The sequence below is a fragment of the Anolis carolinensis genome, chromosome 2 (assembly GCF_035594765.1).
Source record: "Anolis carolinensis isolate JA03-04 chromosome 2, rAnoCar3.1.pri, whole genome shotgun sequence".
Taxonomy (NCBI): domain Eukaryota; kingdom Metazoa; phylum Chordata; class Lepidosauria; order Squamata; family Dactyloidae; genus Anolis; species Anolis carolinensis.
In genome coordinates, this window is record NC_085842.1 from 146,416,963 (window position 1) to 146,561,141 (window position 144,179).

At 42.0% G+C, this 144,179-nt stretch overlaps 4 protein-coding genes and 2 long non-coding RNA genes across 6 annotated transcripts in view; 3 read left to right on the top strand and 3 right to left on the bottom strand.

Annotated features, from left to right (window-relative positions):
- The first annotated feature begins 2,683 nt into the window (after positions 1 to 2,683).
- Positions 2,684 to 7,069, top strand: dnajb1 (DnaJ heat shock protein family (Hsp40) member B1). The gene is made up of 3 exons (XM_003217059.4): positions 2,684 to 2,994; positions 5,421 to 5,986; positions 6,442 to 7,069. Exons 1-3 carry the CDS (start codon positions 2,784 to 2,786, stop codon positions 6,670 to 6,672), a joined length of 1,008 nt encoding a protein of 335 aa, XP_003217107.1. The 5' UTR covers positions 2,684 to 2,783; the 3' UTR covers positions 6,673 to 7,069.
- Positions 7,070 to 11,810: 4,741 nt separating this feature from the next.
- Positions 11,811 to 16,504, bottom strand: LOC134296286 (uncharacterized). Its single transcript, XR_010002952.1, has 2 exons — positions 16,368 to 16,504; positions 11,811 to 13,241 (listed from the first exon to the last, which is right to left on the bottom strand). It is a non-coding gene; the product is annotated as an uncharacterized LOC134296286 (long non-coding RNA).
- Positions 16,408 to 53,129, top strand: gipc1 (GIPC PDZ domain containing family member 1). The gene is made up of 7 exons (XM_003217058.4): positions 16,408 to 16,545; positions 31,147 to 31,479; positions 31,900 to 32,085; positions 35,588 to 35,768; positions 49,322 to 49,434; positions 50,619 to 50,700; positions 50,958 to 53,129. Exons 2-7 carry the CDS (start codon positions 31,198 to 31,200, stop codon positions 51,107 to 51,109), a joined length of 996 nt encoding a protein of 331 aa, XP_003217106.2. The 5' UTR covers positions 16,408 to 16,545; positions 31,147 to 31,197; the 3' UTR covers positions 51,110 to 53,129.
- Positions 32,602 to 66,854, bottom strand: LOC103277798 (uncharacterized). The gene is made up of 3 exons (XR_010002951.1): positions 65,944 to 66,854; positions 35,001 to 35,131; positions 32,602 to 33,193 (listed from the first exon to the last, which is right to left on the bottom strand). It is a non-coding gene; the product is annotated as an uncharacterized LOC103277798 (long non-coding RNA).
- Positions 66,855 to 117,392: 50,538 nt separating this feature from the next.
- ptger1 (prostaglandin E receptor 1) lies at positions 117,393 to 132,677 on the top strand (the record flags this gene model as incomplete). Its single annotated transcript, XM_008104216.3, has 3 exons — positions 117,393 to 117,724; positions 129,275 to 130,127; positions 131,081 to 132,677. Coding segments are annotated over 3 exons (1,440 nt in total), but the record flags the coding sequence as incomplete, so codon positions are not given.
- An 817-nt stretch (positions 132,678 to 133,494) lies between these two features.
- The window catches only part of LOC100566348 (transitional endoplasmic reticulum ATPase), a 22,210-nt gene continuing 11,525 nt past the window's right edge, over positions 133,495 to 144,179 (bottom strand). The window contains exons 9-18 of the mRNA XM_008104214.3: positions 143,783 to 143,918; positions 143,102 to 143,214; positions 142,160 to 142,324; positions 140,628 to 140,750; positions 140,076 to 140,288; positions 139,151 to 139,329; positions 137,249 to 137,378; positions 136,877 to 137,035; positions 136,500 to 136,651; positions 133,495 to 134,298 (exon numbers count right to left, since the gene is read on the bottom strand). Of these exons, the coding sequence (XP_008102421.2) occupies positions 134,169 to 134,298; positions 136,500 to 136,651; positions 136,877 to 137,035; positions 137,249 to 137,378; positions 139,151 to 139,329; positions 140,076 to 140,288; positions 140,628 to 140,750; positions 142,160 to 142,324; positions 143,102 to 143,214; positions 143,783 to 143,918 (1,500 nt within the window). The 3' untranslated portion in view covers positions 133,495 to 134,168. The remainder of the gene's footprint in view (positions 134,299 to 136,499; positions 136,652 to 136,876; positions 137,036 to 137,248; positions 137,379 to 139,150; positions 139,330 to 140,075; positions 140,289 to 140,627; positions 140,751 to 142,159; positions 142,325 to 143,101; positions 143,215 to 143,782; positions 143,919 to 144,179) is intronic.

A 144,179-nucleotide genomic window follows, 5' to 3' on the forward strand; every position in this document is an offset into this window, starting at 1 on the left:
GGTGTGGCCAGTTTTTGGAATAATGTACAGACTTCTCATCATGACACCTAAATATATAATACAGTACAGTACAATCTACACACATAATAAAAGTGAAAATATGTATGTATGTGGCAGGAGTGTCCACTTACACAGACAGCCTCTGGCATCTACAAACAGTTTTAACCCACAGTGCTGGGGAGCCACCAAAGCCCTCCCTCCAAGGACATTGCAGGTTACTGTGAGTGCCACATCCCAGGGTTCCTTTCCCTCCCGATTGGTGTGGAATTTGCATTGGTGTGGAATTGTCTCTCCCTCTCTTAACTTTTTCCTATTCTTTTCTATGGCACACAGCAACTGAACATACCAGGTTTGGGAATAATTCATCATAATTTATAGTTGTAGGAACTGGGATGTATAGTTCACTTGCAATCTAAGAGCACACTGAACCTCACCAACAATGTAACAGATCCAACATGGCTAACTGTGAATACTGGCAGGGTTTGGGGGTGATTGCCCTGGGAATCCGGGAGTTGTGGTTCACTCTTATCCAGAGCACAATGAGTTCAGCCAACGAAGGATCTGGACCAAACTTGCTACACAGACCCAACACGCCCAACTTTGCATACTGGTGGGATTTGGAGGTGATTCAATTTGGCATCCAGGAGTTACAGTTCATCCTTATCCAGAGAACACTGAACCCAGCCAATGACGGATTTGGACCAAACTTGGCACACAGACCCAACATGGCCAACTGTGCATACAGGCGGGGTTTGGGGAGGGTTGACCCAAGATTTTGGGGAATTGTATTTCACCCATATCCCTATGCATTTTCTAATGGGCACATTCATAAAAAATAAACTGTTAAGTTGGCAGGAGCTGGAGCTAACAGCGGGTGCTCAAGCCGCTCCCGGGATTTGAACCTGGGACCTTTTGGTCTGCAAGTTCGCATTCAAAGTACCCCCGGCAGATGGCCACCCAGCCTCTGCTTAAAAGTCTCCAAAGTTGGAGCCTCCACCACACTCTGGGGCAGAGAGTTCCACTGCTGAACAGCTCTTTCTCTCACACCGAGGAAGTTCTTCCTAATGTTCAAGTGGGTGCATCTATGCTGTAGAATGGATGCAGTTTGGACATCACTTTAACCGCTATGACTCCGTGCTATGGAATCAATGGAGTTATAATTTTACAACTCTCCTCTCCCAGAGAGTGCTGGTGCCTCTCCAAACTACAAGTTTCATATTTATTTATTGTGTCAGAAGCGAATAGAGAATAGTTATAATTCTGGACCGTAAGGAAGGCTGAGTGAAGGAAGATACACTTTTGAACTTTGGTGTTGGAGGAAAATCCTGAGAGTGCCTTGGACCGCAAGAAGATCCAACCAGTCCATCCTCCAGGAAATAATGCCCGGCTGCTCACTGGAGGGAAGGATATTAGAGGCAAAGTTGAAGTATTTTGGCCACATCATGAGGAGACAGGAAAGCTTGGAAAAGATCACGATGCTGGGGAAAATGGAAGGAAAAAGGAAGAGAGGTCGACCAAGGGCAAGATGGATGGACGGTATCCTTGAAGTGACTGGCTTGACCTTGAAGGAACTGGGGGCGGTGACAGCCGACAGGGAGCTCTGGCATGGACTGGTCCATGAGGTCATGAAGAGTCGGAAACGACTATACGACTGAGCAGCTGCATATATATATATATATATATATATACACACACACACACACACACACACATATATATACAGTAGAGTCTCACTTATCCAAGCCTCGCTTATCCAAGCTTCTGGATTATCCATGCCATTTTTGTAGTCAATGTTTTCAATATATCATGATATTTTGGTGCTAAATTCGTAAATACAGTAATTACAACATAACATTACTGCGTATTGAATTACTTTTTCTGTCAAATTTGTTGTATAACATGATGTTTTGGTGCTTCATTTGTAAAATCATAACCTAATTTGATGTTTAATAGGCTTTTCCTTAATCCCTCCTTATTATCCAAGATATTCGCTTATCCAAGCTTCTGCCGCCCGTTTAGCTTGGATAAGGGAGACTCTACTGTATATAAACCCACAAAGTTACAAACTTGGCATTATACTAAATGTCCTTTGACCAGAAGCTGGCTACTTGGAGTGCTTCTGGTGTGGCTGCAAGAAGGTCCTCCATTGTGCATGTGGCAGGGCTCAGGTTGCATTGTAGTAGGTGGTCTGTGTTTTGCTCTTCTCCACACTCGCATGTCGTGGACTCCACTTTCATCATCATCATCATCATTTAATTACTTATTAATCGCCCTCCATCCAAGTTGCTCTAGGCGATTTGTAGCCCCATTTCTTGAGATTGGCTCTGCATGATTCCACAGCACTAACCAGGGTGCTAAACCGCGTTCATTCCAGGGCAGAATGAACCCAGAGCTGTTTTTAACGGAAGAGGGGGGTTCTCATCCCCAAAGCCGGCCACACGTTTCTTTGGCGCGCGCCACTTCAGGCCCGTCCTCTGCGCGCGCATCTAGAACCCCAGGCGCGAGGACCGTTAGCGGCCAACGGAGAATTTCCACCCCTCCACAGTTCAATCCCAAGGTGGGCGCCCCCAGCCGTTAACTTCCAAGCTTTGCCCATCCCGCAGTCGCTCCTCGTTGGCGGAGAGGGAAGAATGCTCGATGGCGATTGGCCAGAGCAGAACGGGTGGGCGGGGCCGAGACGGAGATTGTTGTGGCAAGCTCTGGAAGATTCCTCCGCCCGCCGTATAAAACCGGAGGGGACGCGCCCGCCGCGGCATTAGAACCCGAGGCGGCGAGGGTGAGCCATGGGCAAGGATTATTACCGCACCCTGGGCCTGTCCCGCGGGGCCAGCGACGACGACATTAAGAAGGCCTATCGGAAGCAGGCGCTACGCTACCACCCGGACAAGAACAAGGACCCCGGCGCCGAGGAGCGGTTCAAGGAGATCGCCGAGGCCTACGACGTGCTCAGCGACCCCAAGAAGCGTGAAATCTTCGACAAGTTTGGCGAGGAAGGTACGTGAGGGCCGCGGGGGGGGGGGGGGGGAGACCTACGCCTTGACGTCACTCTAATCGCCACGACTCGATTCTACAGCTTGCTGAGGGATCAGCACTCTTTGATAGCCACAGGCCTTGTAAACAACTGTCAGGGATCCATAACATTAAAGTGGGGTCCAGCGGCATTTATTCTACAGTTTAGATCGAGCATGCGGAAACTTGGGCCGTCCAGGTGTTTTGGACTTCAACTCCCACCATTCCTAAAAGCCTCAGACCCCTTCCTCCCCCCCCCCCCCGCCGCTTAAACGAGGAGAAGGAGACTGTTAGGAATGGTGGGAGTTGAAGTCCAATACACCTGGAGGGCCTAAGTGTGCCCATGCCTATTGTAGATGCAGCCTGGGCTGTTCTGTAGCCTAGAAAACCCACTTCAGCTTATTGATTTCCCTTCCGTTCAAGAGAAAGTACATGGGGAGGTCGAGTGGTGGCACCAAGAACAGAGGAGAGAGGGAGGGGCACTTTGGTGGCTCAAAAAATAGATGTCAGGGCGTTGCTTTGAATGTTACTGCTTGCAAGGTTTTAATCAAAACCAATACAGGCTAGAAGTGAGGGGCTGTGTGAGTGGAAAGTGGGTGTTGGAATATTTGCATACATTTGTGAAGGCAGTCTGTGTCCCCTCTGACTGAAGTTCCCTTGACAAACATCCCTAGTTTGACTGGATTGCTGTTGAGTGTTCCAGGTTGTATGACCATATTCCAGAAGCATTCTCTCCCAACATTTCACCCGTGTCTTTAGCAGGCATCCTCAGAGGTTGTGAGGTATATTGGAACCTAAGAAGAGGAGGCTTATCTATCATAGAATCATAGAGTTGGAAGAAACCTCACAGGTCATCCAGTCCAACCCCCCAGCCAAGAAGCAGGAAATTCGCATTCAAAGCACCCCCACAGATGGCCATCCAGGGTCTGCTTAAAAGCCTCCAAAGAAAGAGCATCCACCATATATTTGGAAGGTCCAGGGTGGGAGAAATAACTCTTCTCTGCCTGAGGCAGGTGTGAATGTTTCAATTGGCTACCTTGGTTGGCATTGAATGGCTTTGCAGCTTCAAAGTCTGGCTGGTTGCTGCCAAAGGGGACTCCTTTGTTGGGAGGTATTAGCCTATCCTGATTGATTCTTGTCCAGGCAGCAACCAGCCAAGCTTTGAAGCTGCAAGGCCATTCAATGCTAATCACGGTGGCCAATTCCAACATTCACCCAACCGCCAACAGACAAGAGTTCTTTCTCCTATCCTGGACATTCCACAGATATATAAACACAACTTGCCTAGTTTCTAAGAGACCTCACAACCTCTGAGGACACCTGCCTTAGATGTGGGTGAAACGTCAGGAGATAATGCTTCTGGAACATGACCATACAGCCCAAAAAACTAACAGCAACCGAGTGAGTCCAGCCATGAAAGCCTTTGACAATACATTTTTGAATTGTTCAGATTGTAATTTCCAACATGCACTTCAACTCCCAGAACTCCTAGACAGTTTACCAGCTGTCAGGAATAGTGGGAGGTGAAGTCCAAAACACCTGGAGGACCAAAGATTGAGAATCACTGATCTACAGGTTCTTCCTTTTAGGGAATCCTACTTTGAAATAACCAGAATTAGTAAAGGGAAAGAGCAATGAATACAGCCCTCTTGTAGGACTGTATTTGTAGGATTTTTGTAGTGTCCTGCTTTGCATATCAGTCTCTTGCTGTGTTCAGAGATTTGTTTTCGCTTTGTATGTTTGCTTTCTTGTTCTGAAGAACACCCACCCCTTCCATAGCATGTTGATAAGTTTAGTGTTTAAAAGAGAGGCTCACAACTTATTTATACAGTTTGTGGTAGATTTGCATAGCTTTTCTGTATTGTTTCAATTGCACAGCTGGCATTCATAGAACATTCTGAACATTTTCCTTTAAATGGGTGTTGTAGTAATTTGGCTGCATCTATTGGGCTGCGTGACAGGCTGTCTGAGATAGGTGGAGCTTTTGTTACACAAGTCTTCTAGTAGTTGCTAGAATATTCTAGCATATTCTTGTGCTTGCTTATCTATTGCAGTGCTACTGTTTCCGTAGTAGGACTGTTTTTCTGCAAGATTTATATTCATTAAATTATACAGCATGAGATGAGATGCATTCTAAGTTGTGCTTTGTATCCAGAAGCAATGGATTTAGTAGATCTTGTGAATAGCTGTGAATTGTAGTTTGATATGATTTGGGTACTAGGATACTCACACACTGAAGTTAGCTGTTGGGTGTGAGATTTGTTCAAAGTATAATTACTCTTCTTATGCAGTTGTTTGACATCTCATAGAACTGTAAAACGAGTAAAAATGATACTTAGGCTTTTTGGATATCAAATGATGATGTAACCTGAAAGCTGAGGCTTATTGTGTTTTTTTTTTTAATATTGCAGGACTTAAGGGAGGTGGTCCCAGCTGCAGTGGAGGCGGTCCCAATGGCACTTCATTCACCTACACCTTTCATGGAGATCCTCATGCCATGTTTGCAGAATTCTTTGGCGGGCGGAATCCTTTTGATACGTTCTTTGTCCAGAGGAATGGTGATGAAGATATGGACATTGATGACCCCTTCACAAGTTTTCAAAACTTTGGCAACATTGGCTTTTCCCGTGCTCGTGGGGGCCATGAAAATGTTCGCAAGAAACCAGATCCACCAATCACTCACGAGCTGAGAGTATCCTTGGAGGAAATTTACAGTGGATGCACCAAGAAAATGAAGATTTCTCACAAACGGCTAAATCCAGATGGAAAAACGACACGCACTGAAGATAAGATTTTAACAATTGATGTCAAACGTGGCTGGAAAGAAGGAACTAAGATTACATTCCCCAAAGAAGGAGACCAAACAGCAAACAACATTCCAGCTGATATTGTCTTTGTTTTAAAGGACAAGCCACACAGCATTTTTAAAAGAGATGGGTCTGATATTGTATACCCAGCCAAGATCAGCCTCCGTGAGGTAAGTTGAAGTGCAAGGCTTGGCTCTGAAAAAATAAAGTGGAAGTTGCTTTTAAATTGGATAAAAGAAAGTTGTTACACCCAACACCATCTTTCCCTTATATAATAATGGTTATTATACACATTCTTGTCATATTGCCAAGCAGCTGCTAGAAGTAGATGACTGTCAAGAATATCAGAGGTTCATTAGACTACGCATGACTTAATAATACAGGGTGTTTGAAAAAGAACTCCCTAGTTTTAAGTATAAACACATTAAAACTAGGGAGTTCTTTTTCAAACACCCTGTATATAAATGGGGCACTGCTGGAAAGTTGAAAATTCAGTTCAGTTTTGTGAACACTCATGTTCATAAAGATGTAATTAATCAACACTTCAATTTTTTTTTCTCTTTCAAAAGAGAAATCTTATTTTATGGAGAAAAGCACTAACTGTTTGGCTTGTTTTTATGTTTAGGCTCTGTGTGGCTGTACTGTGAACGCGCCAACATTAGATGGTAGGACCATACCAATGTTGTTCAAGGATGTCATTAAGCCTGGAATGAAGCGAAGAATTCCTGGAGAAGGCCTTCCCTATCCAAAGAGTCCAAACCAGCGAGGAGACCTTATTATTGAGTTTGATGTAAAATTTCCAGACAGAATTCCACAGTCTTCCAAAAATGTCTTAGAACAGATCTTGCCCATATAAAAAGCCTGGCAGAGCTGAACTGTCATGTCTCCAAAGCAGATGATTTTGGACTGGAACCAGGATTTCAGGGTCTGATTGACAGTGGGTATGGCAGTAACTTCATGTTGTCAAAAGTTTTTCACAGAATCTAGATAATGCAAGATCAACGTTGCGCTGCTCGATGGCTTTAGACCCATGTTGTCATTGCTCAGAGCCTTTTTAAGAGTGAGCAGTTACTACTAGAAGGAATCAGCAGAACATCTCATAATTAAATATGAGGACAACAGACTGTTAAGATTCCTGTCTTCACTTATTTGGCTGGCCCTGTTTCAGGCCCTATCCATGTACATTCTCTGTTGGAAAGAATTACACTAAACTCTAAACTGGACTTGAAAAGTAAACTTACTCCAATCTCTCATCTGCTGTACTGTGTTCTCTTTGCACACTATAGTCTGTCTTCCAGTGAGATTCTTTGAACAGTTCATTTTCCTCTGCCACGGTGTCCTTAGTGGCATCTTAAATGGTGCCATATATTATTGTTCCTGGAAGGAAGTCATTCTTGAAGTTGGTTATGCCAATAACTTGTTTGTTTTTACAAGAGTTGTTTTGAGTTTGATCACTCCTGGCATGATAGCATGCTGGAAAGCTAAAAAAGCCCGAGTACCTTCTGGAAAGCATGTAAAGAGCTTTATGTGTTTTTCAGTGAATTAGTTGACTGCACATTGATATATATCAGGTTTGATCCTGATAAGTTATTTGTCTTGTACTTAACAAGTGGGTTGGCAGAAGATCTGTGTCAGATGTTCATATCTTAATTGGGATTAAAATATTTTAAAGGTTCTTTACGTTTGGAAAACATGTACATTAGTAGGCATTTTTCATACATTTTGTTTAAGTCATTGAAGATAATTGCATCCTGTAAATTCTGCAATAAATCTGATTTTAATTAGTAAGAGTTAACAAGGGAACAAATGTGTAAAGTTAAATGTGAGTTGTTTGTTCATTTATAGTCATTAAGCAAGACACTAAAGGAATCAAATGTAGTTCATTTTATGAACATATAGCTACTGTTAAGGTAAATGTTTCCCCTGACGTTAAGTCCAGTCATGTCTGACTCTGGGGGTTGGTGCTCATCTCCATTTCTAAACCGAAGAGCCGGCGTTGTCCATAGACACCTCCAAGGTCATGTGGCCGGCATGACTACATGGAGCACCATTACCTTCCCACCGGAGCGGTACCTATTGATCTACTCACATTTACATGTTTTCGAACTGCTAGGTTGGCAGAAGCTGGAGCTAACAGTGGGCGCTCACTCCGCTCCTCGGATTTGAACCTGGGATCTTTCGGTCTGCAAGTTCAGCAGCTCAGCACTTTAACACACTGAGCCATTGGAGGCTCCTGTTAGCTACTGTTACTTGTACAATTTTTCTGTCACTAGATGTTCTGAACAGATAATTCTGAAAACCGAATTGCTGTGTTATTGGTGAATGGGAGAAATGAAAGATATTTAGATTCCTGTTGCCAAATTTAGCTAGTTAATTTTAGAAAGGTGTCCTGCTTCAGTTTTTGTGCAAGATTACACTTTAATTTCTTTGCATGATCACTCAGCTCTTCTATAACATACTTAAAATCTCAATGCCTCGAATTTCTTATTAGATACTACTAATTATACTCAAAATTTCAGTATTCTGTCAAAGTGCTAGATGAAACATTTCATGTATCTTTTAAGAATTGTATAGGTGCAGACTGAAGAGTTGTCATGCAAAGATATTGGAGGAAAGTATTTCTGTGTCTTGCTCTTGCGTGCTATGTGTTATGCCTATTTTTGAATGTTAACAGTATGCAGAAGCATGCACTTGTTGGCCAGCAACTAATACTGGATAGGCCATTTAATTTTTCACCATAGATATGCCTGATTTTTAAAATTGTTAATTATACTTTATAGTATTGAAATGCTATTTTACCATAATATAGAGCATTGCTCTATAAGCCTATTTTCTAAACCAGAAATTGCCAGATTGTATGTGACACATCCTTCAACCAGCCTTGTGGTAAAGAACATAGCTGTAAGCCCTTACTAGAAAGTAAAGCAGTAGGCATTCACAGCTAGAGTTTCTTCTGCGCTTAGCATTTCGATTATAGTAGTTAGATGTTCCAAAGTAAAATGTTATCTGCTCATTTGTAAACACATTCTGAACTATGTGGGACACCGTTTTCTTTCAAATGAATTGGATAACTTCTCTGCATTATATAAGCATATGAGAAGCTGGGGTGAGCATGCCTTTCTCTTTCAACACTTCTTTTGACAAGGCTAATTTGACAGCTACATGCATACAACTCCTTGTATGCATAGAGTTGTACTGGATATGTCCCAGTTCTGATAACTGCATCAAGTCCAGTTTATAGATTCCTTTGTGTTGTGATTGTTGGGAAACAGCCAATGGTTCACCAGTTTCTTGAGATTGCCCAATACTAATCCCGATTTTAGAGGTTTCCTGTTTTGAAGTCAAGTGTCACTTGAAGAGACCTATTGAGAAGACAATTAGATTATTAAGCCAAGTGTTGAGTTAACTTCATGTATAAAACTATTCACTTGATTTCAAATGACAATAGGTAACGAGGTGAGTTAAGAGGGACAATGTTTTGGGGGGAATTGGACAATCCAAGATTTCTCAATACAGAAGCTATTTTCACTGCATGAATAAGTCAGAAAGATGCAGGTTGAGTTTCTGTTACCTAAAACGATTAGTACAAGAAGTGTTGTGTTTTTTATTGGGGTATCTGGATCTACATGTGTATACATAATATCTTGGAGATAGGATTTAAGTTTTAAGTTTTGATATGAATCAACATTTTGCTATAGTGAACCATCAGAAAGGAGAGGTTTCACTGTCTCAACTACAGTGTTGGTGCACTTTTTATTTTGAAATTCTGGGCAAGGAATGCTCAACTTGTACCCCACAAGATATTAGCATGGTTAATGAGCATTGTCAAGCCACCAAAAAAGAGGGCATCTGTTTTTAGAAAGAAGTGGTTCCTGGAACACAAATCTGCATAATAGAAATGCAAACAGAATGACGAATTTGTCCTAGGGAGGGTATCATTGAATACAAATGGGTGGCAAGAGTATATTCTCATGTACATCAAAAACAATCGCCTGGAAAGAACTGAATCATCGAGTAATAATGGAATTGAAGTAAATTAGAAGCTGAACTACTTTGGTTTGTCTTTACTATAGAAAATGTAGGATGGATATTTTCCTGAACTTGGGATTTCCTGGTAGAAAGTGTAGGGAGCAGACACAAAGTAATGGGACGGCCTCACTGGCAAGCTTTGGATGGGGAGAAGAAAGGATGTATGCAGGTGAATGCAGCTAAACATTCTTGAACTCAAATGTAAAATTACGGTGCTGACAAATAGCTTCTCTAAGACTGGACTTTTGTAACGGCTGGAGAGTGGCCTAATATACCAATATTTAAAAGGCCATAAGGAAATAAAAAAGTATTAATAACACTTCAGGTTAAATTGATAGCAGTAATTATGTTTACATCAGTTAGTGAAGTAAATTTATTCCTTCCCTTTTATTTATTTATACCCCACTTTCCTCCTTTTTGATACTAGAAGTAAATATGTATAGAAAAACAGGTTGCCACAAAAAATAAGAGTTGGTCAACATGTTTTGGGCAATTTTTAAAAATTCAAATCTAACAATATGCATGATGAAATGGAACCACCAGGTCAGGTAAGTCTTGAATAAGTAAGCAAAAACAGTTTTAATCTTAGAAGATTAACTTGATAACTTGAAAGTATCTTCCAAAATGCATCCTGGGTTATTTTCCTCGTTCAACATCCTGCACTTTTTTAGATTTTCCATGTCAATTGTGAGGCTTACAGATCTATGCTTTTTCAATATACTGGGGAAATTGTTTTGATTTTCACTCTCAGTAAGTGATTCTGGAGGCATCTGTTTACCTCCCTGTTGTACTTCAGCACACACAGCCATAGTAGGATCACTTGGGAGTAGGTAGAATCACATCTTTTCTTAGGTGAAGCTTTATTGCACTGCGTTCTGTAGGCATGCTACTGCAAGTCAATAGTGAAAGTCATGTCTTTTTCAACTTTCATTTCACACACAAAAAAGCTAAATAGAAGAAAAGGTGGGCTAGCCTATATTCCTGTGAGAACACTTTATGAAATACTTTATCAGAGGCTTTGTTACCTGAGGTATGCCTGTATTAAGACAAAATTATACATTTAAAGGAACATATTGCTGGAGAAGAGCCAACAGGAAGAAGTTATACTTGTGTCACAATCTTTTTGAGTTCTGTCGGAATGTCAACGTGTATTTAGGGTTATTCAACAGGCCTTATTTACTTGGTCTTTCAGTGAGCTTCATGATAAGCTTCCTGGTCAAAAGCTTGATTATGGTTTAATCATGGAGTCAGAAGAGAGGTTCTCTTGGATGTGCAACCTAAAAGAATAAATTCTCAGTTCTCAAAATGAGATAGAAATAAACAAATGTCTGGGCAATCAGTATGAAGCCATTTTTAAATGTTTGTTATTAAGGTAGTGTGGTCAGATTTTCTAAGGGATCTAATTATTTAAGAGCTCCAAAGAAGATGAATGAATGTCAAAATTACAAATGAGGTTCAGCAGAATATCACAAGATGATATGTATTTAGGCAAAGTATTCCACCTTCATATGGGGAAGTCGCTGAAGTCCATAGCCTGCTTATTGGGCTTTTTGTGGCTCTAATTTTTCCAACAAATGCCCTCTAAGTATTGCGTGGGCATTTTATCCCATTTTGAAGCCTAGGACCAACTCAGGGCTAGGAGAGATGACTTTTGAAAACAGGAATGTTTTCTCTTGTGGTTGGGAGCATAAACAAGATGGAAATTCTCCCTTATTGCTAGAGAGTTTTTACAATCAGTTGTTAATTTTGTGTGAGGCGTTTTGAAGTCTCAATTTTAATCCAGCATCATAAGCATTTCTCAGTTGGCCACCCCTGATTTATATGCACGTGGGGCTCTCAGTTTGCAAGGATTGATAACAAGCAGGAGCTTGTACTGGCACAACAAAAAATGTTGACCTGCAGTATAATTGTAGCAAGAAAGACAAATGCCATGTTGGCAGTACCAAGAAAAAAGTTTACAAAATGTCCAGGATCACAATACCTTTAATGCAAATTTATGCTGTGACTGTTCATACCTCTATTGACAAAGCAGTTCCTTTTTACAAAGTCTTTCCATGCCTTCCTACCCACCCCTGCTTTTTTTCCATACTACCTCTTCAGTAAGATTAAAAAAGGAAGGAAATCACAAAAAAGGGAGTCTGGTAAAATAATAAATTTTGCATATGATGCCCTGTCCAAAAAAAAAGTGGTTCTTTAAGGGCTGCTATTTTTCCTTCTACCATTGTCAAAATCTACTTGCAAACTTCGGAGCCTAGGCATGCCGGGAAGCCGAAACAGCAGTTTAGTGGAGCTGAAAACACAACAGGCCATGTACTTAAACACGAATATTAATTCAGCGGTTCTTTAGATGCTGCTGAACACTAACTCAGCAAGATTCACTATGGTACTTGGGGCTGCTGGGAATTCTTATATATCTTATCGCTTAATACAGCACTGCTCCGTGTGATGGTTCATCGACAGGTGCAGGCTCACAAGTTGCTAGGAAAGAAACAGCTGTAGTAAATGGGCACATATAAAATGCTAGTCCCAGGCCCACATCAGATGACTTAAGTAACACTTGCTTAATCTACTTCCTGGGAGTGTTGAGAGACCTAGATGTGACTAAGTCATCTAACTTCAGTAGGTATTTCTTAGAATCATAGAATCTTAGAATCATAGGGTTGGAAGAGACCTCATGGGCCATCCAGTCCAACCTCCTGCCAAGAACCAGGAAATCGCATTCAAAGCACCCATGACAGAAGGCCATCCTCTGCTTAAAAGCCTCCAAAGAAGGAGCCTCCACCACAGTCTGGGGCAGAGAGTTCCACTGCCAAACAGCTCTCACAGTGAGGAAGTTCTTCCTGATGTTCAGGTGGAATCTCCTTTCCTGTAGTTTGAAGCCATTGTTCCGCGTCCTAGTCTCTAGTGCAGCAGAAAAAAAGCTTGCTCCCTCCTCCCTATGACTTCCCCTCACATATTTGTACATGGCCTTCATCATGTCTCCTCTCAGCCTTCTCTTCTGCAGGCTAAACATGCCCAGCTCTTTAAGCCACTCCTCATAGGGCTTGTTCTCCAGACCCTTGATCATTTTAGTCGCCCTCCTCTGGACACTTTCCAGCTTGTCAACATCTCCCTTCAACTGTGGTGCCCAGAATTGGACACAGTAATCCAGGTGTGGTCTGACCAAGGCAGAATAATGAGGTAGCATGACTTCCCTGGATCTAGACACTATACTCCTATTGATGCAGCCCAAAATCCCGTTGGCTTTTTAAGCTGCCACATCACATTGTTGGCTCATGTTTAACTTGTTGTCTATGAGGACTCCAAGGTCTTATTCACACGTACTGTTGTCGAGCCAGACGTCCCCCATTCTGCATCTTTGCATTTCATTTCATGTATTGACCCCAGCTTGTAACTCTATCGAAAAAAGAGATTAGATTAGTCTGGCATTACTTGTTTTTGGTAAATCCGTGTTGACTATTAGCGATGACCGCATTTGTTTCTAAGTGCTCGCAGACCACTTCCTTATCTTTTCTTAGGCAATCAGGTGTCATCATTATTAAGAACTCACAACCTTTGATACATAAAAAGTGGTACAAAGAATTACACTTAACTGGATCTCCCAAATTAGCATTTAATTACTTGTGAAGCCGGAGGAGGGGGGGGGGGGTGAGTTACCTATAGAGAAAAATAGGATGCTAAGCTTTTCAATAAACACACACACACACGTGAAGAAGAACCTTGTCCCCTTTCAGCATTCCTACGCATCGTCCCAGGAAAGACCTAAAAGCATCACATCAATAAGTGAATCTCATTTCAATGTCTGTAGACTCTCCTCCTTCATTTCATCTCAGGATATCTTGCTACACACAAATGCTACATTCAGGAAATGACAAGAGGGATCACCGCAACTCTGCAGGAGTCTACCATATACCATGCAACTGTGGACAAGTCTACATAGAGACCACCAAACGTAGCATTGCCCCAACATGAATCAAGGAACATGAAAGGCACTGCAGTGCAGACTAATCCAACCAGAGAAGTGAGCCATAGCAGAGCACCTGATGAAGCAACCTGGAAACAGCATATTATTTGAGAACACAGAAATGTTGGGGCACTCTGACCATCACCATGTCAGGCAACACAAACAAGCCATTGACACCCACAAACATGTGGACAATTTCAACAGAAAGGAGGAAACAATGAAAATGAACAAAAACTGGCTACCAGTAATTTTTTTTAAAAAAAACCTCTAAAATCAGGACAGTGAATAAAGAACAACACTCAGGAAACAGGGGAAATCCAAACAGGAAACAATTAGGGCCAGCTACACCTCCCAACAAAGGATTCCCTCAGGCAGGAAGCAGCCAGGCTTTGAATCTGCAAGGCCATTCAATGCTAATCAAGGTGATCAATTGCAACATTCACACCTGCCTTAAACATACAAGAGTTCTTTCTTCCACCCTGGAACTTTCACAGATATATAAACCCCACTTGCCTAGTTTCCAACAGACCTCACTTCTGAGGATGCCTGCCATAGATGTGGGCAAAAGGTCAGTAGAGAATGCTTCTGGAACATGGCCATACAACCCGGAAAACTCACAGCAACTCAGGATATCTTGTTTAAATAATGTGATTTCACCATTAAGACTGCTCCTGCCTCTGTTGCATGAGAAAACCAGCCTTGTGTCCTTGGGATGTCTAGTTTACCTGGGCCAGGTCACCACTCACTGAAGTCTCCTTTTTTTTTCTTTTTTCTTCCTCCTTCCCCCTCCTTTCCTTCCTTTCTTCCTCCTTCCCTTCCTTTCCTTCTCCTTTCCTCCCTCTTTTCCTTCCTTTCCCTTTTTCTTCCTTCCTCACTTTTTTTTCCTTTCCTCCTTTTCTTCCACTTTGCCTGCCTTCCTTCCCCTTTGTCCTCTGGGAAGCCTGGCTTGTTAAAGGTACTTTGGAAAACTATGTCTCTCATGTATATAATTTGCCCTAAACGCTCCATGTTTTTCCTATATGTTCCTATTTTGCCTATATGTTGTGTTAACCTAATGTTTTATGCTCCTGAGATCCCCATTCCCTTTGAGGGAAACCTTGTTCCCGGACCCAAAGATGTCTTGCATCCCACACAATTGTATAGCCTGGTGGAAAGAAACCAAGCTGGGAATTTCCTCATCAATTTCCAGTCTCCCCCATCTCTTGGACTTCATCTGGACATTGTAACCCAATAGCTTACTCAGGCAGGCCAATCACCTCTCCCTGCCCTCTGGGGAAGAACCAATTTCACCACTCTGCGCCTTTGATGAACGGGGCGCTCACATCAGAAGGACATCAGCATTTCTACAGCCAAAACCCATCCTCTGTCATTTTTGCATGATTGTATTAATATATGATGTTTTGTTTCTCTGGAGTCTGGAACTGCCATGCCAGCCCTATTAATGGGCCATGCCATGTTAATCTCATTAAGACAATAACATTCTTGGGTAGAGCCAGAAGATGCCCTCAATCACTTTGTTATTTTTCCTGTTCAGTAAAAGGCACCCCATTTATCGACACTTAATCATCCCTTGTTCCCAGCCCACGCTGGCCAGTGAGCCAAGCCCCTCTCTGTGACTGGTCAGAATTAGAGGCTTGGCTGCAGCCTATGTATAAAAAGGGCTATGAAACTGTATTCTGTATGGTATCTACTTTGTGAATGAATCACTAGCTAGCATCTCATCTGCGGATAATAAAATCTTCCTTGGCTGAAAATCACCTTCTCTCCTTGCTTGCTGGCTAATTTCAATTGGTCCTAACCTGTTTGCTCGCCACAGCAGGGACTCACTCCAAATGGGCAGCTCAGGCGGATCACTTGCCTGGGTTTCTGCCAACCGCCTTCTCCCTGGTCTCACTGCCAGAGGTTGCCTCCTAAAATGGGGCCAACACCTCTTAAAAACAACAATACTTTAACAGATTGTGGCCAATGTGCCCAAGTGATTCGACTACGAATCCCTGCTTAGCCATGGAAAACCAGTGGTGACGTTGACCAAGCCACATTTTTTCAGCCTCAGTCGAAGACTTAACAAAGCAATGTCCCTTACAGTAAATGCTAAAATCTTGCTTTGTTTTTTGGAATGTCTGTTCTGCAATTATTTTCAGGCGCGGCTGAGTGAATCCGCGCATACTCAAGGTCGGCAGAGATAAGCCGCACTGGCTGCGCGCGCAGCTTTCCGACCTGCGTTGACTCTGGCCGCGCCCCGCCAACAAGCCCTTCCCTTCCTGAGAACAGATGGGTCGCCTCTGGCTCAGACCACGCCCAGCTTTCGGCCTTGTTGTTGATTCCAGGAGGTTGTAGTGACAACGACCGGCCAGTAGAGGCCGTCGGGGCACAAGCACGAACCAAACGTAACCTTCGGGAACTGGAGAGGGGGGGGGGGAGCTGGGAGGACGGTCCTCCCCTTTTCAAGAATGGTATGCCCCGCTCCCTCGCGCTCCTCTTTCCCCGCCCCTTCCATTGCACCTTTATGGGGGGGGGGGGGGGGTGGAGAGGCAAAAGAGAAGGAGGAAGAAACTTACCGTGAAACGCCCTCAACGTTCCTCCTTAAAGCTGTGATTTGCCAGGGAAGAATGCGAAGCGCGCTGCGATTGGTCAGTAGGCGCGGCGTTTCGGTCCCGCCCATCTCTGACGGACAGGCCTGGCTGCGCTGGGCTGGAGTTGGCTTGAGGGACGGGCCCGGCGAGGAAACGGACGCGGGTAAGGAGAGGCGGCGGGGAAACGGGGTTCAGGGGCAGGAAGGGGGCGAAGACGGGCTTGGGTAGGAAAAGGCAGAGCTCAGGAGTCCCGGCCCCTCACGCTTCCCTCCCTCAAACCTGCAAACTGCGTGCCTGCTCGCACATGCAGGAAACCCAGTCCCGGTTGCTTGGATACGACGACGTTCTTGGGAAGGAAACCAGGCCTTCTCTATCAGTAATTTTTTGCCCTGTGGGACCTTTACTTCGTTGGAGCCAAAGCCATGGTTCCTGGGCTCTTTGAATGAAGTTCTGCCTTGTCACAAAGTCACATGACTTCCCCTCCCTCCCTGTTGAAGTTTATTTTTCTTTCTCTCACGCTTCTTCTTTGCCTTTCCCTCCAACTTTCAGGAAAGAGGGTTGGATGGAGTTCATAGTCCATGCTCGCACACACTACTGTCATGTATGGAATGATTTTATTTATTTTTACATGGGAAATTTCCCTTTAGGACTAGGCTTCCCAATCTTGGGTCCTTCTGGTGTTTTGGACTTCAGCTCCCAGCATTCCCAGCCAGTTTACCAGCTGTTAGGATTTCTGGAAGTTGAAGGCCAAAAACATCTGGGGACCACTGCTCTAGATCCAGGGAAGTCATGCTACCCTCTATTCTGCCTTGATCAGACCACACCTGGAATTCTGGGCATCACAACTAAAGGGAGATGTTGATAAGTTGGAATATGTCCAGAGGAGGGCAACTAAAATGATAAAGAGTTTGGAGAACAAGCCCTATGAGGAGCGGCTTAAAGAGCTGGGCATGTTTAGCCTGCAGAAGAAAAAGCTGAGAGGAGACATGATGAGGGCCATTTATAAATATGTGATGGGATCATAGGGAGGAGGGAGCTAGCTTGTTTTCTGCTTCCCAGGAGACTAGGACACGGAACAACAGCTTTAAACTACAGGAAAGGAGATTCCACCTGAACATTAGGAAGAACTTCCTAACTTTGATAGAGAGCTGTTCAGCAGTGGAACTCTCAGCCCTCGAGTGTGGTGGAGTCTCCTTCTTCAAAGACCTTTAAGCAGAGGCTGGATGGCCATCTGTCAGGGGGGCTTCAAATGCGATTTTCCTGCTTCTTGGCAGGGAGTTGGACTGGATAGCCCACAAGGTCTCTTCCAACTCTATGATGCAAAAGTCTTCAGTCTTCTCTGCCAAAGAGCATTCATGCCTCTTCAAACTACAAACCCAGGATGCCATAGCATTGAGCCATAGTATTAAAGTGGTGCCAGCTTTATTAGTTCAACAGTATATCTGCTCCCCTGGAGGACCAAAGTTTGGGAAACACTGGAGGATATCTCCATGTATTTTATGGCCGTAGAGCAGGCATGGACAAACCTTAGCCCTCCAGGTGTTTTGAACTTCAACTCCCACATTTCCTAACAGCCAGTAGACCAGTGGTTCTCAACTTGTGGGTCTTCAGGTGTTTTGGCCTAAAGGTAAAGGTTTTCCCCTGACGTTAAGTCCAGTCGTGACCAACTCTGGGGGTTGGTGCTCATCTCAATTTCTAAGCCAAAGATCCAGTGTTTTCTGTAGACACCTCCAAGGTCATGTGGCCGGCATGACTGCATGGAGCACCGTTACATTCCCGCCGGAGCGGTACTTATTGATCTCACATTTGCATGTTTTCGAACTGCTAGGTTGGCAGGAGCTGGGGCTAACAGTGGTCGCTCATTCCTCTCCTGAGATTTGAACCTGGGACCTTTTGGTCCGCAAGTTCAGCAGCTCAGCGCTTTAACACACTGTGCCACCATTTCTGAGAGTTGAAGGCCAAAACATCTGGAGGGCCAAATGTTTTTGCATCTCTCCTTGTTCAAAATATATGTAGTTATTTGGCTGTTGTCTGTTTGCCTTGTTCTTCCTGGTACAGAGTGTTTTGATGGCAGGTTTTCTCTTGGGATCTCCAGTGCAGTGGGAGGGATAGCTCACTCCTTATGCTGACTTTCTTTTCCTTTTACTGTAGTGTAGGTATTGAGGGTAACCTGGTAGCAACACCCAAATGCCAAGTAACAAAGGAAGCAGACTTTCCTGCTTACTGTGTGATATCTAATATCCTACTGTAGCATTAGTGTTTTCATAGGGAGCTGAGAAACGGGAAAAAATCACATGCTGCTTGTATTAATCTGTTTGTTATTTTGTTTAGTCCCTTTTCCTCAATCTAGGGTCTTTTGCAGATACTGGGTGGTGTTTCTGTATGTTTTCTGGCAAGTGTTTGTCTCTGTAAGGTGTGGTAATGGGTATAACCAGGTCATTCTGTTTAGTTTGAGTTGCCTTGGAGTTGGGGTGCATCTAGTTTGATACCCTTTTAATTGCTATGGTATCCTAGGAGTTGTAGTTGGGTTAGGCTCCAACACACTTTGGCAGAGAAGGCTCAAAACCTTGTAAAAGTACAACTTCCACAATTCCATGGCAATGAGCCATGGAAGTTACAGTGATATCAGTCTGCATTAATTCTACAGTATAGATATACCCTGTGTCGGAGAAAAATACATGTGGCCTAGTTGCTGTTCATCAATTGGCCATTGCTCTTCTTCAGAGTCATATCTGGGGTAATAGCATCTTTTTTTCTAAGCCCCTCCAGCGTGCAGTATTCTCCCACATCTACCTGCTGCTTTTCAGACACGGAGATAGACTAAGCACTTGGCACAGATCTAGTGTTTGGTAGGTTTATTCTGAAGCCAAAGCTGTTTGAAACCTGAAAGCTTGAGTTCAAATGCCAGTGATATGGTGTTGGGCACTCTGAGACTTTCAGTGGCTGTTCTTTAAAAGTAAACATGCTAGTTTTATCTTTGAAAAGCCCTATACCAGTGGTTCTCAACCTGTGGGTCCTCAGGTGTTTTGACCAGTTTTCCAGCTGTTAGGATTTCTGGGAGTTGAAGGCCAAAACATCTGGGGACCCACAAGTTGAGAACCACTGCCCTATATGGTCTTAGTCCACTTTTGTGAAGAAATGTCTCGTCTCATAATCTAGAACCATAGAATTGGAAGATACCACAAGAGCCATCCAGTCCTTCACCACTCTGCCATGTAGGAACACATAAACAAAGCCAAATCTCCACTCTAGAACTAATTTCCCCCCTGTTCTTGACAAATGTGTGTAGCTGTTAGCAAAACTACCTCTTTAGTGTTGATACCCTGTCTATGGATGGCTTTTTCTAAAGAGTACTGCTTCCCTCTCACAATGTCATCTTTGGTCTTAAGGAGAAACCTATATTCAGCTAAGTCTTTAAAAAAAGGTTATTGCTACCAGCCTTGTTTTGTTTTCGTGCACTGCTGTTGTGTTACATCTGGTTTCTAATTATTGTTGGTGTTTACATTTTCAATATATACTGCATAGCCACAAAACTCTGGTTACTGGACGGTCTAAAAATGACTGCGAGTCACTCAGTAAAATACAATTTCCTAGCCTTGATAGTTGCCAAGAGTTTCATTGAGATGCAGAAAGGTGATTTCAGGGCAATTGAAAATAGAGGTCTGAAAGGGCTCCTAATAATTGGAAGATAGAATGACATTCTGTGTAATTTTGCCTTCACTCTATCCCCAAATCCAAGGATAATTAAATCTAATATATAATATTCCTCTCATTATTTCTATTTCTTTCCATGCCTCCCATTTTTGAGGTGTTGCAGGCAGGATATTTGTAAAAAAAATATGAAAATCAGTGGAAAGTCTTTAAGGTGTAGTCCACTTTTTTCCCCAATGGCCTTGTTACCAGACTCCTATCTGATACACCCTTATTCTTATCCTGAAGAGGTCACCAGTTCCTGAAACAGGAAACGGCACCTACTGTAGCTAGAGGTACCACTTATTATTTACTTTTGCTGAACCCTGTGAGCAACAATGGAGAGGCATGACATTTCTAGTCATTCTTCTTTACCATTTGTTTATCAAAGTAATAATAGTAATAATTTAAAAGGCTTAGCTTGGGCATTATTTCTCCCTCACTTCCTCATTGTAATGATGTTGCTGACATTAAGAACATTGTCCACGTGAGCTTTGCTAGCCTAGGATATAACCAATGTTAGTAATTATGTACTTAGAGTATTAGAATAACTAGGCTAGCAAGGCTGGAGCTCTTGATAAGGATTTTAAGGTAATTGCGGTTCACAAGTTAGTCCATGAAAGTTTATGCTACAGTAAATGTGTTAATCCTTAAGGTGCCAGGGGAATATTTGTTTTTTCTGCAACAGACTTAAATAGCTTCTTTTTGGGAAATTGGGCATGGCCTGTTATGTAAAACCTAAAAAGATACCCAGTGATTTTTTTTATTTGTGCTCTGTCAGAAGTTTTTGAAACCATTTTTGTTCTTGTTATTATGAATGCCAGGTAGTTCTGTTGCGCTTTTTCCTATTTTTATCAGCCTGTTCTAATTTTCCCATTGGACTTACTTTAAAAAGTATCCATTTGAACTTAAGCGATCCCTCGTAGGCCGAGGATGATGGCTCTCCCATTCTGGTGTATTGGGGATGTGTCTGTAAGTGGCTGAAGAGACCTATTCTTGATCTGCATGTTCTCCCACAGTGAAGACATCAGTTTCCAGGTAGAAGGCAGTCCCGGTCAGGGTCAGCTTGATGTGCCTTCCTCTTGGCCCATTTCTCCCTTAAGCCCTCCATGCGTGCTTCTTCGAACTCTGCAGCACTGCTGGTCACAGCTGACCTCCAGTTAGTGCGCTCAATGGCCAGGGCTTCCCAGTTCTCAGTGTCTATGCCACAGTTTTTGAGGTTGGCTTTAAGCTCATCTTTAAATCTCTTTTCCTGTCCACCAAATTTCTGTTTGAGCAGGTCTACATTTATATGAGAGGTCTATATTTTGCATGTTGGTACCAGTTGCAACAAGGCACTAAATTATATAAAGGCATTAGATCCTGTCTGATCTTGAAAGATAAGGAGGGTCAGCCCCAGTTAGTACTTGGACAGGAGATTGCTGATGAAGGCTATATTTCCAAGGAAGAAATTGGCGAAACCACCTCAGAGTATTCCTTCTCCCCAAAAAATCCTGTGAAATTCATAGAGTCACCATAGGTTGGCAGGCAACTTGAAGATGTGTGCACGCACACACACACACACACACACACACACACATAATAGCCGTCCATTTTATTAATTAAGATGCTAATGGAAAATACTCAAAAGAAGTAAAAAGAAAGGATGAAGTAGTACCTCATGGCTCTGGTTCATGAAAACTAATAGTGCAATACACTGGTTAGTCTTACAGATGCCATTAGCCTGTCCTCTGATTTTTATATTGAAGTAAATTAGAACAACTGCCTCATTATAAACTATTTCAAGGAAAAAATATAGCTAAAAATGTAAGTTGCAACCTTAATTTGAGGGTAAGTCCCCTTGAATGCAGTGGGATACCTCCAAGGTCAATATGTATATAGGGCTGATGCTAGGCTAAATAAACATCTTTATAAATGACTGCAGATGTAAGCCAGTTGATCTTAAACTTAAAGAAACCAATAAAGAACCAGACTTTAAAATTTAAAAAAATATACAAATAGAAGTCGAGCAGTAGTGTTTTTAACACCAGGAAATCCAGGCTTTGTTTGTAATGTTGAAAACAAATCTATAGTTGTCAAAGCAGTAGTGAAATGGGGCCAGCTATTTCAGAAGAGGCTTGACAGGCGCCATTCTGATTGTTTAGGTCTAGGTAAATCAATTCCTGCCTTAATACAGGGATTTGCCACTGAGGTCATTTTGTTATTTAAATCTTAGCATTTTGATGCCTATCCCTTTCAATTGCAGGAAAATCTGTAGTTAATATTGGAATATCAACAAAACTGAATAATCGGCTTACACTAGGAATTTACAGAGCAGATCTTTAAAGTTATGTTGCCTTCCCCAAAATTGCACTGTGCTTTAGGCAATCCATTTTTGAAATGTCAAGGATACTGCAGGGTAATTCAAGGTCTGTATTTCTTTTATGGTGAGATTTGTCAGCACTTTGTCTTTTGTGTGTCTGCTATTGAGACAGAATAAAATCTGGCTCTCGTGAGTCTTGTTTTGAAATGCGTGTTTAAAGCTAATTTTTAGGCATATAAATGCCTAAAGCCTTGATTAGGTCAGGTTTCAGAGAGTGATTATTTCTTGATTTCCCAACATTTCTCTTCCTTGTTGGTTTTTTTGAACAGCGGTTCAGATCAGGGCATAATTTAGTTAAAAGTACAATCATGGTCTCTCTGGCATGTTTTGGGACAAAAGCCAGTGGAATACAAGCTCAAAGGCATGCCATTGTGTCTGCCAGTTGAAAGTGATAGGATGAGCTAGACCGCAGTGCAATTTGCAGTTTGAAACCATTCAAAATACTTGCTTTGAAAATAACTACTTTTGTTGCTGTCAGAGGGAAGAGCGCAGTACTTACATGGTAGTGCAGTATTCTCTTCATTGTGAAGCAGTAAGAGTTTGGCTGACTTCCCTTGTTGTCCCACTCTCTTGGGAACACCCTGTAGCTAGTTTCTCTGCTCTGAATCAACTTGTAGAAGGCGCCACCACCCTGATTCCACAACAGAGGTTAGAGGAATCCCAGGAGTAAAGGGTCTTAATCGTACCTTTTCAACTAGGGGTGTATTTTCACTGTAAAATAAGTGCAGTTTGAAAGCACCTTAACTTCTTTGGCTCAATGCTATGGAATTGTGGGAGTTGTAGTTTTTTTGGGGACACCAGCACTCTTTGACAGAGAAAGCTAAAAACCTTGTAATTCTTCACCATCCAGGATTCCACAGTGCTGAGGCATGGCAGTTAGAGTCAAATTGCAATACTTCTACAGTGTCGATGCACCCTTGTATATGTTCATGTTGTAATCACCTGATTGGGGAATACTTATCACCTACAAAAATGGTTAGGATAGCTTGGCCTGCTGATTTCCCAGGGAGCATTCTGTTTTGGCGATAAGCATTTTTTTAATCTAACGACGCTATTAGGGTACTTTAATTGTAGGTTCTTTCTACTGTGGCAGTAATACAGCTCTTCCGTTTTTATGTGAGCATCGCAACTAAATCCATTCTTCATCTAAAGAAAACATGTTTCTAGATCTTTGATATTTCTTCTGTGGTTGATTAATTTAATTCATAGCTATTCTTAAAGGAAGGATTTGAGAATTTATATATTAGAGCAGGTATTCTGGATTAGGGAGCAGTACTAAGTGTAAGCCCACACTTGATATTGAACAATGACTTCTTGTTGTTGAATAAAAGGTTGATGTGTTATAACTGGAAGATATTAATGTGTACTCACATATGAAATTCATGCTATTATATTCACTGTTGTCATACAAACCCTGTACTGGTGTGGAAAAGAAGCAAAAAACACAAAACATAAAATTAGAGGAGCTATGTTGTCCCCACCCCATCCCCCGCGCCACTCTATTGCTTGGTTCTGATGGTAAGAGCACTGAATAGAAGTGTAAAACCTATAGAAGTGTAAAAACCATGAAATTTATAACTCTTTTTTTAAACCCGAGGAATTCTCTTTTTTCCTCCAGGGTGACTCTATGGTAAATTTCTGCTGAAGGTTGAACATAGAGTTGCCCTGGAAGATCCAGAGATTTTTGTAGAGAACATATTAATCAGATCCATGAATAATCAAATTTCTAGCAGTTAAACCAAATATACAGGGAGAACTGTTCAGCCAAAAGGCAGGTACACATATTCAAGTATTTGACTTACTATATATACTCATGTATAAGTCTAGAAATGTTTGTCAAAAAAATCAGCCCCCCAAACCCAGGTGGACTTATTAATGGGTCAGTGTGAGTACTGTATTTTAACTCTTATCAGAAAAGAAACCATTTGAATAGAGTGACGAAAGGCAAGAGCTGGAAACGTTTAAAAAAAGCATCAAGCCATCCTCTCCACCATGGCAACACTTTTGGCCTTTTTGAATGTGTGGGTGGGGAAAGGGGGCAGTTTAGTTCCCCTTTCAATATATTACAACAAAATGCACATTCATTCTCTATACAGAGCATTTAGTTTGTGTAAAGGTCTGACAGCATTAGTGTAAACTTTTTAAAAGTGTAATTGATTTGCGGGGTGACAGCTTAGGGTTGGAGTTGCAGCTGAATGTGTCACGCATCCCTCCTGAGACTCATTCTTTCTGTGGGACAAGAGACTTTGGATAGAGAGAAAGGCCCTTCTCATTGGAAACAGTGTAGGTTTTTTTTTTCAGGGTCTCACTGTTGCTTGGGGAATAGGGCTAAGAACGGATGGGCACAGAGAGCAAAATGGTGAATGGATATGTAAATGGTGTGTGTGTATGTATTTGTTTGTGAGAGAGAGGGAGGGGAAGGGTGAGTGATTGAGGTTATGTGAATAAAAGAACATTTGATGGCACCGGCTCCATCCTGGTATCCCCCATCCACACTGGCTTTCTTCTAAAATATGTGCCCTGTAGATGTGGGGAATTTCTCCCACCCAGTTGCTATGGTATTAATTTGGGGCAACCCATTCATGCATGCAGACCATCTCCGGATATTGCTGTCAATCAAGTCATCTTCATTCTTGTGTGAAGCAGCTCACTGTACAAGAAACAATTGTCTAGTTATCCGTTGTTGCCTTTAGGAGAGACTGCAGTATAGTAATGGAATGAATGCTTTCCCTGTAGAAAATCCCAGTCCTTAGGGTATGTCTAATTAAAAAGACATAGTTGATAGGTGTTGAGGAAGACCCTTTTCTGTGTGACGCTCTAAAGAACCACTGCTGTTCCAAGGTGATTAGACTGACTGGACAGACCATTTGATTTACTTGTCCTCTTTGTTTTTCAGAATATGATAACCCATTTGCCAACTGATGACTTCTAGACACCAATCACAACAATGGCTCTCAATTTAAATTCTCCTATTATATAAGCTGTGAAAATTGCTACTAGAAATATTCTTAACCTGTATTGTATGTAAATAACAATTTTAATTAATTAGATAGCAACATTTAATAGTATCAACATTTAATAGTATACTCTGTATTATAATGCTTCTTGTTAGGTTCCTACATGCAGCAATATGGTCCTGGTTCATTGTTGGCATGAAATTCTAAGCTAGGCTTCATTATTTCTGAATCAGATGGAACTGAGAAGTTTCTTGAGCCTTTTACTCAATAAGTTTTAAATTTTTTATAAATGCTTCTCATTTTCTGTATGGGATCCTTGTACAGTGTTCCCTCACTTATCGCGGGGGTTAGGTTCCAGGACCACCCGCAATAAGTGAATCTGTGAAGTAGGGACGTTATATATTTATACATTGTTTTAGTAGATATACACTATTTTAAGTCTTGTATCAACCAATTGTGTGTTGATAAATCGCCTCCTTCTCTCGTTGCCACTTGGACTCCTTTTCTCTCCCTTCGACTTCTCCTTCGTCCCTTCCTTAAGATGTAAATTGTAATTTTTTATGATTTATAATATTATGTTAGAGTTTATTGAAAAACTGCAAAAGAGCAAATCTGCAAAAAGCGAACCGCAAAGTAATGAGGAAACACTCATTCCTTTTGGGCCCCTGGTTCCCAACATGGGGCAGTTCGAGAATCAGTTACTGTATTCACAGTGAATCTCTTGCTTTTCTTATGGCCTCATTTACAGTGTATCAATATATATTGTGACATACACACTTTCAGAACTAAAATCAGAATTTATACGGTGGGCAGCTGGTGACAATGGAGAGTGGAAAGCCTGCTAATAGAAAAATGTCTTTTGTTCTGCATATGAATGTAACAAGAAATCCGTGAAAAATTGAATCATAGAATCATAGAATAATAGAGTTGGAAGAGACCTCATGGGCCATCCAGTCCAACCCCTGCCAATAAGCAGGAAATTGCATTCAAAGCACCCCCGACAAAGAACAATTATTATTTTCATATGTAAGCCAATATTTTTATATGAATTATTTTAAAGAAATATTTATCAGCCTCAAGAAAAGTAATGCCAGATGACAGGCTATCCTCACACAGTGAAGTTCACACAGTGAAGTTGGGCACCTAAATTACCCTGAATTTGATGTAGATTACTCCAATCAATTCGTTCTTTTACTTTTCTCTTTCATACATACTATTGTTCTTCAGAAGCTTGTGTAGACTAAGTTAATAGCCTTTTAGACTTCCTCCATGTGAATAGGAGCTCACTTTTTGAATAATTGAATTACATGTCATGGGGGTGGGGAGGGACCAGAATTTTAGAGATGCCTGGGTGGGGCATGGCCAAAAGAAGGTTGGGAATCACTGTTCTAAGCAGAACTTTGTTATGAAGATACTCCAGCTTACAACAACTTGAAACAATATGAAGGTGTGGAGGAGAATAAGAAAGATTCAGGAGGGTGTTGAGCATTCTTGGTTGTATTTCTTCACAAATGGTGTGGGGTGGGGATTCCCTTCAAAATAGATTATGTAATTGACAGTGATGAACAAAATGTTAAAGACGTTACTACTTGGGATTTTTTGACTGTCATGAATTTAATTTGATTTTCTGAGGCAAGGGATACTCAGAGATGGTTTGCCATTGCTTTCCTTTCTACAGAGCTGGAATGTGCTACCCGGATTTTTTTTGTTTTGTTTTTTTTGGAGGTAGGTTGCATGGATTAAGAAGGATCAATATTGCTGTAGCTGTAAGTTGCCTAAAGTCAGAATCTTACTGTGAAGGGGAAAATACATTCCACAGTTATAAGCAGTAACTTTAGGTTTACTGAGTGTATGGCACAAGCATTGGATGAAAATCTGGCCATTAAGAATTCCCTCTAGACCAGTGGTTCTCAACCTGTGGGTCCTCAGGTGTTTTGGCTTACAACTCCCAGAAATCCAAGCCAATTTGCCAGCTGTTATGATTTCTGGGAGTCGAAGGCCAAAACATATGGGGACCCACAGGTTGAGAACCACTGCTCTAGACTATTAGTTGATTATGCAAAAAGTCAACTAAGTATGCTCAATTAACTCCTTTTTATAATATTCATTTTCTTTTCAGTTGATACAAAATTGGCAAAGACATGACATTTCACAATTTGTCCACACAATTTCTTTGTAAACAGTGTATGCTATGCTTGCAGAGGAAAAAATCCTAAATTGCAGCTCCAAAGTTAAAACAGAGGCCTCTTTCCTTATAGCTCTAATTCATATCAGTACAAATCTTGAACAAGTGCCGTATTTTCTTCAGCAGATAATAAAACCTTGTCTGTGAAGCAATTTTTGCTTGAATTCTGGAATAGATTTTGTGTGTTCCAACATCCCTGCAGCTAGCAAGGTCAGACCCATGGCATCAGATTAAATTCAGACAGTAAGGTCACCAAATAAGATTAATTGTAATGTCAGTAGGAGATGAATCATAACTACACTTGTTTGGTCATAAGTTCTCTGTCCCTCTTTCATTATTCCTACCCAACAGAATTCCAACAGTAAGGCATCCAGTAAGAGTAGGCATTTCCAGGGGACTTCAGTTGGCCATTTGCATTGCAATAATGATATATGTTAATAATATATCATAACTCTTTTGCATGGCAATTATAAATAGAATTTGAATAAATTGTTTGTTTTGCACTCTGCTCTTCTGTAGTTACAGATTGAGTATCCGTTATCTAGAAATCTGCCATATTCCAATACCCAAAATAATTCGTAAGGGTAGCTGAGACAGTGACACCATTACTTTCTAATGCATCATTACATACAAACTTTTATTCATAAACAAAATTATTAAATGTGTGATATAAAATTAGCTTCATGGTTTTGTATATAGTGTGTATATCTATCTATCTATCTATCTATCTATCTATCTATATAAATGTAATGACTGTTTTATTATGGAGTAAACAACAAAACCACTGAACCAAATCACACCAAATTTGGCCACAAAATACATACTTATCCAAAATACGTCTTTCAAACAAAAACTTAGAAAAATAAAGTCCAAATTAGAGGACTAGGAAAAGCTGTTTTTCCCCCTTAGAAGGGTAGGCCCCGCCCACTTCATCTCCTAGCAACCCAATCAGCAACAGTGGAGATCACGGCTTTTTCACTCAGGCCTCTTCCACACTGCCTATAAAATACAGATTATCTGATTTGAACTAGATTATATGGCAGCGTAGACGCAAGGCCCTTCCACACACCTATATAACCCAGAATGCCAAGGCAGATAATCCACAGTATCTGCTTTGAACTAGATTATCTTGAGTCCACACTGCCATATAATCCAGTTCACTGTGGATTTTATACAGCTGTGTAGAAGGGGCCTCATATAATCCAGTTCTAAGCAGATAATATAAGATTATAACTATAATATATAATAAGTACTGTGGTATAATACAGAACAATATAATCTCTAAAATCAGGACAGTAAATAAAGAGCAACACTCTCAAAACAGGGAAATTCCAGAAAGGAAACAACCAAGGCCAGCTAACACCTCCCAACAAAGGATTCCCCCAGGCAGGAAGCAGGCAGGCTTTGAAGCTGCAAGGCCATTAAATGTTAATCAGGGTGGCTAATTGCAGCATTCATACTTGCCGCACTAAGACTATTAATTGCTATTCAACCTGGCCAACCAAGAATTCCACAAGGTAGAAAGTGGCCAGGCTTCCAAGCAGCATGGCTACTCCATCCCATTCAACCTGCCCAAGGAAGGATGCCCCTATATAGAAAGCGGCCAGGCTTTGAAGCAGCGAGGCTATTCAGTGCAATTTAAATTGGCCAACAGACCATTCCCCTAGAACGCAAGTACCCAGCCTTCCAAGCAGCAAGCCTATTCCATTGTATTCCAGCTCACCAAACAAAGATTCACATAAGAAGAAAATGGCCAGGCCATTTAGGAAAAATCCTAAACACTTGTCTCAGTTCAGATGAGAGATACCCAATTTATATTTGAGTATGAAAGTATGGGCTCTTTACATATCCTATAGTAATTTAGTAATAAATTTGACCATTTTCCTATTTGTGTTACAGTAGAGTCTCACTTATCCAAGCTAAACGGGCCGGCAAAACTTTGGATAAGCAAATATTTTGGATAATAAGGAGGAATTAAGAAAAGCCTATTAAACATCAAATTAGGTTATGATTTTACAAATTAAGCACCAAAACATCATGTTGTACAACAAATTTGACAGAAAAAGTAGTTCAATACGCAGTGATACTTCACTTCGGCAGAAAAAATGGAATGCAAAGATACAGAATGGGGGACGCCTGGCTTGACAGCAGTGTGTGCGAAAAAGATCTTGGAGTCCTCGTGGACAACAAGTTAAACATGAGTCAACAATGTGATGTGGCAGCTAAAAAAGCCAACGGGATTCTGGCCTGCATAAATAGGGGTATAGCATCTAGATCCAGGGAAGTCATGCTACCCCTCTATTCTGCCTTGGTCAGACCACACCTGGAATACTGTGTCCAATTTTGGGCACCACAGTTGAAGGGAAATGTTGACAAGCTGGAAAGCGTCCAGAGGAGGGCGACTAAAATGATTAAGGGTCTGGAGAACAAGCCCTATGAGGAGCGGTTTAAAGAGCTGGGCATGTTTAGCCTGCAAAAGAGAAGGCTGAGAGGAGACATGATAGCCATGTACAAATATGTGACGGGAAGTCATAGGGAGGAGGGAGCAAGCTTGTTTCCTGCTGCCCTGCAGACTAGGACACGGAACAATGACTTCAAACTACAGGAAAGGAGATTCCACCTGAACATCAGGAAGAACTTCCTCACTGTGAGAGCTGTTCAACAGTGGAACTCTCTCCCCCAGGCTGTGGTGAAGGCTTTTAAGCAGAGGCTGGATGGCCATATGTCGGGGGTGCTTTGAATGCGATTTCCTGCTTCTTAGCGGGGGGTTGGACTGGATGGCCCATGAGGTCTCTTCCAACTCTACTATTCTATGATTCTGTGATTATATGATATGTTGTAATTACTGCATTTACAAATTTAACACCAAAATATCATGATATATTGAAAACATTGACTACAAAAATGCCTTGGATAATCCAGAACCTTGGATAAGTGAGACTCTACTGTGTATAGTATTTTCAAATAAAGCTGAGTGATACAGATACACAGACACACACACAGCTATGCAGCATGGTTCTCTGTTCCCTCTCCCATTCTCCCATGATGTGTTCACAATACTTAATGCTTGTGAATACATGGAGCTATTGTCTGAAGATTAAACGTGGTTGTGGACTGCATTCTCTGATGCTTGCTGATCTGAATAATCTTAATTTTTGCAACAGGGCAAATACATTTTCAGGATACAAATATCATGTAGGTATTTACCCAACCGGGTAGTAGGTGTAATCTTTTGATGACTGTGCTATAAAATATTTTCACTGAATTTGTTCATTTCCTTCCCCCCTCCTTCTTTTTGGACTGTTGGTATGCCCCAAAGAAACAAGGCTAGCCAAGCTGGATAAAATTTTGGTTATGACTTCATTTATAGAGTTGCTGTTCTTGATTCCTCATAAATTGTGTGAACATACCTTGATAACACAGACATAGAATTTTATCTCCCATGGATAACAAGTTTATTATCTCTCTGGCCCAGCTTCATCTCCTCTTATGATCTGACATTCACTTCATCCAATCTGCATGGCGCCTGTGCTGATCCCTATGGATCTTGTGTGTCGTTTTCCCCTCTAGGTTCCTATCCTGGGAGACTGACCTTCGCTGCTGACTGGCCACATCTCACTCATGCCGCTTGGACTAGGCCGACGGAAGAAGGCCCCACCGCTGGTGGAGAATGAGGAAGCTGAGCCCCTCCGCGGTGGTCTCGGTGGGGTGGGGTTAGGCAGCGTTGGTGGCGTGGCAGCACTTCAGCCTGGTCTTCCCCCTCCGCCAGCAAGCCTCCGTCCTCGCCTGGTTTTCCACACCCAGCTGGCCCATGGAAGTCCTACAGGCCGGATCGAGGGCTTTACAAATGTCAAAGAACTGTACAGTAAAATTGCTGAGGCCTTTAAAGTCTCACCAGCTGAGGTAGGCAAAATGTTTGGGTTCATGGTAATGCAATTTTGTTTCTAGACTATTCTGCACATAACGGTCTTTGAGCTTGGAGTGAATTTTCTCCATCTTCAAAGGCAAAGATTAACAAAACATCAGGGGTTGGAGGCATGTGCTTCATAAATCCCCTCTACAGCTAAATGCTGTATAATTCACAACATCAGCATGTTCAGGGTAACATGGACCATTTTGGGATGACTTTTTCAACTCTCCAAATTTGGACTGGATGGGGCTGCACTTTGCCCACTCCTGGCATAGAGAAATGTCTGGGTACCTAAATTAGAAACCAGTGCCCAAAAGCATCCACATCCTTTGCTTTATAGAAACTTCCACGTTATGTACATTTGGATGCCTGTAGCCTCAGTTTCTTACGCTTCCTTTCTTGATCTTTTTAAGGTGATGTTCTGCACCTTAAATACTCACAAAGTGGACATGGACAAGCTGTTGGGTGGCCAGATTGGCCTGGAAGATTTTATCTTTGCCCACACAAAGGGCCAGAGAAAGGAGGTTGAAGTCTTCAAGTCTGAGGAAGCTCTGGGCCTGACCATCACGGACAACGGTGCTGGCTATGCTTTCATCAAGGTATCATTGAGTAGCCCAAACATATGCTGCTTTCACTTTTGTTGTAGTATGCCTGCATATTGATGGGAGTTAAGACTTTGAACCATTGTACTTTTCCAAACATTTGTGTTATTGTTTCCCTCTGTATTGCTTAGACTGTCCCTTCTAATCTGATAGCTTCAGAAGTACTATTTTACAATTCCTACCACTCCACTATATTTTTTTCTGTAAAATACCACCAATCCTCGTTCAGTGAGCCTTCACATGCCTTACTGGACTGAGAATCCCAACCCCAGTCATTCTTCACCCCATTCCCTTTCAATTCTGGCTGAAAAGTAACTCCATTCTAGTGACTTCAAAACACATGTCCACTTGCTGAAGAATTTTCCTACATAAAATATAAAAAGCATGACATTCTGTCTCTTAATGCTGTAAAACAGGAACTCTTGGCCCTCAAATGCTTTAGACTATAAATGCTACTAAATTAAGTGATCTAGAATGCCTAGACTACTCAGGGTTATTTAATTTGAAAAAAAAATGATTAAAAGATTTATAAATGTAAGGATGCTGTAGAACAGGCCTCTTCAACTTGCATCTCTCTAGATATTTGGGATTTTAGCTCCCAAAATTCCTGACCATTGAACAAGCTGGTTAGGACTTCGCAGGTTGAAGAAGCCTGAAGAAGATAATTCTGTCAATTTTTTCCCAACAATACTATGGGTTACCCAGTGAACAAATACAAAGAGGCAAAAGAAAGTTACAGGCATTTAATTTGCTACAACAAAGTGATGTGATTGTCTTGAAATTGAATCATTGGTACACTAACTGACAGCTAGTTGTCATTGTAAATGGGACCTCATGTTCTAAGGCAATGTAACTTTTTCAATTCTGTCTTGTTAACCCTTGTGGGAAACATAATGCTAGATGAGATGGATTGTTGCTGTTATCCAGCAGTGTTGCAGTTCATAAATACTGTGACAAGAGACATGCAGTCTCAGTCAAAAGTGCCATAGTTTTCATAAATATTTGAAGGTTTATTCCTGTTCTTCCTATGTGTTTTTAGAGCTGGAGTAAGCAGCCTCTGATCATGATAAATTCAGACTTCTGTCCAATGTAATCTCCTCTTGCACTGAGAAAAAGAAGAGAGTTGAGAGAGAAACATTTTCGTCGTTTCTTTCAATTGAATAAGTAAAGACTGACAGCGAGAAGCCTTTTTCATTCTTTGCCCTAACTACTTACTACTCATGCGACCCTGTACAAAATATCCTTTAGCACAAAGTTATGCCCCTGAGGAAGCTTGCTTTACTAGAATCTTAATCCTCTTTGGAGTTTTGCTAATTACCCCAGTACAAATACGGCATAATTCAAAAATTGGCTTGAAAATACTGATGTCTGCTCTTTTTTTCACAGTTCTGAGCATATTCAAGAGCATGAGACTGCAACAGTCATTCTGCACACACTTCTTGTTCTTTTTCATTAGAAGTGTTGAAAATAGCTGCAACAGAGTGAGCTAAGAAAATTGGGCACTAAATTTCATCCCAGAGATAGAGACATTACCTGTTTGCTTTCAGGAAATACGTTGGGCCTGAGATTGGGTTTTGTATATTTTCTTTCCTGTCAGCAAATGGAAGCTCCTCAGAGTACACAATCATGGTTTTCCCAGCGAGGTGTAAAAGGACCATATTTCTAGTTACAGGGACTGGGTGACCTTTGTGCTCCCTGTGATTTTAGGGAGCCCAGACTGATATCTTGACAGAGGAGGAAATTTTCACATGGCAATAGACCAAACTCTTGTAGTATCTGTTGTGCTTCTGATAAGCATTGCTGCACTTTGTGCAGAGCTCATCTGCCTTCCATTCCTAGAGGGAATGGCTTTGCTACAGGACGCTTGAAGGGAAAGGCCCAATCTTTGGCCTATTAAAATGGCCCAACATAACCCCTCAGTGTGTATAATACTACTAGTTCTTTACATAAGCAGCTTTAGATCTTTTCACCGTTGCCTAAGCAGACCCCTTAAGTTGATACAACTTTGACACAACCACTGTTATCTGGTTGCTTTGGTTTTGGCAGCTGTGAAAGACTTCTCAGTTGAACACTTGCTCTGGTTCTAGTCTCCTTCCCTTCTTCTTTTTCTCTTTTGGAGGTTATTCCAGAATCACTTGTAATTGCTTTCCATACTGAAGCCTTATTCAGGCAGAAGTCACTTTGAATTAGCAAGTTAAGGGAGAAGTCCCTCTCATTGCACTGAAAAAAGGAGAGTATCCTAAGTTAGAAAGCAACAAGGCTGAAGGGGAGAGGTTCCTGTTCATGTGGAGAGCTTCTATGCAAGCAAAAGTCCTGTCTTTTCTTGTTCACGTAGGACCTCCACATAAACAGGACACCCCCCCCCCCCCCAGCTTTGTTGCTTTTCATATGCAGGAGATAATAATGGAAAAAGGGTAGACTGGGTGCATCCCTCTTCACTTTCTAGTTTACAATTAAGAACATAACATCTGAACATAAATTGCATAGCAAATATATCACTCAACATAAACAATAGTTATTTTTCGTATCCGGGTGTCCCCTGTGCAACATCATTGCTGATGGCTAATTTTCTCACACCAGAAGCGACTTGCAGTTCATGGTCACTGGTACTTCTCTACAAAAATGATATTACACAAGGTACAGGGATACAGTGACATTTTTAGTATACAGGTATAGGCAGGAATTGGGGGTCATGGAAGAGGTAAATTCAGAAGCCTGATATCTTCTGGCTGATAAAAGGATTAGTGCTGCTCTTTGGGCAAGATGTACAAGAAGAGCTATTTTTTTCCCCATGCTGCTACCAGGAGTATCATTTTGATGGCTTGTTTGGGGTGGGGTTATTCTTCCTTGTAAGGTATTTGACAATTCTTTCTGTTGCCACAGGATGCCAGACTGGTTGTGCCACTACTCACCTGCACAGTGAGTCAATTAGAAAAAGAAGGGCAATTATGATTCATGATCCTCCTGAAGTAAATGCAGGTTCGGCACTGAATCAAAACAGGTTGTTGCAATACCTGGCCATGATTTTGTGTTGTGGTGGGGCCTGGTGAAGAAAAAAGTAGAAAGAACGGAGGTGTTTTTATTCTGAATCTCGAACCTTCTTTCTTTCTACTTCTAAGTACATGGTCTCCTTTGCTTGAAAGCCTGACAAAAGAGTAAATCTCCACAGAAAGAAAGGAGAATCTATATATGAGGTAGTAGACTCATCAAGGTCTATATTTAGCCACATATTAGAAAAGTATTCAAGAGCCAGGCGACTCCTTCAATTTACCTGATGTGTCATGAACTTTGGTATGTCTCTTTCAGTCACAAACATGAGCATGCCAACCATCACACAGGGATGGGTTTAGAATGACTGAATGGAAGCACTTCCTCCACTGCCATCACATTTCCTTTTTGATGATACTGCTTTTGAAACTTTCAAGGTAGAAACAGTCTGGGATCAGAAAATTACTGGGCTTGCATTTGTGTAATGACTACTCCTATCTGTTGTTGGCAGAGAATCAAGGAAGGGAGTGTTATTGACCGCATCCAAGTCATCAATGTGGGGGACATGATAGAGTCCATCAATGGGCAGAGTCTAATCGGTTGCCGGCATTATGAGGTCGCCAAAATGCTCAAGGATCTGCCCAAAGGCCGCACTTTTACACTAAAACTCACTGAGCCCCGCAAAGCTTTTGGTAAGTGTATCCTACAGACATCTGGGAACTGTAAGTTTGAACCTTACTTTTGTGTATATATTAGCTCTTGACTCACTTCAAAGTCTATGACAAATAAACAGCTATTTTGAAGGATGGAGAGTTGAAAATCAGCTGTGTCTGAAAGTAATCATAATTTTTCCCCATCTGGCAGTGCTCTGTCTCTGTTTTTCAAACTCACCCCCTTTAAACACAGTGATTCTGAGACATATTTGCATCACAAGTTAATCTTTTGGTTAACCATTTCCTCAGTCCCTCAGCGGTTGTCCATTTAGCAATAAAAAGGTGAATTCTGCTTAAAGGTAATGTGTGATGTTTTAAATCCCCAAACAAAATGGGTTTTTAGGCAAATGATACTTATTTTTTTAAGTGACAGGTATATCATTGCACATAGAAATCAAAGAAGTTTGGATTCTAGTTATTGAACTCTAAAACAAAGAGATCTCTGCTAACAGCGTTTTAGCCTATTTTCTAAGCACAGTTCTGTAGGTTTTCCATTTTGGCAATAATGATTTGATTTTAGTGTTGCACTAATGATTACATTTGAGATGCTGATTTTCATTTCGCCAAGGAAATTGTCAGTTGGTAAATGACTTTATTAGTGAAACCTGGAAAAAACATTCAGAGTGACTTCTGCTGAAACTATGAATTTAGTCTCCTAATAACATATGTAGTTAGAAGAAAGGGTTTGTCTGGATTCATTTTTGAGACCATAGTGTGAGTGTGTGTGTGTGTGGGGGGGGGGGGGGGTAGCATGTAAAAATTCAGCTTTAAAGATTGCAAATCACAGAACTATTTAGGGGTGTAGTCTGGTGATAGTTAAGCATTTTAATGTTAATGGCATTTGTCTCCAAATAATTTTTCTTCTGGAAATTACTCATTTTTGTAGTAAACAGAATCCTGTTTTTCACCTCTTTCTGGGATTAATTTTTAGCTAATATTGCATATTGAATTTTGGAGGCATTTCATAGGCAGGTAATTGATTCTATGCAAGAAGAGCCATTTAATACTTTGGCAAGCACCTAGTTCAGTAGGAGAGAATTAACAAAGGGTGTGTACTTGAATTCTCTACTGGTTTCCTGGTGTGTTGCGAATTGAATTTTGGCAGAGTAAAATAGGGTTGTCATTTTGTTAACAGCTTGCCATTTAAAATATATGGCCTGTGGACTGCATGTGGCACACAGACACTACAATCTTTCTGGGACCTTGAGCTCCTTATGGACTCACTCTTCTGCCTCCCAATTTTGGGAAGCACATGAATTATAATTGCTGCTCTTAGGAATCTCCAGGCAAATGGTTTTACATTACAATAAGGCAGAGGTTTAGTGTGAGGAGGGTTTTTTTGGATGCTCCTGCTATTTATTCAGGGAATTTCTATCCTGCCTTTCTCTGCTTGTGGACACAAGGCGGCTTACAGTATAAAAACATACAAATATAACAAAGTATAACTATCCAAAGCAGGTGAATTTATAGTCATAATGAGAATACAGCTCACAACCAATTTCATTGGCCTTTAGATACGTCTAGTTTGTTCACTCCATTATACTATTGCTAAAATGTGTGTGTGTATGTCTAGGAAACAGCAGATCTTAAGGTGTGTGTGGAGATTATCCACTGGATAATAATTTCTGTCAAGGGATTCCTTGGAAGAGAATCTCATGGGAGATTTATGCAAGGGGTTGAGAGGGCAAGAGGAGTAACTCTCTTATCCATTTTACCCAGTTGACTACTTAGCAAACGCCTGCAACTGCTAGACACAGAGCTTTTGAAGAGAACTGTTTGCCTGGCCCTACCTTTGGGGAATTAGAATGCATTTCCATGCAGAGGCAAGATAAGAACCCAGAGTGTGATCTTTTTCTCTGTGAATTCATTCACAGAAATGTGTGGGACTATAGGTGAATCTGGCCATATGTTATCATTCCATGAAAGTATGGAAAGAGCACAAGATGTAGTCTCCAGTTCAGAGATCTGTTCATTTTTTAAAAGCAAGTATTTAGCTTTCTAGCAATGTAGCCCTTTTAACCCCGTTCATGTGAGCAGTGCCTGCTAAAGTCTGAAATTAGGTGTGGAGCAGCACAAGGGCAAAAGCATTGGTGCTCTTCTCTTTTCCCACCAATCCATGACTATCAGGCAGGCAGAATAAATAATACAAAATACTTGACATTTCTGCCTGGTTAAATAATAGAACCATTCTTGGTGCAAAATCTGAATTTTATAGATGCAGTTTGATACATGCTGGGAAAGACTAAATTTAGACAGCCCTAAAAATTAGACTGTGTTACTGTAAACGGGCCAGCAGGTGGTGCTGCTGTGCTACCATATTGGCCATTTGCAGACAGAGGACAGCATGGCATTTTTCAAAAGGCTGTCAGATTCACTGTGTTCTCAGAGCCAAGGGGCAGTCTGAAATGCATGTAATTGCATATTGTTTTCATGGTTATGGTGAAAGTTCAGGCTATTTATTTATGTATTCATGTGTTGCCTTTTTCTCTGAGTGAAACCCAGGGTGTCTTTCAAAAGCAATATATTGAAGATATTTGTCACAAAATCTACAAACAATTAAAACAGGCATGGGCAATCTTTGGCCCTCCAGGTGTTTTGGACTTCAACTCTGGGAGTTGAAGTCCAAAACACTTGGAGGGCCAAAGTTTGTCCATGCCTGAATTAAAATCATATCATAAACTAATGTTGGGAGACAAATTGCACTAAGTCATTACCATTTTTTTTGGTAAAGTTCTTCCTAAAATGAAAGAGTCTCAGCTTCATATTGCTTTCTTTGCTTCATCTCTTTTTGTCATTTTTGTTTCCAAACACTAACAAATAGCCATTCTTTTTAAATAGACACATACAAGTTTCAGGATTCATACAGTACCACTTGTGTACCATACGATCATACATAACCATTGAATTTAAGATGGCAAAGAGACTTTTCTTATGTACTGTGAAGAGTGTCTGTTTTTCTTTCTACTAGCACATTTATAACATTCATAATGTGCAAATAACAGCCTGGATGTTGTGGGGAAACACTGCTTGAGTCAGCCAGCTTGTAGTTCAGCTCTAATCCCATTCTGTTTGATGTATACATGGTGCATCAACTTCTCTTACCAGCAAAAGTCAGAATAAATACCAAATAGGCAAATAGCCACCATCCTGCACCCTGGAGACTGAACTCAGTTGTGAGCAAAGAAAAGACTTGCAAACTTACCTCTATCAAAATAGCCAGAGTTGGCCTTGTAGCAGGACCATGAAGCAGCTGCTTTAGGCAACATCCAAAAAGGGTAAGATGAATGCTGGAACTAGGGCCTCGATAGTGCATCCAGATTTCTTTAATATGTTGTCTTTGGCTTTAGCAACAGGGAGGTCACCATTTGGTCTCAGTTTCAAGCAATAAAGTGTCTTAAGGTGGCAGTGTTTTTCAAAACAACCTTTGTAGATATTTTGTAAGGTTTTCCATCAGTGCAAACTTTCAAGCATATGTTCACTAAATTTGCTCAGCATGTTACCACATCTGGTGAGCATGGCAAAACACACACACATGCCAAGACTTTCTCAGTAATGAGTGTGTATGTGTGTTTGTGCATTGCTGCTAGGAGGTGCACAGAAGAATTCTTCAGTAACAGTGTAAGCTTTCTCACTTGCCTCTGCCACACCCAGTAAGGCTAAGCAAAAAGGATGCATCCTTGTTTCTTTAGTCAAAAGCTTTGTTAGGTGTCCAAGGGAAAAATTATGTACTTGGATAGTACAAGAAGGACATATTGGGAATGATAGGGAGGGAGGAAGGAAGGACATGAACGTAGTGACAAAGTATTCCAGAGAAAGTCTTTGAGGAAGTGAGGTACGTGAGCAAAACTTGGAGTTGGTTTGCCACAGCCCTTAAGAGGTGATGTGTTCAGGAAGCTCTGTGTTCAGAACCATTAGAAAGTTTTGCCTGCTTCAGTATCTCCAGTACTCAAGTGCTAGAGACTCAGTTCTAGGCAAGACATAATTCCTTATTTTGAACCATCTTGTGCTGTCATTGTATTTCTCTATTCCCGGTATATTAGGCTAGTCATCATCCAGGATGTCTTTGTATCCTGATGCAAAGCCCATTCCAGTGGCTGTAATGTTTCATTTAGCAAAGAGAGGTTTACTGCATAAGTGTGTCTTTATGTAGCTTCAAATCCTAAAATTCAATGTTCTATTATTCATAATACTTCCTCTCACTACCAGGAATAAACCTTGAGAGTTCCAGATTCTAAATGTATCGCATTCCCTCCTGTTTGCACGTCGGCTTATCCATCATGTCAACCTGGCTCTGCCACTGCAAATTCCTTCCTCCTTGGGTGACTCACTGGACAGTTCTGGGAAGGATGATGATTTTCCACTTTCCATGATATTTCCTTCTTTGCTGTGGCTGTTGTGTGAGTGCCTATGCCCCCTTTCATCTTCAGGGGCAGATTAATACTTGTTAGTGTTTTGGGGTGGCGGTATGATTTTCTTCCTCTCCATGAAATACTTCAGTGTGCAATTTGCTGTCCTTGGCTATGTTCAGCATCCTGGAAAGAGAGGCGCATGCACACACACGGACAGAATTTCAATAGAACTACTTTTCTTAGTCGACTTTTTGAGTCTGCCTGTTATCCTAGAATTAGGGTGCACCTTAAATAGTTACATTCCATCAGGTTCAAATTTGTGTTCACTTTTTTTTACCTGGTCACTGCATTATTTTGCAAGCACCCCCTTAGGTGATCAGCCCAGCTATGTATAACCTGCACAGATATCTCTTAGGTCAGATTATGATGATGATGATGATGATAATTTTATTTTTTACCCGCCTTTCCTCATGACTCAAGGCAGGTCACAGTTAAGCGTAGGAATCTATTGATTTGTTTTTCTTATGGTCCCAAATTGTAGTGCAGCTGTTTCCATTATAAAAACAGACAGATCAAGAGCACAGATATTAATGAACCTACTGATAATTGTTCTTTGCCTTTGTATATCTGGATCTAAATTAGTAAGATGCATACATTGTTGAGGTAGGGATCTTACCTGAAAACTTAAGAATTCTTGATTCTTCATAAACAGAAATTCATGCCCATATGGATATTTTGCTGATAATAATCAAATTTTTGTCCTGTTTTTGCATGAACATAATGATAAGTTCAATAGAATATCATATCTGAAAGGCTCATCCCCCCTCATTTCAAATTGATTCATTTTGAATTTGATAATACTGTAAACAAATGAAGAGCTGGCTACTGACCAGAATTATGATTAAAAACAAGATAATGGTAAGACTGGGATTCAGGCCAACCTCAAACTAGCAAAGTCCATATTCTTGGTGCAGTCTCAGTCATTTGGGAGGATTTGTAGATGCTTCATGTAACCAGCAGGACCATCGATATGTCTGTGTGCTTACAGGTTATGGCTGTGTTACCTAGAGGCAAAATGGTTTGTGTCTTGCTGTTTCCTTGTAGGTTATAATGAGGCACATACTGTTCTGCTGTGGCAATCCTACTGTAGAGTTCCCCTTTCTTAGAAACCCAGAAATAAGTTTTCCACATGATACAAGACTACTTGGTGTCTTGTCTTGTAACTGCCACGTTCCATCCTTCAACACTAGCATTCCTCTGCTTTTGTTTAGATAGTATCTTGGGCAGGAGCAGAGGAAGAACATTATGAAACATCTGCAGTAGGGAATGCAGTACTTCTAACAGAGCACTGTCTTTGAGTCCCCTATGACTGACCTGGTAAGTGGCCACATCATTGTGCAGATGAAGGGAGAATGTTAAGCCCTCGCCTGGATTAATTTTCTAATTTTATCAGTTTGCCTTGGTGTTCATTCACCAACACTCCTTTTTCTGTTCCTCTTGGTGGGCTCTTTATTTTTATGATCAATGTATCCATTGTGAACTAATGTCCCAGAAACCTCTACTTTTCCCCTCTATTCCCTTCTCTTAACTTCTTAGTTCTCATCATTCTCCAATTAGTGGGAGGCTTTTAGAAAAAGGTGGTGCAAGCTGTTTTTGGTGTTAAACTCTAAATACAGAGTCAGCCAAGAAAACCAGTTGGGACTGTGCTAGTCATGGAATTTTTTCCCTATTATGTTGTTAAAGAACACAGATGGAAAACCCTAACAAGAACTGACCCAAGAACATATGGGACTGCCACCCGCTTCATCTGCCAAAGCAGATAGAACAACCAGACATTTTATTTGTGTTGCTTCTGTCCATGTATTCCTGATCTTGCCACAGAGAGCTAAAACCAGAGTCCTCACCATTGCAGAGGAGTCTGTATGTAATTGTAGGCAGTTGGCTGCACAAAGCAAGGGATTGCACCTGAATGAATGTCTGTCCCACACTCTACACTTAGCATACATACGAAAAACTGGTATTAAAACGTTTCTTGCTGGAGAAAGTTCTGTGTCAAGCTAATTGCCCTAGATGTGCCTATTCTCAAAAAACTGTGAGGGCCTAATATCTGCTGCCAAATGTGCATATTGGAAAGAATATGCAGAGCAGGAGTGAGGGGACCTCATTCTGTGATTCTCTCCCAGAAGCCTGTGAGGCTATTTGGAGACTACATTTCTAGTGTGAATTTCAGTTAACGTAGTAGGTAATGAGATAAGGCACAGTTGGGCAACTCTGGCAAAAGTCTGTGTCCCCATTTTCCCTATAGACAGCATCCTGGTTTCAAGGTTGACTGTATCCAGACATCTCATGATGTAGGTGCTGGATTGTCATATTTCTGGTCATGTTATGTGTTTCAGTCCAGGCCCATCCCATCTTTAGGGGCAGTCTTACTGCCAGGTCTGCAATGTTTCCTGCTTTTAAGCCTGGCAGAACTCTGGTCCGTAATATACTAATTTTTGTTTGGAAGATACTAGAATTCAGGAGATCTCTGTGAGTGTGTATGTATTGGAGGGTCAAGGAGGCAGGCAGCTGCTGCTGGGGATGGTGCCAGAAGGCTGAGAACAGGGGGTTCTCACTTCTTCTCTCTATATGTCTCTGAAAAACTGGGTGTAGGAGATTTTCACTTGTTGACAATGCAGCTGGGTCTATCAACTGGTCCTGTTGAGTAGAGTGTCTCGGTCTAATTTGCAGAGTCTGTGCAGAGCTCCTTCCTCTCTTTTCTAGTAGCTTCTGTCCTATGCAATACGCTGACTAGCAATGCTCATAGGATGACAGTAGCTTTCATTTTGTCATTGGTGATAGGGATAAGATACTGAGTTCTTCCAGTTTTCTTATTGATAGGCAATTTCTGAAATGTCTTTCAGAAATGCTAGTCCTTGTTTTCAACCAATAATATTCATGAAGTGCAATTGCATGAAGTCAACCGTGACACATTCCCCTTTAGAATGGTGGGTTGCTCTTAGAGATAGCTTCTGTTGAGTTATGATTAGTAGAGATGGCTCCTTTCCACCATTGGACAAAGAGTGAGGCAATAACCTCAGGTTGCAAGTGTTAGGGGGAAACTCTGAATGGACTGAGTAATTTCTCCCTGTTCAAACCTCTCTACTACCCAGTTCTCCCCAAGTATAATTAAGGACAATGTCTCATCATCATCATTACTAGTTCATTTTACCTTTATGCTTGGAAATGGGGAAATAACTTTTTTTTCCCTTGCCTTCGACAGCAGATTGTTTTGATGACTGCTCTGTTTGGCGATGACTGCAGAAAACCATACACAACCTACTGGTCATTCTTGCCATAAGATATCCCCATGGTCATGATTACAGACAATACTACAATTATGGAAGCATAAACAAGCAAAGAGCATATCATTTCTTGATGTCTAGAGCAAAGTGGCAGGTCTTTGGGACCAGTGTAATTCAGTGCATGATCAAGCTGTTTTCATGTGACGCAAGTCCAAAGTGAACCGCTGTGTGGTCAAACCAGAAACAGGTTGTTTCTGGCACATTATTGCAGTGGCGATGAACATCAAGCTATGTCATTTCTTTCTCTTTTTTGCTTTTAGGAGAAGTTCATGTAGGAAGGGCTATAGTTAGGTGGTGGAGCTAGTGCTTTGCATACATATGGTTCCAGATTCAGACCTGGTCATTTCTGGGTTTATCTGAAATCTTGAGCAGTTGCAGTCAGTGTAACTAGCAGTGGACAGACTGGTGCCTTCTAAATAGTTCAAACTACAGCTCTCATAAGCCTCAGAAACATACCAGTGGTCAGAGACTACATGAGTTTTCAGGGACTATGATTCATCAGTTTGTCTGCCTTTGGTCTAATTAGGTACGGAGTAGTTTCCTACATTTCTATGGAAGTGTAAGGAAAAGTGGAAATAGAGTGAGAACTTGGTCTCTCATTCAGATATAGGCTTACTCTTTCTGATATTAAAAATAAGTGCAATATCGTGTCTCATTATGTGTAGGCAATTTTAATGAAGCACAGTAAACCTAATCTGAATATTTTCTTTATAAATGAAGAGTAAGTGGTATGAGGAACGGGCACCAAGCCTTCACTCTGTAACTGCCACTCATTTTTTCTAGAATCTGTTTACGTATTTCTTACATCTTAAGGTTCTTAGTTGACTTGTAGCTACATGGGGAGAGCCTCTTGCCATTGTTTCTGCACATTTGCCTTAGCTTTAGAAAGCTAAGCATTTATTTTTCTTCTCTAATAATTTTTGTCCATGAAAATGACTGTGAAACTGTACCTTTATGTTAACATGCCTGTTCATATCCCAGAACATTGAGGGTACTCATGAAGTTTATCCAACTTCGCTTGACTGTGTTTAGTTGAATATCTGTATTTGCTTTGGGGATTCCATCTGTCTCATAAGCTGGCCAACAAAATAGTTTTTGAAACACCATGATAAAGTGCTGATGCCTCAGCTACATTCTTAGATTAATGTGTTTTTCTAATCACAACCCAGGGTTTTAACCTGCTGGTTCTTTTTCCAAGACCACACAGTAGGGGCTGCCTCCCACAAATTAGATGACGTTATATATTTTTCTTCAAGGAATAGAGCAAATACAAAAGTCTCAGCAGTTAGCCTAATTCCTTTCTCAAAGTTGCCCTAGAGTCATTGCACATTTACGTTGTGATAGAAAAAATCTTTTTAAGTGTTGATCTAAACTAATGTGAATTTCTAGTTTCTTGGAAAGGATTTTTGAAATTATTCAAGTGGGGGAAGAGCTACCAAAAATGCACTTTTAAAAAACAATAACTTGACAGTCGTTTTTGCTTCTAAGCTGTACGTTACTATTAAGAAACCAGTGGTGATGAGTTAGCTAGTGCAACACTATTGTTCGCCATCTGCTGTCTTTGCTTTTCACAAATTGTTGGAGAAGAAATATTGTAGGTATTCCCAGCTGATATCTCTGAATAACTTCACCAACCTGGTATCCTTCAGGCTGGTTGTGACATTGGGAAAATTATAGTCAAAGGCTTTGGGAAGACTATATTGGAGAAAACAGATGAGTTTCTCTGTCTTCTGCGTTTTGGAACTTGAATCAATCATTTTCCACTTATGCTTTAAAGGGATTATATGTTATAGCAGAACCAATGTAGTACAGTGATTTGACTTTAGAAACCATGGTTTTGGATACATGCTCAGCCATGGAATTCCTATTGATGACTTTTGGCAAACTCCCTCTGAATAAATATTGCCAAGAAACACTCCCAAAACCACAATATTTGCCATAGAGCCACAATCAGGGCCATAGCCAGAATTTTTTTTTCGGGGGGTTTGAAACTTTGTTCTAGCAAATCATGAAGAGTAGTTTCATAACGCAAAATAATTTAGAGATCAGGCTCCATCGATACAGTTCAGTGGACACTCATGGAGATTTGGTTAACCAGATAAAATTCACGAGTAAACCAGGTTTTTTAAAAAACCTGAAAAATTTGCCAGGGGGGGGGAATTGATGAAGAATTGTATGTATTCTGAGTTTATGCGTTATTCATTCTATATGAGACATTGAGCCAATCTGACTAGATAGTTTGATGGGGAGTTAGAGTATAATCTGGACATCTGCTGTGGTTTGGGGGCCTATCAGCATAAAAAGAGTGTCTGCAATTTGCAGATTTGTTGAAATGGTAATTTGTCTTCATATGCATATATACTTTTTAATATAGAGTTATATAAACATACTAAATAGTTTTTGAGCATAGCAGAAGCTTCATAAATCATTTAATTCTGTCACCTACATACCTCATGAAGATATAATCTGACATGCTATATTCATACTAGACCTTTGAGAAAATCCTAATTCTTAGAGACTCTGTTTGTATATTTTCAACACAGTGTTTAGTGAGCAAATATTTGGAGTCTGAAATAAACATGTCTACGAAAGAGCATCTTGCAAATCTTCAGTATAGCTCATACCAAAAGAACACCTTGCACCTATTTCTTTTAAGTGCCAAGAGTGCTGTGGTTGACCTTGTGGTTTAACAGAAAAACTCCCTTTACTACAGACTGCCTCCAAGTCAGAAAATAAGTCTTACAAGTAGTATAATAGAAGACACGGGGGGGGGGGGGGGGGGAGGCCCATGCAGATCAACTTTGTGTTCAGCTATCATATCAGATATTCACATACATAAGGCACAGACCCCTACTGGAAACCTGCACAAACTTGTGAGAAGACCCAGACAAGTTGCAGAATTGAGGAAATGAGACAGGCAATTAAGACAATTGTGGCTGATTGTTTCAGCACACAAATGTGTTCAGAGAAAGTAAGCAAAGAGTGCTTTATCAAGTTTTCATAATTGCCATAATATCTCTCAAATGAAAAAAAAAATAACTGTTGGAAATATGCTTGCATTTTTCCTATCTGTGCTCCTAGAGATCTTGTTAACTTGTGTGTTAGGAATTCACAAACCTTCCCATAGGATTGCAGTGGGAATCATGCAGCTTTACAGCTGTGTTCAGTTCCCACCCTTCCTCTTCATTAGTTCCACTGGCGTGGATTCATGACTATTACAGACCAACAACACCTGGAAAATTGCCTAATTCCCATCCCTGCAGCAGGGTTTATATGCAGTAAAATCTGGCAATATAGCAGGAAGACACTTGAGCCCCTTGTGGCAAACTGTGTGACTTGTTTCCTTGTAAGGAACAATGTGCGTCTCCCAAATGTCCAATCTACCCAATAGAGCTCTGTCCTCCATCCAGCTTTTTGAAAATGGTTGCTTTGACTAGTGAAGTGATTTAAGAGTGAAAGTTGTAAGTTCATGCCCTTTGCTTCTATTCTTGCCTTGTAACGCTTTGCTGTTGATTCAGCTGGCTTCTTCTGAAACTACTTTTTCTGTTCTGCATATGGAAATAATTTCTGTTCCTAGTTCATGGTTGCTATCCTATACTCTTGGCTTTTGCTCCCTTTCTGCTTTCTTGGAACTCAGAGAGGTTGACCTCTTGGCAAGCTACAAGTCTTCTTGTGTTGATCATCAAAGAAAAATTTCTAGTTCCCCCAGAAAAAAGAAAACATCTCCCCAGTGCCTTCTATTAGTTTTTCAGCTGAAGTTAACAATACACTGAGAGGCACGTAGACTTAAAAATACTAGAGAAGTATGCTTTCTGTGGAAAAGAAGATGAGTGCTGGGAATAGCTGCATAAACAAGGCATCTGCTAGCATGGGATTACTGCTGGGAAGAATGTACTGTAGTTTTCTGTTTCTAACTTGTAGGGTGGAAGTAGAGTAAAAATGGACCTGTGGATATGAGAATCAAAGGGGTTTTTTTGTTTCAGACATATTAAAAGCCCTGCACTAGAAACCTTAAAAAATATGTAGCTTTACCAAACCTGCTTCTATGGTACCTTCCTGCCATTATTCCTCGTTACTTTCCACCTCCCTTCTTCAATTGTGGAAATTATGTCCTATCAGGGCTGTTATAATGGCAGACAAAATTTGTCTTATGCTGACTTAGTCCTTGTCCCCCTCTTTTTTAAAATTTAGAGATTCATGTCCTATCCTAGCTATACATCTTATTCTGAATATATTTTTACTATCTGGCCTAGCATTCTGTTCACATAGTGATCAATCCCTTTCTTATGTGAAGCCCATGAATAGGACATAAGAGCGGTGAGTGATTCCCATTATTTCTCCCACCAACTGATATTTAGAGACATAATACTTCTGATATTGCAGATAATATATATCTATCATTACTCATAGACACCTTTAGTCTCGTCCTTCAAGAATTTGCATAAACATCTTTTTTAGCTGTGCATGTTGATACTCATTGCTACAACTTGTGGTTACAGTTTCCAAACCTAATTGTTATGTGAAAATATACTACCTTTCATTGGACTCAAAAATTCAGCTTATGAGAGAGGGAACAATGCTTCTCCCATCCACTTCCTTGACACCATACATATTTCTGTACTTCTTGTATCATATTTCCCCTTACTCTTTCTAAGATAAATAGTACAAATTATGGTGACAGCCATCTCATAGGGGAGTTGCTCCCAATATTTACTTATTTCAGGCTGCCTTTTCCTGGATCTTATTTGCACAGTATTTTTCCTTATTGCCTATATCATTATTTGTTAGTACAGGTACTAGATTTCTGTGTGGTCACAGCATAGATTTTTGTCTAGCCATTATGCTCCTGGTAATTGTACTTCATGTCCTTTTTAAACATTCACATCATAGAATTTGCTTTTTCCCCACAACCATGACATATGCTGGGCTGACACATACATTGGGGTCTTCCACAACCTCGTGGGCTTTTTCTTAGTCAGGAACTGACATACAGGCAGTGTGGGTATGGAATTCAGATTTGATTTTATTTGCTCTTGTTTGTTTCATTATACTTGGTTATGCTGAACTGAACTTGACATTTTCATAGTTTGAAAACATCTTTTTAGAGCTCTTCATAATCCATTTGTAGTTTAAGTACTCTAAATAGTTGGGCATCACTGGCAAAGTCAACTTTTTCACTGTTTACTCCTTACTACAGGTTGCTTATGAACAAGTTGTAAAAATATAAATTGGGAGGATCAGATTGTTTACCTCCCTCCATTTTGAGAACCAACCATTATTCATGCTCTAAACTATTTTTTAAAACAAGTTATTAGTGTAAGTTATTAGCCCAAGTTTAATAAGTTAATAAGTACAAGTATTTCTCCTCTTTTGTCAATGTGATTCTTCCCAGTTCATCTTTGAAGACAAAATCATGACTATTAAAGTCATATATTTGTGATCTAATGAAAAGTCATTGGTATTAATTAGTTTAGTGTTACTTGCCTGGGTCTTGGACGATCGTGAAATAGTCCGGTCCTGGCCCATACTCATGACTATATAATCTATGTATTAATCTTAGGAAAGTCTGAGTGAACAAATTCATCTATCATTATTTGGATATGCTACTTTAATTCACCGTAATATGATCCATCAGTGACATTTTAAAATTAGAAAACTATGTATAGTCAATGTATATAACCTGCCTACAACTGGCCAGGTAAGACGAAGAGACTTATTCCCATGTAGCAATTAGACATAGAAGGGTAAATAACCCCTGTTGGGCCTTGTTTTTAGGCCAGGACCACCCGTGTGTAAGACAGTCAAGAACACAAGAGACCCTTTTCTTTCTGTGTTCCAGATATGATCAGTCAGCGGTCTACAGCAGGCAAACACAATGCGGGTGCTCAGCTTGGCACAGGGAAAGGAACGCTGCGACTTCGGGCCAAAGGACCAGCCACTGTGGAAGAACAGGTGGGAATCTTGACAAAGCTAGGTGGCTCTGCTCAAGGACTAGGGATTCGTGGGTAGAGCCACTCAGAGTCCCCTTCGGGGTGAGATGGAGTGGGGTAAAAAAAGAGTAAATAAATAGAGCAGATGACCACAAATTGGAATCCTCTGATGAGAGGGATGGCTGACAGTATAACCTCCTTCCTCTAAATCAGGGGTCCCCAAACTTTTAAAACAGGGGGCCAGTTCACGATCCTTCAGACCGTTGGAGGGCTGGACTATAGTTGGCCACCAAGCAATAATAATTAACAACAACAACAACAACAACAACAACAACAACAACAAAGAGGGTTGGAAGAGACCCTTTGGGCCATTTAGTCCAACCCCTTTCTGCCTCTGTGCACCAAAAGCACAAGCAAAGTACCCCTGACAGATGGCCACCCAGCCTCAATGTTAATAATAATAATAATAATAATAATAATAATAATAATAATAATAATAATAATAAAGAGGGTTGGAAAAGACCCCTTGGGCCATTTAGTCCAACCCCCTTCTGCCTCTGTGCACCAAAAGCACAAGCAAAGCACCCCTGACAGATGGCCACCCAGCCTCAATGTTAATAATAATAATAATAATAATAATAATAATAATAATAATAATAATAATAAGGGTTGTAAAAGAAGAAGAGACACCTTGGGTCATTTAGCCCAACCCACTTCTGCCCTTGTGCCGTGGGGGCCGGATAAATAGCTTCGATGGGCCGCATCCGGCCCCCGGGCCTTAGTTTGGGGACCCCTGCTCTAAATCATTGCTCAGTACTGATTGTAAGCGAAAAGAAGCATGCCTTTCTTTTGCTGCCTCTCACCATCACTTTGTATCCTACATCTTCTCCAATCACCTTCACATGCCAGTGAAGGAGAGAGGGCGGAAACAATATTGAGCATAAACAGGCATTGAGCATATGGAATTAATAGCATTGATAATATGTCAAGTCAATCTTTAGGGACCTTCAAATATAAACCCTTCCTTGCCTTGATCACATTGTTTATCAGGCTGCTGAACTCCACTTGGTTACCAGCCCAAGATACCTGCCTCACTCTAAAGCACACCCACTGACGCTTCTTTCAGTTTTACTGCAACCACTTTCCTTTGCATTAGTCCAGTCCTTTACTTCTTCTTTAACTGTAGTTATTCATTACTCTTCACAGCCATCTGCCTTTGAGGAAAAGGCCATTGAGAAGGTTGACGACCTTCTGGAGAGCTACATGGGCATCCGTGACACAGAACTTGGTGAGTTCTTGCTTCCTTCTCTCTCCTGAACACTAAACCACTAAAATTGTAAAGAGACTGTGCATAACCTAGTTAGAATCATGAGAAGTGGATTTTTCATTTGGCATACAGAGCTTGCTTTTCTGTTTCTTACAAATAGAAACAAATGTGGGGTTTTCCCTATGTCTGCAAGCTAGGACTTAGACAAGGCAGATAAACTGTTGGGAATAGATCTGGGGTCAGAATTAATGCTGATCTCTGCTTTCCTTCCTGCATAGCTGCTACCATGGTGGAGCTGGGCAAGGACAAGCGGAATCCTGATGAGTTTGCTGAGGCACTGGATGAACAACTGGGCGACTTTGCTTTCCCTGATGAGTTTGTCTTTGACGTCTGGGGAGCTATTGGGGATGCCAAGGTTGGGCGCTACTAGGACTCTGCGCTCTGCTGGACCCTGCAGGCAGGACCATTGAGCAGGCCACTGGTGGGCCTGGCACACCACTGTTCCCTCCTCTTGATGCAAGACCACCCACCTTTTCTCCACAGGGGCTGGAGAATAAGAGCAATAAATAACCCACATCAGTGATTGGCATGTAATATGAACTTGGGCCAGAATCTGCTGCTGTTTCCTGAGACCTTGCCACCCTTGAAGTGGGTGCAGGCTCCTTCAGCTCTGAGTACAGTCAGCTGAATGTCTTTGTTGTCAGTTTCCTTATCAGCACAGCTCTCATGGTTCATTGTTTTCCAGAGATGGACTGCTAAACCCAATTCTCAGTTTATATTGAATTAGGGTGTCATGTGGATTTGTAGTCCTGATAAAAAAAATTCTGTGGAATCTCAAATCACCACATGGGAGATGTAGATGACGTAGGAGTTGTCTTGACTTCTGGCAAATGGGGCAGGAGGATCCAACAAACATCCTAGTCTTGCATATCAATTCTTGAGAGAACTGAGTCCTAAGTGAGTACAGTCCATAGCTTTTCTTCCTGCATAAATATCCTCTGCTACCCCCCTCTAGTTTGTTTTGGTACGTGATACGTATTAGCAAATTTGTTCTGTTACTTTAGACTTAATTCTCTAGTCAGGGTGACTCTCCCTGTCTTCCCTTCTCCCCCAATTTGCCTTTAGGGAGTATCTTCATGCTGCCTTTAGGCAGCATCTCACTTGTTTAATCTCCCTTTGGCCCTTACAGCTTTCTAAAGCTTTGAACATCAGATATCACCAGAAGTGACTCAGGTTGCTCCTGACACAGAAAAAAAAAATCAGATATCATGATTCTTTTCAAAAACTAGCAGCTATTATTTTTTTTTAAAAAACACACCTGAAGATGGAAATATGCTTTTCTCTTTCCCATAAAAGTGCTTTGCTCTTTTATGTACAAGAGTTGTGCAAGTGAGAGTTTCCACTTGAATGATAGCTATTGGACCCACTCTGTAACTGGCAGAGCTTGTGAGTACTTCTCCACCTTCCCTGTTCTGTCATCAGCCACTGAACTGGGATCCATTTTGATTATTATTTGCCAGTGTCCTTTGACCTAGTTAGAGCTGCAGACCACAACACAGCCAACAGTTGTACATGGCAGGTTTGATCTAAGACTTTACACCCAGGCACAGCTGATTTTCCTCAGTCTAGATGTGTCTGGTTTTTCCTGCCATCTAAATGATATCGAACTCTTTCACCCTCCCAGACCCAGGCATGATTTCCAGTCACTGTCCCTCTCAACTGAGTTCAGGGGCTTCTAGCCTCAGGCAACTCATGCTGTGTGGTTGTGCAAAGGCTGCCTCATATGTGTCTCAGGGGATAATCCGGAGCTCACCCTCTTAAACCAGTGGCATTCCACCCCTAGCTTGATAATAATCTTTTCCTGAATGGGTTTTAGGGAGTTCTGCTGCTCAAAGTGTTTTGCATCAGGATTTAGAGGCATCTCCAAGAGCAACAACAGCAGGGATGTCCTCTTACTGTCTAGGGTTGGGCTTGGTGTCCTTGTCAATGCCTGTCTTGTCTAATCTGTCCCTTTTGTCATACTGACCTACCTCCCAGTTAATGTCTGTAAAGCTCTCTCTGTTAAATTATTTATATCCTCTCATGGACCTGCACACACACTCCCAGACACTGAGCCTCTACCCTGGGCTGTGTCCTAGTACTGTAGTTCAGGCAGCAGCTGCTTACCCCTGGTTGCTGAGGGGGGTCTCTTCACTCTTTCACTTTACAACTATAGTTCACCTACTGTATCTTTAAGACACTAATCTAAGAGAGGATGTGGAGCCTTGTTGCCCTCTGGAACCCATTTTGCAAACCTCAGAAAGGGCCAGGCTTTGACCAAACCTTGGCCACTTTCCTGCATTCTGGCCCCGGAAACCTTTGGGTAGGTTGGGTACCACGTCCTCCTTGGGGAATATTTTTGTATTCAACATGTAAAGCATCTTCAAGATAAAATATATTGACACTACTAAGTTACAGTTGCATGTGTATTTTGGGAGGATGTGTACTTTCTTTTGTTGTTCTAGCCACCACTGTTTTCTTCTGATTCTCTGACACAAACAAACTTGTATACCGTAGTTTAAAAGAGAATGAGGAACCCAAAACCAAACCTGATTATTGTTGGTTATTGCCGTGGAAGATTCAATAACAATTATATGTACTCTACTTCACAGAGAGATTGCTGTCCACAAATTCCATTATGCTCCGTTGATTTGAATGCTAGCAAAGCTTCATTGTGGAACATGTGTACAAGGGTCTACCTCTTGACTTGAAATGTGAAGGGCTAAAAAAAAATGATGGGAGCGTCTGTCTGATATGAGGGAACAAGTTCACCCCATCCCTAATCTTCACATTTTTACTTTTGATGAATTGGTGGCCTCTGCAGTTCCTGCCTAAAGAACATCATCTTGGGACAAATACTTGTATGTTTCTCTATGGGCCAGCCCAGAGAGAAATATAGTTGGCTCTCCATATCCACAGATTTCACCATTATAATGACTTGAATTTTTGTCCAAAAATCCATAAAGCAAACTTTTGATGTTGCTATTTTATTTAAGGAACACCATTTTACAATTCTCTTGTATTTAATGAGACATGAGCATCTATGGATTTTGGCATCCATGGAAGTTTGGGAACAAAACTCTTGCGGATATCAAAGGCCTATACAGATGGTTTTCCTCTGCTATGTGTCAGGTTAGAAAAGGTCCCTGTCTGTAAAGTGGAACCAGATGCTGCATTGTGTTGAGCTAGCAATTTCATTGTAATAAGACTTCAGGGTTTGGCATAGCTGTTGTTGATCTGGATGACTTGTCTCGCGTGCTAGAGCAGTGGTTCTCAACCTGGGGTCCCCAGATGTTTTTGGCCTACAACTCCCAGAAATTCCAGCTAGTTTACCAGTTGTTAGAATTTCTGGGAGTTGAAGGCCAAAAACATCTGGGGACCCCAGGTTGACAACCACTGTGCTACAGGAAGGTCCAGACTATTCCCACTTCCTTCATTGAATCAAAGGATAGGATTTACCAGGAGATACTGGAGTGGCTTCGGAGTCTCACTCTTTTCAGGGAGTGCAGCTTTACTTAGAGCAGGTTTTAGTTAGTAGCTCAGCCTTGACTGCATCCACTGCAGCATCTTATCATCAGTGAAAGATGGATCTCAGGCTTTTTGTCTCAGATGCTGGGATGGGTTGACTTTCTTTGTTGTGTCCCTGAGATATAAAAAAATAAGCAGGAAGAAACACCCCATCCTGCCAATTGAGTTGGGGCTGGGAAATGAGATGCTTCCCCTCATGGGAGTCAAGGTACAAACAATGAGGGGAAAGAGGCCAATCCGCTTGTCCCCCATCAGGATGCACGAGATGATTAGCCTGTCTCCAATTCCAGACTGAAGGCCATTGTGTGACTGAAGGAACATGAAATTAGTACAGTATAGGAGATCTGAAGGTACTTTAGGTATGTGATTGGTAGTGTTGATGTCCCAGGAGTGCTGTCTAAAACCAAGAGGAACATTCCTTGCCTATCCATGCCTAAGCTATAACCCTATGGCCTCTGTTTTCATGCAGCTGACTTCTAAGTTTCTCCTTTCTGAGCTTGTCACATGAAAGTATTTAGAGTGATTCTTCTCCCTAAATCTATGCTTCTCGAGATATCTGATGTGAGGGACCTGTAAATATTTTAACTGATTTGAAATGTGTGTTTACATATTTCAAGGATGCAGCAAGTCTTCTGTATAACCAGACTCTTTTTTTAAGAAAAAGAAAAAGAAAACAACAAATTTAAAATAAGAAAGGGCAAAAAAAGAGGGCAGTACATAGACTGTAATCATAAGTAAAGATTATATATTATCAAATATTACTAGATCTCCAAAAACAAACCGGTTAACATTGACACCTGTAAGATACTTGCTTGTGCAAGTAAAGGAAGATACCCTAACCATTGAACAAAGATACCTGACCACTGAACAAAGAATGGCATTAACCTTTCTGACATTGGAGGATTAAGTCTTTTTGCTGTAATAGCACATAAGATACAACAGTGACCATCACCTGTTTCAAATCTCAGAAATAGAATTTAAAGGATGGATGTCTTTACTACAGCTTGTCATATATGTCCAGATATCCACTACCACTACTACAATACCTTATTCCTTTAGCAGAAAGTGGAAAGTAATACTGTGGCAAGGCATGGAGGAGTGGATAGTGTGTTTGGTGCCAAACATGAATGGCATTAATGTGGGAAAACTCAGCCTGCCATTGCAAGGTTTTCTGTAACTGGGTGTAAACAAAAGAAATAATCTTCAGAAGCCACACAAATTTTGCAGCTGTAAAGAGCTGTTAAGTTGGAGCCAGCCTGATATAATGCTTTGAGTGTTGGACTAAGAAACTGGAAGACCAGGATTTGAATCTCCGCTCAGCCATGGAAGCCCACTGGGTGACCTTGGCCAAACCACAGTCTGTTAGCCACAGAGGAAGCAGTGCCACCCCCACCCCCCAAAGTGAACAAATCTTGGCAAGAAAATTCTGTGATAGGCACTATATGTCAGAAATGGCAAAAAGCCCCACAATAATACTTTCTGGATTAGTACAACATACATTTCTTAATATATGAGGGGTTGGGGAGAGTGTCATGTTCTCTCTGTGCATATGTATAAATGAGAGAAAAGGAGGCTCTTTATGAAATTGGATTGGATTCGAACAGTCTGGGCCAAGACACTAATTTAATCTGTGGCCAGGCAGTTAAATCTGGACATTCTATAAAGAGAAGGAAAAATTAATTCTTCCTATTTATATGTGTCTAATTTTAGATATTTCTGTTGCCTTCTGTTGCACTGGTCAGGGGTAGCCATTAGCCTAATAGCTATTTAACTGTCTCTTAAAAAGTGAACACAATCACAAGCATTATAATTTTGTGAATGTAATTCATTTTTCTTTCTCTCCTTTTTTTCTTAAGCTGGTACAGGCAAGAATGAAGGGGTTAGATGTTCAGGAAAGTGGAACATTTAACAACTAAATCATATACATGCACTTACCATCCAAACAACACTTTGCAGCAGTACAGATTGGGGGGACGGGGGGCAGCTTGCCTTTGCTATAATCACTTGGAAGAAGTTTGTTGGCTGATTCTTCCTGACAACTGACTCACTGCACATTCCTCACGTGCACAAGAAAGGGCTTGCATTTGGATAGCTCAAATGAGTTGGCTAGATACAACAGATAATAATTCAGATACTTCTGAGAACTAATGGAATGCTTCATCTAACAGCAAAATCAGTTTTTCCAACCCAGTTGTATTAGACAGCCAGCCTACAGCAATCCTTTGGCCAGCAGTCAAAACAAACTCTGCTTAGATTTGGTTAATGATCCATGAGCCAACAATCACCCCACACCATTCTTTCTTTCTCTGTTCCCAGACTCTTCCTCTATTTTGACATCAGCAGTGGGCTATCTTCCTAGGGTAGGGATGGGAATCACGTTGAACTGTAGCTCTTACAGCCCCAGCTAACACGGACAGGGGTGAATAACTCTTGAATTGCTATCCAACATCTGGTGAACTCCAAAGAACTGACATACCACAATCATGAACACAGAGCATATTTATTATTTTTACAGCTATTCAGGACTCTTGCATTAGCTTCTGATTGGTCCAATAAGTGTCCAGTTAGGATCTGCCAGTGGTTGGTACGGGATTCCCTCCAATATCAAAGCTGGTTGGCTCTTGCTTTGGTGGGAAACTTTAATAACTGTCATTGAATTATTTTGAAGTGCCTGTCCATTCATTGATCTGCCTCTGAGAGGGACGCAATCGGAAAGGAATGCAGTTTTGCATGACAGATGATAGATTTAGGAAGGACACAAAGGTAGGTTTTGCCTCTAAAAATCAGAATTAGAATGTATTTATGAAAGGGCAAAAAAGGCGTAATTGCCAGGCTTTATAAATATATTTTAGATTATAACTTAGTAGACAACCAGATAAAACAGTTATGATTACTTGGGCCAAAGATTTAGGTGGAAACATTGACTTGGAAGATTGGGAACATCTTTAGAAAAGGGGTTTAAATTTTCAGTGACCGGCTCAATTCAAGAAAATATGTTTAAAATGTTTTATAGCACTTACATAACTCCAGAGCTATTGGCCAAAATAGAGAAAACAGAACGAGGGGCATGCTGGAAATGCAAGAAAAAGAAGGGATCTTTTTTCCATGTATGGTGAACCTGTATATAGTTCAAGAATTTTGGAAAAAAGTAGATTGTTTCCTGGGGTCCATGATGTGTTAGACAATATTCCAAAGACAATTCATGAATGGGTTACTACAGGGCAGAAGTGCGCGCACTCTCTGCATGTCTCAATGGAGCCATGGATCAAAAGTTCCATGGAGTACCAGGGGAGCTCTTGGGTGAGAAATCTACAGGCTCCTCCCTAAACTCCCAATACCAAGATTCCACAGGACAGGGGCCCCCAAACTAAGGCCTACTGGCCAGATGTGGCCCTCCAAGGTCATATAAATTTAGGGCAACTCTCAGTTTGAAGTTTAGGGCGGGGTCATGTAAATGACCCCGCCCTAAACTTTAAACTGAGAGTTGCCCTAAATCTGAAACGCCTTGAAGGGGCACAACAACAACAATCCTAATTGACTTGACCATCCCAGCCAAAAGCTGGCCCACACTTCCCACTGGAATACTGGTAAGTTTAAGTTGGTTAAAATTGTTCTTCATTTTAAATATTGCATTGTTCTTTCATGTTTTTTGCACTAAAATTAAATATGTGCAGCATGCATAAAAATTTGTTCATTTTTTTCAAACTGTTGCCTCCCTCCCCAACAGTTTTAGGGATTATGAACTAGCCTTCTGCCATAGGAGGTTACCTATAGTGGAATCACAGCACTGTGAAAAGGCCACTGGTAAAATCACAGCTTGATTTCAGTAAACTCAATTTCTCTAGATTTATGTACTTACCTCATCCATCACTTCAAGTACAACAGTGCAAACATTATGTAGAGTGTTTTCATGCCAGTTTCATGTCTTGCAAGAAATTGCTACAGGTTAAAAATCCATGCCTGGAATGTTTATACAAACATACTGTTTATACAGCTCTGAGGCCAACGATACTGTCTTTTTCTTGATATTCCCCGTTTCCCTCCTTATTGGTGTAGTTACACTTTCTTACATCGTCTTTTAAAACAAATGCCCTGAATTTTCTTTGCAGCAGAACACTATATCACAAATGCATGCTGCATATGTGTGAAATCACCACAGAATTAAACAGACCTAAATCAAGTAAGCCAATTTCCAAACTGGTTTATTTCTCTCAATGAGCAGAGAGAGCAGCAGAGTTGGAAAATAGAGACTGGACTTACCTACTTTAGAATTACCTCTTGCTAGGCAAGAGCACAAACAAAAGGGCAATGGGGGAATGAGATACAAAGAAGAAAGATTATATTAATGGCAAACTAGTGTAAAGACAGCTCAAAATTCTGACTTTCACATATTTAATCTTAGACTTTTCTTGACATGTTTGCCTTTCTTCAAAGCATTGTACTTTCAACCAGTGGAGCCCAACTTGAAGAGATGTTTGTGTTTTTCATGGGTTTCTAGTGGGTTTTCTTTATTCAAAGATACATCCATGGATTCAACCACACATGGCTTGAAATTCCACCCACCCCCAACAAATTCTATTAGCAAATCCTGATTATGCCATTTTATGTAAGGGACACAATTTTGTTACACCATTGTATATAATGGGACTTGAGCATCTACGGATTTGGTATTCACATTGGGTCCTGGAGCTAAACCCCAGCAGATACCAAATTAATCAAATTAGGTATAGATTGTTGTGTGTTTTCCGGGCTGTATGGCCGTGTTCCAGAAGTATTCTCTCCTGACGTTTCACCCACATCTAAGGCAGGCATCCTCAGAGGTTGTGAGGTAATCCTAACAACCTCTGAGGATGCCTGCTATATATGTTGTTGAAATGTCAGGAGAGAATACTTCTGGAACACAGCCATACAGCCCGGAAAACACACAACAAACCCTGTGATTCCAGCCATGAAAGCCTTCGACAACAAATTAGGTATGTCTATAGTCAACCTGCAATTAAACTAAGATAAGCAGAGGAAGCAGGAGGACATTTTTGCTCCCTGGCTTCAGGTAGGACTTGGCTAAGATTTGGCTAAGATTTTAAACTGAGTTTGGGCTTGGCTCCTGTGGTCAAAGTCTAACTGTTGTGTGACTGTTGTGTTGAAAGAGAGCCAGGTACTTAAGTTGATTGACAGCAGGCATTGTCCCCTGTTAATTGAGTTTCTGGGAAAGCTTTATTTGCCAGTGTGAGTTTCTGCCAGAGCCTGATCCCAGAAGGGCAGTTGGTTCTCGCAGAAGCAGAGGAAGCAGGAGGACATTTTTGCTCCCTGGCTTCAGGTAGGACTTGGCTAAGATTTGGCTAAGATTTTAAACTGAGTTTGGGCTTGGCTCCTGTGGTCAAAGTCTAACTGTTGTGTGACTGTTGTGTTGAAAGAGAGCCAGGTACTTAAGTTGATTGACAGCAGGCATTGTCCCCTGTTAATTGAGTTTCTGGGAAAGCTTTATTTGCCAGTGTGAGTTTCTGCCAGAGCCTGATCCCAGAAGGGCAGTTGGTTCTCGCAGAAGCAGAGGAAGCAGGAGGACATTTTTGCTCCCTGGCTTCAGGTAGGACTTGGCTAAGATTTGGCTAAGATTTTAAACTGAGTTTGGGCTTGGCTCCTGTGGTCAAAGTCTAACTGTTGTGTGACTGTTGTGTTGAAAGAGAGCCAGGTACTTAAGTTGATTGACAGCAGGCATTGTCCCCTGTTAATTGAGTTTCTGGGAAAGCTTTATTTGCCAGTGTGAGTTTCTGCCAGAGCCTGATCCCAGAAGGGCAGTTGGTTCTCGCAGAAGCAGAGGAAGCAGGAGGACATTTTTGCTCCCTGGCTTCAGGTAGGACTTGGCTAAGATTTGGCTAAGATTTTAAACTGAGTTTGGGCTTGGCTCCTGTGGTCAAAGTCTAACTGTTGTGTGACTGTTGTGTTGAAAGAGAGCCAGGTACTTAAGTTGATTGACAGCAGGCATTGTCCCCTGTTAATTGAGTTTCTGGGAAAGCTTTATTTGCCAGTGTGAGTTTCTGCCAGAGCCTGATCCCAGAAGGGCAGTTGGTTCTCGCAGAAGCAGAGGAAGCAGGAGGACATTTTTGCTCCCTGGCTTCAGGTAGGACTTGGCTAAGATTTGGCTAAGATTTTAAACTGAGTTTGGGCTTGGCTCCTGTGGTCAAAGTCTAACTGTTGTGTGACTGTTGTGTTGAAAGAGAGCCAGGTACTTAAGTTGATTGACAGCAGGCATTGTCCCCTGTTAATTGAGTTTCTGGGAAAGCTTTATTTGCCAGTGTGAGTTTCTGCCAGAGCCTGATCCCAGAAGGGCAGTTGGTTCTCGCAGAAGCAGAGGAAGCAGGAGGACATTTTTGCTCCCTGGCTTCAGGTAGGACTTGGCTAAGATTTGGCTAAGATTTTAAACTGAGTTTGGGCTTGGCTCCTGTGGTCAAAGTCTAACTGTTGTGTGACTGTTGTGTTGAAAGAGAGCCAGGTACTTAAGTTGATTGACAGCAGGCATTGTCCCCTGTTAATTGAGTTTCTGGGAAAGCTTTATTTGCCAGTGTGAGTTTCTGCCAGAGCCTGATCCCAGAAGGGCAGTTGGTTCTCGCAGAAGCAGAGGAAGCAGGAGGACATTTTTGCTCCCTGGCTTCAGGTAGGACTTGGCTAAGATTTGGCTAAGATTTTAAACTGAGTTTGGGCTTGGCTCCTGTGGTCAAAGTCTAACTGTTGTGTGACTGTTGTGTTGAAAGAGAGCCAGGTACTTAAGTTGATTGACAGCAGGCATTGTCCCCTGTTAATTGAGTTTCTGGGAAAGCTTTATTTGCCAGAATAAAAAGGCACCTTTACTAACTATCCTTTGCAGTACATACAGGAAACAAAGCAACATAAACAAATACACAAAGACGTGGTTTGTTGCAGTCTGCACATAAAGTGCGTGCATATTACTTAACTGTACAAAGATCCCACTTGGCCACCACGCTCACCAAGAGATGCAACAAAAGCAAAACATTCCCATCACATGCACCAGCTGTGGCATGTTCCGCTTTTTCACACAAAAACTAGACAACTACATCTGCTCCAAATGCAAACAGATGACTCTGATGGAGCAGAGGATCCAACAGCTCGAGCACCGTATTAAGACCCTTAAGGACATTCAGGCACTCGAGCTCTTCTTGGACACTGCACAACACGCTGCTGTAGATCAGCAGCCTGCATCACACCAACACCACCAAGACCATGATCAGGAACCTTATGGGGAGATCAACTCAAAGGTAGACAACCCTCAGGCTTGGAAGGAGGTCACCCATAGAAGGAGACGCAGGACCAGGCAGCCTCCGCAGAACTCCTCTGCTCAGCTGCATTTACACAACAGATTTGAAATTCTTACATCATTAACATACAATCAGGAAACACATCTTGTGGAGGACCACAGTTTCTTAGATACCACTCAGTGGACCATCCTGGATCAATGCGCAGGGGATAGCCCTGACGGGGACAGTGCATCACCACAGTCACACTTATGTAATCATGCAAATGCTCCATCCCCAATCATAGACCAGGAGCAACAGGAACATCCTTGGGAGAGTAATGGGCTCTCGGATGTATCTCAATGGATTGTCATTGATGAATGCACTGGGGATGTTGAGGAGGAGGACAACACTTTACACCTACATGATTCACTTCAACAGGAACACTCTTCAGGGGACATACACACTGTCTTGCACAAAAGGGACCCTGTCAATCCTCAAAGGAAACAGGTCTTGGTAGTAGGTGACTCCCTCCTTAGAGGAACGGAAGCCATCATTTCCAGACCAGATGGGATGGCTCGAGAAACATGCTGCCTCCCGGGGGCAAAAATACACCATATCACTCAGAGGCTCAGCAGGCTCCTAAAGCCCCATCACCCTCCCCACCTTATGTTGATTCATGTAGGTACCAATGACACCGCTAGGCATACTTTTCAAAAGATCACAAATGATTTTCGAGCTCTGGGAACAAAGCTAAAACTGTATAATGTACATGTGATCTTTTCATCCCTCCTCCCCGTTGTAGGACATGGCTCTACAAGGGCCGGAAAAATAGTACAGGTCAATAACTGGCTCAGAAAATGGTGTCAAGAGGAGCATTTTGGCTTCCTTGACCATGGTCTACTCTTCCAAGAGGATGGACTACTGGCAAGCGATGGGGTGCATCTCACACAAGTAGGAAAACATCTTTTTGCACACAGACTCACAAACCTCATCAGGCGCACTTTAAACTAAATCCACTGGGGGAGGGGAACAACAGCCTGGCGAACACTATATTACCCACGACCACAGGGAACCGCCGTAAGGCTAAACGGAGGGCTGCACAAACACAGCAAGGACCAAGTACAGAGAGCACAATAATCCCAAATAAACAGTTCGAGGGGAGGTCACAGGGGCTTACATGTCTTTACACTAATGCTCAGAGCATGGGAAATAAGCAAGACGAACTCCAACTCCTAGCACAGCACCACACATACGATGTCATAGGCATCACTGAAACCTGGTGGGATGACTCCCATCACTGGAATTTAACCATTGAGGGCTATAACCTCTTTCACATAAATAGAACAAAGGGGAGAGGAGGGGGAGTAGCTTTATATGTCAAAAACAGTTACGTTGCAGAAGAAATGCAAGACTGTAATCCGGGAAACCAGCTTGAAAGCATCTGGATAAGAATCAAGGGAACCGGGACTCAAAAAGATCTTGTTGTGGGTGTCTACTACAGACCTCCGAGTCAGGATGAAGGACTTGATGAAGCCTTCTGTCAACAGCTGACCAAACAGGCACAAAGAAGAGATATAGTAGTCATGGGCGATTTCAATTATCCCGATATCTGCTGGAAAACAAACTCAGCCAAGAGTACAAAGTCCAACAAATTCCTCACTTGCCTTGCAGATAATTTTATGGTCCAGAAGGTAGAAGAGGCAACAAGGGGATCAGCAACTCTTGATCTAATCTTAACAAATGTGGAAGACCTGATCAATACAGTTGAAGTGGTTGGATCCTTAGGGGCAAGTGACCATGTGCTCCTGCAGTTTGCAATACAAAGGAATGCTGAAACTAAGACAAGTCAAACACGCATTCTGGACTTTAAGAGAGCTGACTTCCAAAAAATGAAGGAATTACTGAGCGGCATTCCATGGACGCCGATATTAAAAAACAAGGGAGTTAAGGATGGATGGGAGTTTTTCAAAAGTGAAATACTCAAGGCGCAAATGCAAACAGTGCCAACAAAGAAGAAAAATAAGACAAGTGCAAAGAAGCCAGAATGGATGTCCAAAGAACTTCTAACTGAGCTAAAGCTCAAAAGTGACATGCACAAGAAGTGGAAAAGGGGAGAAATCACCAAAGAAGAATTCAAACGTATAGCCAACTCCTGTAGGGAAAAGGTTCGCAAGGCTAAAGCGCAAAATGAGCTCAGGCTTGCCAGGGACATAAAAAACAACAAAAAAGGTTTTTTTGCTTATGTTGGTAGAAAAAGGAAGAAAAAGGAGGCGATAGGGCCACTGCAAGGAGTAGATGGGGTGATGGTGACAGGGGATAGGGAAAAGGCAGAACTGCTTAATGCCTTCTTTGCCTCGGTCTTCTCACAAAAAGAAAGCCATCTTCAACCTCAGCAACATGGAATGGACGAAGGATTGGGGGAAATCCAACCCCAAATAGGGAAACAAGTTGTCCAGGAACACCTGGCCACTCTAAACGAATTCAAGTCCCCAGGGCCAGATCAGCTACATCCAAGAGTATTGAAGGAACTAGCGGAAGTTATTTCAGAACCACTGGCAATCATCTTCGAGAGTTCTTGGAGAACAGGAGAAGTCCCAGCAGATTGGAGGAGGGCGAATGTGGTCCCTATCTTCAAGAAGGGAAAAAAGAACGACCCAAACAATTACCGTCCGGTCAGCCTCACATCAATACCAGGCAAGATTCTGGAAAAGATCATTAAGGAAGTGGTCTGCAAACACTTAGAAACAAATGCGGTCATTGCTAATAGTCAACACGGATTTACCAAAAACAAGTCATGCCAGACTAATCTGATCTCTTTTTTCGATAGAGTTACGAGTTGGGTCGATACAGGGAATGCCGTGGATGTAGCATATCTAGATTTCAGTAAGGCCTTCGACAAAGTCCCCCACGACCTTCTGGCAAACAAACTAGTAAAATGTGGGCTAGACAAAACTACGGTTAGGTGGATCTGTAATTGGCTAAGCGAACGAACCCAAAGGGTGCTCACCAATGCGTCGTCTTCATCATGGAAAGAAGTGACAAGTGGAGTGCCGCAGGGCTCCGTCCTGGGCCCGGTTCTGTTCAACATCTTTATTAACGACTTAGACGAAGGGTTAGAAGGCACGATCATCAAGTTTGCAGATGACACCAAACTCGGAGGGATAGCTAACACTCCAGAAGACAGGAGCAGAATTCAAAACGATCTTGACAGACTAGAGAGATGGGCCGAAACTAACAAAATGAAGTTCAACAGGGACAAATGCAAGATACTTCACTTCGGCAGAAAAAATGGAAATCAAAGATACAGAATGGGGGACGCCTGGCTTGACAGCAGTGTGTGCGAAAAAGATCTTGGAGTCCTCGTGGACAAGTTAAACATGAGCCTACAATGTGATGCGGCAGCTAAAAAAGCCAATGGGATTTTGGCCTGCATCAATAGGGGAATAACGTCTAGATCCAGGGAAGTCATGCTCCCCCTCTATTCTGCCTTGGTCAGACCACACCTGGAATACTGTGTCCAGTTTTGGGCACCGCAGATGAAGGGAGATGCTGACAAGCTGGAAAGCGTCCAGAGGAGGGCAACTAAAATGATTAAGGGTCTGGAGAACAAGCCCTATGAGGAGAGGCTTAAAGAGCTGGGCATGTTTAGCCTGCAGAAGAGAAGGCTGAGAGGAGACATGATAGCCATGTACAAATATGTGAGGGGAAGTCATAGGGAGGAGGGAGCAAGCTTATTTTCTGCTGCCCTGCAGACTAGGACACGGAACAATGACTTCAAACTACAGGAAAGGAGATTCCACCTGAACATCAGGAAGAACTTCCTCACTGTGAGGGCTGTTCGGCAGTGGAACTCTCTCCCCCGGGCCGTGGTGGAGGCTCCTTCTTTGGAGGCTTTTAAGCAGAGGCTGGATGGCCATCTGTCGGGGGTGCTTTGAATGCGATTTCCTGCTTCTTAGCGGGGGGTTGGACTAGATGGCCCTTGAGGTCTCTTCCAACTCTACTATTCTATGATTCTATGATTCTATGATTAACTGTCACAGATTGTCAGTCCTATTATTTCCATATTCGATTCCCCTGGACTGCTGTGACAGCTTTTAGACTATCAAACTGAACTGTTTAGTAGCTCAGGTACAAACCACAAATTCAATCCTGTCCTGTGTGTCAAGGAAATCCCCATCCTTCAAGATAACTAATTGCTCCGCTCCAGTAGTAAGCAAAACTCACCTTCTCTTTACTTATCTGCCTTTGCAGATAAGACTGGTAACTGGTCTGGGGATCTTTTATACATTTGCTACCAGATTGCTTAATTCTCAAACAGGAAAATGAAACTCTGCAAGATCACCTACGCTATTACGTTATAAACTGGTCAAAAGAAATCCATTTCAGCAAAGTTAACCTTGCTTTTTCCATATGCAGATTTCCTTCACTTCCTCCATATGTGACTCACCGTCAGACTGTCATTTGTATGTTGTATATGCATGCAACCTTTGCATTGTGGGCTCTAGAGGAAATAAACAGATTGGCTCAGATCAGAAGGGTTCAGATTAAACATTATTTTAAGTCACAACAGTAAATGAACAGAATAACAGGGTAATTTCTCACAGAAAACTAAATGCCTAAGTAATATGTGCCTACAAAAACAGTGCAACCAATACTCCCAAAGGAAAAAAACTGATGATTCTTGTTTGCAAATGTTATAGTCTGTTAGCCTAAATATTCTTCTATAGAAATATTGGACACCTCAAAGCTACTGTAGTCTCCCAAAAATTAAAGCATGCATTGTAAATTAAAAGACACAGGCATAACAGATTGCAACTACAGTACAACTCTCCTGTTAACCAGTTTCAATATCCAAGGCCTCATGTATTCCTCAGAAATGTTAGTGGGCCTCTTTAGATCACCCAGGGCGATTCTGTCGTATGTATCCAGCTGAAGTATAGTGAAAATATAGGATGTGTTTGTATCCACAGTTTTGGTATCCTAATTGATCATGGAATGTATTATCCATGAATAAAGGGGTCATACTATAGCGTGAATAATATCAGACCTGCAAACAAACAAAAACCCATATTACTTATTTTTTAACCTAGCCGTCCTTATTAAACTTGCATACACACACACAAGCAATAAACCTTATCTCTCTGTGTGTGTGTGTGTGTGTGTGTGTGTGTTTGCCTTCAAGGCATCTATCAATTGATGTGTCTTTCTTGGACAAGGAATACTCAGGTGATTTTGCCAGTTCATTCCTACGAAATGTAGTCTACAGCTCCTGGTATTTGTTGGCTGTCTCCCATGCAAGTACTAATCAGAGCCTAGATTCCTTAGATCAGACAGGATCTAGTACCTTTTGGGTATTTAGGACAAGTAGTGGTAAACTGAGATGCAGTCACTAATCTTAATCCAAAGGAGTATCCAAAAAGGTAAGAAGTTGGGTTGGTCTATAATACAGATTATGTACCACAAAACCAGTGTTATTGGTGTTTTTTCCTACAAACACCAGATCTTTTGTAAAGGCTACTCATCCATTGGAGATCAAACTACCCCAAAATACTTTAATATACAACAAAGTAGATTACAATACAATGCTGGGAAAATCTATTCCTTTGTGTATATGCACTACAGGCTAAATTTCCCTTATCTGGAAATCCAAAATAATGTCAAAATCCAAAATTGTATACATGGGTTGCTGAGACAGTGACATGACACTTTTGCTTTTTGATATACAATACACACACACACACACAAATATAGGTATTACAAAATCTCAAAAAAAATTCCAAACACTTTTAGATCCAAGTATTGAATAAGGGAAGCTGAACCTTGTTTTGTGCCTTCATGTTAGCTATTTTTTTCAGATCACTTCGATTTAATCAGAGAGGGTTTGCCATTGCTTTCCTCTGAGTCTGAGAGTGTATGAATTGGCCAAAGTCTACCAGTGGGTTCCATAGCCGAGCAGAATTTGAACCATGTCCACACCTACGTGTTATAACTTTCTGTTAGCATTGAATAGATATACGCCCCTGCTATTGCTCAGGGCTTTATCTGTTCAACATTGCTAAGAGAAAAAGAATGAGAAGAATTGCATGCTGCCTCCTTCCAGCTGTGACCTGAGGTTGAGCAACTGGATGCTTGTAGAGGAGGGATGCCAGGAAAGTGATACAGTATATAGGTCACCTGCCAGAGAGAAAAGAATGGGGCTTTGTTCTAACTGGTCCATAAATTTTCTGGGGAAACATGTGCCTTTTGAGGGGGAAGGATGTGTACATGCATGGTGAGTGTTTTTGAGAGGACAGCAGAAAAGCTGGAATCTCTTCCATCTTTTCTTTTAACCTTCCCACAAAGCTTGGCTCCAACGATAATGCCAGAGCTCTGCTCAGTCCAGTGAGCCTTCTTGCTTGGTAACATTAGGAAGACCTTTCTGATTGTAATTGCTGTTTGGCAGTGGGATATGTTGCCTTGGAGTATGATGTCTGGAGGTTTTTAAGCAGAGGCTGGATGGATTTCTGATAGGACTGCTTTCATTGTGTTACTTCATGGCACAATGGGGTTGGACTGGATGGCCCCTGCGGTCTCTTCCAACTCTAGGATTCTATCCTCTTGAAAATATTGTTGTAATTTTTAGTGCCTTGGTTTAAACCCTTCAAAGTTTGAACTAAAATCCATTGTCCCAATGCTGTTGAAGCCACCAGCTGCCACTAAATTTGTCCTAAAATGAAATTGAAAGTCTTTGGCTGTTTAGCTGCCAATTTTTAATCAACCTCTTTTTCTATGAGTTTTATAGTACTTAATCTACAAAAAATAATAAAACAGAAGATGCTGAAAACATCCTGTTTCCTTCATTTTTGCAAATCATACTGACTGTTTCCTCTCTACACCATTTGGTTGGCATGGTCCTTACGATTCCCAGGAACTTCTGGTTAGCTGGAAATCATCTGGATTCTCTAAAAGTTAAAGATATATTTTTGCCTTGTATCACCCCTATCTTAATTTTTTTTAAAAAAAAAAAAAACAGATATAACTTCCTGAAAATAGAATTAGCTTTCTGGCATCAGGAAGAATCTTCTCTATCGGCTACGGAGTCCCAGGTAATGGCTAATCTGTTCTTGAACATACACGATAAAACAGAGATGACAAATGTTGAAAAATCAAATCCTAGTCTTGGGTTAGAATTGTACTACAAATCAAGGCTGCTTTCCTGATAGGATTTCTACTCTTTTCACAGCTTCTGAAATGTATCTGGTGATAAAACCTTTCTTTTGTATTTTTTACATGAAGTGCATATACACTGTCGAGCCACCTCATCTGACCGTCCCTTTAAGAGTAATGTAACCTGTCACCACTTTAACTGCCACGGTTCAATGCTATGGGATCACAGAAGTTGTAGTTTAACAAGAGTGTAGTTTAGCTTCCATGTGTTATCGAAGACCCCCAATCCTAGCCCTAATAAAAAGAGGACTTAGTTTGATCCATTAATTGAAATTTTCCAAGGGCGGAAGGCCAGATGAATTGGAAACGGACTCAGTCCCCACAACCTACCTTGAGCCTCCTAAGAAGCAGCAGCAGCTCCTACTCCATGGTCCCCAAGCCCCCACACACCCCGGGCTCAGCCGTGTGGCCTGAGCTGGTCCGCTCAAGTGGATCTCCGCAGAGATTGAGCGGATCTCCCTCCTTTACAACCTAGAAGTGAGCCAGACGGCTACAATGTACCTAAAACATTTCCATCACCTAGGCCTCTGATACTACTAATCTTTCTGTGTCTCTTCATATTTCTTTCATTTTTTTAAATTCTTTTTTCCTTCTGCAAATGTGCACATGAGCAAAATATAAACAACTACAGCCAATGACCTTTTCCAGCTTGCACTCAGCCATGGAAAGACCCTCACCCTTCACCCCCTCTCTATGAGTCCATACCAAGCACTACATGAGCTTTCTCCTGTATCTTTGTCTATTTTTACTACTACTACTACTACTACTACTACTATTGTTCTCTATAAAATGAAGGCAAATGTATACGGACCTGTGAACTCTAGCAACCCCTCTTGAGTAATTCCAGATGCCCTTTCCACACACTGTGTGAGAGCCAGAGATGGGACATAATCTTTGGGATGAAGGACCTTCCTGGACCTCAGTGGGAACCCAACTGCCAGCTGCCCAGCAGTTCCCCTTCAGGAGTCTTGGCTATCTGTGAGACAAAGGTCCTGGATGAATCTTTGATTATGATCCCATCACCAAATGTACATTTTTGGGGCTCTTCCTTTGTCTCCTGTTATGGAAAGACATATAGGACAACAACTCCCATGTGTTCTCCGGACAGGCTCCAGTATCTGCATAGTCCTGTCAGATCAGCTTTTGGACTTCTCTTTGTTTGACACACTCCATTGCTACCCACCCAGGGGCTGACACCGCCTCTGGGGTCCCCTCCCTCCTTCAGACCACCTCTGCCAGTCAATTGGGAGCCTCGAGGCCTCCCTGTCCAGCTGGAAGGAGATCGCCAGCTACTATGTCACTGCTGCCTCCGCCAATCAGGGTGAGCACCAATTTGGACCCACCTCCCAACCAATCAGAGGCCAGGAGGACTCCCGCCGGCTTCTCAGTGCTGGCCAATCAGGGAAAGGGGAAGGAAATTTCAAAATCAAACAATGTACCCTTCAAGCATCCATGCTGTACAAGTGTCCCTTTTGCGCAAATTGAATAAGATCTCTGCCGTTTACCTTCAACCTGGTGAGATCTGCGGTTCCTGATTCATTATCTTTGGTTAGCGAAGCTTATCACAGCTATCCACAGGACTTGGAAAACCTCCACATTTTTTGCATCATCTGCCAAAGAATACTTCCCCAAGATTCTCTAGTATTGAGCCATGGCAGTTAAAATGGTATCAAACTGAATCTCTACATTGTGGATGTACCCTTTGATTCATCTATTAAATCTAATAAAATATTCTGATGATTCCTAATCTCTAAAAGAGAGCCTTAACCTGTCTTTCTGACAAGTCTTTATGTCCTTCTACTGTGTCTCCTTGCCATGAAAATATTTTCTTGCTAACTTTTCAACTATCAGAAAAGTTCTGTCTTTTGCTCCTCTTCCCCATTACTGAAACAATCATGTAACTAGAAACAGGAGGTTTTGCTTTGGGCATTATATTATTTTGTAAAGTTCCACAAGTTGCAACGACAATACATTGCATGCATTCAAATGGAAGGCTCAATTCCGAAGGCACTATGGAGCCATTCTCTCCTTCCCCCACCAAAACCAAAGGAGGAGTGCAAGCTGAGTCCAAGTGTGATTCAGCACTTGCATTTTGCTGCCAGTTTACAGCTCAAAACCTAGACTTGTAATTGCCCATAAAGATTGTATATAAAGGCATGACGTGAGTCCATCCCATCATAGATTCTAAAATGTGGCAAATATTGGCAGACTTTGGGAGTATTAAGGCTTTAACACCTAAAACACATCCACATTCACCCCAAATAGGATCTAGTTGTCACAGTCATTGTAAGGTACAACATGGGTTGAGTTAGCATAGGATGAAAGCTTACTATTGCATAAATAGAAAAGGGCCAAACGTTTAGGTTGCTTGGTTGCCATTCTTAAAAAAAAACACCACTTGGCCCATTTTACTGCTTATTTGAACACACTTTCACAGTATTGTGAGGGATGCACAATACAATTCATGCCACCCATGGAGGCAATTTCATATTCCTCCAGTAGCTGCCCATTCCAATCACTGTCCTGTTGGCCGATCCATCAGACAGGCTGCCTAAGGGCACTACTGGCTGGAGACAAACTAGTGACAGGGCTCTTGATCCATGAACCCCAGAAGTGGCTGGGGAAAATCCCAAAAATGTTTATTTTCTGTATAAGGAACTGGGCAGGGCCCTTAGGAACGTATCAGCAGCTTTTGCCTCCAGATAAAACTTGAAAGTTTTCCTTTGGGGCATGATAAATCCCAAATTCCCTCACCAGCATACAAAGATTACAAAATTAAAGCTGGTTGTCAACTTCTGGGAGTTTTAGTTTAGTAGTTCTACCGATACACTACATATAAGTTAGGCAGATGAAAACGTTTATGTGGTCATACCTAACAAACAGGATTTTTTAAAAATACGTTTTTGCTGAAACATTACAAAAATTATTTTGGTGGCACCCCCTTTGAGAGTGAAATTTGCCTGTAATTCCTTCAGACTCCGTCATCTAACCCACTCCTCTCCTTCCCTTCCTCCCATGAGTATAACAATATTGGGCTATGTTGCAATGCACAGATTCTCAGTGGCATCCATCACTTTGATTTCTGCAAAATGGGTGTCATTGTGTTGGATATTTTCTGCATAAATTGGCAGGGTACCTTCTTAAATGTTTATGTACTGGTGGAAAGACTCTCAACTTTTTGGAGAATATGCTTTAAGAAAGTATATACTATTCTGGTATTTGCTAGGGTCTTTGTTTATGGGTACTGTAGCTAATAGGTCAGCATTAATGGCTTGAGCATTGGACTATGACAACTAGAATTTGAATTCCTGTTCAATCACAGAAACCCACTGGGTGACCTTGAGTAATTCACACTCTCTCAACTTCAGAACAAAGGCAAGCAAAAAAATTCCATGATAGGTTTGATTTTCGGTTGCCAGAGATCAGAAGTGAATTCCCATTTATTAATAATCTTTTTAAAGACAGCAGAAATTACTTTTGCCAGGAAAGGCCTTCAAAACAAACCGGCAGGTTCTTTCTCCAGAAGGAGGATTATGTCAGGTACAAATATTACTTCATTCAGTGGCAATAAGACACAAACACTGTAGGAACAGTCTTGTTGCTTACAAAACAAATAGGCAGAATTGTGGTATTTTATCCTGATTCAAAGCAATAATCACTTGTTTTGGTTGCTCTTTTTTTTCTTCTTCTTTTTTTATTGGGATTGACTCATCTAGGTGACACCCGTGCTGTGCATGCAGGCAAAATGGACATCACTCTGCTTACTTCATGGACAGAAGTTAACTTTCTCAAAGGGACTGTTGAATGAACTTCAGTCCAAGAAGCAACTAGAGCGATGTTCACATTTATCTGCATGCACAGCACATGTGAATGTTTGTGTCCCACAACTTTTGCAACCATTGAGAGCCCCTTGGCACGCTCCTTGCCCAAGTTTCAGTAACTGCTCAAAGTTTTGTTTTCTCTGTATATCTCCTTCCATGCAAATTCCCAATCACAGAAGGAAGTTCTCCGGAAGAGGGAAGCACTGTTTCCGGAGAAAGAGCAACATGATTGAAAACAACCCAAAAAAGGCTTGCAGGAGTAGTACACAGATTTTTTTTTCTAGTAAAGAGCCTAGTTTGGGTTGTTAGCTGGAAGAGCTTAAAGGAGCTGCATTGTGTGGTTCCTCCACCCACATATGAGAATGTATCTGTATGGGGTGCCTCGTTTCTTGATTTTTCTTGAGGGGAAAGGGACGTTAATTGAGCTTGCATATCAGCAGACAATAGACCTTGATAATCCAAGTGTGATTCCGCACTTGCATTTGCTGGCAGTTCACAGCTCAAAGCCACCTGGGCTGCGGCTCTGTGGTTTTAGGATCCTGTTATCTAGCCACGCTACTATCTGCACCCCACCCCTCCAGTAAAAGATTTATAGTTCATCAAGAGACTACAAGCAAACATATATATTTTTCTTTTTATCAAAAATGTTTTCTGGAGGTCCAAAGTTGCAAAATTCTGAAGCATTAGAAGCTCTGGCACAGAGCAGCAGCTGTACCCTACAACCCCTATAAATTCTAAATCCTTTAATAAATTGTATAAATTTGATGATTTTCTGTAACTTATATCTGTTATATGCTCTGTACTGTTGCAGTGCCTTATATGCAGCATATAAACTGTTTCTAAATATATTTATTAAAATGTAATACATATATGTATTGAATGCGATTTCCTGCTTCTTGGCAGGGGGTTGGACTAGATGGCCCATGAGGTCTCTTCCAACTCTACTATTCTATGATTCTATGATTCTATGTAACTTGAAGGCAACTACCTTTTCATGCCACCTGTTTGCATAATCTCCTGGGAAAGGGAATTGTTACCCCCAACTATTTCCCAAGTCAGATAACTATCAAACCTTTGTGTATATATGTAGATAGATAATCCTCTTTTAAGCTCTGGATGTTTATCCATTTAACCTGAGGCTGAGAGTCTGACACTCTTGTGGAAAAGGGGGCTTAGTAGATTGAACAGACCAATCCTCGGTTGCCATTCCTCCCACCATGGGAATCTCTCCTGTAGGCTGTGACATAAACAGAACCCCAATCCCAGTGCGGGTCCTAGCCGGGCTCCTTTCCAGCCAATAAGGGGAGGGAGTGGGAAGTCTGAATAGCTGTCAGCACTATATACGATCTCATGCATTTCCTTGTGTTTTTATGCTTGTACCTTTTAAAGCACGTTGCTTGTACTTGCAGCTTTTTTGGCTGAATCGTACTAATCCTCTGTGGCTTGTCTTTGACCTGGTGAGTGTTTCTCTGTCCTGGCCAATCTGGTTTAGCATATGTCACTGAGCATGGACACTTTAACCCTGGTCGGAGCTGAAATCACTACAATCCCAACACACCGCCTTGGTTGTGGTTTGGTAAACTGCCCAACCAATCTCTGCCAACACATGCATTAACTGTAGGGCTCCCCTATAGTTTGCAAAGTACTCTAAAAGAGCCAGCTTTGCAAGGAGAGCACAAACCATCTGAGAAGTTGGAATCATGACTTTCATTCTCCTGGGCCAAAATATTTGGCACAGATGTATTAAATACATGCACATAATATTAGAAAAGTATTGGGACACATATGACAAATTAAGGTTGTGATTCAGACAAAGGTTCTGCTGATTCCAGAGAAGGAGCTCCAAGTGCATTATGACATCATAAGACTTAAAGGTGCTTAAACTGCAACTGAATATTGCTTGTGCTTGTGGTCCCAGTTGATTTTGTAATAAGTAGGAGAAACATTTTAAAAACTGACCCTGGATTTTAGAAATATAAAGAAGCAGTTTCATGTTAGAAAACACAGAGTGAAAAACATTTTCAAATAAGATGTCAGAATATGTCACATTTTATTGTTCCTCATCAGATCATATCAGTCTGATCTGGGGTCAAGGTTTATGAATTTCGGCAGGATGTTGGCCATACAGTCACTCTGGAGGATTTACAAACTCCTAAGAGACCATATTGTTCAAATCCACAAAATCAATCTGTCAAACTTAAACCTGCAAATCTGAAACAGGGTATCTTTCAAATTCCCTCCTCTGATGTTATGCTTTGCAAGTGACTAGACCACTTGGAAGAACTGATATTTTTGCAGGCAAACTGATTCTGCTAGCATCCGCACTCTTTCTTTATTCTTGGCTCCCAAGAATAGCAAGCATTTTTTCCTCCCTGACATGTAAGCAACATAGCTCTGATTTTTAATCTCCAGTGGTCGGCACTCAGTATAAACCTAAGGGTGAGAGAGAATGCATTTCTGTTTATTTTGCTTTGATGTGCTTATATATACAGCTACTGCAATAAAGCCAGCTTTGTTTAAGCTAATAGGGAGCCTGATTTGTGAGAGTTTATGAGAGTGGGTAGTATCCACACCAGAGCATCTTGGAATGAATGATGGCATTTTCCCATTCCCTCACTCCACATCCTTTTTTGCTAGATACACAGTTATATTTATTTTTCCTTTCTCAGGAACAAGTCTCCCAAAATCAACAGCACAAGTTGCCCTGGAATTCCCTAGTTGGGTTTGAAGATATCCAGAGAATTGCCAGTTTTGGAATTCTAGTTCATTTCTTCTGAATTCACCCACTGCTTAGTTCTTAACTTTATTTTTAGTAGTAACTTGAGTTTATTTCTTCTCAAGATATCTATATTTTATTATAAACATGGGGGCTCAAGAGTCAACTTTTACCCTAAAGTATGGCTCCTCAACTGTATCCCAGTCACTTCTTCAAAAAGTAGGAAGATGAAGTCAAAGCCGGAGCGGGAGGAAATACATCACTTCATTTTCACCTGAACAATTAATTTGTGAATGACTGGAATCTAGGGAAGGGAGGAAAGAAATGTTCTAAAACAGCACTTCTTAAACTTTTTCCACTTGTGATTCCTTTTCCCCTGGATAAATTTGTATGTGATCTCAGATATATAGGTACACAAAGTAGGTATAAAAAACAAACATTTACTAATTTTATTTATTTGGTATCAAAAGCATTGCATAAATTAGTATAAAACTGATAAAAATAGAAGGAGCACAAGTGGCTAAATATCTTTTGACCTAAAACAGGCAACAGTGGCCACATTGTCTGCAGCCTCAAACAATTCTTCCTCTGTACATGAGGCAGGACATTGCAGACAAGAATACAGATGCAGAATTGTCTGTTCTGCTCCACAGTCACACAAAGTGGAGGATTCTTCTAGGTAGTGCCATTTTGTCAGGTTGTCTTTTGATCTGCCCACTCTGCTTCTGAGTCTGTTCAGGGACTTCCAAGTTGCCCATTCTTGGGTTGTTCCTGGAAGAAGACCCTCGTGGGGGAGGCAATCCATTTAGGATTTCCTGGTTTAGCTGCCCGGAGGGATACTATTGCTGTTGCTGAAGGAACATTAAGAGGAGTGGTGGTTCTCACGAAGCTTTTCCTTGATTTGAGTCTACTGGGAGGAGGCTGATAGTCATGCAGGGGATGGGCTTCACAGTGTTCAACCTTATTTCTCTCACAGTTAGCATCGGGGGCGGCGGGGGGGGGGCAATGCCAGCTAGCTTGTAGAGTTTATCAACAGGTGTAGGTTTGAGACATCCTGTGATTATTCTGCTTGTTTCGTTCAATGCTATGTTCACCTGCTTTGCATGAGCAGATTTGTGCCAAACAGGGCAGGCATACTCAGCAGCTGGGTAAGACAAGGCCAGGCCTGATGTCCTTATTAATTTTGGGTCTGCACCCCATGTGCTGCCAGTAAGTTTCTGAAGGATGTTATTGCCTACAGCTACTTTGTGCTTGGTGTTCATGCAGTGTTTCCTATATGTTAGTGTTCAGTTTAAGGTGACACCAAGATATTTAGGATGGAATCAATGTTCAAACTCTTGGCCCTCCCAGGTTGCAAATGCTGATTCATTATTCATCAGTAAATGGAAACATTGTTTCCATTTAGTGATAATGAATCAGCATTTGCAAGGGTTGAAAAGCAGGCTGATTTTCCTTGTAGTAGAGTAAAGCTAAAGCATTTTCTGCAGAGTCCACCGTAAGCACTGCACATTTTTGCTAACAAATTTATGTAAATAGATGGTATTCAGAAACTTTTTTCTGTTGCCAAATTTTTCAGAAACTAGAGGACCCCATTTGGAGTTGAACCCACAGTTTAAGAAGCCGTGCTCTAAAATAGAATCATAGAATCATAGAATCATAGAATAGTAGAGTTGGAAGAGACCTCATGGGCCATCCAGTCCAACCCCCCGCTAAGAAGCAGGAAATCGCATTCAAAGCACCCCCGACAGATGGCCATCCAGCCTCTGCTTAAAAGCCTCCAAAGAAGGAGCCTCCACCACAGTCCAGGGCAGAGAGTTCCACTGCCTAACAGCCCTCAGAGTGAGGAAGTTCTTCCTGATGTTCAGGTGGAATCTCTTTTCCTGTAGTTTGAAGCCATTGTTCCGTGTCCTAGTCTGCAGGGCAGCAGAAAACAAGCTTGCTCCCTCCTCCCTATGACTTCCCTTCACGTATTTGTACATGGCTATCATGTCTCCTCTCAGCCTTCTCTTCTGCAGGCTAAACATGCCCAGCTCTTTAAGCCGCTCCTCATAGGGCTTGTTCTCCAGACCCTTAATCATTTTAGTCGCCCTCCTCTAGACGCTTTCCAGCTTGTCAACATCTCCCTTCAACTGTGGTGCCCAGAATTGGACACAGTGTGATTCCAGGTGTGGTCTGACCAAGGCAGAATAGAGGGGGAGCATGACTTCCCTGGATCTAGACGCTATTCCCCTATTGATGCAGGCCAGAATCCCTGCTCGATCCCCTCTGATTTTGGAAGCTAAACAGAATCATTAGGGGTTAATACATGGATGCGAGACTACAAATGAATACTAGATGTTGTGGGGTGCGTTTCAGAGGAAAGTGATGGCAAACCACTTTTGAGCATGTCTTGCCTAAGAAAATCTTTTGAAATTCATGAGATGGCCAGGTGACTTGAAGGGAATCACACACACACACACACACACACAATGGAGATTAAAGATAGGGAGATTTTAGACTGATATTACTCATTACCTTTAAATATACAGAAATAAGAACCATTCTCATTATTTTATAAAAATAGGGAGTCAAACAACTAATAACATTGCAGGTGAATAGAAGGTAACTTTTGCTCATTCCTTTGAAAGATCATTTGACATAATGTTAATTAGAATAAATTTTGACAATTGTTTGTATTTTAGAATGGATTTATTATTCAAAGTCTAAGATCCTGCATGACACCAGTGGAGTGTGAGGGTCCTCTTTCCCAAGCCCTTAATTTATCTCATTTGGGGGGGGGGGGCTCTCCCCCTCCCAGCCTCAAGGTCATTATTAGCTTGGGGTGCCGCATCCTGGTGAAAAGAGTTTGAGAAACACTTAAAGTTAAATGAAAGACTTCTTTGCTTTTCCAGCAATTCTTCTGGAACCCTCTGTAAGTGTTTGCTGTCCCTTCATGAATCTAAAGCCCTGAGCCTACAATTCCCAAAGGAGCCACCATCCACATCCTGCTGAATAGTCTTGCTTCCCTAAAATGGGGGGGAATATAGATGTAGATGAGTACAGCACTGTTAGGTTAATCACCAAAGGGGTAGCACCAGAGAGGATCATAGAATCATAGAATTGTAGAGTTGGAAGAGACCTCACGGGCCATCCAGTCCAACCCCCTGCAGGAAGCAGGAAAATCTCATTCAGAGCACCCCGGACAGATGGCCATCCAGCCTCTGTTTAAAAGCCTCCAAAGAAGGAGCCTCCACCACAGTTTGGGGGAGAGAGTTCCACTGCCGAACAGCCCTCACTGTGAGGAAGTTCTTCCTGATGTTCAGGTGGAATCTCCTTTAAAGCCATCGTTCCGCGCCCTAGTCTCCAGGGCAGCAGCAAACAAGCTTGCTCCCTCCTCCCTATGACTTCCCCTCACATACTTGTATATGGCTATCATGTCTCCTCTCAGGCTTCTCTTCTGCAGGCTAAACATACCCAGCTCTTTAAGCCACTTCTCATAGGGTTTGTTCTTCAGACCCTTGAAGTCACCTCTTTGAAGGAGCCACTTCACAAGGGTAAGGGTCTATCCTCCTAAGAAAGGAAAAGAATTTAAACACCTGCCTGCTACGTAGAATTGAGTTTATCTTTCCCCCCAATAGTTAAAAGGAAGGTATTGCTTGCAGCTTATTTGTAATGAAAAGGGGGGTGTGGGTGATGGGATCCATAGAGCAGCCATTTCAATGGTACAGGATAGAAGAAGATGTCTAGAGCAGAAATGTACCATATTCTCATAATAGTGGCACCCCCTTTTGGGGGTTCTGGCCTTGGTATTTTGTATTCCTCACATAATAGTTGCTCCCCTACTTACATGTCCGCCTCTTGGAACAGCCTCCATAGCTCCAAGTGGCAGGTGTGCAGGCGGGTGAAGGTGTGAGAGCTAGGAGGCCTCCCTCGGCTGCTTCCAGCTGAGGGAGGCATTTTAGCTCTGGCCAGCAGGCTTGTGGATGGGTGAGCCACCTGCATGCCTGGCGGGGAGAGCTCCAGGACCTCCTCTGGCTGCTGGCAGCTGAAGGAGGCCCCTTAGCAGTCACCTGCCAGTGCACACAGGTGAGCAAGGTCTACGGGGCCTCCCTTAGTAGCACATAAGCAAAAGAGGCCCTGCAGGCCTTGCTCACCTACATGCTCTGGTAGGATAAGCCTACAGGATCTTCCTTGGCTGCCGGTTTCTTCACCGTATACATAGTAGTTGCACTCTCCTTTTTTTGAAGGGGAAAAAGGGGGGAGAAGTGTGACTACTATGCAGTGAAATACGGTATATTATGGAAGGGGAACGTAAAATAGGGTGTTGGTCATTCCTAATCTGTCCTCTTGTTTCAAATTGTCGAATAGGAAGAGTCAAACAGCTGGGTTTCACTCCCCCCAGAAGGGTTTGGCATAGCTTTCCTTGTCTCACCATGTCCAACCCACTGTCCAAGACTGACTTGCTGAATCTTTCCGTCCATCAAACATAGATTACAATTCTTATCTCCATCATTCAGTACAGCGGTTAGAATCCGGGGAGAGCGAGTGAACTCCCTCTGTCAGCTCCAGCTCCCCATGCAGGGACATGAGAAAAACCTCCCTCAAGGATGGTAAAACATCAAACATCCCGACATCTCCTGGGCAACGTCCTTGTAGATGGCCAATTCTTTCATACCAGAAGTGACTTGCAATTTCTCAAGTCACTCCTGACACACAAACACACACACACACAAATACAGTCATTGATGGAAGTTGTAACCAACACATCCGGAGTGTGTTGTTTATATTATACAAAGTATTAAGCCTAGTGAAGTAGAAACCTGTTCAGGGCTTGTTTGCAGTCTGATAGCTGGAATTGGTTGGGGGCAGAATTCCTGTAAATGTAAACCTCACCGGACAGAGGTTGCCTCAATTAGTCATGAGAGGTTTCTGTGCAGCTGAAGCCTGGTCAACTTGAACTAGTCTATGTTTTGTGTAAATAAACAGCTTGTAGTAGACAAACAGTGTCAAAGATGTTCTTGTTTCAAGGTTGTTTAAGTGGAGGCTGCCTTGGTGGCTTCTTTCCCCATTTTCTGTGCAATGCAATGGTGAGGCACCTCCGAAAAACAAACAAAACACACCCTTATAAAAGTAGAAAATGTTCCTGCTACACACTTATGGCAAATTCCTTCTAACCCTTTACTAAAACTAACATATGTCCCACTAAACTGCATTTAGAAGCATTTTCACAAAACCCAAACCACCCTGTAGTTATGATGGCTCACCGCTAACCAACATTTGTGTTCTTCTTTTAAAATTATTTATCATTTAACCAGCTTTACGAAACTGTTTGTTCTGAACATGGCAGTCACATAAACACAGCATGGAACAAGCTGAAGATGAGAGGAGAAAGGGAAGGAGAGGGGTGGATTAAAACTGGGGAAAGGAAAGGGAAAGGAGAAGTCAATGAAAGGACAGAATCAGTATTTGTAACAGTTGCTTACACAGTATTTGGGTTTCTAGTCCTGGCCATCAGTTCAGCAAAAATACAGTATGCAAAGGTCTCATTGTGCGTCTGCACACGGAGGGTAGTACATATCCGCCTCCTAAGTGCTGGTTTTAAATGATATTTTTGTATAATGATGAGTGTGGCTAAATCTGAGTCCAGATGATAATGGAGGGAACATTTCATCTTTGTAGTCTTGCAAGATAAGGCACTCGGCAACCAGTGCTATAGAGTAGCTCCAATTCCCTCGTGTCCTGGTGTTATGTCCTTAGCAAATAGTACAAGTTACGCAGGAGCACATTCCTTGCAGGCAGCTGAGGAAAAGGCTGAAGCACCAGATCAGTGCCCACATTGGCATTATAATTTTTAAAAACAATTATGGTGATTTAGATTTTTATTTTGCACTGAATTTTTAAGAATGCTGGATCAAACAAAACAGACAAACCATTTCCTCATGTAAGGATATGTGTACATATGCACCCAACAGTGGTGTCACGAGGTTTAGTGTCACCTGGTGTGGTAACACATAGTGTCACCCGCATGGACCTATACCAGACGATACCACAATATTGGAGCTAAAATACCCCAAAACTTGCCAAAATTAGTGAGTATAAAAACAGGATGAATGAAAACTACAGCACATGTTTATAGTACAGTGTTCCCTCACTTATCGCAGGGGTTAGGTTCCAGGACAACCCGCAATAAGTGAAAATCCGCAAAGTAGGGACACTATATTTATTTTAATATTTATACATTATTTTAGTAGTTATACACTATTTTAAGTCTTTATCAACCAATCGTGTGTTGATAAATTGCCTCCTTCTCCTCCCGTTGCCGCTTGGGCTCCTTTTCTCTTCCTTTGGCTTCTCCTTCCTCCCTTACTTAGACTGTAAATTGTAATTTTTTATTATTTATAATAGTCTTTTAGAGTTTATTGAAAATCCGCAAAACAGCGACTCTGCAAAAAGTGAATCGCTAAGTAGTGAGGGAACACTGTACATGTAAGAGGAAGCCATGTGATTTGAAGCATTGCTGTAATTGGATAACAGTGACAGCTCTGACCAGAGTGCATATGCATGCAAAAATTCAAAAAGTAAAATAGCATAGGGTTTTAGCCTTCTAGGCAAATTGATACAGTACATGTAATCTGGACTTATTAAAATTATATTTTTATATAACACAATATATTTCTACTGAAACACTGAAAAGTTTATAGCCAGTTATTTTGGTGTCACTCTCTCTGGTGGTGTCACCTGGTGTGGTTTGCATCCCTGCACGCCTTTAGTGACTCCAAAATACAAAGATATTTTTAGTGTACATTGTATGTCAAAGCCACAATGTTTTCCGACTATACTGAAAACTTAAGCAGGTTTTACTATTATCCGCCTTTTCTCAACCAAATCTTGGAAATTGTAACTGAATTATCTATATCTCACCAAACCAGGAATCCCACAATTCTTTGGGGAAACCATGATTGCTGAATTAATATAAATAATGTCACATCAACTGGGTTGGTGTGACAATGTTCTGTGTCTCCAAAAGCTTCTGTGATATAATTATTTCCCCCAGTTATAAGTCTCAAAGATGCTACAAAGTCCCACACCAGGCATGGGCAAACTTCGGCTTTCAGGTGTTTTGGACTTGTAGACTGTTAAAAATTATGGGAGTTGAAGTCCACAGCACCAGGAAGGCACAGTATTGCAGTCTGGGGCATTTTTAGAAGTTCACATTATCTGCCCCACACTTCAGCTTTGTTTCCCTCTGACTGAGCTAACGTCCTTACAGTGCCTGGGGAGGAGTATAGCCTTGCCTCCTTGTTTTCCATCCCCTTCCTATGCTCTTCAGCAAACTTGGGTCCTCTTTTGAGAATCATGTAGCTTGTTGTTTCATGTTAAATAAGGAACAAAGCATGACAGATGGTTCATGCAAGTCATAACAAAGTAATCTGAGGTGGAGAAGATGCCATAGGGAATTGGTTGGCTCAGTCATCCTTATAATTTGATGGAGAAGAGTGTTGCGGGGACAGGCAGTGCATGGCAACATGATGTTGCTCTGTTCCATAGTATTTGTACTTAGAGAGGAGAGATTGTCCTGGCACTTCAAAAGGCGTCATCTCCCTAGCCAAAATGCCATGTCTATATTGTCAGCAGGAATTAATACCACAGAAGAACATCACAAATCTCCCACTCTTATACACGACCTCAACTCTTGCCCTTTTCATTTTTACCTTTTAAAATAATTTTTTATTGAAGATTTCCAAAAAAGATAAAATAAGAAAAACAAGAGGAGAAAAAAGGGAAAAAAGGGGAGAGAGAGAAAGTTATATGGTGACTTCCAATCCTCTTCATTGTGAAGTATAAGAATTGAGAATATTACTTTAAAGCAGAGAGAAAAATAAAAGGTATTAACCCTAGAGAACTCGCAACAATCTCAAAAAAGAATAGATATATGAAATAAAGTTTTAAAGGACTCTTGCCTTTTTTTGACTCCTTCAGGGATTGCTGACCATTGTGTAGTGTTACCTAATGAAGTCAACTCAGGACTTTATCACACAAGGCAGGAATTGGCAATGTATACATCCCAGTGCTGATTGGCCTTCATCTCTGTGATTCTCACATCCCTCGGTTTTAATGGGTAAAATCAGGGGTCCCCAAACTAACAACAACAGCAATCCTAATTAGTCTGTTGTTGAAAGTTTTCATGACTGGAATCATTGGGTTGCTGTGAGTTTTTCAGGCTGTATGGCCATGTTCCAGAAGCATTCTCTCCTGAAGTTTTGCCCATAGAGTTCACAACCTCTGAGGATGCCTGCCATAGATGTGGGTGAAACGTCAGGAAAGAATGATTCTGGAACATAGCCATACAGCCCGGAAAACTCACAGTAACCCAATCCTAATCAACTTGACTATCTCATCAGCCAAAAGCAGGCCTACACTTCCCACTGAAATACTGGTCAATTTATGTAGGGTAAAATTGTTCTTCATTTTAAATATTGTATTGTTATTTATTTTTATTTTTTGCACTACAAATAAGATATCTGAAGTATGCATAGGATTTGTTCATGTTTTTTTCCAAACAATTGTCCACCCCACCCAACAGTCTGAGGGATCCCTGCTTTAAAAGTTTAAGGACCCCTGGGTAAAACCCATCAATATCTTCCAATCGCACTATGTTCCTAACAGCAGCTTTAACGAAATGGGTCTCATCCACTTTTGTGTCAGCATGGCAGCAGAAATGTGACATCAATAGGTGGTATCCCCCCCCAATATTCCTAAGATACTGACCTTTCTGTTAATTTATATAATCTATGCCTTCTTTAAAATTTAAATGTGCTAACATTAAAAATATTAATAATAAATAAAAGAACTACAAGGTACAGTGGGAAGTGAATCCTGCATGAAAGCAGGACCATGGATTGGTGAAAGGTGCAATTGTGCTACTGAAGAGGTGTGATATAGAAGGTGCTCAACTCAGTATATATCTATTATCTACGTTAGCATGACTGGCACAACCTAGGTATTGCAACCAGTTACAGTGAAGACATCTGCCCTTGCACTTTGCTACTCTGCTGCTGAATACGCATGCCCAGTGTGGAACCCATCTCACCACGTTAAAACAGTGGATGAGGCTCTTAATGAGACATGCCGCATTATCACAGGATAATGCCTATACCCCACACCACTGGAGAAATTATACTGCTTAGCCGGTATTGCACCACCTGACATTTGCTGGGAAGCAGCAGCCAATAATGAAAGGACCAAGGCAGTGACATCTCCAGCCCATCCTCTGTTCGGATATCAGCCAGCTCACTAATGCCTTAAATCAAGAAATAGTTTTCTAAGATCTACAGAGATACTCGCAAGAACACCGCAGCTAGTGAGAGTCCATAAGTGGCAGGCTAAAACTTGGAACCTCAAGCCATGGCTGATACTGAATGAGAGACTTCCCTCCTGGGCACACAGAGGACTGGGCGACTTGGAAGGCACTGAACAGACAGCGCTCTGGCACCACGAGATGCAGAGTCAACCTTAAGAAATTGGGCCACACAGTGGAGTCCACGACATGCGAGTGTGGAGAAGAGCAAACCACAGACCACCTATTACAATGCAGCCTGAGCCCTGCCACATGCACAATGGAGGACCTTCTTATAGCAACACCAGAAGCACTCCAAGTGGCCAGCTATTGGTCAAAGGATATTTAGTAGAATGCCAAGTTTTTAACTTTGCTTGTGTTTTTAAACACATTACAACTGTACCCTCAGTTTGCTTCTGACACGATAAATAAATTAGCATGACTGTTGCAGCACATGGGTTGGTGTGATAAACTTCGGTTTCTCCAAAAGCTACTGCTGAAGAATTCTCTCTCTTCCCCCCCCCCCCCCCCCCCCGCTTCCCAATTAGCCCCAAAGATGCTACAAAGTCCCTTTGCATGCTGATACAGACTAATAGTGCTGACAGAGCTTACAGAGTTGAGCATTTTTTAATGAACCCTAGTCACTGTATCTTGGCTCGTTAATGGACTATTTTGTCATTAGTTCTTAAGTCTGTTAATTGATTGATTTGTATGTTTTGTGTACTTATGTTCATTATTGTATTATGTTTAGTTTTTGTATGGTTTTAAGTTGTTGTATGGGGCCTCTGGTGGCACAGTGTGATAAAACGCTGAGCTGCTGAACTTACGGACCGAAAGGTGCCAGGTTCAAATCCTGGGAGTGGAATGAGCGCCTGCTGTTAGCCCCAGCTCCTGCCAACCTAGCAGTTTGAAAACATGCAAATGTGAGTAGATCAATAGGTACTGCTCCGGTGGGAAGGTAACGGTGCTCCATGCAGTCATGCCGGCCACATGACGTTGGAGGTGTCTACGGACAACGCCGGCTCTTCGGCTTAGAAATGGAGATGGGCACCAACCCCCAGAGTCGGTCACGACTGGACTTAACATCAGGGGAAACCTTTACCTTTTTACCTAAGTTGTTGTATGGTGTCCTTGCTATGTTGGAAACCGCCCTGAATCTCTTGAGATAGGGAGGGTTTATTATAATATTATTATTATTAATAATAATAATTCACATCATTGGCCCCATTTTCCAGCTTTGTTTCCCTTAGGCTTAGCTAAAGTCCTTACAGTGTTTGGGCAGGAGATGTGGGGAGGAATGTCCAAGCAATATTACGTCATTGTGAGCTATCCCTGTATTAAACTAAAGTATATTGTAAAGGTGTTGTCTGGCATTGGCAAGGAAGACCCATTAGGTTTTTGTTTTTTTAAAGAGCTGCTCCTGGTGGAAATGAAAAGTGCTAGCAATTGTTTGTTGACATAGATCAACACAGTTACCTGTGTTTTTTATTGTCTTTGGGGATGTGGCAGTGAGGACTATGAAGATCAATGCTTGCATTTCGTCCACAACTAGACTACATTATACACCATCCCTGATGAGAATTTTTGTCTGATTCCTGCTTGGAATGGGATGCTGCATAGCCCAAGAATTAATGCACATGAATATGGCCCTTTCCCATATTTTCAAGGGAAGCTCACCTTTTTTTACTGGGCTTGCACAGCTCTGGACAGTATTTGGGAGGAGGGGAGGTTCTGGGAATCTCTGGGGCTTGTAAGCTTTTTGACTGGCCTTGATGAGATCCAGAAGCCATCACTGACTGCCTGATAGGTCCTGTGCCTGAGGGGCTGGCGTGACGTGAGTCCCGACGGACACGTGTCTGGCATCTGCTGTTTTTGTGGAATAAGTGGGAGAGTCCTGGATCCATCCCAAAGGAAATGCCCTACACATTTTTTCCTTCCCTGTTATTTGGGTTGCAAGTGTATTGCGGTAGTCATAAAGAAACAGTGTCTGAGTGACCAGCACAATCAGCTTGAATGCTTTGGACGCTATGGGGTTTCTGAATGTGATCTGTTTCTCTCCTTACAAAAGTCATTTTGCACTGGTGTTTTTTTCTTTTCCAAATAAGTTTTATTAAAAATCTACTAGGAAAGTAGGGGATGGGAGACAAGAAAAGGAAAAGGAGAAATTAGGGAATAATAGATGAATTATTGGTTAGTTGCATATTTACAAATTTCTTGCATGTTGCCAGGAGAAAACAAAAAGGGTAAAGGTTGTTGAGGAATTAATATCTGCAAAGAAATGTCTATAATTTTTATTTAGATTTTTATACCTCTCTTTCTGTATTTACATCACATATATTTTCTATCTATAACCCTTGGGGTCAAAATCTCTTCTGAGTGCAGCATTTTTTGAATGAAACAGAGTGTTTGAGAATCAGGACATTCGTAGGGATACCAAGGTGTTTGTTTATAAAGCTAATAAAGCTAATGTCCTCCCAACACTGTTATATACCTGGACTGTCTACAGACGTCACATTCAACTTCTGGAATGATTCTATCAGCGTTGCCTCCAAAAAATCCTGCAAATCTCTTGGGAAGACAGGCGGAAAAATGTCAATGTTCTGGAAGAAGCAAAGACCACCAGCATTGAAGCAGTGATCCTCCACTATCACTTTCACTGGACTGGCCACGTTGTCCGAATGCCCAACCACTGTCTTCCAAAGCAGTTACTATACTTTTAACTCAGTAACAGAAAATGGAATGTTGGTGGACAGCAAAAGAGATTTAAAGATTGGCTTAAAGCTAACCTTAAAAACTGTGGCATAGACACCGAGAACTGGGAAGCCCTGGCCCTCGAGTGTTCTAACTGGGGGTCAGCTGTTACCAACAGTGCTGTGGAATTTGAAGAGGCGCAAATGGAGGGCGAAAGGAAGGAATGTGTCAAGAGGAAGGCAAGTCAAGCCAACCCTGGTTGGGATCGACTTCCACCTGGAAATCCATGCTCTTCTCATTGTGAAAGTACATGCAGATCAAAAATAGGTCTCAACAGTCACCTATGGACTCACCACCAAGACCCTAACTTGAAAGGCAATCATACTCAGCTGCGATGATGATGATGTACATTACTTTTTTAATGATATGCAATAGCTGGCACAGATCCATTGTGGTGGTGGGAATAGGATTCTTTTGTTGTATGCAGGCAGATCTTGTGCCATTTTCTGTTTGCAGGGAGCTGTCAGCAGACCAAAAGCCATGATTATGTTGGATCACAACAAATAGCTACTTTGCAGCTGGTTGGAGGAAGCTTGATTTCTCCTGCCCGTTCTGCCTCTTAAAAATATGCATCTCTCAGTATCTGACTGTGTGCAATCAACATAGCGCTCCCCAGAAATTCAAAGAACAACCTGGTAACCTTGAGAGAAGGAAGCACCCACGTAAGCAAGTGGCAACTTGCAAATCTCTAAAATCAGGCTCCAAACTGTTCAGCCATGTGTGAAGAAACAGTTACAGAGTGTAACAGGGAGTACTAGTGCAGAGAGAACGTTGTCTGTGACTGGGATGATCTTTTCTACCTCACATACAAATATAAATGTTCTATGTATAGCAAGATAACTTCCAGATGTAGGGCAATGAATCTACCAATCAGAAGGCAATGTGCACTCTTTTCATCTTTTCGTGCTTAGTGGGTACTTTTGATTAATAGAAAGGAAACATGCAGTAGAAAAATATGGCAGGGTTATAAATGGAAGACTTCATCTAGAAAGAATTTCCCTCTACCCATTCTGTGTTTTATTTAAGGTGGTTGCAGGATTCAAACATGATTTAAAAGCACCCCAAGAATCTTATAACAAGAACCTGTTCTTTCCATAAAGTTTGTCTTCTTTTCACCTTTTTGCTGTTTTGCGATTTTTTAAACTTCTTTGCTTTAATCTTCAAGGCTGTGATTGATTGTATTACCATCTATTTTTTTTAAAAAAAATGATATAATGTGCATTATTATAACAATGTTACCATTTTCAAATGGGGGCATTTAATATGAGTTAAGGGCAACTGATACTGAATACTGAAAATATATGTGCTCATTTCTATTATCTCCAAATCAACATGGCAGATCTAACTATGGCATTATATTTGGAAATGCTCTAATGAGTTTTCTTAGGCATCTACAGTTATCATATTTACTGCAAATGATGAGAGTGTTGAAATTGCCATTAAGTCCTGCATTTCCCAATCATGATTTAATTTTATCAAATCTTGCAGCATAGTAATTATGCTCTTTTCCCATCTTCTGAGATTGCATGAAAATGAAGCACTTTTTTCCCCTAGCAAAAAGTTATAACAATCAAAGGACCCATGCAGATGTCACAAGAGGCCAAGCAAAACAATTTACATTTGGGAGGCCAGAAGAGGGATTGCTGCCCAATGGCAGAAATTGCTCTTGGCAGAGGATGAATGCTCAAAAGGGAAAAGAGAGAACGCTGCTCGCCTCCTCCTCTACTTTCTTCTACTCTAGCAATGTTGGTGGGGATCCCCCCATCCACATCACCATCTTTATAGAGCCTCAGCACTCAAGTGCCCTTGACAGATGCAAATAAACACTATGTTAATGACCTGGGGAAAACATTTAGAGTTGGCACCCTTGGCACAAAGTAAATTATAGAACAGATTTGCCTCACAGCCTGGCTGAGATTCAAATACCACAAAGGAAAGATGGATAATGGAAAGAGACCATGAGGCCTCCTCAGAAAAACCTGTAAAATTTTATCTTCCACAGCTCTGTTGGCCCAGGCTCACCTATTTACCTGTTGGTCTCTGTCTTTTCCAGTTCAGCTTATTGAGGCTTGCAAACTATGGGGATGAGGATTCTTACTTGGGAAAAGAGCCATACAAACACAGACACCAATATGAAGCAAGGAAAAATGATCCCTGGGGAAAAATAATTTCCGGGTCTTACTTTTCCCATAGTATTGCAACTAGAGATTTTTTTCCCCCTCGTGGACCCCTTTAGCTAATCAGTTTTATTGGTCTTCAACAGATCCAGAGTTCCAAACCCTGTCTGGCCCCAACCAAGCTCTCTCACAGTCTCATTAACGAATCATGTTCAAATCCCCCAGATTCTTGCCCCAGGGGATTTTTCACCCCTAAGGGCCCATCTTTCCATTCCCAATCCCAAGATTCCACAGAATGGAGCCATGACAGTTCAAGTGGAATTAAAGTGCTACAATTGTGCAGTGTGCAAGGATCCCAGGGTGGACATATTCATATGCAGTTCACACTTAGGTAAAGGTTTTCCCCTAATATTAAGTCTATCATGTTGGTGCTCATCTCCATTTCTAAGCCAAAGAGCCAGCATTGTCCATAGACACTTCGAAGGTCATGTGGCCAGCATGACTGCATGGAGTGCCGCTACCTTCCCGCCAGAGCGGTACCTATTGATCTACTCACATTTGCATGTTTTTGAACTGCTAGGTTGGCAGAAGCTGGGGCTAACAGTGGGAGCTCACCCCACTCCCTGGATTCCAACCGCCAACCTTTCGGTCAGCAAGTTCAGCAGCTCAGCGGTTTAACCTGCTGTGCTATCGGGGGCTCCATCTGTATGTAAGTCCACACTTACATACAGATAAAACCATCAGATATATTAACAGCAGAATTTGAATAGCAACTAACAAATTGACATCACTCCATTGCAATTGCCCATCTTTGTTTTTTTAAAAAGTAGAAATTAAACAGGAGGTTAAAGTGAGAATATTATATAAAGCCAGGCCTGACCAGCAACAAAAGGGCAAGAGAAGCAGGACATGTTATCTTTTTACTGAAGAGAGATCAAACTGAACAGGACTAAAAGTTCTTCCCAAGAATATCTGAACAAGTCCTGATAACAGTTAAACCAAATCAGTTGCTAACTGATTGGGGTGGCGAGTACTTCTTTTTGTGGACTCTAGGAACAAATATAATGTAAAGAATTAGCACAAGTCCAAAAAGAACAAAACAAGACTCTTCTCCCTTAATCTCACTCCATGCTTGAGTTTTGCATCCAGCCATCATTTTAGATAGTTTCTGTCTCTGGGAGATGGAAACTTTGCTGGGCCATCTTCAGCATCCCATAGTTATATGGGCATCCTATACCTATACGTTGCACTGTACCCTTCTCAGTTTTTCCTCAAGAATATTGTTTCAAACATGCCAAAAAGGGGAAACCAAAGAAAACAATTTAAATTTTAAATGTGTATGATTGTTTTAATAGTATTATGTTCATGTTTTTTAATGATTATTTGTATGACTTTGTGCTGGTAATTGAATGCTTTACCTATGTTGAAAACCGCCCTGAGTTTCCCTTGGGAAGATAGAGTGATATACAAATAAAGTTTATTATTATCATTTAACAATTCATCTTTGAGTTGTTCTTCTGTGTAAAGTTACTTACTTACTTAGGCGATCCCTCGTCGTTCGAGGACGATAGTCTTCCAACCTTGGTATCTTGGGCGTGTGTTCTTAGGTTACTGAAGAGACCGATTCTTGACCCGCATATTCTCCCACAGTGAGGACATCGGTTTCCAGGTGGAAGGCGGTCCCGGTCGGGGTTAGCTTGACGCTCCTTCCTCTTGGCACGTTTCTCCCTTAAGCCCTCCGTTCGTGCCTCTTCGAACTCCGCAGCACTGCTGGTCACAGCTGACCTCCAATTAGAGCGCTCAAGGGCCAGGGCTTCCCAGTTCTCAGTGTCTATGCCACAGTTTTTAAGGTTGGCTTTGAGCCCATCTTTAAATCTCTTTTCCTACCCACCAACATTCCGTTTCCCATTCTTGAGTTCAGAGTAGAGCAACTGCTTTGGGAGACGGTGATCGGGCATTCGGACAACGTGGCCAGTCCAGCGGAGTTGATGGCGTAGGAGCATCGCTTCAATGCTGGTGGTCTTTGCTTCCTCAAGCACGCTGACATTTGTCCGCCTGTCTTCCCAAGAGATTTGCAGGATTTTCCTGAGGCAACGCTGATGGAAATGCTCCAGGAGTTTGGTGTGACGTCTGTACACAGTCCACGTTTCGCAGGCGTAGAGCAGGGTTGGGAGGACAATGGCTTTATAAACAAGCACCTTGGTCTCTCTACGGATGTCCCGGTCATCAAACACTCTCTGCTTCATACGGAAAAATGCTGCACTCGCAGAGCTCAGGCGGTGTTGTATTTCAGTGTCGATGTTGACTTTTGTGGAGAGGTGGCTGCCAAGGTAGCGGAAATGGTCAACGTTTTCTAATGTTACACCGTTAAGCTGTATTCCTGGCTTTGCAGAGGGATTAGCTGGTGCCTGTTGGAAGAGCACTTTGGTTTTCTCGATGTTCAGTGAGAGGCCGAGCTTCCCGTATGCTTCTGCGAAGGTGTTTAGAGTGGCTTGTAGGTCTTCTTCTGAATGCGCACAGACTATGGGTGAAGGGAAGAAGTCACTTGCGAAGTCTTTGGATAGGTGGAAGAACTGGCTTTTTACTTCCAGGGAGAATGAACCTCATCAGTGTTCAGAATAGGGCATGTGAGTTATTTCAATTATTCTGAAGTCCTCCATAGACCAAACACTGAAGAAGAGAAAAAGCATCCATAGCAGGGCGGATAATTTTGGCCTGGTGACATCCTTCAGTGCAAACTGTACTTTCAGGATAAAGATAACATGGCAACACCATAACATGTTATGGGGTTGCCAAGCCTGAGAACGTTTGCTTTTATCCCACACAGAATTCCAAGTCCCTTATAATCAAGCAGTAATAAGATCATGAAACAAGTACAAAGAACTTCACTGCAGAAAATGGAGGGAGGCAATAATCTTCTTAGCAAAGTGTATAATGCCATTTTGAAATACATATTTTTGTTTTACAAATGCCAGAGATGCTTTATGTTCTCCTATTCTGTCCCACATTCTGAACCATCACACCAGAGAGTGCAGTCCTCACCCACTCTGCATTCTTTTCTTTAAAAAAAAAGTCAGGGAATATTTCAATATCAAACGCCAAGATTACTACCGTATGGGCGTCATCCCATTTGGGGGGGAAATGGAGGGATTTTAAACCCCTTTGCCATTGTCGTGATTTCAGCTAGAATTGCGGTTTAGAAGGTCCGTTCCAGGTGAGCTTCCACTAAACCAGATCAGCCAGGACAGAGAAAAAAGCATTCTGAATCTGAAGGCAAACTACAGAGGTTGATTATAATTTGGCCAAAACAGATGCAAGTAACAGGTCACTGCTCAAAATGTACAAGCACACCTTCACAGTAAAATACAAGACATTTTATACACCTTTGACAGCTATTTGGACTTCCTGAGCCCCTCCTGATTGGCTGAGAAACAGACTTGTTTGCATCCATGCAGGAATTGGGGGGGGGGGGGGGTTCTAACATCAGAAAGAGGAGGAGGAGGAGGGCATCTTCATAGTGGGGAGAAGAACAGCTGATTATTGGCATGTTTAAAGGTCCAGTCTGTTTCAGAGGCACACCCCCACCCCCCCCACCCCCCATCGAGATGGCAAAACTGAAGATGACAATGACATGGGTATGCAGATGATTACTTGATTAAGTTAAAAGTCCAGTTCCAAGAAGACAAAGATGCAAGACTAAAAAAACAAAAGATGGTAATACTGGGTAACCAGAGGCTTGGCTGCCCTTTCAGAAGGCTAATGTATTAATTTTTGTTTTAGATACAGTTTGGGGTACAGTTGCTTCTGAGTCCTCCTGGAGCCCCCAGTGGTTTCAAATAGTAAAACTTCAAAAGAAAGGAACATGTTTTAAAAAATAAAATAATATATTTTGCTTGGAGTCTCTCTGGAGTCTGATTAATTGGTGGAGGAGAGGTGCCGTGGCTCATTAACACCATGATATATCTTTCTCATGCCTTCCTTAACTGCATTATACCAGTTATTATAAACCACTTTGCCAATATCCTTTCCTCACAGGCTTTCCTTCCCTCCATTATACCAGTATTATTATAAACCACTTTGCTATGACACACAAACCCCTCAACATGGTTTTCCTTTCTTGTCAGTGTTATGCTAAAAAGCTAGCAATAGCACAATTTCGAAAGTCTAGATTACTATGAAGGAGAAAATGCAGCGAAAGCAAAGTGACAATATCTTACAATAATGCTATTCCATCAGATTACCTTAATTTTAAAAAAAAATACTCTTCCAGGCTCATGCAGAAGGATTCTTGCTGTTAGCTTGCCTTGTAGCTCGTGGTTCCTGGCTTCGCCCCAGACATTCAGATCCTTTCAGGAAGCAGCTACTCCAACCAGCCAGAACCTGACTGGCAATCATCACCCAGAGGACCTTTTCATCAACCACTCCAAGACTGGAATAGCCTTCCAGAAGTGATTCAACAGCTAAATCAGCTGTCAAATTCAAGATATGACTGGAGACCTATACCTTTATGGCAGGCCTACCCAGTCAATTTTAACATGTGGATTTTAACCTAGATTTTATTGATGTGGTCTTGTTTGTATCTTGTTATCTGTACAGGCAGTCCCCAAGTTAGGAACAGGATAGGTTCTGTAGGATTTGTTCTTAAGTTGAATTTGTATGTAAGTTGTAGCTCTAGCCACACACACACACAGCCATAGCATAGGGAAGGGTTAATACCCCTTTGGTGTTTGTTTTGCTGTCTGTACCCCTGTTCAAAAGATTTCATTCTACTTTCTGTCCTTGTGATAATTGGATTTTGAAAAATTTGGCTTGTTATGGAAACAAGGATTGGTGATAAAGCTTCATTTGAGATACCTTTTCCCCATGATAATTATTTCAGAAGTGAATTTCCCTCACTTCCTGTTGTCTCACTTGTGTTCTTAACTATGAGTCATTTGTAAGTTGGATGTTTGCAACTCAAGGGCTGCCTGCATGTTGATAGTGTTGCGTTTTATCTCTCTTTTGGCTCTGCTTCGGAAGAGAAGATTAACACAGTTTTATCAGTGAAGGGAGGTGGTGGAAGGCATAACTGGGATCCAAGCTCCAGACTCCCTCTTGCAACCCATCTCTTTCTACTGCCTCTCCTGAACATCTTGAACAAATGCATAAAATATTTTATTGGCAATGTGATATTATCCTGGAACTTCTGCCAAGATATAATGGGTCGAGCTGCTCTGGTTTTTGTCATATTTGGACTAAGTGTTATTGGAACTGGTTTCAAGTTACACCAATTCCTTCTTTTTCAGGTGTTGCATAAATTACTTTACTGAACGGCTTTGTTTCTACACAAGTTTAACAATGTGTGTAGCTCTGCACCCATGCTGATTTAGCAAGAATTCACTTGGTCCGATATGTTGACCCACAGGGATTTCGTCACTGATGCAGGAACATAAAATACACACAGCCTGTGCAGATCATTTCACAAACAGCATGCCCTTGGTGCAAAACCATTCCGAAACAAAGCATTTAGCATTGCTTTAAATTTTATATGAAATAAGGTTCTGTTTCAAATCTTCCATTGTTTAAACCAAGTATAGCCACGAATTTCTAACCTGAGACTCATGTAGAAGATGTTTTTGGCTGGAATGCTCCAAATATCTCACAATATTTCAGACTCACTTAGTATTCAATTTCCACTTTTATTTTTAAAACAACATTTATTTCTTTATCTGCTTTATTTTTATCCCATTTTCCCCACAGATACAGGGATTCAAGTGTATGAGGACCAGAAATACCTAGACATAATGGTAGCAAATCTGTTTCTTACTGGTCTTCCTTCAATGACAAGAGGGATCCATAGCAGAAAAGAACAACCCTCCCACCTTTCACTTCAAACCTTTCTCTTTCTATTGATACTTCAAGAATTGTATGTTTGCAAAAGAGAAAATATGGGTGGGGGACATGGGCACGTAAACTATTGGCAAAGCAATACTCACATCCTGCAGTTCATATGGGTTGCTGTGAGTTTTTCGGGCTGTATCGCCATAGAATCATAGACCTCATGGGCCATCCAGTCCAACTTCCTGCCAAGAAGCAGGAAAATGACATTCAGAGCACCCCTGACAGATGGCCATCCAGCCTCTGCTTAAAAGCCTCCAAAGAAGGAGCCTCCACCACAGTCCGGGGCAGAGAGTTCCACTGCCGAACAGCCCTCAGTCAGGGAGCTCTTCCTGATGTTCAGGTGAAATCTCCTTTCCTGTAGTTTAAAGCCATTGTTCTGCGTCCTAGTCTCCAGGGCAGCAGAAAACAAGCTTGCTCCCTCTTCCCTATGACTTCCCCTCATGTATTTATATAGCCATCATGTCTCTTGAGGTCTGAAGATGCAGGTGAAACATCAGGAGACAATGCTACTGGAATATGGCCATACAGTTCAAGAAACTCACAGCAACCCAATGATTCCAGCCATGAAAGCCTGAACAACAGCTCATGTGTTTGTAATACGTATATTTGAATCAATGAAGGTGTCCAAGTGCATAACCATGGCAAACATCTACATATAAAGACAGATTTACATATGCATGAACATCACAGGCAGCATCAAATAGTGACATTCCTGTATGACGATCCAATGCCACAGAGAGAATAGTAATTGTCTTATCTGGCATCACTAAACTAGTGTTTCTATCAGAATAGAGTGTATAATCCAATGTAGGATTACCAGACTAAGTCAATGAATGTGTGTGTTGGATTTAACAGAAAGTATTCTAGAAGAATTTAATCATGAAGTAATGTATGGGTGTTTTGAAAAACATGTATAATATGTTTTAAGTAAGTAAGTAACTTCATTTTTCTATCCCGCCACCATCTCCCAACAGGAACTCGGGGCGGTTAACAGGGGACAAAGGCCCAAAAACAAACAAGTACAACAAGGCATATTACAATAAATAAAACACAGTTAGATCAACATTGTAAAAACAATACACTACGTTAATCATAAGAACACATTAAAAGCATAAAATGAGTAAAAACAAAATAAAATGAGATAAAATGAACCACCAGGTTGATGGAGGGGGATGGTACGAAGGGGACATTTGAACTAAAGTGCAGTAGTATAGTTATAAAGTGCTTTGGGGCAAACAACACGATGGAAACATTTCTTGAGAGATTGATGGAGATGGACGTCCGATTAATTATGAAGAAGGGAACAGTGTGTAAAAAGGGTTGTTGTATGTCTTTCGGGCTGTGTGGCCAGTGTGTAAAAATATATTAAATTTTGGACATGGGGGCTAAATTATTCAAACGCGCAGTGAAAAAACCAGGTTTTTACAAAGTACAAATGGTCAAGAGAGAAATTCAAAAGCCAAAAGTATCTATTGCTTCAATAATCCATGAGATGCTGTTTACTAGCATATTGTAACAAAGCATCCCAGTTCCTCTCTAGCTATTTTTTTTCCTTTGCTTTCCACCTTGATTCTGCTCTGACAGAGGTCTGGCCTAGAATCCAAGAGCATATTTTACTGTGTCTGTCTAAGACACTTTATTATTAACACCATAAAACAGAGCATTTTGGTTTGTAAGTTCAGTTGCTAAGCGGGGGAGTTTTTTGTTTGGGACTGAAGGGAAAGCAGCAAAGAAAACAAGAGAAGGGAGGAACAAGAATGGGGAGGACTTTATGGGGGGTTGATTATTATGTGAGTAGCTGTTGTCATAAAAAGACTCAGAAGAAATGGGTTACTCAAGTTAGTCTCCACGACCCAGGGAATGGTGCTCCTTTGATCATGATAAAATTATGCTCAAGAGTATTGAAGACCTATCCCTAGTATTCCATGGTTCCCCATTTCACCAAGCAGTTCCTTGGGCACCCCATACGATGAGGAGAAAGCAACAGTTACCATATGTTGCTTTAGGACCATGGAATGACTTTAGACTACGATTTTTGGATGCCATGATTTTAACTGATTGTAACGTATTAATGCCTTTGTATGAATTTTAATTTGTAAATATTTTAAACTTATGTTTGATATATGTTCCTATGGCATTGAAAAAGTATCATGTGTAAGCTGCCTTGAGTCCCCTCTGGGGTAGAGAAAGGCGGGGTACAAATAGGGCAAATAAATAAATAATAATTTTACTTTTAAGAGTGGGGAAATGCAAATTAAGCATGGAAACAAGCCAGATCCCACACTGTCTTTCGTTTTGCTTCTACATTGCAGATAATTGTATTTATTTTCAGCATTTACACAAATGCCAAATATAGTATGAAAAAATAGACACTGTTTATAGAATTTTATGCCAATGCACATCATTTGTATACCCTGATATACGTGTTGTATATCATCTTTGTTAAGTGATGTAAGGAAACAAAGGACGCAAAAAAAAAAAAGATGACATGTTTTTCTGCAGTCTTAAATGTTTTTTCTGTTTCTTGGTTTGCCAAGTTTTAATTAGCCTGTGTTTCAGTTTGCAAATATTACTGCCCCCTCACTTATTAGCTCTGGCTCACTTTCCAAATATTATCGTTCAAGCTCATTAATGATGCTGAATGGATACCAGGAATTTTAAAAACATCATCACTAGCAAGTGGCTTGTGGCCTCCTTAATTGCATCTTTTTGTTCAGCAGCGACGTCCCTCATTTTCTGACTACATTACAATTGAGTGTTTTCTTATAGTTCCCTCTTCAGAAGTTGATGTTGCAGAACCTTGTTCTTGTGTGCTTTCAAGTTGTTTTTGACTTATGGGAACCCATCCCGGGGTTTTCTGGGGCTGAGAATCCCTGACTTGCCAAGGCCATGTAATGGGCTTCCATGTCCAAGCAGTGAATGGGACCCTGGTCTCCAGAGCTGTAGTCCAATGCTCAAAGCGCTACGCCATGGGGCTTAGAGAACTGATGCCAAACCTTTGTCCCTCCAGATATTTTGTATTATGATTTCCACAGTCCTTCAGTTGGTTCTGCTTATGGGAATACTATGCAGGCAAATATCTGACTGGCCAAAAATTCCTCGTCCTTGTCAGAACAAGCATTTTAATGATGAAGTGTTGACTGAGGAAGCATCTTTAGCTATAAACTAAACAAAATCCAGCAAATGGCCCTTTAACCACTTGTAGCCATACAGTGGGATTTCCCTCTAAGCAGTAGCAATTCCCATTGTGCCACCCTCAAAGCAGGAAAGAAAGTTGATGGAAGTTCCTGTTATGGCTGGCAAGTGAAGGCGAGAAGCTGTCCTAAAAATATCCAAGCAGCAAACAGGCTTTCAGATGAAGATGTCGTCTTCCTCTCTAGAGAGCCATCTCTCAGTCTGCATCACACTTCCTTCCTACGAACAGCTAATTCGGGAGTGATTTGATTCGTTTATGGTGGAACAGCCATGTTGCAAAGGCAAAGAAGGTAAAAGTAGAAGATGCCGTTCTAGACAGTTCTCTCCATGCAGACTGTTGACTTTAGCAACGGAGGTTTGCTGTAGTCAACACTCTGGCTGCAAAATCCCAACTAATCTTTCATAGTCAGTCGTCCCCAGCTCCAGGCAATCTTTTTTGAGATAGGGAGCTTCCACACTGGAACTGATCATACTGTTGCTGTCAACTGCAAAATTGCATTCAAATTTCCTTTTCATGCTTGCATGACAAGCTCATTTAAAAATAAGCAGCATATTTAGCAGAAAATGGACGGGAGGGAAATTCAACAGATTTTGTGCTACTGTTTTTTTTTCTTTTAAAAACAAACAAACAAACCGAGGAAGATATTTCATTTTCTAGAAGAAAACAAAACCACAGAGCTTGGGGAAAGCACAGGAAGGCTTTGATGAGAACATTACACTGATGTCCCATAAAAGTGTGTGAACAAATCATAGGCTGTTCCCCAATAAATACCTACAGAGGAAACAGCACTGCCCAATTTCTGTCACTCTAGGCAGAATTCCTGGAAAGCAGAAATAACTCTTGGGAAGTTCTCCACATTGCTGGCCAGCTACTCAGAGGGAACAGTACCAAGTGGCTGCTCTCCCAAGAGTCATTGTCAGGGCTTGAAAAATGATTCTTTTGAAGAGGACTCCAACTCTCGGAATCCCCCAACTGACATTGCTGCTATCTAAGCTGGCTGGGAGGATTCTGGGACCTGTAGTCTAAAATTGTGATGTTCTAGCTTGGGAGAGCTCTGCACAGCTATATGTGAATGGGAGGGTTGGGCCTGGTTGGAGGCAAGAGCCCAAGGGGCCGTATCTGACCCACGGGCCTGGGTTTGCCCATGCCTATCCTAGCTTATCAAGTAGAGCTGCGGTTCTCAACCTGTGGGTCCCCAGATGTTTTGGCCTTCAAATCTCAGAAATTCTAACAGCTGTAAATTGGCTGGGATTTCTGGGAGTTGTAGGCCAAAACACCTGGGGACCCACAGGTCAAGAACCACTGGCGTAGAGTTCATTAGCCTCAGGTAAAGTTAGTGGTGGTAGTGCTGCTGTGCCTTCGGTTCATTTCCAATCTATGGTGCTCCTAAGAAAAACATATTACAGGGTTCTATTGACAATAGAGGTTTGCCACTGCCTTCCTTTAAGGCTGGGAGTGTGAGACTCACCAATGGGTCACCCAATGGGGTTCCATAGACCACCAGTCATTCAAACCCTGGTTTCCAAGTCATGATTCAACATTCAAAAGATTATATCACACTGGCTCTTCCCCAGTGAAGTACTGCTTCTCTAATATCATCCCTTGAAGTTTCTGAATAATGATTTGTCTCTCATTTCAACTGATGAAATTGGCAAATACTGCATACTAAAAACTCCATTGACTGCATTATACAATAGATTTATACAACAAAGAAATGCAGTGCTAAACAGATGAGCAGCAGTAACTTTCCAGAGCTAAAACATCTGTCAAAATTGATATTTAAAATGTCTGGGGATTTTTTATAATGTATGCTGCTGCTTTGCTTTTTGTCTACTGATGTTTTCTGAGAGTCATCATTGTGATTAGAGATTTAAAGTAATCAATCGTCCTCTTTTTTTTGCTTTCCAAAATATGATAATCCCAAAATATACACAATTTCCTTTTCATGCAGGTTGCAACAGTAATTTATCAGAGTGTTGTCCATTCTGTTAAAAATGTACACAAAGGTGTTATCTACATTGTAGAATTAGAGTGGTTTGACACCACTTGAACTGCCATGGCTCAACGCTTTCGATTCCTGGAATTGGTAGTTTTTTACAAGGTCTTCTGCCTTTTCTTCCAAAGAGTGCTGGTACTTCACCAAACTATAGCTCCCAGGATTCCATAACATTGAGCCATGGCAGTTAAAGTGGTGTCAAGCTGCATTCATTCTACAGTGCAGGTCCACCCCTAGTCAAAGAGAACCATAGTTCTCATCAGTAGCTCAGATGAAGAAGTGAAGAAATAGGCCAGTTATGTGGCTCTTCCACACTATCTAAAGAAGTGTGAATTCTTCTCACATAACTCCTTGGATTTTGCCAGTTGTTGTCATCTCAATTTTCATTCATTCCATTTTTGCTGGGAGGCTATTTGTAGCAATGCCTTTGATTTTTAAAAATGGAGCATGATTTGCTTTAATAACTGACGTTGAGCACTGACCCCTGGGTCAAAATTATCACTACAATTATAGTTGAAGCTACTGTGGGAAGAGCCACAGAGAGCAGGAGCCCAGAGCCTCACTAGAACTAATTCTGCGAACAATCGGAGATATGGAGGAGCCCAGCAATCTATCTTCGCCCTTTAATACAATATAACCCTTAAATAAACATACATCACGGTGTGTTGTCCTCTTATATTTGATTCTTTGTATCTTCTCTCTTTGTGTCTTTCTCTCTCCCTTTCACCTCTTGCAGCCGGGCCCGTAACCACATAGCCCCATAGCCCCCACAGCCCTCAGAGTCTGGCTCCCCTCCTTCCTTCCACTTCTAAATAACCTCCCTGCATCCCCACTAACCCCTTTGCCAACCCTGCAGTCGGGAACCCCCGGTATCCATGGACCCCTTTTTGTGTGTATAAACTGTTATTTTGTGTTTTGTATAAAAACTTTTGAGGATCAAGCCATCAGTCCAGCTCAGGTAACCTTTCACCTGCACCTCTTTGACCTCGGAGTCCCCATCAATGCTTCCTGGTCATCATCACTACAACAGGATTCAAGCACCCAGCATCACTGGGATCGATCCATCTATATTGATCCCCATAACCCCGACTGTGCAGAGGATGATAGGATCCATAAGCCGGGCCGGCCACCCTTTGTCACAGCCATCTGGACACTCCTCCAGTACGCCAGGAGGTCCTCTCCCGTTTATCCACAAGGCCATTTCCCATTTCCCAGGAACAGACCACATAATCCTGTCATCATTGATAATATTCTGCTTTTGAACTCAATGGACATTAGTGCTGAGGACTCATGACACATTTATCTATATAATAAAACCCATGGGACCCAGATGGCCCGCTTTGTTCATCTGAAGATTGGATTCGATAATCCTCTCCTGACACTTTACATGCATTTGTCCAACTGATCATCCTGCCCCCAGTCAGCCAATGGAGAGCAGAAATCTGCACTGGAAGCGGGGAACGCTCTCCCATTGGCTGGTGGGTGCCACAGTCCCGCCTCTCGAAGGGAAACCTCCGAGCTGGCCATGACGTCAAAGCCAGCTCCGCCAATCAGTGCAAAGCCTGCTCCAGCTGGGGCATGCATGGGAAATACAAAGGATCCCTATGTATAAAAATGTCTGTTTTGCTATGTCAGGTATCTTAGCTTCCTTTAGCGGCTTACCGTGAGCTGACGTCCTTTCCAGCTGGATTGCAATAAAAAACCTTGGTAGCTTTCTTCTTCAACTGGTGAGATCTTTTGATTGAGGAATATTGGGTGTATAGCTTCTTTCTTCGTCTCACCAGGCAAGGACTGTTGCGCTTCAAGCAGAATTCAGTCTAGTCCAACAAAGACACAATAACTTTGCACAGTTGCAAGAGGAAAAAACAGTAAACTTTACTCTTTACAGTAGATGCAGTGTTGCGTCAAAACATAGATCTCACAGTGTAATAAACTTACATTGTCCTTTTAAGCATTTCAAGTGGCAAAAGCATTGCAAGACACAAAGGAAATGGCTTCTTCAGCCTCTGCTTCCAAAAGAGAGAGAAGCAAAAGTGAAACCAAAAGCAAAAGCAGGAGCAAAAGCTAAAGTGTATGCAAATACACACACACACACAGCCACACACCACTGGGTGTGGTCCAAACTTAATTGCTGAACTGCTGACCTAGGTTAGCTCCTGCATGATATGATCAGCAGTTTGGAGTTTTTTTTAAACACATACATCCTTAGTGTTGGTCTTCATTATACCCTAACAAGGATCCACAAGCAGCCCTTTGCCGGTACCGGCCACTCGCTTAACGGGACTCGGTATCCGCGCTCCGGGATTCCCCTATCCTCAGTCCAGATCTCACTATCCATGATCTCTTTGTTCTATTTCATAACCATATATTATAAAGTACAATTTTTATCTTCTCTGAATGTTAAATTATTGTTTTGGGGGTTCAGTGCTGTAGTGCATACTTCCCTGATGCACAGATGCCCTATTTAAAAAGTTAAATGAGAAAGGATTTGATGAAAAGGGTACATTTGTTCTGAAAGGAATAAAAAAGAAAGCTGGTAAAGGGTAGGAATAAAAGTTCGGAGCTAGTGCTGGCAATTGCCAGAAAGTAGTACAGAACAGCATAAACATAGTTTGCAGATTTAAAAAAAACACTGAGAACTAAAGCCACAAATAACTATCGCCTCCTGAAACATTCTTCCTATCTAGAGGAGCCCTATTTGGACACATAACCAACTGCCTGTGTTGTTAGCCCCCTCGAGTGCCTACAAATATGTCTTTCACAGGAAAATCGTGCTGCCTCTTCGTCTCACTTGAAGTATAAAATTGGTCCAAGATTTCACAACATTCCACTCCCAGCATGACAGAGTAACATATACATCATACTCCAAACTGCAGAACAGATAGGTAAATCGGGAGATTAATCCATCATGTTGCATGTCCATCTCACCATGTTGGGAAAATGTTTGGTTGGTTTCTGTAATAGGCTATCACTGAAATTCATCAAAAGGGTGTCAGCCATTGCACTGCCTGGCAAGAATTGATTTCTGTCTTGCTGTTCTTAATCTATTATATTTTTCTTACCCATTGCAATCTTAATCTCTCTTCCCACCTCTGTAAATTAAACACAATTTGCAGGGGAACCAAAACAAGAAAACCGTCCTTCGTTCTGTCTGAAAATGATCTGTAGCACAATAGAGCTGATGACTGATTTGACTAGTGGGGAAGGGGGGGGGGGGAGGAAGAGATGATGAACAGGCATAAGCGACAGAGAAACTATTTTGGCCATTAACTGAACAAGCAACCTGGTGCCCTCCAGATATTTTCAACAAAACTCCCAGTCTGGCCAATGCTTAGGGATTATAGAAAGTGTAGATGTTGTCCAGATACCCTCCATTGCATTTTCTGTAATCCCTAAGCACTGGCCAGACTGGGCGTTTTAATTGGAAACATCTGGAGGCACCTTATCTCTCTAAGCAAAACTGATCTTTGCAGAAGAAGGTCAAAGGCTTACCTAGGCCAGCACTTGTTTTCCACACTGGTTAGTCAGACACATGCCTTTGGAAGCTCATAAGAAGGAGAGGAGAGACACAACCCTCTCTTGTTGCTTTCCCCCCTGCAACTGGCATCCAAAGGCATGCTGGTTCTGCTTCTGGCAGTAGCATAAAGACTAACATAAAGACTGGAGTTCAGCAGAATTAAACAACTCTTGGAACAAATATTAGTAATCCTTCTTGGATCCTGTATAAGGAAAGAGCCAGGTTATAAATTAAAACCAATCAATCTGTGCAAGAAAGAATTTTACTCAGTGGGAACAACTACTGTTCCTGATACACTGGAAAAATAATTTTAAATCTTTTACTCCAGATAGCAATCTTAAATACTCTAAACCTAGCTAACAGCTTTCCCCATGACATTAAATCTAGTCATGTCTGACTCTGGGGGTTGATGCACATCTCCATTTCTAAGCCAAAGAGCCGACGTTGTCCATAGACACCTCCAAGGTTATGTGGCCAGCATGACTGCATGAAGCGCCGTTACCTTCCTTCTCACTGGAGCAGTACCTATTGATCTACTCACATTTGTATGTTTTCAAACTGCTAGGTTGGCAGAAATTGGGGCTAACTGCAGGAGCTCACCCCACTCCCCGGATTCAAACTGCCAACCTTTCAGTCAGCAAGTTCAGCAGTTCAGCGGTTTAACCCGCTGTGCCTCCAGGCATTCCTAAGTACTCTAATGGGGGTACCAAATCCTATCTGATATTGGAAACCAAGCAAAATCAGTTCTGGTTGGCACTCAGATGAAGGACCAATAAATATCCAAGTGCTGTAACTGCATTTCAAAAGAAGGAACTGGATACATTGCCTTCAAGTATTCCTGGCCTGAAAACCCCCTAAAAAACCCATGGGGTTGCCATGACAGGCAATCTAAAGGCACACACATACCTCTCCAACAGCCTGAGAAGCTCTGGTCTAGAAGAAATGGGCAATTTATATGAAATGGGTAGAAGAAGCCAGGATAGGTATTGCACAAAGATTAAGAAAGTTGTGCTTGTGGTTAAAGATAAAGATATAGAGGATAATGTGGTGGATGGGGTGAGTAAGAGAGGTGGGAGGAGATGGGAGGAAAAATAAAAATGTAATGAGAATGAACTTGTAAAGGTGGTGAATAGATAATGTAGAAACACTTTCCCACAATGTAAACCCACAATAGACATTTATTATCTGCTCAAAGCTTATATTATCTTGTATTCAATAAAAAATGAAGTTCTTGTCTAAAACTCACTCATTCCCACTGTGCCAAAAGGGCCAATGTATGGATTTTCAAGTGTAGTAGGACTGCATGGCCATTCCCACAGCCAGTAGGATGGCAAAACAACACTGTCTGAAGGATCACACATTACATCAACCCAATTGTTGAGGAGAAGTAGCTTTTATGGTTAAAGTGGTGGTTGTGTACTGGTAGCAGGAGGGACTGATTGAAGAATAAGAGTGTGTGCGGCAGGACATATTGATGAATAATATGCATGTACTTATAAGGGCATTGGAAAGGCTGGTATTGTTCCAGTATGTGTACATGTGCATACAAATGCAAGCAAATGTGTGGCACTGGAAGAGGAGTTGCTCCAGGGGAAAGGCAGATGGACAGAGAGCCCTCCCCACCTCCGCTCCTTCCTGCGCCAGAGGGATGCTTTTGGTGGCACATATTTTGCCCCTCCCCCACCTCACAGGGGAGGGTGGGGGGTGCTGTTGCTGGGAATGTGCCCTGGAGGCCTTCCCCAGACAACCACAATCTCATTATTAAAGCACTCAGCAGCAGCTACCCAGCCATTATCCCTAATGGGACCACAAAGGATTGTGGGCTCTCCTGATGGTAAAGGAGAAAGGGGTAAAACTGGAGCTCATTTGCAGTTGGGAAGGACATGCTTCCCAAGACTGCAAAGGCAGAGATTTGTCAGCCAGAGTGCTCCACCAGATGATGCCTGCTGAATAGGCATATACTAGCATCACTGGGGTTTCCTTGTGTTCTGCAATGTGGAAGAAATTTACCGGTAGGGGTGACCAATCCATTCCTTTCCTTTTGAAATGCAGATCAAATGCACCTCAAGTTGGGGGTTTCCCTAGAGGCTAAAATTTAGTTTTGGCAGCACTGGGCCTAAATCCAGTGGTTAGTCCCATTGAATTAATGAGATTTAGATATAAGTAGACCTTCCAATCAGCAGTCTACTTAGTGGGGCTGCAGTAGCTGTGACTATAGCTCACTTTGATTTGTACATCAATTGTCCAAAGTTGTTGCCTCCCCCCACCCCAGATCCTGGCTCCATCTCCTGAGCATACTTGCAATTCTGCAGTGATCGTTGGCTAAGCAGGATTTCTGTGAAGGGATCCCTGCAAGGCAATGGTTCCAGCCTGTGCTTGACAGTGGCTTTTTTTTTTTTTTTACGTGTCAGGAGCAACCAGAGTTGCTTCTGGAGTGAGAGAATTGGCCGTCTGCAAGGACGTTGCCCAGGGGACGCCCGGATGTTTTGATGTTTTATCATCCTTGTGGGAGGCTTCTCTCATGTCCCCGCATGGAGCTGGAGCTGATAGAGGGAGCTCATCCGCACTCTCCCCGGGTGGGAGAACCTGGCAGCTTTCAGGTCAGCAACCCAACCTTCAAGTTACGAGGCTTTTATCCCCTTGGCCACCGGGGGCTCCTTTGGCAGTGGCTATGCAACACACACTTTCTTCCCCTGTCAATTTTTTTCTGTTTCCATTTCGCTACTAAACAGTCTGGTCGTCCTGTGAAGATTTCACATTCCAGTGGGAGTGCATTGCTGCACTTCAAAGGAAGGGAGTGGTAGTTTCACTAGAGAATGAGAGATACGTAGGCAGCCAGCACTATCAGCTCAGAAAAAGGTGCCTTTCTGGTTGTGGCCCTCCATTCTGCCAGTTCTGAGCCAGCCCTGCCCTTAGGCCAACTGTGGTTAGCTCCCATGAAAGATGATGCATTACATGAAGGGGATTGCAATTTACTGATTTGACAATTCACCGTCCTTTAATTATACTTCCACTGTTCTATAAATAGTTTTTAGCACAATTTTGCTGTTTCAGCTTCGAAAAAAAGTAAACGTAACTATAAAATATAAAATAAATGGAAAACAAACAGCTTGGGAATAATGATAGGGGGGACGGTCTCCTGCCTCTGATACTACTTTATTGCCAGCAGGCTGACCCATCATACCAAGATAGGTGATGGGAACATTGTGGGATTGATTGCAAGTTTTTGACAGATTTTACCTTTCAAAAGCAAGGGACAGGATAATCATGGAGAGGAGACAGATTGGCAGTGGATGTGCATAGCTTTAGGTGATAGCCAATGTCAACATAGGTGATGTTTCAGCTGCCCGAGGTTTGCCTGCCGTGTGCAATAAAGTCCAGAGCCTATCCACTAAGATACTACAATCAATAATATCAAAAGCTGCTGAAAGTTTCTGAGGGATCAACATTGTTAACACTCTGTGTCTTTCGCCTAGAATAGTCAGGGCAGCCAAGACTGCTTTAGGACTGTATTTTGGCCAGAAGCCAGACTAAAATGGATCCAGATCTGTTTTTTCCAGGAATGTCTGAAGTTGCCGTCATGCTGAAGCACCCTGCCCCAAAAGGTAATGTTGGTGGTGAGTCTTGGAAGGTCTTCTTGGGGGGGGGGGGGCACATTCCCGAACCTTTCAAAGCAGCAGTCATCTGCCCCTGACTGAATGAGGCATGGGCTATCCCCTGGACCCACCCAATTAATCCCGCTTTACTAGATATTATCAGGCAAGATGAGCAAAGGTCAAGTTCTGGCAGTTAAGTCACTTTAAAAGGAAGGAGCTGAGCTTTGTAAAACAGACTGACAAAAGGAAGGAGCCCAGTGAAAGGGAGGCAGTAAAACATTGCTCCCTATTTATTTGTTGTTGTTGTGCACCTTCATATCATTTCCAACCTTATCACCAGGTTTTCTTGGTAAGATTTTGTTCAGAAGAGTTTGCCTTTGTTTTCCTCTGAAGCTGTAAACTTAATGAAATGACGCAATTGGCATATGTTGACAGGCAGCTAGAAGCCACATACATCAAAATGTAAACCGAGTGTAATATATAATAACATGGCCAGTTTATAACCACAAAATTCCAAATTTTCTTTTATCATTTGTATTGGTATTTTGTGGTTGTAAGCCTGCTGTTATTGCATTCCACAAGCCACTTAATTTTATTAAACTGACAGTCATTGGATAACCAATAATAAAGGGAAATGTAACACATGAGGTAGGCAGATTTATTTCAATGTCTTTTGTATAAATTGTGAGGCCATAACAGTTAAAATTGACCCCCTGGGCCCTGGAAAAGATTTTCTCCATAGTGTACAGCCAGCCCAAGAAGTGTTGTTGCCTGGGCAAAGGACAAGAGAGCTCAGCCTCTCTTGTTCCAAACAAGGACTGACAATATCATTTACTGACCACTGTAAGTAAATGAAACATCCACTTAATATGTGCAAGTGAGTTGCAGGTGAGAGGGGCAGCTGGGAACATCTGGAACTGGAATATGGGAGCTGCTTCTGCTGTCTCCCTCTTCCTGCAGCCTGAGGTGGTAGTTTCACTGGGGAAGTTGCCTACAGTCTTCATTTAGACTCTAGCACACTGCTTCTTAAACTGTGGGTCCCAACTCCAAATGGAGTCTCCCTTAGCTTAACATTGGGGTCCCAAAAAATTGACAACAGTAAAAGGTTTTTGAACATCACCTAGTGGGTGTTTTAGACATTTACACAAATCTGTGGTGCAGCGTTCACAGTGGACTCTGCAGAAGATGCTTCAGCAGTGCTTCATAAAAAAGAAAATCAGCCTATTTAACAAGCTTAGCAAATGCTGATTTGTTATCAGTAAATGTTTGATTTTTTTCTTCCTATTTTATATACCTTACACCTCAGGTCATGTAAACATTTCTCGAGCCAAAAGAAATCCCAGGTGGAAAGGTTTAAGAAGCCCTGATCGAGTAAAACATAAGATGACACAGACTAAGAGAACATATCTCATGGTTCCTGGCTCCATAGTAGCAGCTATAATAATAGTGCACCTTGGGTAACTACAACTCCCATTTATTTAATTAGTGTCAAATAATTTCATGTCAACTCCCATGATTCCATAGCATTGAGCCATACAATTAAATGCTGCCAAGATGCATTCATTCCAGAGTGTAGATGCGTCCCAGAAGATTAAAGAAGAGCTGCGCTTGTAGGTATAGGTTTTCTTAAACCTATTTTCCTCAGTATTGCAAGTAAGTTACTTACTTACTTACTTACTTACAGTAATGCAAAAGAGAAGCTGTCGAGCCATTGGGTAACCCTCTCAGAGAACATAACGTCCCCTTTTCACCACCCTGATGATTTCATAACCTCTTGTTTGACAGAGAACATTTACTGGCAACTAAAGCCCTGCCTGGCCTCTTTTTTAAGTTTATAATTTGAATTAAACATTTTCTAATATGTTTAATGAACCCCAAAGTAAACAAAAAAAATTGTAAGACAGAAAAAAGGAAGAAAAATACACATATGACTTCTAACTGTCTAGCCATGAGAATACATAACTATATAAAGTGACTTCATTTGTTATTACCATTATGATTTTATCAAATATACTGTACTAATTATTAAAAAGTACAGCTAAAATGTCATTCTCTTTTATTTTCAAAGAACCTATTAAGAGTTTGAAATCTTTAGAAAATGTCACCAGTGACTTTTCTGTAATCAGTGTTGTATAATTTGTCAATTTCAATAAAGTCTGTCAGTTTCAGCAGCCAGTCCCCACTTATTGGTATCGCTTTAGCGAGCATACATAATTTTACTGCAGTAATTGTGTATAGTATTCATTTTTCTATATTTTGTCTACATCTGATCCATCAAGCTCAGCAAAAATAGTTCAGCTTTCAATTGAACATCAACTTGCAAAACTTTTTGCATCATACTACGTACCGGTATTTGAATCCAGACTTTTTGGTTGCTCCACATATCCATCACACTTATTGGCCACATTTCTGTCATACATTGGAAATATCTCTATATATTTTAGGCATGTTTTTCTGGAGTCAAATACAAATAATATATCACCTTATAAAAGTTCTTAAGATCATAACATAGTGTAAATTTCAATCCCTTTCAGTACATTTTCTCCATTGTTCCATCCATATGTTATATCCAAACTTTTGTTCCCCTTCCAACCTAGTTTTTAACAAAAGTTTATAGATTTCACTTATCAAATATTAATTTTCTATGCACAACTGTGCCTCAAATTCTGATTGTAGTCAATTAAAAGTTTTATATTTTTAAATCAGTTTTTAATCTTTCAAATATGTGTCTATAAGAATACCACTGAAGATGGTGGACCTCTGTCAATAATTCTTTGTTTCACTTAATTTGATATTGAACCTAATCAAGTTGCAAAAAGGTCATTATGTTAGCAATGTTACTTTTGTGCTTGTTTCCTTATTACAAGACGATAAGTGACACCTTGAGACATCACCTAGATTTGTATCTAAGTCATACTCTTGACCAAGGTACATCTTGAGAAATTATTACACTATGTATCATGATTTTTGTTCCAGGGTTATAAATGCCATTTACTAATTGGTTCCATCATAAAAACATGGGGAAAGTTTATTAAACTGCTAAAACTTTGTTTATGCGGTACATCCTGCAGCACCTTTTGCTGTAGTTTTTCAATGAATATCTCATAGAGTCAACCAATTTAACATAATTTGTGGTCACAAAAACAAAATTTCTAGAGTATAACAACTACTTTCAAAGGAAGTACGGTACTGCGCGATTAAATAGGACATACACTTTCAAATCAGGAACAGAATTTTTTTCAATTTTTGTTACATTGTGTTATTTAACCCGTTAGCTTTATACCACAAATACTCATGTCACCTGATCCTCCTTACAAATCTAACAAACTTTTGTTTGTCAACACAGTTTTTCAACCAAACCAAAACACCCAGCAGCAAAACTCAGTTACGAACCCAGAAGTCCTGTTTTGTCTCTTGTAACTCTTTATACCTAACTCTTGTTTTGTTCCCAGGCCCTGCATGGTCTCTTGACAGTTTCCTTGCACAAAATAGTTGTCCCACGTGGATGGGAGCAGGTAGTTACATTGGTTGTGTGACAAACACGGACATCTGCATTTGTGTATACCCAGGATAAATTGGCAGGAAAGTCTGACTTTCCTGAAAGAGAGGAACCAAGCCTCTCTGCTGAGGTCATAGCCTAAGCTCTAAGGGGGCATTCAGACCAGTTTCTTGTGGATGATGCTGTAATTTGGGAGAGGGTGACAGGAAAAGGATTCTGATGAAAACAGCCTGGGGGAACAACTTACCTAAGAGCAAGAAGGGAACCTGAGAGCAAGAGCCTATTGAGCTTTGTCACAAGACTCCTATCTTCACTTTGATCTCATATACTGCCATATAATTCAGTTTAACTACACTGAACAGCATTATATGGCAATGTGCACTCATATAATGCAATTCAATGCAGTTAAACTGCATGATATGGCAATGTAGATGGGGCTTATGTTGCCTGGATGAAGGCCCAGATGATCATAGCACCAGCATAAACTGGTTCTGAAGGTCTCCATTCTCAAACCTTGAAATCCAGGTGCCTCCAGGGGACCATTCACACTACACATTTATAGTGCTATTATTTATTAACTGTTTTGGTTCCACCCTATGGAAACCTGGGATTTGTAGTTTGGTCAGAAGTACCAAAGGAGCTTTCAGGCTGAGAATTCTAGAAATCCCTCCCTTGGCTGCCAATTCCAAATTCGATAAAATGGCAGTTGAACTGGAATCATAGCACTATAATTCTATAGTGCAGTGGTTCTCAACCTGTTTACTAGCTGTTAGGATTTCTGAGAGTTTGGGGACCCACAGGTTGAGAACTACTGCAGTAGTGCGAATGGGCCACAGATGTTCATACATCTGGGGCATAGATGTGCATAGATGTCAATTTATTTCTCTTAATCAGTAAACTGCATTTTCAGTTTTATGCTGAAACAAAACAGAAACTTGTCACCAACCAGATGTTGTTAATTTGCTAATGATGAGGAATGATGGGAGTTGCAGTCCAACAAGTGTATTTCACATACTGTTTCATTGCATGCACAACTCTGAAGACCAGCAGCTGTGAATGAATGAAGGAGCAACACAACTTCCAAAAGCCTCCTATTTTTCCATTCAAGGGTTTTGATATGGTAGGAATTTGCAAAACCACCTCTGAGTAGTCCTTGCCTAAGAAAACCCTTTTGAGATTCATGGGGTGGCCATAAATCCACTTAAAGGCATGCACACACCTCTGAGGATCAGGAACAGGGAGGGGTTTGGTAGTTTTTGTTGGCCCCATATAAGCTTCTGCTGGGAATTGGGTAAAAGCTGGAATGGAACTCACTTGAGAAGGATATTTAAGAATGGGAAGCCCTGAAATGTTATTGGTCTATTAACTACATGATGCCCGGAAGCTATCTAGAAAAAAATGGCCAGGAACTATAACTTCTGAGCAACTAAAACCAAATGAACTCTCCAGTCACACATGACTAGATAAGAATGTTGCCACAAGTCAAAAAACCACCACAGAAACCACATCCTGTTGCCAGTCCTGGACAAAAACGAACAGATTCTAGAATTACATCTACCTTATCTAGTCATAGCAAATGACATGTTTGTGTTGTGTGGACAATAGAAAAGGATCTTGCAGCGCCTTGAAAACTTGTAGGCTCCGATCCATCTGATGATATAGACTGAGATTCTACACTGTACAATTAATGTAGTTTGACATCACTTTTACTACCATGGCTCAATGCTATGGGATGGTGGGATTTGCAGCTTGGTGAGATCCCAGCACTCTTTGGCCTTATAACATTACAATTCCCACAATTTCATAACATTGGGCAATGGCAGTCAAAATGTCATGCAGCATTAATTCTACAGTGTAAACACCCACTGAGTCTACAAATGCTTAAAGGTGCTACAAGTTCCCATTTAGTGATGTATGACTGCTGCATTTGGTTAATGCGGCTGGCTGGAAAATGTACATAAGAAATTTTTTTGGAACAAAGTTTTTTGTCTGTTTAGGACAAGTACTGTACTGCCATTTGGAAGAAAAATTGTTGACTTTGATTTACTTTATACCACCATTCCTATTCAGCCATGTGAGACAGTGAAATTTCCAAGTGCGGCTAGCCAGAAATGTGTTGTTCTTTACTGAAACTATTTCTGGAATTGGGATTTTTCTTCAAACAGCATTTGATTTCTATATATTTTTTTAATTTCTTCAATCTATTCATGTGTGAAAAGTGAATCTGGTTGGTATGTTGTTGCTGTTGTGTGCTTTGAAGTCATTTCTGACTTATGACGATGCTAAAGCAAACCTGGGATGGTGTTGTTGGGTTGTGAAATTTGTTTGGAGGAGGGTTACCTTTGCTTCCCCTTGAAGCTGAGAGAGTGTGATATACCAAAGGTCACCCAATGAGTTTCATATCCCAGCAGGGATTCAAACCCTCGTCTTGAGAGTTGAAATCATTTACACCACACCAGCCCCTCAGTGGCGCAATGGGTTAAACTCTTATGCTGGCAGGACTGCTGACTTGAAGGCTGAGTTGCTGACCTGAAGGCTGCCCATTCAAATCCAACCTGGGGAGAGTGCAAATGAGCTCCCTCTGTCAGCTCCAGCTCCATGCGGGGACATGAGAGAAGCCTCCCACAAGGATGGCAAAAACACCAAGGTGTCCCCTGGGCAACGTCCTTGCAGATGGCCAATTCTCTCACACCAGAAGCAACTTGGAGTTTCTCATGTTGCTCCTGACATGAAAAAAAAACACACACACACACACCAGCTCTCACATCATGTTGGCTCTCAGTTGTTTGGCACATTTGCTAGAGTGTTCAACATATTTTCCTATTTTTTTTCACCCGGAATAGTTCCTGGAATGTGGCTTTTGTGGTGCATTTTTATGAGTTGTTGCATCACCTCCTCCTCCCTAAGTACCTCTGCCTGGTTAATTTGGTAGGTGCGTCTAGCCAGAAAAGGGAGGTGTCCCTGGAAATGTGGTTTTGTGGCTGTTGAAGAGTTAGTTGTAACATTGCTCCCATCTAGATGTGTGTGGCTGTTGAATGTGGCTCCTTCTACGCTACCATATAAAATCCAGACTATCTGCTTTGAACTGGATTATATCGCAATGTAGATTTATAATCCAGTTCAAAGCAGATAATATGGATTATCTGATTTGATAATCTGGATTATATGGCAGTATAGAAGGGGCCTGTGATGGTTTTTAAGTGTTAAGGGGTGAGTCATACTTTCTCAGGTTCCAAGGAAGGCAATGGCAAACATCTCCTGAACAAATCTTGATCAAAACACCCTGCAATAAGTTCATCTGTGGGTTGTCATAAGTAAGAAACATCTTGAAGGTAAGAGTAATGCCAGCAGTATTTCAGTTCTAAAATATCCTTCTCACATCCGCATCTACACTGCAAAATTAATGCAGTCTGACATCACTTTAACCGCCATAGCTCAATGCTATGCAATCCTGGGGCCTATAGTTTAATAAGGGGCCAGCACTCTTTGGCAGAGAGGGCTATAGGCTCCTATGATTCCACAGCAAAGACATGGGAACTAATAGAAATGAACAAGTTAACCATTTTGTTGAAGGATAAATCAGTGGACACATTCTCAGACGGACAGATAACTTTTTACCAATATAAATATTTGAGGGAGAGGAAAAGATTATGTACAGGTTTGGAGAGATAAACTGCTGGGATATTCATTTGTTATTAATGTGCAAACAAGCAGAAGTACATAACGTGCCAGATATAATGTAGAAGAAGAAGAAAAAAGTCAAACTATAGAGAAACTGCAGGAAAATGTATATATAATATATGTGTGTGTGTGTGTGAATGTATGTTTGCATTTTAGTTATACATGTAATTAGAGTAGAGATGTGTTGGTAACACAGTTGTTGTCGACCGCGTTTCTGGGGGATCGGGCCCCTTAAGGAGAGAGCCGATCCGGTCCTGAGAGAACGGACCTTGGCGGAGCCAATAGGAGAATATGAGCCGCAATACAACCTGGAGCCGAAATGAAGAAGGTCCGCCAAAGTTGAAGGAAAATCCGCCAAGGAGTCTTTATTGAGCGATTCAGCTGAAAAGGACACTAGTAGCGATCATTCAGTCTACTAGCGTATCATACATTCAAAATAAAGCCATATTTATACAATGTTTCGGTCTGACAGCCCCTTGAATTTCCCGCCCCGCTCCCCCGCCCATCTGATCGCGGATAGGCTAGAAGGTTGAACGAGGCGGGCTTTCGTTTCCCGCCTTGCTCTGCTGGCCCAATGGAGAGCCGCTTTTTTGTCCCCACTCGGGCCAATCAGAGAGGAGAAGGCGGGAGTTATTGAAACAATGAAATGACTGAGCAGGAAGGATCGGATTAGTTCTTGTCCGGCCGAATTCTAAAGGGATTAATGACAGTCATCAGGGGTTCCTGTCATGTACACTGATTTCAGATATGCCTTGAGGTGTCAAGGGGGGGAGTAAGGATGGGTGGCAATGGGCTCAGCAGGGCGTCTTCCTGAGACGTCCTGGTTTTCCCTTTGGAGGAGATATGACAATGTTTGCCTTGAGGGCGAATCACCTTTTATTCGGCGACTCAAGTCCTATATTGTCCATGCAATCTGATTCTGATTAGGTTATGTGGCAGCGGATTAACCTTTTGTTTTGGGGAAGGTAAACCTGGGTCATAGAAGCTGGGGTTCATGTTGGGGTCAAAATATTTCCCATTTGATTTCATGAATTGACAATTATATGAAATAAAATGAAAAATAAAATAAAGTTGGAGCATAAACCCAGCTGGGAAAAACACATATTTTCCGGGGATCCCAAAGAGTACAAATACATATAGGCAGATGGATAGATTTCAAGGAAGTAAGGGAGAATCCATAGAGGTGGGTTACATTGCATAAAGGGGAATCATGGATGATATAAACAATTGAAAACATTTGATAAGAACGAGGTTTACAACATCTGGGGAACCCAATATGGAAAGTCATAGAAGTGGAGTTCTAGCAGCATGATTTCACAATTCATGAAGTTAGCCCAACGATTAGAAATTCATACAACAGTGGGTCATGAGGGTGTCCAGGTACATACATGAGGAAAAGAGTTCATCTGTTGGTGGAAGGAATTCGTAGAGATGGCATGGGGAAGAGGCACATGCGGGTTGCAGTCTTTGGAAGTATAAGATTTCATAAGTTCAGGGGTAGGTCTGGGGAAGAGTGTTCTTCTCCTTCATAAAATTATGAAGGTATGAATGAAACGTGGAGGGGCACCCGTCCAGGCACCCTCCTGGCAGCTGTAGAGAGGGTGAGGGTCCTTGGAGAACTATGTTTCCCCAGTGGGAGAGCGATCCCCCATCCCCAGTTCACAGAAAGGGGGCCAGGGATCTCCTAAAACCATTCCGCGGGTCGCGGGGAGAGGAAAGTCCGGGATAAGGCAGCAGCCTGGCTTGAAAGGAGCAGTCGGTCCCGTTTGACAGTCAGCTGTTGAGGTGCCGAGAACTGGACCGATTTCGGTTCCGCTGGTGGTCCTTGAGTCAGGGGTCTTAGAAAGGGTTAGGACTAAAAGATGAGTGTGCTAGGGGTAATTTTGATAAAGATATGAGCCAATTTGTACCGTCCGCCGTATTAATCTATGGCGGAGAAGCCTCCGCCAGGGTTTAAAGATCAGACGGGTTAGTGAGAAGGAGAGAGAGAGAAATTGCATGCAAAGGAAGGAGTCAGAGAATGACACAAAATAACCAGATAGAGAGTGTTACTGTTAAAATAAATGCTACTTTTATTGGGGGATTTGTTACATAGTTCAGGGAAGGGGAAAGTGAAGAAAAAAAAGATCTTTTAATAATAGTCTGCTGCGGTCCCGCTCCGTTCCTTTGGTGATGGATCTGCGGAACCCTCCGCTGCGGGTTCAAATTAATTTGAAAGCCGGGGTTTCGGTCATCACAGTGAAGTTTATATTATACAGTAACACTGTTATATTAGGTTTGCATTTGTCTCCATATGCATTTAATAACAAGTGTGGTAGAGGCTTCTTCTTTGGAGGCCTTTAAGCAGAGGCTGGATGGCCATCTGTTGGGGTGCTTCTTGGCAGGGGGTTGGACTGGATGGTCCATGAGGTCTCTTCCAACTCTAGGATTCTATGATTCTACGAACAACAAAACTTTATTACAGTCAATGACCAGCACTATGCATTTAATTGTGCATAGTGGTTGGGAGGTGGCATACAAAAATAATTTTATTATTATTACCATTATTATTATTATTATTATTATTACCATTCCTACTTATTTGTGTTTTCTCTGTGTTAAAAAATAGATTTTTTAAAAGACTCCTGTGATTGCATTGCCTTGAGTCAGGCAGGCCAAGCGGTGGCGAACTTACTGCAGTGTCGAGGAGCCCATTCTCTCCAAGAAGGTCCCTTCCCGCCGGAATCCACTCCAGGCTTTCCCTCGGGCAAGGGCAGCCCAAAGCAGAGCGCCCCCTGGTGCCGACTAGGGCCGCCTTATAAGTGGCAGCACGCGAGGCGCGGAGGGGCAAAACCCGGGCGGCGCGTAGGGAGTGGACTTCGGACCTGGATCCCGGAGAAGTCTTGGCTGAAGAAGGAGCCGCGGAGATCTAGGGAGCCCCGCCGGACGTACAGAAGGTGAGCTCCGCTTTGGCTAGCCTCCCACTCCCAAGTTAGGAAGGACCGCAAGCGGGTTCAGGGCGAGAGAGGGGACGGGGCGGCAGAGGAGGAGGAGGAGGAGGGCGAGAGGAGACTTCCCAGCAAACGCTGCCCAGAGATCTGTCCTGGATGCAAGGGTCTCATAGAGACTTGGCGGGCGTCAACCATAGACCGTTTGTCCCTCCAGATAACGGGATGGGTGGAATCTTAGACCTGGAAGAGACCCCCAAGGGCCATCCAGTCCAACCCGTGCAACAGCACACAATCAAAGCGCCCCCGGCAGAGGGCCATCCAGCCTCTGCTTGAAAACCTCCACCACGCTCCGAAGCAGCACATCTCACTGCCAAACTCTTCCCTTCAGGAAGTTTGGCTGGCATCTTTCCCCCCTGTAATCTGAATCCAGGGCTCCAATGTGTCCTAGTCTCCAGAGCAGCAGAAGACAAGCCTGTCTCCTCCTCAATGGGACAGTCCTTGAAGTATGTAAACACTGCTGTCCTGTCCCCTCTCAGCCTCCTTTTCTCCAAGCTAAACACCCCCAGCTTTCAGCTCAAACTGCGACAGGATTGTCCTCCTGCCAGGTATTTGCAGAGGAACCGGGAGTGAACAACCCATGTGTTCTTATATACTTGTCCTTTCAGCCCCAATTTTTAGAATAAGTAGGAGGATTGGGCTGCTGTGAGATTTCCAGGCTGTATGACCATGTTCCAGAAGCATTTTCTCCTGATGTTTTGCCTGCATCTATGGCAGGCATCCTCGGAGGTTCTGAAATTTGTTTGAAACTAGGCAAGTGGAGTTTATTTATCTGTGGAAGGTCCAGGGTAGGAGAAAGAACTCTTGTCTGTTGGAGGAAAGTGTGAATATTGTATTTGACCACCTTGATTAGCATTGAATAGTCTTGCAGCTTCAAAACATGGCTGCTTCCTGCCTGGGGGAATCCTTTGTCGGGAGGTGATTACCTGGCCCTGGTTGTTTCTTGTCTGGAATTCTCCTGCTTTTGAGTGTTGCTTGAGTGTTCTTTATCTGCTGTCCTGATTCTAGAGTTTTTTAAAATTTTGGTAGCCAGATTTTTTTCAATTTCATGGTCTCCTTTCTGTTGAAATTGTCCACATGTTTATGGACTTCAATGGCATCTCTGTGTAGTCTGGCATGGTGGTTGTTAGTTTCCAACAGACCTCATAACCTCTGAGGATGTCTGCCATAGATGTGGATGAAACACCAGGAGAGAATGCTTCTGGAACATGGCCATACAGCTCGAAAAACTCACAGCAAACCAGTGATCCCAGCCATGAAAGCCTTTGACAACAGAATCTTCTAGTACTATATATATATATGTGCCTTCAAATTGTCTGTGGACTTATGGCAACCCTATTATATTCATAAAGCTTTTGGTGACAAGGAATAATCCGAGATGACCTTACTAATCCCTTCCTCTGAAATCTAGTCTATAGCAAGTGGTATTAATTGCTAGTCTCCCATCCAAGTATTATCCAGGGTTAGCCCTGCTTAGCTTTCAAGATATTACAATGAGCAGAAACATTTGAAAAGTAAACCTGCACTGGGGGTTGACTTAGGTAAACTGACATTGTCTACACAAACTGAATTCCAAATGCAGAGTATTATACCACGTAACATGATTTTTGTTACTGGGTTGTAAATGTCATTTCCTAATTGCTTCTATCATAAAAACATGGAAAAAGTGTATTAACTTTGTTTTTTGCGGGACATCTTTTAGCATTTTGCTCTAGTTTTTCAATGAATCTCTCAATAGAGACTCAACCACTTAAACATAGTTTGTGACAGCGACAAAAACTGAGTTTCTGAAGTATAGCAACTACTTCAAAGTAAGTACTGCACAATTAAATAGGAAATAACACTTTTAAACCAGGAACAGAAACATTTTAAAATTTTGTTCTATGTTATTATTATTTTACCCTAGGAGCGGTGGTGGCGCAATGGGTTAAACCCTTGTGCTGGCTGGACTGCTGACCTGAAGGTTGGGTTGCTGACTGAAAGGTTGCCAGTTTGAATCTGTGAGATGGGGTGAACTCCTGTCTATCAGCTCTAGCTTGCAGGGACATGAGAGAAGCCTCCCAGCAGGATAGTAACACATTCAGGCAACATCCCCTGGGCAACCTCTCTGTAGATGGCCAATTCTCTCACACCAAAAGCGACTTGCAGTATGTTCCCAAGTCACTTCTGACACAATTTTAAAAAGATATTTTATACTGAGAGTCTAATCCCTGCTAGTGTCTTTGCATAGTTCAATCAGTAGTTGGTCATTATTTGAGGTTACATTATAAAGTGTGCTGTCAAAAGTTCCTCCAAAACAGGACAAAACTCAGGATGAGTCAGGATGCCACATTAGTCCTGTTTGATTAATCTGCTTTTTGTCACTATCTAATTCATAATTATATATAGGACATTTCCAGGTAATGATGTTCCCAAGAGGAGTGGTGTGCTGATTTTTAAAATCCTAATGGTTTAGCTTCCAAATGACAATGTTATTCTGCAACGGACCTGCCTTGTTGGCGGAGGCTTTTAGGGATACAGAAAACCCCTTCTTCCACTTTTAATCCCTCTATATTTTGCATCGCCATGTTTGTCTCTTTTATTTCTAAACAAGCAAGCAAACTGTTAAAAAGGAGAGGCTCAAGCTAACTGCAGAGTGTTTATTGGTAGTAGTTGGAGCCCTCAGGCTGGACTCTTCCTCTGTGCAAAGAAAAATGGTAGGAAAAGTTTCAGGAAGATGTTGGAGGATTGCAAATAGAAGACAGTACCAACTGCCTCCCCTCATAAAATCTCATGAAGAAGGTTGCAGAATTGCACAAGAAAAATCTAAATTGGAAACCTTCACAATGTAGAGCAGATATCCTTGTTATGGAAACAAATGTAAATACTGTATTTATGTAGGTTGCTTAGGTTGTATCCACACTTCAGAATTATATCCGTTTGACACCACATTAACTGCCACGTCTCAGTTCTTTGAGATTTGTCGATTTTGTGAGATGTTTACCTTTTTCTGTCATAGAACTTTGTGGACACAATAAATTACAAATCCATGAATTCAATAGGATGGAGGTATGGGAGATAAAGTGGTTGCTGTAATTCTGCAGTGTGGATCTCTCTCAGTCAATGGAAGCTTATTCAACCAACTTTATTCTATCAGTCACTAAGGTGCTACAGGATTCTTTTGCATACTGATATTCCAGACTAACACACCTGCTGCTTTGAGTGGTAAATACTGCTAGTTGTTCAAGATGAAATAAATTTAAAGAAAAGGGATGTGATGATGATCCTATTTCTGGTGAATTGCACATAAGTTATTGAAGAGGATCTATCTGAGTCAGGAAGGTATAATAGCTACTTCTCTATTTAGTAAGGAGAGAGTTGAGCAGAACACACTGTCGGATTCTGTTCTGTGTTTAGTAGGGAAAGTTTACATTAGATAATGGCTGTTAGTTGCCTGGTACCATCTATTGACTACTGTAATGCGTTATCTTTATGTCATGCATCTGCCAAATCATACAAGTTTTAGGCTGTTAATTGATTAAGGCCTCAGATAGGCAAAGACAACACTTCGGAAGCAAGATGCCTACTTGTATTTGCATGCATGTGTTATGTTGTAGCAGGCAGCATTTTAGAAGAAGGCTTTTCACTGTGACAAGCAGATGTCTAAAGAAAAAGAAGAGAGAAATGCCCTTATGATAGCAATTGCCATTTCAGATTTTAAAATCTAAAATAGTTGCATAGATTTAAAAGTTTGCTGCTCAGTTAATTGGGGGCAAGAGCCTCCGGTGGTGCAATGGGTTAAACCTTTGTGCCAGCAGGACTGCTGACCGAAAGGTCGGTGATCTGAATCCAGGGAGCTGGGTGAGCTCCTGTCTGTCAGCTCCAGATTCCCATGCGGGGATATAAGAGAAGCCTCCCACAGGATGGTAACACATCCTGGGCAATGTCCTTGCAGATGGCAAATTCTCTCACACCAGAAGTGACTTGCAGTTTCTCAAGTCGCTCCTGACACAAAAAATTGGGGGCACCTTTTGTTGGTTACATTTATTTTCTAATAGACCCCAACATTGTATGTTCCCATTAACTACAGTAGTCTGTGATACTATTAGCATAGTAAATGTGGGGTCTGTTTTGTTTTTATTATAAACACTGAACTTTACTAGTTAGAGCTTGGTGTTTATAATAGAAAGTAAAATTGTGGTTATTAACCAACTTATAACAACCCTGTGAATAAGATACCTCCAAGTAGTGGCTTACTAAAAACAAATGTATAGGCCGAATTAAGAGTAGAATACACCTAAAAGTATCTCAATATAGAATTTTTTTTCCATATCAAAACATAGCTTCTCCATAAACATCCATTCCTTCTTCTTCCATCCTTTTGTTTTAACAGCCTAATTTGGAGGGAAAAGATGTTGTCATTGTGAAACAACTGGGAGTTAGAATTGTTTGATGATCTATCTCAAAGCAGCTGAAGGTGTAGAGGATCCTGATCTACCTTCTATTGCAGTATATTCTCAATTCGCTTCTGACATGATAAAAAAAATCCTTATAGAGAAGATGGAAACTAACTCCTTTACTCCCCAACTCTGATTTTGAACTGGCAGTGGAGCCCCCAGTGGCACAATGGCTTAAACGCTTGTGCTGGTAGGATTGCTGACCAATAGGTCAGCAATTTGACTCTGAGAAGAGTGGGTGAGCTCCCTCTGTCAGCTCCAGCTCCCCATGCAGGGAGATGAGAGAAGCCTCCCACCAGGATGGTAAAACATCAAACATCCGGGCATCCCCTGGGCAACGTCCTTGCAGACAGCCAATTCTCTCACGTCAGAAGCGACTTGCAGTTTTTCAAGACGCTCCTGACATGGAAAAAAACTGGCAATCACAAGTTAGATACCTAAATTCTTCTTCCAATGAGCATATATTAGAAGGATTGGGGGAAAGCCACATTTAACCACTCCAGTTACAATGAAAACCTAGCATTTAAAAGAGATCAAGAGTAAGCAAGTTCAAGTGAAATTTAAGTAAAACTATCTTGGATTCTGGTTTTTTTTGACAAAGACCAACAGGAGCCATTGTGTTTTACAAGCTGAAGTGACTCAGTGTCATCTGGTTCTGAATATAGCCCAAGGTTAATTCAGCCAGACAATAGGAATTAAAACAAGAAAGAGGAGAGACAGAACAATTCTGTTTGGCTAGATGTGCCTATACAGCTACTTATTTAAACACATACACATATGCCATGTTGTAAATGTAGGAATGATGGTTGTAGTTTAACATAAATTGCTTCTGCTACTAGTGCATTTGTATAGATTACTGCCCGCCCTCATCCAAACTGAAAGGAATGTGATTCACTTTCAAAGGGCGCAAACAATCCTAGTGAGCTTTGTTGATCCATTGTGAAGATGAGTGAGGAGAAATCCCAGCACAATAGGGTTGCTTATGTATTTGGACCAATGAAAATATCTCAGAATAATCAGCAACCCTTCTTCACATTGGTTGTTTTGCAAAATAGTAAGGTACTAGCTGTGCCCGGCCACGCGTTGCTGTGGCTTTAGTGGAATAGCAGTGAATAGCCTTGCAGCCTCAAACCCTGGCTGTTTTCTTCCTAAGGGAATCCTAGTTTGGTGGGCTAGAATACCATGAATAGTCCTGTTGTGGCAGGTATGCATGCTGTTATTTGTCACTTTGATTAGCATGTAATGGCCTCGCAGGTTGTAAGCCTGGCTGCCTCCTCCCTTGGGGGATCCTTTGTTTGGAGGTCTTAGCTGGCCCTGATTGAAGCCCCTCCCTTCCTGTTCAGGGAGTTGAAGAAGGACCAGCAGAAGACAGGGCTCAGTGGAAGGCCTGTCCTCCAGGCTGCTGTAATCAATAGCAATGATATTCAGTATTAATATGAAGGATGTGGGTAGACTACAATTCCTCAGAAATGTTGGGTCAATCCCCCTAACCGCCCCCCCCCCCCAAATATTCACAGGTGGCCACGTTGGGTCTGTGTTCCAAGTTTGGTCCAGATCCATCACTTGCTGGGTTCTGGGTTCTTTGAATACAGATGAACTACAATTCCTAGGCCCCAAAATCGTGCCAGTATTCACAGTTGGGCATGTTCAGTCTGTGTGCCAAGTTTGGTCCAGATCTGACGTTGGCTACCTTCAGTGCTCTGTGGATACGGGTGAATTACAACTCCCGGCTAGCAAATTTAAGCATCCCCCCAACCCCCGCTGCTATATCAAGTTGGCTGTGTTAGATCTGTGTGGCAAGTTTGGTCCAGTTCTGGCTGCCTCCTGCCTTGGGGAATCCTTTGTTTGAAGATGTTAGCTGGCCCTGATTAAAGCCCCTCTCTTCCTGGCCAGGGAGTTGAAGTGGGACCAGCAGAAGACAGGGCTCAGTGGAAGGCCCGTCTGTCAGGGTGCTGTAAGCAATAGCAATGATATTCATTAATAATATGAAGGATGTGGGTGGACTACATTTCCCCAAAAATGTTGAGTCAATCCCCCTAATACTCTCCCAATATTCACAGTTGGCCATGTTGGGTCTGTGTTCCAAGTTATAGGTGAACTGTAACTCCCAGTGTTAAATGTCAATGACCACCTTAGACCTCCATTATTCCCAGTTGGCCATGTTAAATTTGTGCGGTAAGTTTGGTCCAAATGGGCTCAGTGTTCTCTGAATAGAGGTGAACTATATCTCCTGGTTGTCAAGGTCATTCACTGTCAAACCACACCAGTATGTAAATTTGGCCATGTTGGGTCTTTGTTGCAAGTGAGTTCCAGGTCCAGTATTGGTGCGATTCTGAGTGGTCTTTGATTGCTGGTGAACTATAAATCTCAGTCCCTTAAACTCCTATAAATCATGGTGAATTCTCCCCAGTCCTTTCTCTGTTAGTTAGGAGGAGGTAGGAGCGAGGAAGGGTGGAAGGGAGGGGTGTGTCAAAGCCACATCGCCATGACTGCCTAAATGGGCCTGCTTGTAAAAAGCCATGCCGGCATTCCTGGGAGTTAGAGAGGAGGTTGGAGATGGAGGAGGGTAGGATGGGCGAAGAGTGGGGTTTGAAGAAGCAGCGGCGCCATTATTTGATGTAGGACTGCCACAATCCCAGTCCTCTCCCATTGTCCCCAATAGGTGGTTAGGGATTGTGGGTGTTGTAGTTTGCCCTCCCTCCGTCCTCTCGGGCATGTTCGTAGTATTGTCCAAATGTCCCTCACCGATTATTAACTGACACTTCTTGCACTTTTGGCCCAGTTCTTTTTGGAGCCAACCCAGGATTTTATCAATATATTTATTGTATGTGACCTCATTTGTTTTATGATTTGTTTTATTGTTGATTGACTTTTTATTGCTATGTTTTTATATTGTCTGATGTCTGGGCTTGGCCCCATGTAAGCCGCTCTGAGTCCCTTCGGGGAGATGGGGCGGGGTATAAAAATAAAATTATTATTATTATTATTATTATTATTATTAAGTCACAAAGTCTCAAGTTTGTGAAAGCTTGAGATGGGGAAAGCTTTCACCCTTTATTCCTCTGCCTCGTCTTCCTCCCTTGCGTGAGGTAAACCGTCTGGCACAGCGGTTGGGCTGCTCGCGCGCTGCTGCCTGTAATACCCGTATGTCTTCCAAGGGTGGGGGCTGGGGCCTGCACCACGCATGCGCACAATGCTGTTTTCGGTTTTTGGGATTTTGAGGGACATCCACTTTGAATTGTGTTTTGGTTTTGTCGTCTAAACACAGCGGGGAGGACCATGTGTTTTGTTGCCAAGTTTCGTGGTTCTGGGTTTTGTAGTTGTGCTGTTTGCACTAAAGTAGAAATGGTCAGAACAGATTTATATAGATAGATAAGAGAGGGACTGGTCCATGAGGTCACAAAGAGTCGGAAATGACTATGTGATTGAGCAGCAAGAGAGGGAAACAGAAAGCTCAGCATGATATTGCAGCCAAAGCCCCAATGTCTGCTGTTTCTAACAGTCTGACAGCACCTTTGTATTATTATCTATTCTGAAATAAGCCCCATAGAACAAAATGGAAATTTCCAGTTGGAGAGGAAGGCATTTTACTACTTAAGAAAAAAGAACGGTGCATGTGTGTTCATCCCTACCGCTTTCTGTGTAGGAGAAACTAGATGGGCAATTCATTATTACAGTAGAGTCTCACTTATCCAACACTCGCTTATCCAACGTTCTGGATTATCCAACGCATTTTTGTAGTCAATGTTTTCAATATATTGTGATATTTTGATGCTAAATTCATAAATACAGTAATTACTACATAGCATTACTGCGTATTGAACTACTTTTTTCTGTCAAATTTGTTGTATAACATGATGTTTTGGTGCTTAATTTGTAAAATCATAACCTAATTTGGTGTTTAATAGGCTTCTCCTTAATCTCTCCTTATTATCCAACATATTCGCTTATCCAACATTCTGCCAGCCCGTTTATGTTGAATAAGTGAGACTCTACTGTATTTCAAACATGGGGCCCTTTAACGTAGTGTGATTATAGCACTATGATTCGACTTTAACAGCCATTACTCCATCCTGTGGAATCCTGGAATTGGTAGTTGACAAAGGGGCCCTTGGAGTTCTCATCTGTTGCCCCTGAGCAAACTACAAAGAAGAGGATTCCACAGGAGATCCCCCAAGGCAGTTAAAGTAGAGTCATAGTGCCATAACCTTGTAGTCAGACCTCTACATTTGCAGGGCTAAGACCACAGGACTCCACAAAAAGTGGGGAAACCTCAGACGAAGCACGATTCTGTTTACTTGGGAGAACACCTCTCCAGGAATCTCTAGACCAGAGCTTTCCAAACATTTAATGTTGATGATACACTTTTGAGACATGCCTCATTTTGTGACACAGTAACTCAGTTTTACTGACAAAGAGCAGGTTAAGCCAAATCTTTATAAGAAATATTGGCACATAAATGATAATAACAAAATGTTCAGAAACACAACATATCTCATTAAATCCTTTCATTTATATAGATATATTATTAAATATAGGATTTATTGCTTATTTTGCATAGACTCAGGGGTTTCTCATGTTGTTTGCGCAGCACACCCATACGCTAACTTGTTGTGGCACAGAGTTTGGAAAGCTCTGCTCTAGTCTCTTCATCTGGAAGCTCACCAAGGAGTTGTGTTGGAGGACCTTGAGATTCCATGTAATTGGTCAAATAATCAAATCCACAAAAGTTAAACCTGTAAACATAGAGGGCTGACTAATGTGAAACGGGTAATGTGATGGGATAGTGTTTTATCCTACATATTGAGACTTCAGGCTAGTTTTGGAGGAAGTAGACAGTGTATGTGGGGCTGCCCTCTTGCCCTGCTCCCCGAGGCAGCTTTTTCAGTATGCCCAAGGATAAGACCAGCTCTGGCTTTCGCTTCCAGACAGAACTACAGCTTTAGAAAAGGAGTGAAGGAGGTGATATTGTTAGGAAACAAAAGTAACAAACCTATATGCACATAATAATAAATCCCATTGGATTCATTGGGTGGAGTGATGTAGGAGTTTTAGGGTGAAATGTTATGCACATTTTGGGGAATTACGTTTGTATTTCAAAGCTATAAAGACAAGGCAATGGATGGTGCTACATTTTTATAAACAACGCAAACTGTTCTAGCTAACTTGCATGTTACTTTTCCTTTTCTGCAACTCCTATTTTGCTTACCATTCAGGATGAAGAATAATGTGAGAAAACTTGTTTACATGTCTTTGTGACATTCTCCTTGTTCCTAGGAAAAGCATTATCCAAGTGTGGTTTTTGGATACATTCTAACTTTGTATATGTTAGGAAAACATAAATTTGTGACGTTTGATATTTTGCATTTCATACCCTAGACTCCTGATTTTCCTTCCAGCAAATCTATGACCTAATGACTTCTTGCAGAGTAGATGCCAGTTGTCCCCATTGCTGGGATTGTTCACTTTGCTGTTCTTCTTAACTGTTGTGATGACATTTATAGTGAAGACTTCATCCGGCATTCTTGTGTTTGTAATATTAAACATGTTTATACTATAAAATCCCAATATTATAAATAATCTAAAAATCCACATTCACATCTTTATACACCCACACACATATTTAACTGGGAGATGGGAATGGAAACTTTTTAAAAATAATGTTTTCATTTTTGTCCTAATAAGAATTAAATGTTATACTTTCCTAGATTTTTTATTTCCCTGATCCCTTCAGTCTCTCACATAACAACAACAACAACAACAACAACAACAACAAATTGTATTTATTACCAGCCTCTCATGATTGCTTGAGGCAGGTACAACAAAGTCAAAAACATATGAGCGTAAAATATATACAATAAATTAAATAGGTAGGTAAAGGTAAAGGTTTCCCCTGACGTTAAGTCCAGTCGTGTCCGACTCTGAGGGTTGGTGCTCATCTCCATTTCTAAGCCGAAGAGCCGGCGTTGTCCGTAGACCCCTCCAAGGTCATGTGGCCGGCATGACTGCATGGAGCGCCGTTACCTTCCTGCCGGAGCGGTACCTATTGATCTACTCACATTGGCATTTTTTCGAACTGCTAGGTTGGCAGGAGCTGGAGCTAACAGCGGCCGCTCACGCCGCTCCTGGGACCTTTTGGTCTCCAGCTCAGTGCTTTAACGCACTTCGCCACCGGGGCTCCTAAATTAAATAGATAAAACCACAAAAATATTTTTAAAATTGCATCAAACACAGATACCAAATTGACATATAGTAGCAACAGAATGTAAATGAAAACTCATGATTGAAAGTTGACTGGGTAGGCCTGCTGGAAGAAATGGTTCTGAATCCTATAGTCCTTGACCTCAAATTAAAAAGGAAAAAATAGGACCAGGCATAGACATGCATGTAAGTTGTTGTTTTTTAAACAAAGTTACTAAAAATGATCCCCAGGTCCTTAATATGCTAAAACAGGGTTTCTCAAACTGTGCTTCTCCAGATGTTTTGGATTTCAGCTCCCATGGCTGGTAAACTGGCTGAGATTTCTGTGAACTGAAGTCCTAAACACCTGGAGAAGTACAGTTTGAGAAACACTGTCCTAAAAAAAGCAACTTGGCTTTCAGTCACTGTTCCTTTCAAACTCTTTCCAGATTGCCAGTCCCACTACTAAATGCTTTTCCCCGCTTCCTCCATTTTGTTGAGATTTAATTCAAATATCTAAATGTTAGGGATATTGTAGAGCCTTTAAAGTTAGAAACTTTGCAGATTTAAGGAAAATATGCAATGCAAGGAGGAAAGAAGCAGAAAAACGAATAGACTAAGAGAAATACATAATCTAGCAAGTAGAAAGTTGTCTTCTCTGGGCATTGTTGGGCTGCAGTTCCCAGCAGCCCTGGTTGCCATAGCAACATTGAGGAATGCTGGAAAGTACAGTCCAAAACAAACAATTCATCATTCCCATCAATAGTTTAAATTCTGAAATGGAGAGGGAGGGAGGGAGATGCAGTCGTTCTTGCCTGTTGAACTGAATCCCCCCAAGGCCAACTGAGTTTCTTGAATGTCTGTTTTATTTTTTCCCTGGTAGATGTGTTCATCTGGAGGCAGCCACTGACAGGATGTTTGCCATCCATCTTTCCAATGCTTCCCAGGCACTACCGACCACTCACCCGGTGAACAATTCCTCAAGCTACACTGTGCTGGAAAAGCCCCCGTCTTCACCTGCTTTCCCCATTTTCTCTATGACCCTGGGAGCCGTCTCCAACATTGTGGCCTTGGTTATCCTGGTGCAGTCCTATGCCCGTTTCCGACGCCGCTCCAAAGCCACCTTCCTCCTTTTTGCCAGCAGTCTGGTGATCACTGACCTAGCAGGCCATGTCATCCCGGGTTCCTTTGTGTTACATCTGTACGCCACGCGACGTGGCTGGGCAGCCATGGACCCTTCTGGAGCCCTCTGCCAGTTCTTTGGAGCCTCTATGGTATTCTTCGGACTCTGCCCTCTTTTCTTGGGTTTTATCATGGCAGTGGAGCGCTGCGTGGGCATCACCCGTCCTTTGTTGCACGCTGCCTTGGTCACTCCGAGACGGACAAAACTGTCTTTGCTAGGATTGTGGGCTGCTGCTCTAGCCATTGCCCTGATGCCCCTCTGTAGGTTTGGGACCTATGTCAACCAGGCCCAGGGTGCCTGGTGTTTCATCAAGGCGCAGAAGGTGGAAGCATGGCCAGAGGTGGCCTTTGCCTTGCTCTTCTCCTTGCTGGGCTTGGCCTCGCTGCTTGCCTCCTTGATCTGCAATACCTTCAGTGGACTCATCCTAGTGCGGGCTCGGCTCCGTGGACAACGCAAATGTGGGCAACGTCGAGCCAAGGCCCATGACATTGAGATGGTGGTGCAGCTGGTGGGCATCATGGTGGTTTCCTGCATCTGCTGGAGCCCCTTGCTGGTGAGTGATGTGGGAGAAGGAGGAGGACACAGGAGGTAGCTGAAATGATGGAACCCCCTAGAAGGGAATTGGCAGGGATGTCTGCAGTGGGAGCATAAGAGAGGAGAGACTGGGGAGACTTTGTGAGGTCTTTTAGAGTTGGTGGTTAGAACTGAAGGATTCCCAGAGTGCAGAAAGCATCTTAATGAACAATGAGACTCTGAATTGCCATCCTTGAGGATCATAACTGAGAAAAGGTGTGATGTTTCTGCCATCCAGCAACCAAAGCACGTTGGCAGTATCCATGGTTGGCGACCATTTGGAGGTGGTGGGGACTCTGGTATTACCCTCCCTTTTCTTTTTCAAAGATATTTTTCCAGCTTAGAAGTAAATCGAATTTTTATTTTTAAAAAAACCCTCTCACTTGGGCCTTGAACAGCCTCGGGAGGTAATAAGAGATCATTTCAACACGGCGAAATAGTCCCTTATGACACTTAAAGGGTTTGGTGGCCTTGTAAATGAAAGACAGATTTTTCAGCTTTCAAACAATGGAGGGTTTGTCATTACCCACCTGATGTAACTGCATCATGTCCAACCAATCCTCTCTCCTGACTAGTTGGGAGAGGTGTTTTGGACCAGATAAATAATGCTTCACAGACCCAAGCAAGAGAGCCCCTCCACCCCATAAATTAAGCAGAGGCATAGGTTCCTCTTGTTCTCCCATGAGCTGTAGTCATTGAGTCAACCTCCCATCCCTCAGTTGTGCCCAGAGGAGCTGGAAAATTCTTATTCGGCTACCACATTATTGGGTGTGGATGTTAGAGTACCACTAGATTCAATTGAATGGTTGTGTGTGGAGGAAGACGCTGGGGGTTTTAGGGCCACTGGAGAGGGGGGAGGTAGTAGGTTGCGAAAGGGCTCCTGCAGACATACTGATCAGCCTCTCACACTGGTCCTTCTGTCTTCTGTTCCAGGTCTTCGTCATTTTATCAGTGAGCAACTCTCATGGCGATCTGGATTACGGCAAGCTGCTTTTTCTTGGAGTGCGCTTGGCTTCTTGGAACCAGATCCTGGACCCTTGGGTGTACATCCTGCTGCGGCGTGCTGTGTTGCGCAAGATCCTTGCTGTACTTCTGCGGCGCTCTACTCCCAAGGGGATCCGCTTTGACCGTTGGGAGGCCAGCTCCTTCCAAAGCTCAGAGCGTAGTGTTGCTGCTGGCCGCATCTAGCATGGGTTGGACTGCTAAAGATTGTGTAAGGAGCACTTTGCCCAGAGCCTCTCTGGAAATCCTGCAGAACAGTCTCACTGGGGTCCAACATCTGGGGGCCTTGGCTGGTGGTGCTCCAGTATGGGGAGACAGGAGCCATTAAGCACATTTTGGTTTACACTAGCACAAAAGGCGTGTTTGTGGGACCCAAGGCTGAGGGAGCAGAGTATGCTGTTGGCCAGGTTGGAATTTCCTTGTGAATAAGAGGCACCTTTTGAGGCAACTTGCCAAGGAATGTTGTAACCTTTTTATAGGGAAAGGTCATTATTGGGTGGTGATCGAGGATGTGTTCAGATTTCAAAAGGTCCTAGGCTCAGTTCCTGGCCCCTGAGTTAAGCAAGGCTGGGAAAGAGCTCCACTTCAAGTCCTGGAAAACCACCAGTATTTAAAAAAATATTTTTGGCTGCATAAAGTGACAGTAATGACTCAGTGCAAATCAGTTTTGCATTTTCTGGCAATGATGGTGAGGAATATCGTGATTCAGTAAATACTGAATGCATGCAATGCTTCCTAATGCAAGCTGTGAGCCCTCGCTTGAGATCTTTATAACTGTTTGTACCAAAATCCAAAGTAGCAGGATGCTGGTAGTCCAGAGCAGGTTGCCATCTCTAACTTTCTTGTAGGATTCAATTGCAGCCTCTCCAGAGAGCAAGGATTCATGGATTGGTTCCAAATCTAAGATAGCTGTGATAGCCCAAAAGATGACCCTGAGCTACCATCCTTCCTTGAGATACTTGGTTTAGGCAGTTCATTTTCTCTCTTGTGTAATAGAGGCAATCTGGCTAAGTATAAGCGTACCCACCTTTCACACCTGTGCTCGGTGCTGTGTTGGAGAGGACAGCTCTAGGGCACATAGGAGGCCTTTCTTGAGATGTAAATGTGGACAGAAAGCCCCTGCATAGGTGAAGTGGGCTAGAAATGTGCTCCCCAAAAAAATACCTAAAAGTTGTCTTGCACCTTCAAAGGATTTGCACTTTGGTGGGTTCCTGTGCCATGGTGGGAGAACACTATGGGGCCTGGCATGTATTTCACTCAGGAGGAGGCTGTTGAGAATTCTGCACCTTTTCAGAGCAGTGGACCTGATTGATGGATTATCTGTTGGGTGCCTGTGGATACCACCAAATTTTGTACTCTCCGATGCTGCTGACTGGCTCCTGGACTGCTGTGCCAGGGATGCAGGGATCTGGAGCAGATAGCTCTGCAGACCCTGGGAGGAGCTACGCCTGGGGCATCCTAGGACTCCGTCCTATGAGTAATGTTCACTGGCGCTGTGCGCTTGGCAATAAAGCAAACCTGAAGAGAACCCTAGATGGTTATGCTTGATTTGTCTTTGTATCATTGACTTGGTACCAAATTCCTGGCTTTGCCCTATCAGTCAGGTGTGGGATCTCTCTGCTCTGTCTATTGTCCCTTCCTCTTGGGAGTAGTGTGGCCCATAGGGTTGCTGCTGGTTTGGGGGGGGGGGTGTATGTGTTGGAGCCTTGATCAAGCCAAGTTGAAATTTGGCAAATGGCTCCAGCAGCAAAATCTTACACAAAAGCAGATTGTAATGTTTCCTGCAGTCTGTTTTTTTTTCCCACCTACAAGATACAGAAGGGTATCCTTTAGCTCTCAACTTTTTCCAAAACTTCTTCCCCAGAGCTGTTAAGCTCAGGAGGGGCTGTCACTGCTGCTGCCCAGTAGAAAGGAGCAGAGAAAACAATTCAGACCTTGACAAATGTGTTCATCTTGGCTCAGAGGGAGAAGGAAGTGGAAGTGGATTCAGAGATTGAGTGCACTGTCCTATCTCCCCACCTTGGAGCTATATCATCCGAACTGCCTCCCTGCTAGTAAACACTGGCGGCTTTGGGGGGAGAGGCTCTGAATGTTGTGAATAGGGCTAGAGAATAATTTGTACACCATCAAAAAAGACACATGGCTAACATTTACACATCTGAGTGTCACTAACAATTCTGGCATTAACATCACAGGCAGAAGAGTAGGGGAGGCAGCCCTATGACCTACCTCTCATGGTTTAAATATTGTAACTGTCTCTGAAGCCACATCCCATAATGGTGCCTGAGCTGTCATCTCCCGGGATCAGGACAGTGCAGCTGCGGCATGGATTTCTCCCAGCACAATTTACATGGTGTCAGTTTATTGGAGATTCAAAAATCTTGTCACTTGAAAACACAAACTGGAATTCATAGGCATCATGCATGATGGGGGCTTTGAAAGCTAACTTAACAGCGGGGGGGGGGGGGGGGAGAGAACAGTTAATAGGCCCAGCTGTCTAGCAAGCAAGCAGAACTTGGTGGGAATCGGGCAGCTCTCTTTCAGTAAACTTGGGAGGGAAGCACTCATACTGTAAGGAAAGGAATTATTGTGGGATGTTATGAGATGAGACGCAGTGGGATACATGAACAGATTTACATCATGTGTCTGCCTTCTGAGAAGTATCTCGCTGGTTGCTGCTGAAACAATGCTTTGATCTGATCCAGCAGACAGTTTGGAGTTCTGACACCAGCTGTTTGGGGATTTAGTTCCCCCTAGTGGCCAACATGAGTACTATCTTAACATCCAATAAGCAGAAGCACTGGGAAAGCTATGAACTTGCAGTGGCCAAGCCAAGGGGAAGCCACTGATTGAGGTGTTGGGCCTCCCGAGTCAGGAACAGGCCTCTGAGGTCTTTTGGCTGTAATAGCTCAGTTGATATGTTACGAGGGTGCGATCTGGGTGTTGGCCCTTGAGCACCACGTCTTATGTCAGAGTACAAGAACTGTGGACATTACAGGGCCAAGTGTTTCTTGCACCATCAGTTGTAGAGGTCATCATCCCCTTCCTCCTGAAAGAGGTTTCCTTGGCCACCGCTGCTACTGCCACCGCCGCCGCCACTACCACTCCCACTGCCACCACTACTGCCACTCTGCTTTCCAGATGGAAACCTGTGGAGAGTACGAGAGCAGTATTAGTTCTTTGTGGGAGAATGTTGGACTACTACGTCCATTCAATGAGTAGGGATCCAGTTGTATTCAAAGATAAACAAGATGTAAGCAACTAGTTGGTTGTGTATACATCCAGAACAGAATAACAGCAGCTAGGCCAAGCAACACAGAAAGCCTGCAGCCTCATTCAGGGATGCTTTCTGATGCACATCCAGGATATGCCTACAGCAACCCAGTGATTCTGGCCATGAAAGCTTTTGACAACAAATCTTCACTCTGTTTCTGAAGTTTAGGGTTTAGTGAGTGCCTTTACTTATCTCAGCGGTAGGCAAAGTGTGGGCCACATATGGCTCCCAGGGCCACCTAGGGGTAAATACGGTTTTCTCAAAAATATTTTTGTCCCAAAAATGTCCTCTAGCGATGGGGATAGGGGAGTGTTATGTTGTCAGGGCTCAAGTTCTGTTATGACCAAAATAGACGTTTTTCACAGACCCTGTTTCTTTTTAAAGGCCTCTCCTGGGCCTGAAATGCCTGAAGGTAATAACATGGAAGAATGCCCTCCATGCCTTAGAGGGATTGGTTAGCACTTGGGGACAAAATAATTAGATTTTGGTGGTGGAAAGTACTACGCTCCAAAGTATCCCACAGTTGTCCACCCTTAGATTACAGAGACAAAAATACTCCATCAATGCACTGGAGAGGAGGTATCTGCAAACTGCAGAAGTAAAAAACAAACTTGAGGAGGAAAGAAAGCCAAGAATGGAAAAAACTCTAAACCCCAAAATAAAGATTGAGAATGCATGGTTGCTACAGCACAGTGACTGAATAATCAGAGGGAAATAAGAAAACATCTGGAGGGGGGCGGGGGAGAGATGGCAGTAAAGTGGTTGGAATCTTGAGCAAGCATGCCACCTTATGAAACATTTTATTGTAGGTCCCGTCTCCCAGTTTTGATGTTTTATATGATTTCCTAAACATTAATTCAGAACAATTTATAGTAATCTTTGTTTTTAAAACCTCAAAGTATTAACAATAAAAAGATTGGCCAAATATAATAAAATGACAGATCAGATGATGGCTAGAATCCAATTCAGTAGTTACAAATGTGTTAACAAAAGTTACACATCTGTGAAACCTTCATATTCATGATCCATAAGTCAAGGGGGAGACAGGTTGGAGGACTTTTATAGTCCATACACATCCCTTGTTTAAGGGATGTATATGAACCATAAAAGCCCTCCCACCCACCCCCCTTAACTGGTCAACAACCAGTGTGATCAACAGGACTCTGATTCCTTGTCACTTAGGAAGCAGCTGACTTGACATTCTCGCCTCCATTGCAATGGGAGACTGTGAAAGGCACCATGATTTTTACTGTTACAGGGGAGATGGTTTACACAAGAGGTGGAAACATTAGTCACTTCTTAGGGATGGCGTATAGGCCCTTGTCAATTACAGTGACTGCTGACCAGTAACTGGGAATGGGGGAAGAGGGGTCAAGCTGGGATTTACTATGTAGCTAGGTAGCACATAGAAGATTCCAGCATACGAAATTCAATAAAAAGCAGTAGAAAATAGGGCTAATTGTCAATTGAAACAATCAGTAGGATGCCTGGGCAAAGAACTGTGTCTTTGGCCAGTAGAAGCAATATCCAATTACGGTAGAACTGGGTTGCTGTGATTTTTTTCGGGCTGTATGGCCACGTTCCAGCAGCATTCTCTACAGGCGAACTCCTAATCTCATTCCATCTGGTGGCGGCCACAACAGAGAAGGCCCTCCTTTAGGATGCCACTGAATGAGCTTCAATAGATACAGTATGCCTTGTTTTTTTCTTTCTTTCTTGTAATCTTCCTTAAGAGCCCTGCTGAGAAATGCAGTTAATGAATAATAACATTTCTCCTCTTCTCTGGAGACCTCTCTTTGTGGCATACTGGCGGGAGAATCATACAGCTACTCAAATGTCATTGGACGGCAACTCCCATCATCCTTAGTCATGCAGAAACATTTGGAACACTTTGTTCACCTCTGGGATATTAGCATCTGAGTATTTTCTAGATGTGAGCATTCACAGAACGGCTTCCCAGCCTGCAGATCAGCTAAGTGGAAGTTTATCTCTTTGGAAAAGACAACCCCTCTGCTGTGCTAGTATTAGCGGAGGAGGAGGAGGAGGAGGAGGAGGAGAAAGTTTTTTCAATGTTACCTGAAATTCCCAAAGCCACGGCTTTGCTGTAGTGTCTGGGCAAACATCTCATACTTGCGTATGTCATTATCACTGACTGAACGGCGTGCAAAACGCATCGCTTCTTCAAAGTGATCACGTCTGATTTCTGGCACAGGATCATAATCATCATCCTGTCACAAAGGACAAGAAAGGATACCATCAGTCTATGTCCTCAGGAGCATCCCAGATGTACAAAGATGCAATGCAATGGTCACAAGATGGGTAATGGGCATAAAGGTTCTTGAAACTCATGCCATGTATGTTACCATGCATGGCATGGCAAGAGCAGGGCTTGAGACCATGGCAAAGAATTTGGCTAGGCCCAGGCGGGAGGTGGAAAAGCCCAGTTCCCGTACCATGGCAGCATATTTTGAACGCTGACGTTCCCGCTCTGCCTTGATCTCCATCTCAATTGCTTCACGGATGGCAAGCTTACAAGCCCGCTGGCAGATTTCGGTGAGGTCAGCCCCTGAGAAGCCATGTGTGATTTTAGCTAGGTAATTCAAGTCCACATCCTATTGAAAAAGAAACAGGATACATGAATAATGCCTTCTCAGAAGAAACATTTCCCTTCAAAGAAGGGCACATCGCTCCATGCAAAGCATTCTTGGAAAGCACTTGGGGATGGAGTTCAGGGGATGGGCCCAGAATCCAACCACTTTTAACCACCACACCATTTCATCTTCCTTCCCCTATTTTTTAGATTCTTAACCAGGGTTAATCCAAACCTTGGCAACTGGTGACTTTCGCAAGTTAGCTTGCAGAATAGCCACACGAGATTTCTCATCTGGCAATGGGATGTAGATGAGCTGATCCAGGCGCCCTGGGCGGAGGATAGCTGGGTCGATGATGTCGGGTCTGTGGGCCAAAAAGACAGAGTCAATTCTGTGGCTGCCATTCAGATGTCAAGTGAAAACCTGGTTGTGTAGTAAGGCCTTTGGTTTTACACAATTCTATAAACCTTTTGAACTACGTTAGACAGTTTTAGTCTCTTTTCCTTTAACTCTTTTAAACCTTTTTAAAATACAGTGTTCCCTCACTACTTCGCAGTTCACTTTTTGCACCCTCGCTGTTTCACGGTTTTTTAATAAACACTAAAATAATAGTATAAATCATAAAATAATATTATAAATCCCTCTTTCTACTTCCTTCCTAAGGAGAAGCCAAAGGAAGGAAGGAAGGAAGGAAGGAAGGAAGGAAGGAAGGAAGGAAGGAAGGAAGGAAGGAAGGAAGGAAGGAAGGAAAGAAGGAAGGAAGGAAAGAAGGACGGAAGGAAGGAAGGAAGGAAGGAAGGAAGGAAGGAAGGAAGGAAGGAAGGAAGGAAGGAAGGAAGGAAGGAAGGAAGGAAAGAAGGACGGAAGGAAGGAAGGAAGGAAGGAAGGAAGGAAGGAAGGAAGGAAGGAAGGAAGGAAGGAAGGAAGGAGAAGCCGAAAGGCGAGAAAAGGAGGCTGAAGCAGTTTTGTTTTCACCTCACAAGGCATGCATGTACTTGAGAGGCGAGGAGGGGACAGAGAGATTGTAAACAACACAAATATAGCGTCCCTACTTCACAGATTTTCACTTTTTGCAGGTGGTCCTGGAATGTAACCCCCGCGAAAAGTGAGGGAACACTGTACTTACTTGAATTGTTTACACTGTTTTAAACTGCCCCAGTTAACTTTATTTTATGTTGTCCTGAGACCTTTAGATAATGTAAAAAATGTAAATAAATCAACCAATTAATCAGTTCTCGGTTCACTGGCAGGCAAAGATCATGCAAACCCTCAGGTCTGCAGTAGCAAAGCCTAACATATCCCAATCTTCTTCCAACCAGATGTACTGAACTACAACTTCCATTTATTGGTATGATCATCTTAGCTAGGGATGATGAGAACTATAATTCAACATGTCTTGAGGACATTAGCTAAGAAAAGGCCAATATAGTCATCTTTATGGATCTAGTCCTCAGACCAAGTTCCAGCAATGTCCTTAGAATCACAGAGTAAATACTGCAGAACACAATCTAGACTGAATGTCTTAGGTGGTACTGAGAAAAGTTACTTCTTCTTTTTGTTTGTTTGCTGATTTTATACCCAACCTTTCTTCCAGGATGTGATCCAAAGCAACTATAACCTTGCTTTTTGTTCCTGATGGTATGTCATACAGCTAGCAATAATAAAATTCACATCTCAATTAAAACATAATATGTAAACAAGTCATAAACATACCAAAATAACTCATAACAATAAATGGTTTAGACCAACTTACATAGTAAAGGTATGACTTAATGAAAATGTCTTTACATGCTGATAGAAGGACAAGAAAGGAAACATTCCTTGCCTCTCTTTGTAGAGAAAACCCAAAAACAGGCGCAAAAAAGGGACTTTCTCGTGTTCTCATGAGACATGGTCCCAGTGGGCATGGGACATACAAAAGATCCTCAATAAAGATCTCAAAAGTAGTGCAGGCTAATAGGGGAGTATGTAGCCTTTCAAATGGCCCTTACCAAAGACATAAAATGGTTTAAATATTGTAACTGTCCTGTATGGATATTTCCATACAGGACCACAGCAGCTCATTCACATTTCTTACCCCTCACTTGTGCCCAGAATTCTAGTCTCCTTTCTGTTCCTCCTTCTGGAGGCTCTCACCTGTTGGTGGCACCTATGATAAAAACAGTCTTCTTGTTAGTCATGCCATCCATTTCTGTGAGGATCTGGTTGATGACACGGTCAGCTGCACCTCCACCATCACCTGCTCCACCACCTCGGGCTTTGGCAATAGAGTCCAGCTCATCAAAAAACAGTATACAGGGAGCAGCTTGCCGGGCCTGGGGAGCAAACAATAGTTTTTGACCCCCAATTATTTTTGACCCCCAACCCCAGCAAAGAACCTCTAGGTGCCCTTTTTAAAAAAAATTTTTTGATACATTACAGAAACCTTTTATTAAAATGGAAAGTGAATCAGCAGTCACTTTCAGTTTGTTTCCTGCTATACAGCAGTCACCGTTTTTGTGTCTTCCAGGTCACTTCCTGTATTTAAAAATACCTGAAATTGCCTATGAAAGTTAAAAAAACACACAACTAAAATGTTCCCCATGTCCTCTCATGAGTGTTTGGGGCTGTATGAAATCCACATTGAACTGGATTATATTGCAGTGTGGACTCAGATAATCCAGTTCAAAGCAGATATTGTGAATTATGTGCCTTGATATTCTGGGTTATATGGCTATGAGGAGAGACCCTTTGTATATTTGCAAATCTCTGCAATAGTAGGTGCACCAAGTAGTTATCCTAGTAATGGGAGCATCATTCAAGTACACAAATAAAAAACTGATCTTCCCCAGATGGACTGAAAGGCACTGAAGAGTTAGGTGTAAAACTTGAGGGGGCCAATCATTAGGCTACTGATAAGACTATGGAACAAACTAGGGACAAGACAAATTGTGGAACAATGAGGTCATCCCTAGTAAAGAACTAACATTGGAGAACTAACATCTTTTCTTTTTATAAAGGGTTATTGGGTAGAACCTGTATCCTCCAGTTCCTGCCCTCTTCCTCCACCCCAACTTCTCACCTTGTCAAAGACATCGCGGACATTGGCTTCACTCTCTCCAAACCACATGGTGAGGAGCTCAGGGCCCTTGATGGAGACAAAGTTGGCTTGGCATTCATTCGCAATGGCCTTGGCCAACAGAGTCTTGCCACAGCCGGGTGGTCCATAGAAGAGAACACCTCGAGAAGGTGTCATGCCAAACTTCAGGAACTTATCAGGATATTCCACAGGGAACTAGGGAGGATAAGAGAGAAAGGGGTTTAGAAGTTGGTCTTCATCCTTTAGAGCTACCTTTTAGACCAGTGGGAGTAACTTAGCAAAGACAGTCTTCCACAATTGCAAGTACTGTATCAATTATTTCCTAGTACTACAAGGACAACAGTAGAGGATAACAACATAATCATCCCTGCTGATGAAAGAGTACTGGAACTATGACTGCCATTAGCTCTGGCTTTGGTACAACACTCTTCAGAGGCCTCTGCACAAAAATTTAAATGAAATGCTAATTGCTACTGCTGCTGTTGTTGCTACTAGTATCTGGGCTGGTTAGAGCCATGGGATGCTCCTCCTCACCTGTACCAGCTCCTGTAACTCTCGTTTGACTTCCTGCAGGCCCCCAATATCATCCCAGCACACCTGTGGCACTTCCACCACAGTCTCCCGAAGGGCTGAAGGGTTGCTCTGGCCAAGGGCCCACTGCAAAGCACAAAGACAGCAGGTCAGCAGTGCGATGGACATGGCAGCAGACACAAAACACTGCAACAGGTACCTCTCTTATGGAGGTCACAGCTTTCTTGGGTTACATTTCCCAGCTCATTGGCCACAATGAAACCAGATCGTTCAAGTGAATTAAAGAATGTTAACAATTTGCTACTCTGTAGACATGAATTTGCAGCAAAATATGTTTGAAGCTGCATTATATTGTCAGTGTAGACACAGTGAAATCCATGCAAGCTTTTTGACATCAAATGGTGTTATAACACTGACTAGCTATATCAACATCCTATATATTATTGTTATTTTGTTGTTGCTGTTTCTATTTTTGGAAGCCTGTTTCTAAAAAAGACTCTAGGTGCCTTACAGATAATTTATACAAAAGTCAAAACCAATGAAATGACATACATATAATAAAAAGCAACACTACTGGTCCCAAGAAATAGAGATTATTAATTGGTCTAAAGCTACAAGTTTTTAAAAAATAACTTTGTATTTTCTCCTGACATTACACCTGCATCTGTGACTGACATCTGCAGCTGATCAGATCCTCCGAAGATGCAGGTGAAATGTCAGGAGAAAATGCTGCCAGAACATGGCCATACAGTCCAGAAACCAAACAACACATCAAAGATTATTATGTTGGAGCAAGGTGAGCTTCCCGGAACTAGCATTCTATCATCGGCCACTAATGGGCTTAATGGGACCACCTCTTAAAACTGACTGTCCTTAACACCACTGTCTTGACTATCTCTGATTAAAACCTCATGGTATAAGCAGGTTCATAATGAGAGAGGCTTTCTGTCAAATATTAGCACACACCCTAGTGGGACAAGCAAAGCAAAGTTAATGAGTAGGTGAATGAGAAAAAGGGCAAGAGCGACAACTAAATATCTAATACAAAATAACAAGATGATGAGAAATATTAAATATTGCACATCCAGAGCATCACTATTTAAACAGATTAAATGGGGACCCTTTGACTTACAAATCCCACAATCTCTTACTACTGGCTATTCTTTCTGGGACACACAAACTGAAGTCTAACACAAGTAGAAAGCCAAATGTGTCTCCCACTCTACCAACACTGGAACTAGTTGAGAATTATGAAGATTGAACAGAAATTGAGATGTTGTTTTTGTATACTAAATCAGCCAGAGAACCATTGCATTTCAAAGCCAGATAGTGAAAACCAATTAATATTCCAAGATATGAAAATTCTATCAATAAAGTCAATGGAAAAAGTGGGTTTGTGTTCCATTCTGTTCATTTTTTAGAACTCGGCCAATGACGCTAAAGCATATGAACATTAGTAATTATGTAATTAGTAATTATGAAAGGGTGCATTTGATCATAAACTTCTTGCTCCTGGTATGATGGAGCTGGCCTACCTGGAAATCATCCATAGTGACAGCCATGGAATTGAGGATGTCAGCATCGATAGTGTCATCCTCTAGGTCAATGACACTCATCTTCTTGCGGATTGCTTGGAGTGCTGCCTCCGAACACAGCGCTGCCAGGTCAGCACCCACATGACCGTGGGTCTCATTGGCCACCTGCAATCACAGAGCAAATGTCCTGGGCTAAAATTCTCTACATTACCAACCCTCACTAATAAAGCTAAGAAAGACTCCAACCTGAATCCCCACATAGCCCCTTTCAGTCAATATTGGCAATACTGGGTTACTGTATAACTCAACTCCCTATATTCCTGTATCTAATGTCACCCTTTGGAGCTTTCAGTGTATTCCCACTCTCTTGAATGTGTGTACATAGGCAGCATTAATCAGATAGTCCTCACTGTGTAGTGAAGATCCTCTAGAGCAGTGGTTCTCAACCTGTGGGTCCTCAGGTGTTTTGGCCTACAACTCCCAGAAACCCAACCATTTTACCAGCTGTTAGGATTTCTGGGAGTTGAAGGCCAAAACATCTGGGAACCCACAGGTTGAGAACCACTGCTCTAGAGTTCTCCAGTACTCCGATACCCACAGAACATATCAGAGCCACAGCTCTATTTTCTTTCATGATGTTACAGTTTTGCAAAAAGGGATACAGCTATTACTTCTCCCTCCCAATCACACAGTAAAGGTTCACATAAACAAGAAAGTCTATCACTTGATTTTGACACCCCTGATCAATGTAGAAAGTGATACCCTTCAAAGGCATTGTGTAAGATTATTTGAGAGTCCCAGCTGTTGCATTTGACGCCTGGCAGGTCTATAAACTGTGTGAACCATCTTTATAAACAACCTTTGGTTAGATTTATGATTGTATCCTTAATTATTTCAAGGATGTCCTTCCCTCCCTGCAGACCTCCATTCTCCATCTCTCACCCTCTCTAGGTCCACATCATCAGCTAGCTTCATATTCTTGGTGTGAATTTGTAAGATTTCCAGTCTTCCCACTGAATCTGGGATTCCAATGTCAATTTCTCGATCAAACCGCCCTGCAAGGGAGAGATAAATACTGAGCCCAGGGTCAAAACCAGTTTCCCCAGCTCTGCTCTAACTAATCTACCTTTTGAATAGGGAACAAGTGAACTTGGGGACAAGGGGTGAACAATGCGTACTTTGGCAGGTCATGGCCATGGCCTCAGGCAGGGATTACATTCCCCATGACTCTCCCACCACACACACACACACACACACTTTTAATTCTATCTATCTATCTATCTATCTATCTATCTATCTATCTATCTATCATCTATCATCTATCTATCTATATTTCTAAAGCTTATAGGAATCCATGGAGAGTTAATCCTATTAGTTTTGAAGCCCACCATTCTATTTTAGATGCAGATGCTTTGCCCAACCCTAATCTAATGGGTTAAGCAAGAATGATAGAAAGTTATAATTCACAAGAGTCAGTTCCTTGGGCTAAGAGCTAAAATGCAAAGAAAATGAAAATAAATTTCATTTTGTATTCTTAGAGCAAGTTGTGATAATGACTTCATTTTGAATATATTTTTGAGACCTGCACCCAAGGAAGAGGTGAGAATGGGAATAGTTCCCTACCAAACCGGCGAAGGGCAGGATCAATACTGTTAGGCCTGTTGGTAGCAGCCATGACTATCACATGCGACCGCTGTTTCAAGCCATCCATGAGCGTGAGCAGCTGGGAGACGATGCGCCTTTCCACTTCCCCATGAGTCTGAAATGGGTAGATAAAAGAGAGAAGGAACATCATCCCTAACTCTGATGCCCAAACCAGAAAAGCCAACATGGTACAATAAGGAGCCTAAAACTGGGAGTGCAGCACCCTCGAGTGGTCAATTTGCACAAACAAGTTGTAGTAGATAGGAATATGTGGAGCCAAGGTGAGAGGAGCAAGGGGACAAGAAACTCTGAATGTGTTTTTCAAGGATTATGTATCTGACTCCATGTTAGTAAATAACATAAGCTTTAAAGGCTT

Excerpts from the sequence above, each read along its gene's own strand:
- dnajb1 (XM_003217059.4), top strand. The coding sequence starts at position 2,784 with ATGGGCAAGGATTATTACCGCACCCTGGGCCTGTCCCGCGGGGCCAGC. Across the intron at positions 2,995-5,420 it reads CGACAAGTTTGGCGAGGAAG|GACTTAAGGGAGGTGGTCCC; the intron begins GTACGTGAGGGC and ends TTAATATTGCAG. Across the intron at positions 5,987-6,441 it reads CCAAGATCAGCCTCCGTGAG|GCTCTGTGTGGCTGTACTGT; the intron begins GTAAGTTGAAGT and ends TTTTATGTTTAG.
- gipc1 (XM_003217058.4), top strand. The coding sequence starts at position 31,198 with ATGCCGCTTGGACTAGGCCGACGGAAGAAGGCCCCACCGCTGGTGGAG. Across the intron at positions 31,480-31,899 it reads TTAAAGTCTCACCAGCTGAG|GTGATGTTCTGCACCTTAAA; the intron begins GTAGGCAAAATG and ends GATCTTTTTAAG. Across the intron at positions 49,435-50,618 it reads CAGCCACTGTGGAAGAACAG|CCATCTGCCTTTGAGGAAAA; the intron begins GTGGGAATCTTG and ends TACTCTTCACAG.